We start from the raw sequence: 144,179 nt of genomic DNA, 5'->3' as shown, positions 1-144,179 counted from the left end.
GCGCTAAAGCAAAATTGTAAAAACACCAAAAAGAAAAACTGGGTTTTCTCTCTTATCGCTCACTTTTCTCCTTCTCCCTCCTTCTCTCCCCCTTCACTAGTCTCTCTTCCCTTTGCCTTTTTTCTTTTGTCTCACTCTTTCTTTACCCTCTTCTCGAGCTGCCTTTCAGGGTGCTCGTGCTACTGTAGTTGCATGTTTGAGCCTTTTTTTGTTCTTCTTTTCGATGGGCCACAGTGGAAATGATTGCCCGTACCTTCTGCCAAAGCACCGTAGGCCCTGCAGAGTAGAGAAAAGAAACATTTGGAAACTAAACGTAAAGGCAAATCGGTAAGTCATCGTGCTACCAGTGTCCACGGACCTTTTTTTCCCTTTCTTTGCTTTCAGGCTGGTAATGTTGAGCAGTGTGGTTGCAGATTTTTCCTGTCGTGTTTACCGTTTGCTGTTTGCTGTGGTGAAACGGGCCTGATGCTACCTGTTGGCCCGCGAGGAATATCTGTTTACGCTGCATGATATTACAAAGTGCTAACGACATGCCACTTCCTCACCTCTCACTCCTTCACCTCTGTTGACCCCCCTGCCCCCTTTCCTTTCTTACACACACACACACACACACCACCTCTGTTGCTGGGTAGACTGGGCGTATAGCACCGCTGGGTTTGGCTGCCACTGCTGTTGTTCATTGCCGAACAATGCAGGTGGTGGCCTTTTGCTTGTTTTAGTTTGTCTCTGGCACGCACGCACACGCACGCTGGTGCGGCAGCGCGGGCTGGCAGGGTGCTGCGGCCCCCGCCGACCTCTTTGTTCGGCCAATCTCAAGGTGTCTTTCAGCTCGCTGGCAGAGACCCACTGACATACTTTAAGCAACTTGGCAACAGCTTCAAAGTCAGACATCACATTTAAATTCAGGCCGAGGGAAAAGAAGGAGAAGGAAGTTTAAATGTCTGAAAGTTAAAACTCATTCTGTTTTCTTCTGTTGGTGTTTGTGCTGCAGAACGACAACATTAGACAAGAATGTGTTCAAATGTGGGCTCCGCGTCATCTTAAAGTGCATCGCTGGGTTTTACCTGCAATCACATTTTTATACTGTGAATTTGCTGGAAAACATTTACAAAATTAAAAGCTGTAATTTTTTCTTTCTTTCCCAGAAATCAAAATTGTAAATATTTTGTCGTTATTGTTTTTGTAATTCCAGCAAATGTCAAATAATAAATATCTGTGCTGCAATTCTGTATTCAGTTAGCATTTCTTAAGAACTTTTGTCTTTAATTGTATTAGTTTGAACTCAGCATAGAAATTCAAGCTGGCATTGACTGATTTTTTTGAAGAGAGCATTTTTCCTGCTGTTTAGAACATTTTCTGTTAGCAGCCACATGCGTGAATTTTTCCAGCCATCGCTCAGTGAAACGACTTTGTCAGAGTGGGACAGAGGAGCCGGCGTAACTACTGCAGGCGCATAATATGAGGTTCAAGTATCTGGCTGTGATGCAGTGCATTGTGGGCCTACAGTGAGTGACTGCAGTGTGTGCTGAGGCAGAAATAAAGGTTTTATGATTGTTTTTGTGGGAAAATTATTTATAATTATTATTTCAGTTCTTTTTTTTTCTATGTGGATTTTTTTTTTGGGTTTTTTTTTGCATTAAACACAGCGATTAAATGTATTCTGTTAAAGGCTAAACTTTGCTCACTCGTGAATCATTTTTCCAGGCTGAAGCTGAATATTGGGCTCAGAGAGTATCACACTTGGAGCTATGAGTCGTGTTAATTGGTGGAATCGAGCTTTTCTCTTCTTTGCTGCCTTTCGAGCTGATTCCTGCTGCTCGGGGAAACAGTCGGACTTGTTGCACACACGCAGACAAATACGTTTGCCATAAGTCTAAAAGATTTCCATAATTAAAGCTGCTCATTTGTTCCGTGTCGCCATGCTGATGGATTCCTGAAGTCATCTGCTCGCAGCCCCAAACCCGTAGATCCGAACTTGTGTTAAGTGACACCACAAGCTTGTATCTACAGGTCTGCGTCTGTGCAGCTCCAACCACCCCAAGCAGGATCAGCGGCAAACGGCGGGGGCTGTGCACGGGCTCCCAAAAGCTTTAACTGTTTGTGTCACAGACACAGTCCCGGGGTTGAATTGTAGCTGAACTCTAACTTCTTACTCTAAATACATCGAATCGCCGTTTAACTGTGCAACAAAACTCCTCACACGTCCTCCGAGCTGAAATGGTTTCTTTGTAGAAGAAGAAATGGGACTTTGAGAGGTTAACAGTAAGCCAACAAGGAGTCAATTAAAAGCAAAAATGTAATTACAGCTTGTGTGCATTTCAAATGTTAGCTTGCAGAAAACTCAGCAGGTTTCTTCAGTCAGCAGTCAATTAGCTGCGGTGTGGCCTTCCTGGTGTTAATGAAGAAGACGCTGGCCCAATTAGAGAATGCATACAGATGACAGTCGGCAATGCTTGTTTTCTCACAAATGGCCATTACTTCTCATATGCTGACAGTTAAAAAGAGCAGCAGGAAGCATTTTTAATTTCTTATCCCCCCCCTCCAGAAAAATGTAAAATACTGCTTCAAGAACTGATTTTTATTTGATGTTTTTAACCATAAAAATTCCAAATTAGCTCACAAGAAACCCTTTAAATAACAGACTGTTTCTCTGCACCTGATTTTACAGAAATATACATTAGTAATTTGAAGAAATGTGTAAATATTTTTCTGTAGTTCCATACAGTAATCTTTTTCAGCTGTGTGTAAAATCATGGACGATGCCTTTTCGAGATTTCTTTTCTCACTGTTGATGTAATCGAGGTCATTTGGACATCTGCAGATGTGACCAGTCAGATTATGGGTTTGTTGGTCAGTGCTTTTCTTTGGCCGTTTGTGTGTGTGTGTGTGTGTGCGTGTGTGTGTGTGTGTGCACTGATGGATTCAGGTCTCATGTTGGAGACCTTTAGCAGCTGTGACATTGATGTCACTGTTGTGTATATACTGTAGTGTCAGGTGTGCACGTTCCTCTCTCTGCGTAGGAAAGCTCGAAGGGCCAAACGCAGCGAGAAGTGCAACATTTCTGACTCCAAGGCGACTTTAAAAATCTGGTCAGCATTTGGGCAGAGGTGTGTGTGTGTGTGTGTGTGTGTGTGTGTGTGTGTGTGTGTGTGTGTGTGTGTGTGTGTGTGTGTGTGTGTGAGGGTCAATGAGAAGACAGGGGTTTGGAGAAGCTGTGGAGTAAGGCATGTTTATCTGCTTTGTATATAGAGACCGTATCTAAGATACAGAGTTGCACTGCCAAGACAGATGGGATGGAGTGATGTCACGAACCAATAAGATACGACTGTTTGAGCCCACGAGCAGCTTCCTTTTCCTGCTTCACGTGTTTGTCGCCATTGAGCCCTGTTGGCCAGGTCTGCTTGCTCCCAGGTTGAGGTAGTAGGTTGTATAGTTGAGAATTACACCCCGGGAGATAACTGTACAACCTCCTAGCTTTCCCTGAGGTATGCACGGCACTCTGCACAGCTGGATCAATATAGTCCACTGTTATTATTTAACGGCGTGCTAAATCGAGATACCGCACACTCAACGTGGTCAATAACATTTCCCGACACTTTTTGGCCTGTTAGTGCACGCGTGTGTGTGTGTGTGTGTGTGTGTGTGTGTTTGCACATCACGAGTTGGTCTGTGGCCTGTTCGGGGTCAGATACCCGTTTGCATTTTAATATTGTGAAGCATTAAATCTGGACCTTTGTGGAAAATATTTTGAAATGCCTCTTTCTGGTTTCATTGATGTTTCTTTTGGGTTCAATAAACTTCTTATTTTGTCTCGCCAACTATCCAAAAACTGAGAAACATTTTCTTTATTTATTCCCAAAATTGTTGCCAGTAATTTTCTGACATGTTTTGCTTGTGCTGCAGTGTGTCGGATGTCCACAGCCGACGTGTGAATATCTCTTCCTGTAATTTTTTGCGTACTTCCGACTCCAGCTCTGTTTGTGTGCCAGCTGGCAGCGGAGATCTGTACTCTATGTTTGATGTGAAGGCAGCAGCGTTGGCCTGTGAGATCAGAAACGCTGCATTGTTGCGTGGCCGATAGGACTGACGTGCACCGAAGCGTCACCGGGTTTCCGTTCCGAGGCAACGGCGATAACCTCATTAGTGCTGATGACTGCGTGGAAGGAGGCCGGCTGCTTCGGTCTTGCTGTTTGTGCGGTGATGGATACGAAGGGGAGAAAAGCACGGGATTCAAACGGGAGCCCGCCACTGTAGCGTCCCAGTCCGCTCGCCATCAGTAACGTCTGCTGTCAGCCTCGACAATTATTGTCACAATATTTCCAATCGGCAGATGCAGACTGCTGCTGTCATTCTGTGTGACATGTGAAATATTGTGACAGTCAGGGAGGAACAGGAAATAAACTGATTGAAATGATTACTGCACAGCAAAACAGACATTTTCATGGTTCTGGGCTGGCTTCTCCAGCCTTGGAGTGGATCTGCAAAGAAATCAAAACAGCAGTATTTGAACTCTAATCCTGAATGCAAACCGAGCAGCTCTTCCCTCTGCGGCTGTCTTCTAACCCTGACGTTTTGCCTCTTCTGCTTTGCTGCTGGCAGCAGTGAACCTGCTGGATTTACAGCGTCCAACACTCCCTCTTCAGCAGCAGTAACATGAGCGCACTGGCCTTCATATGTTATATACTGAGGCCTGGCACTCGTCTACAAGTGCATATGTTTACAGCAGAGGAGCATAAGGCTGCCCCCTGTTGGTTAACCCTGTGAAGGATCCACCTCAGGTTAGAAGACTGCAATAATTTCATTTGTACAAATGCATGTGTGCTTTTACATTGACCATGTGTGCATACATCTGTGGGCAGTCCCAGGAGAAAGTTTTATTTACGTTTTCCATCTTTTTTTTTGCAGAATTTGACACTTTTAAAAATACATTTAAGAAGTCAAGAGTATATGTGCACCTTTTTAGTTGACCTGTTCTAGTCAAGCCTTTATTTGTTATCAGGTTTGGTAAAAAGAAAAAAGAAAATCAAGATTAAAATCACGAAAACTCAGTTTCTACAAAAGCTTGTATGCTCTGTGAAATGAAAACAAGATTGATTGTGGGTCCTTTAATCATTTCAAGGCTAAATTTGTGTACAGAGTGTGCTTTGGCACTGTCTTGCTGAAATGAGCAAGACCTTCAGTGACAAAGAAACGCTGCAGATGTATCGCTCCACAGACTGTGTACGTCATTGAGCATGTGCGGTGCCTTCACACGTGAGCCAGTGATGAGCGCTCACTGGCTCTCAGGCCACAGAATGCAGCATCTGTAATTTCCAAAGATGTTGTAATTAGTGAGACCACAGGGAGTTTTCCAGTAAATAAAATGCTTCCATTTCTGAATCATATTTATTTATGTGTTTTCTATGCATGAGAGATTTGAAACTTGCATTTGTGGATGGTTTCTGAGTGAGCTGTGTTCACTGCTGAGTGCTGCTCATGAGCACGTTCATTATTGGTTTTCAGCATTTTCCTGTGCGTAATGTTATCTCACATCTTTACTGTGTTGGTGAGTAGTTTAGGAACATTTCACACAACGTTCAATGTTTGCATCTGCCTTTGCTGCAGACCGACTCTCGGCCAGCTTTGCTCCGGGCCAGCACGCCATCAGGTTACTGACATCACACAGAAAAATCTCCTGACGGTGCTAATTACTGCAAAATGTTTATGCACTGTTTCCAGTTGAACATTGATGATTTTCACAGAAATCCAGTCAGCACAGGTCAGACGTCCTCTTCCTGAACCTTTCTTTTCGCCATCCCCGTTGCCATAGCAACGACCTCCCGACCTCAGCTGCGATGGTCCAATGTGACAGGTGTCAGTCAAGCTCTCCGGCCGGGAGCGTCGTACCCGTCGTCGCCCCACCCAGCAGGTCTGGCTCTGCAGACCTGCTGCTGCAGGTTTGTTTGCAGTCCTGCTGCTTTGTTGTCGTGCGCGTGGGCTACAGCGTGACAGATCTGGGTCTCTCTTGACGTACCGCTTGGCTGGCCGGGTGCAGATTCCTGGCCGTTACCAGCAGATAATAAATACTTGGAGAGAGCGGAATGGGATGGGTAAATCGGTGGCACCTGAGCTGGATGCAAAGTTTCATTAGCCAGGTGGTTTATTATTTTGGCTTTTGCACATTTATCCACACGCGTGTGAAGTTTAACCATACTTGTATTTGAGCCTACACGCCTCAGCGTGCATGCATGTGCGCCTTTGTCTGCCTGCTGCAGGCTCTCACCATCAAAGCAGGCTAATATTAGCACCTGACAGAAGACTGGCTCTATCTGGACACAAAGCAGGTGATAAATGAGGATTGCTGCATTGTGTGTGTGTGTGTGTGTGTGTGTGTGTGTGTGTGTGTGTGTGTGTGTGTGTGTGTGTGTGTGTGTGTTGTGCGTGCACACGTATGCGAACGTGTCAACAGGGAGACTGTAAAATATGTAGCATGATTATTTTTCACAACGGCCGGCTTACAGAGGTGGATCGTGCTGCAGATCCAGATGCTCGGTTTTCTACTGCAGCTGCATTGAGAAGCAGCACGACGTGACGGGAGATTAGCCGGGCTGCAGACGCAGGCGGTCGATCGCTCGCAGAAGGAAAGCAAGAGGGCAGTGTGGTCTCGGGGATTTTTCTTTTCTTCCTTTTTTTCCTCTCTCCTTCCCAGCCTCTTCGGGCCCGTCGCTGATTTGAGCCTGCAGCCAGTTGTAGGTCGCTGCTCTCCTTCGTTTCGCTCCATCTGTCCCTCCCCCCATCATCTCTCCTCTTTTTCTCCCTCCCTCCTCCCTCCCTCTCACTCTCTCTCCCTCTCTCTCCATACCAAAGCCTGGGGGAGCCAGTGGAGATTAAATGTAGCCTGTATAAGCCAAAGCACATCATGTAGCAATGTTTCTATGGCCCCTCTCTCTCTCCCTGAGAGGATAGTGTGAAAGAGGTCGGCTGGTGTGAGGCGCAGAATAAGACAGCAGACAGAAAGACTGGAAAAGTGGATTTTTGTTGGTTTTTCTTTGCATGCCAGCAAAAGAGTGGATTTGTTTTCTGTTTGGAAAATGGACAACAGCGAGGTGGGAGAAAAAAAGGAGAAAAGGACGACTTTCTCCTGCCCCTAACCCCCCCACCCCCCACCCTGTCTGATACAGAGGAAAAGTGGGCCTCTGGCTGTAAGCGATTACAGCTGTGAGGCAAATTAATGGATGATCTCTCCCTCTCTTCTCGTTCTCCTTCGATCAGCACGGGCAGGAGAAAGAAAAAGACTGAGGGAGACTCTCTGGGAAGGAAGAGAAGGGAGAGGGAGGTATGCTTTTTCTTTTTCTCCTGTCTTCCCTCCTTTCCACCTCTGCATGTGATTGGAAAGAGAAAGCAGAGCGAGACAAGAGATCAGCAGGCACATTGGTTTTTGTCCTTTAACTTGGGTGTGCGTGCACGTCCTCCCCCTTTGTCACCAACCTGCGCCCGAGACCTGCAGGTTTGGATACAAAGTAAGTAGAGGCTGTGTGTGTGTGTGTGTGTGTGTGTGTGTGTGTGTGTGTGTGTGCGCGCGCACCCCCCCGCCCCTTTCTCGCCCCTCCTCATGTCGGTGAGGCAGAAGCTGGCATGCTTCACTGGCTGTGAGCGCTGATTCTGAGGCTCAGCTCTCTTCTTTTACCTCCTTCTCTCGCTGCCTCTCTTTCCCTCCTCGCCTACCTGTCTTACCTAACCTTAACTAGTGCATCCTTGCAGTGCTTTGTTTTCCTGGAAACGGTCTCAGCGACTGTCCTGACCGGACTGCGTGCGTGTGTGTGTGTGAGAGAGAGAGCAGCAAGAGCAAAGTGATAGAGGGAGAGGGAATGTGCACATGGTTCATTCCGGCTCAGTCCTACCACCCATCCTCATCTTTCTCGTCTCCGTGCCGCTCGCTATTTATTCCGCCTGAGCTCCAGCAGGACTGACCGGCCTCGGCTTTGTACCGCTCTCATCATTTTTTCTTCAAATAAAATGAAAGGAAATCTCTTTTTCTGAGCGTTACCGGAGCCTTGCTGGCGTGCTGTAAGTTTAAATCTGAGCTTTCTTTCTCTCTGTCTCCTCTTTCTTCCCCTCCCTGAGCAGGCAGTGAGCTCGGAGAGCAGCGAGCGATTGGGGCATCCTGGATCCAAAGGGGAGGGTGAGTCGATACCAACAAATTCTCTTCCTCTCCGCTCCCCATCTGTTTCCTATGCTTTAGACCACCATGGTAGCAAGAAGGAACTGTAGAGCTTTGTCATCAGGCTTGTCTTTTTCCCTGCGCAGCCTCTCGGGAGGATTGGGGAGCTTGTGCTGAACAGGGATGTGCACTTGTAAGCACTGAGCGGTCGCCAAATTATTTTTGTTGCACCAGGCAAAAGGCATGTCGGTCGGACGAGCATGCAAGTCATCGTGTGAGATGGACTGTGAGATGCTGCGCTGGTCTGGCGCAAATTTCAATGCTGAAGCCGATGCATCCACGCGGGGCTTTTGTCTTTTGCATCTCCTGCAAGTAATGGTTACTAAAGGACAGAAGCAGACCTTCGCAGATCTTTGGACATACAGTACGGCAGCAGGCTCTGTACCTGATGGCAGGAGGCATTTTTCAAAGTGCTGTATTGTTCAGCCGAGGTGGGGGAGGGGGAGAGAGATAGTTGAGGGAGGGGGGCTGGCCAGTGTTGTGTCTGGCTGAGGCTTGCACTTGTTGTATGCTCACGAATGCATAGGGGGCTGTGGAGCTTGCAGCTAATGCATTGCCTCTGAGGCTGTGCGAGGCAGAGCTCACTCTGTATGCAGGAGACGCTCTGAGTCCTCATTTGACTTATAAGCAAGTCCAGCACACGGAGGTTATTCCTGCGCAGGAATACGAGTGATTTCCGAGAGGGTTCAAAGCAGCTGTGCAACGAGGGAGAGGAGTTCGTTTAGGATACGCGTCTTTCTCCATCCCTGAGACCCTAACTTGTGACGTTGTGCTTTCATGTCCACGGGTTAGGCTCTCGGGAGCTGAGAGAGATGCACAGGCAGCGCTATCTCCCGCACCTTCCTGCCTCCAACAATGGCGACCGAAGGGGGGGGCCGTGGCGCAGTGAGCTAAGGCGTTAACCATGTCACACTTCACAGCTTGACTCACACTCCGGCATGATGTTGTTACCTGGAGTTTTCGCTCTTCCCGTCTGGCCGCTTTGCCGCCTCGCTTCTTCACAGCACATGAAATCAAGTAGAGCTGGTCAAATATCTGGGCTTTAGTTGATGGGAGTGTAGCATCATGCACGCTTTATTGAAGTCATGTGACAGAGCTGAGGCCGCCTGAGCTAAAGGTGTGCAGAGGGGTGACAGGAAGCGATCATCTTGTCACAGCTGAGGCTCGATTCTCGCAGTATGGACCACAAGCACCATGTTGGACCGCATAGAAAAGCTTTACGCTAAAGTAACATGTTGATGAGTCTCCGCAGGATTCTGTGTTTGAGTTTTCGTGTCACGTGGTCTGAAAAAGAGGGCCCACTCAGAGCTGTAATGGCTAATAACGACTAATGCTTACTGTTAGTTACTAATTTTTTAAAAACAGCTTCAGGTGGAGCACTGAAGCTAACAATGCTCGCTAAAACCAATACATGTTCCTGCTAAAGCCAATAGGTGTTGCTGAGCAGCTTGTGGTGGATGGTGCTAATGCTGTGGCGATGGTGTCAGTCTCGTCTTGTGCACAGTGATAAGTCTTGCAGCCCTTTTTTCCTGGTTTTTGCAGCAGGCCTGGATACTTGCTCGGCGTCCGTGACTTGAGAGCAGCACAGAGGGATGTCGAGAGCGTGACTATGACAGCTCTGTACATGATGTGCTTGACCTCAGCAAACCCTCACCAACATTAACGCTCATTCGCGCGTGCCAACGCAAAGCAAAGGTGACCACGTGAAAACACAGCCAGGCGGCTAGCAGCCATCGCCGGGGCATTTCTAAACTACAATGATCCCACCACCGACCGCGATCCATGAATGAACGGTGCAGCTGCTGAGTCGATTCTGATTGGACTCTGGTGTCTAGCTGCGACACTTTGTCATCGATAGTAACGAGGATCCTACCTGCTGACTTGGTCATAGGGGCACGTGGTGGCTCTTTTTGCACGAGCTTCATTTCTCACCCAGCTGCTGGTTAATGGGTGAGATCTGCACATCCACGCCACCCTGCAGGTCGCTCTCGCGATACCCGTTTGCAGCACAGCAGCAGCTCTTTGACTACCTGATTTTTCGATATCTGCCTGAACTCCTACTCCACCGTGTTGTGGCATTAATGGAGCGTAGCAGGGTATCGATGATAAGTTATCTCCATGGATACTTCCCTTCATGCAGAAAGTTCAGTGCTAGATTTGTGCGTTTCATATTTTAGCAAGGTAATTAGCAGGGTCGATGTACGGTGGTGACCCTAATGCTAAACTTGTTTTCATTAGTAAATGCTTCAGTGTAACGGTTTCCACTTCACTTGTGTTTCTTGCATTGACAGTTATGTGGTATAATGTACCGATGTGTTGAGCTTCACCCTCTCAGTGCTTTGCCTCCGATCAGAAGAAGCTTTCATCGTGTTGTTGATGAACCAACATGGACTGTAGCTTGAACCCTGCTGTCTTATGTAACGCCTCTGTGAGCCCCGTCTCTTCTTCTACATTCTCTCTGCCTCCAAATCGCTTTTGATTCGCTCAGCTCAGTGAGCGCACACTAACCTGGAGCAAGTTAGCGCCTAGCCGCTAAGCTCCAAAGGAGCCGCAGGCTTGCGCCGTCCATTGTTCGGCTCCTCTGCACACTGTCTGTACACTGTGTCCCCAAAGCTGAGCCAGACATGGAGGACAGACACTTACAGTGTGACTGCTGGGCATGTACCAGCTACGATAAGCTGCTCCATCACCCAGATTATGTTAGGATCTTTATAGAAAATGTGTTTCTGTGCTTGCTTTTCCACAGCAGAGTCTGGAGTGGTGGTCTGGAATAACGCGTGCCTTGCAAAGCTGCTGCACCACACAATCCCAGGGATTTACTCTAGTCTAGTTTTAGTCTTCAGACTTGCAAAATTCAGCCTGGAATGGCAACAGTTGATTGTAATCCTGTTTAATGTGGACGAACTTTCCGTAAAGACGGACTGCTGAAGGCCGACCCTGGTGTGGGTTTGTGAGGACGGTCCGTTGGTTATGCCTAAACCCTCTCGTGAAAATCGAGTCAGCTTATTTCAGAGTAAAAGTGAGAAAGCTCGATCGGCACGCTGTGAAAATGCATCGACGTAGGCGACAGACGGCTGGCGATGAGCCTCTTTGTGGCAGCGGGGATGGTTTCCCTCTGCATCAGCCTCGCTCGCCAATCTGCAGCTTTTTTTCTGCCACTCCCTTCGACACACAGCCACTCTCTGCTGCAGGCGGGAGAAGCTCATTCATCAATAAGCAGTGTGCTTCCTACACTATCTGTCAACACGTCTGTAATGTGATGTGTGTGTGTGTTCCCCATACTGCAGAGGGGATCGCTGCCCCTTCCAAGTCTGTCGGTGAAACAAGATGGCGTCGCAGCTCCACGTGGGTCCTCTCGTGCCGGCCAATGCTCGCTACCCACGGCATCTGAGAGCAGCAGAGGGCATTTTTTTGTTTTTTTCTAACTGTTGCACACCTGGGGCCGATTTTCTCGCCGCGTAGCTGGAATTGCTGAGGCTCTCCTCGGCTCTGCAGCTTGGCCAAAGATTTAGAATTTGGGGCACGTCCAGAGCTTTCATTGTTTCTCTCATTTCTGTTCGCCCGGTCTGGGCACCGACTGCCAAACTGTACGCTGTTTTGTCTGCCATCTGGGCGGCTTTGAAATGCGCTGGTGGGATGGACCGGTGCATTTTCAGCATCACTTGTCGTTTGTCTGGGTGTGTTGGTGCGCAAGCCTGTGTGAACGAGGCAAGTTTAGAGGAGCTTTACGCACAGCCGCATTACAGCAGCAGATTAACCAGATTACAGACTAACGAACCTCATTAATCTGAGAGTCGCCCACAGTATGTCAACAGTCACACACACACGCAGGCGCACGTCTGTGCATTAAAAAGCTCCTCCAATAAAGAGCCAGGTAGTGACGAGCGGCAGCAGAGCCCATCTGAGTCGTCCTGCTGCAGGTCACTTTGCATTTAAAGAAAGGCTGGAAATCCCCCGATGAGTCAACGTGTAACCCTCCTGTGCATCATCATCATCTTCGTGTGTTTTTGGTGGTTTTTGTACGTTTGAAGGAAAACATGCTGAAGCACACGAACCAGAAAGCTGTGCTCATCATTTCTTTTTGTTAACATATTTATTTCAATTGGTCGGGGAGATGATATCAGAAACATATTTGATGGTGGGAGAGCGATGCATCAGCTGGATCTGGATGAGATCAAGTCTGTGACACAATTTGAGGCTTTTGGTTCTATGAATCAGTGCAGCCTCCTATTACAACATAACAGTGATTATGAGCTTTGTTTAAAACGGTAAAAATGACTTGTCCTGTATTTCAGTCTTTCCTCTGAAGCTGGAGTCGATAAAAGTCGTAAAAACTCTTCCTGTTGAGCGATAATGTGAAAATCTTTTCAGAATGTTATTAAAGCAGAAGCTTTTATTTTCTAAACACTAACAAGTATCAGTACAGAAGCATTTTATTGATTAAGATAAACTGAACAGTCACGCTGTAAACACTGAATCGTTTCATTCTTTCTTTTAAAGCAGAAAATCCTGCAGGATCTGCAGTGGATGTGGATCTGCAGGATCCACATGTGCACGCCGACCTGGACGAGGCACCTTCGACTTTCTGTTCAAACTGAACAGGTGTCCTCTGACGTGTGTTCATGAAGAACGTTCAGAGCTGCGATCCTTCTTTGGCGCCTATTACCTTAAATGTGAAATAGAGGGCGCGATTTAAAGCTTAAAACTCTGTCCCAGTACTGGAGCTGTCTGAGATGAATAAACTTCCATCTAATTCCTGTCTCAGTGAACTGTCTTGGTATTGTAGCTTCGTGCTGCTCTGTTCATCTGTGGTGGCTGTGATGCTTTTGTTGTAGCCTTCACAATGTGCTTCTAGTGGAAACGGAGCGAAGAGCAGAATTTGTATCGTGTGTGAAGTTCCTGTTAGATCATTTAACAAAGCCGGTGCTCGTTATAACCGACACGATTCTGAAATATGCTGCATCTCAGATTTAAGCCAAGCTACTGAACAGCACTGCAGCTCGACATACTGTACAGAGCCTGTTACGACCTGCCCAGCAGTCTCGTGTGACTCAATTCACCATTTTTTCTCCAAACCCAGTTTTCCAACTGGTTAATGTGCTCCATTAATCCACACACACGTGTGTTTTTAGATATTTCCAGATGATCCAGTTGTGCTAATTTTAGACTATTTGTCACAAGTTGTTTTATATTATATTCTGATGTAAACTTCGATTCACCCTCCTGTGTTATCTCAGTTTGTGGAATTATTTGTTTATTTCAAACCGACTGTGGTGAATCTGGACGCCACGTTTGTTCATATAGATACTTCAATTTCTTCTGAATAAATATGGAAGTTTTTTCTCTTCCTTCTGATGTGTCCTACATGTCTAAATAAAACCTCACTGCTGTCATTTCACGTGACTGTCAATTCTTTCAACTCTTACACTTATTAATAGAAGCTCTGTGTGAAGCGTGAGATTCGGCCGTCTAACGTGTTTTTATTTCATCTATGGGAGTATTTTTATACTCTATTAAAGCTCCTACTGTTGTTTTTGTTTCTGTGAGTTACGGAGACGTGTTACAGGATCTCCTTAAAAACAATAAATTAAAAAAGACAGCCGACGAGGACGATGTCAGTCTTCTTTCAGCTCTGTCCATATGTCTTTAAATGAGACATTTTTATATTGTTGTGAAACATGAGTCTTTTTCTGACTGGACCTACATTAATGTTTGCATGATTTATTAAAAGTGTGCAGATATCAATAAGTGTTTCTTTGTTGCTTTTAGAGGAAAATCAGCACATTCTTGGTTTCAGTGTAGTGGTTGTGTTTTACAGGCTGTGCTTCGTTGTGTAACAGCTTTTAAATGACTTTGTCTCTCTCTCTCTTGCAGCCTTTTAGACCAGGTCAGGACATGTCGGGGAACAGTTCATGAACACGAGACGCATATAACAACCAGCTGCCCACACGCTGTGTAGACATCTTTCTTTTATAGCTTATAGTTTGACCAGGACATGCGTGTGATCTGTGACAGTAGGAGCTGCTTTTTAATGCTTCACATGTCTCTGTAATGTAAACATGTAAATAAAGTCTTAATGAAATGTCCTTGTTTTCCGTTCTTTGACGAAATGTACCAACATTTTAACATTTATGGGAAATGAAGAATGCTAACACAGATGTGCTAGTGTTAGCTAACGGTGTTTCTTATTCATATATGAAACGTATTCACTGTGTTGGGCGATTTCTAGTTTTCTGCTTCAAACTTCAGTATAATTGTTGACATGCAAACACTAGCATGCAGTGTTTTGTGAGCAGTGCAGTGTTTAAGATATCAGTGCTAACGTACCCCAGTATCTTTGGTCACATGTCAACATGGTTTTCAGTCCAACACCACACGTGGTGAATTTTTATACACTTTGAAAAAATGTCTAGTCCGGTTTAAGCACAATGCAACACAGTATATGTAAGTGGTACGGCTAAAACTGTGATATATGCAGCGTACTAGTACCTCCAACCTAACAGTAACAATATTCTCAAAAAATATACTATTAAATTTGATACATAGGTCACAGGAGAATCCTCACGTTTCACCGGTCCATGCAGCACAGTTCATTCTACCTCATCCTGCCTCCCCATCCTTACTGATTCACCACATTTCCAAGAAGTACTTTGAACACCCCGAGAGTTCTGTCTGGACTTGTTACTTCCACATAGCTGTTGGTTTAATATTGGACGGTGATAACGAAACGGATTATGGACACATAAAGCTTCTTTTGCAGAAGGATTAGTGAGTGCGAAGATGGTATGAGAGTACACGGGGCCTGTACCTTCTCCAGAGTTCATCCTATGGTTGGTGAAATCAGATCATAGCTATAGCTTCACACACACACATACAGGGAAGATGATGCTGTAAATAATAGTGTATTTTTTGGGAAAATCAAACAATATCAATTTAGAATAAAGGAACATTTTTTTTGTGTTCATTGAAATAATCTTTGAATAAAGTGACGCACTAATGGATCGTTCAAAGTTGTCGTCTTCTTTTTATTTTCACTTCTTAAAGAAACATCACATTTGTAACTACACATTTTTCTCAGTGAGCTGAATGCTAGAGTCAGCCAATAATAACGAATCATGTCAGTTTCTGCTCACAGTTATCAGGTAAGTTCATCAGGATTGACTTTAGTGGCTTTCTTTACATGCAGAGTCATTTAAAGAACGAGTATCTAACAAACACACACTATGTTAAACCTGCGGGCACATATTTGGATGTATTTCACTGTTTCCACACTTGGATGTCCCGAGCCTCTCACCTCCACGTGAGTCCATCTAACACTCGTCCTGTGATTTGCCATGAAATGCTTGAATTATAGAAAACAAACAGCAGAGTGGAAATTCGTTGTAAAACATGATTTTTAACAGGATATTTTGACGTTTGGTTTTAGAGTCGTGCTTATTTTCCAAAACTGTCACTTGAGACTCAATTTCTGCATTTTTTTTAATGTAAAATGAGGAAAAATCAAATACAGATTACCATCTAATCAAATGTATTTCTTTTGGTATTGATTCTAATGTCTTAATGATTCAAAGATGATTAGGACTGTTGCACCAAAGAAGCTGATTAAATCTGTTTGTCAGCCGTGACCACTGGAACAAATATGAGGAGGCACAGCGAGCGTCCCCACAGCCCAAAGCCGAATACCTTATTTGACATGATATTTTCTGGTCACCCGGTTCGCTGTCTCTCGCTCTGCCTCCATCTCTTGCACGCTCTGCCTGTAAATCCACGCAGAGATTTGGCTCACACACACTGGAGCTCTCTGCAGCCGAAAGTAGGCCAAAAGGCATCTGAGGACAGGGCGAGGGAGAGACGGGGCGAGGGAGGGATCATTACATGAGGGAGGATATGAGTCTGTCGTTCGTGCACCTTTCAGTCCCGTTCATTTTTAGTTGCTTCTGATCAGATTATGTAATATATTCAAAAATCTTTTTGTTATAAATACTCTACAGACGGTTATTATTTCACTTCAATCAATAGTTTTTACTTTAATTCCAACAGTTTGATAACAATTCATTGTGTGGCAGGAAAATTCCCCACAATATATCTGAATAAAAATAACTGAATAAAACACAATATCTAAAACATTCAAACCATACAAACTAGGATATGACAGCATTCAGTTTTTAATTATCGTGCAAATCACAACAGCTGCCTCGAGGTGCTTTACACTGTAATACAAAGACAATACAATATTAAAAGTAATAAAATGCATTCGATTACATTATTATTATTTCATTATATATTATTACTATATTATTCTATTCATTATATTTGTTTTTGTTGTTTGTTTTAATTGTAAAGTAAAACAGTAGTGATGTGTGCGTCCTTTTTGTATTAACTTCTGTTATTATAAAATTAAAACTCTTTTTATTTGTCATCAGACATCCTGCTGCTGGACAAAAGTCAAAAATCATCTACATACATATTTGTGCTTTTTCTTATTGTTCAAGCTCAGTAACATTTATTACAGCATCAAGGCTTTATTCTTTATGTGTTTTAATTTCAGGGAACATCAGCTGAGTGCCGTCTGTTTGTTTCACACAGGCTCAAACAGGTCAAATGAACAGAGCAGCTTAAAATGCTCAGGTTTGATCATTTCACCGTTTTGTTTTTTTTGATGTTCACAGTTTTCCTGCATTAACTCTGATTTATTACAGTAAAAATTTACAGGAGAAAAAAACATGAATTGTGTCTAATTATCAGGTCAAAAAGCTTTAAGCCTTTATTAAAATAGTCTTAATTTTTTAAATCTTAAGATTAACATTTTTATAAATATTAAATCATTTTCAACAAATTCAATATTCTTAAAAAGAAAGAAAGAAAAACTGCTGAATTGTGCAGCATCAAACTTTGTTGTATAAATTTGTCTTAATTGATTAAACTGTGCCAAGTGTTACATTATCAAGTTATTCATAATTCTCAGGTTTTTGTTATGATCTAGTGATCATAATGTCCTCTTCTGAGAACTAATTTCTGTTTCACTTAATTACCTTTCCATATTTAACATTTCATATTCCTTCATACACAGAAATGTTAAATATAATTTGTTTTTTTATATGGGAATTTATTTGAAAAAATATATTAGTGAAATAGTTTCCAAAGATATTAAATCAGTCATTAAATCTTTTCTTTCCTTAAACCATCCACTGACTTTATTTCTTACTTTTGGAAATGATCAAATATTGGAGAACACATAAGCTTCTGAGTTCAGGTTGTAAAGGCCACAGCAGGGGATGTTGAGGATCAACAGAAACTGTGAAAGAAAACCTTCAAAATTCTCAGCACGTGCTGAAATGTAAGTATATTAGAACATAAAATGATAGAAAGTCACAACAAATGTGTAACTGCAAGAACTGTGGTAAGAAATGCTGAGCATGTATGATGCTGGAATTAAATGAATGACCTCGAGTGCATTGAACCATCTGAAATGCTCAAACTTTATACTTATGTATTTAATAAAGCCAACGATGAAAAGAAATTCCACATATAGACATTCATGTAGAGAAAAATTCTATTTCAGTTTCCTCCCAATGACAATCACCTCCTGTAATAAATATGTGTATGTGTGTGTGTGTGTGTGTGTGTGTGTGTGTGTGTGTGTGTGTGTGTGTGTGTGTGTGTGTGTGTAAATTTATACAGCAAAAACAACAACAGTCAGCTCGAGGCGATTCATTAATTACAGATAAAATTATACATGAAATAAATACTGGAAGGAAATCAGTCAAGAACATCATGTGTCGGCTGACAGCCTGCCTGCTGGTTACTAGTTTACTAACCAGCATTACCAGTGCTCCCATCAACAAGTTTCTAGAAACATGTCGTAAAGATGCACACATTCCTTTTTCTTGAGCTTTAATAATTTCTTTATTTTGTCTTGTTTTTAAAAATACTTTGAGCTCAACAAATCGAGTTTCCACAAACAGGGCCCACCACACATGGAGGAACATTTTTAACTAATAATTTATTTGGAAGGTTTAAAAGTAAATATTTTCTAATCTTTTCAACTCCTCACCAACCATTTTACTCTGTATGTGAGCCACGTATAGTAGTGTTAGACTTTATGTACCTGAATATACGGCATAAACAGAAAAACCTTCATATTGTCCATATTTGTGCACCCAGACTCAGTAATCTAATTACTGTGTGCTGTAAACCTCTTCCTCTCTAGCCTGTCTCTACTTCAGTTATTGGCCCTTTTAACAGTAGATCCAGATCTAATATATATTTCATACGTAACAATTTTGTTACCTCTCAGAAATCAGACACTTTCTTTGTCACTGAGACTCAAAGCTGAACCGAGAGCTCTGCCTCCTGAAGCCCACGGTGGGGGAACAGCAGTGATTCATGAGGATTATCTAAACCCATTTAATCCTGGTTCTTTTAACTCCTATGATTTACTATCTTTAAAATTCAATAGGAATATCCAGTTTACTGTATTGTAATCTATTGACCTCCCAAATCCTGCAATCATTTATTGAATGAATCTGTTATTGGTAATTTTGATCATTTACATATTGATGATCCCTCTAACTGCACTGACGCAGAATTTGCAAAGGCATTTAATTTAGTGCAACATGTTTCTGGCCCTGCTTGATTTAGTGTTTACTGAATCCAGTGTGTTCAGTTTTCTTCATACTTATCAACAGGAGTGATTCTAGGATCAGAGCTTTGGGGGTGCTGAGCACCCAGAGAGCTGCCCAGCCAGCCAAGATACACTTTACTCATCACGATGAGACGTCTTCCCTGTCTCTGTCAGTCCCTGCTCCTCCCTGTCCTCGTCGTCTGTTGTATTCATCTCCATTATCAGTCATCATAATTTTACCATCTCTGTGCAAGTCTGCAAATTTCTTTATTAAATCATAAGATTCTTAAATTCATCAAGTCTCTCTGTGCCTGGGTCCTCGTCACAAAACATGACATCACTGTTTTGTACATTTTAACAATTTAATCCCACATTTGTGAGAGAAAAGCAAAACACTTTTTTGAAAAGTCTGTAACAAAACCATCAAATCTGATAAAGGTTATTTAAATGCTGCTAAAGAAGAATGGATTGGAATAAAAAAATACATATCCTAACCTTCATTACTGGTTTATTAATAATGAATGATGCTCACAGTGAGTAAAAAGTTAACTGAGTGCATTTTTGGATACATAAAAAACACTCCCAAAACAGAAGAAATTATTACAAATAAATTATTACAAAATATTAATTAAAAATAAAAATAAAAAAGGAGGCAACTTTGCCTGTGGTAGAATGTATACAATGCATGAAAAAATCTTTACTGCAGATACTAATTTTGTGTTGTTAGATTTATGAGTTTCATGCTTTCATAGTGGTGCTTGGGAGAGCTTGACATTTTATCAGGTGGTCCACACTGTAAAAAGTGTGAGAAACACTGAGAAGTGTCTGTGTGCTTTTGGAAAACATTTAAAGCTGCAGTACAGAATCTTTGAAACAAGCTTAAAACATTTTTAGAAACAGAGCATCTGCTTCTCTTTACAGCTCCTCACTCCACCAGGGCTGTTTGGCTCTTTCTGATAGTGAGCAAATGTGATGTACGTACTGTGGCAGTCATACAGACAACTGGACGGTCCAAAAGTTGGCCGACCTATTACTGGCTGAGGTTTCAGTAGAGTTGTGGCTGAACCACATAAAAATATATCATTAATTTTAATCTCCCCGATCAATGATAATGTTATGTTGGAATGTTGTTAAAGAGGGTCAAAATGTTTCAGCCCAGTTTGTTTAGCAGATTCTGTACAGCAGCTTTAATATAGGGAGGACACAACTTCCAGACTGTGAGTAAAATCAGGTTTTTTCTCTTTGTCAGTTTAACAGTTGCTGTTGTGCCTGTCACTGCTCCCTGTCTGTTTGCTTACCTGGTTCCTCCTGACCTTGTACTTTCTCCTCACGTTCCCTCTTTCCTCTCTCCCTCTTTGGACTGACAATCATACACAAATAGATTGTATTCAATTAGATGAAAAATTACTATTAAGATCACTAATGAAAAAGTCCTCTCAGTGTATTTTCAACCAAAAGGCAAATAACCAAACCACATGAACATCTAATAAAAGATAAATATTGAAACACTGATCCAACATTATTCCTGATTCACGGATCATTTGATTTTACACTTTTACCTGAATGTGGCTCCTTTTTTTGAAAAAACTTTCTTATATGCATTATGAACCTGGCTGTCTCTCTGTACACACACACACACACACACACACACACACACACACACACACACACACACACACACACACACACACACACACACAACAGGAGTTATAAGGTTAATGGGCATTCAGTCAGTTAGTATCCATTTCAAACAGGACAGTGGTAACAACAGCAGGCTACGGACAATTTTAAGTTTTAGATTTTAAATAGGCTGTATACATTTCAATGGGAGCAACAGGACAATGAAATGTTGCTGATTTTACTACAGAGCAGGACTGTAGGATTGTAGGGTAGCAAACATCGTCAGAAAACACGTTTTCAACACTGCAGGTTACCTGGTGTAATGTTTTTCAGCTAAAAAGAAACATGGTCTGACTCCTACCAACTACATAAAGAGTAACTGAAGGTTAAATGCAGCTAACATGTCCTGTTTTAAGCCAGGCTCTTACACCTCCGCTGCATCTCAGCCACCGTCGCTCTGGCAGAAAGAGCGCTAGAGCCAGAGCAGGGTAACAAACCATTTTGGGGGGGGGGGGGTTATCTATACTTTTGTTGTTATGTACTGTGTGCTTTTTATATTTTTAGTAGTGTGTCACACAAACAGCAAATATTGTCAAAAAAGTAAGAAATCTTTCATTCATTTTTGGGGGTGCTTCAGCTAAAATCGCCCCTGCTTATCAAACAGATATAACTCGCATTAATCGATGTGTGTCCTCATATGCACCGCTCATATGTGGAGTGCCCCAGGGCTCAGTCCTTGGATGAATTCTGTTTATTTATGTTTCCCCCTGATTTATGCTTCTAAAGAAGCTCCTCCCACTGCTATGCAGATGACACACTGTTATATTTTCTGTCAAGCCCAACAGCCTCAGCAGCCTCTCCTGCCTCAGTGAATGTTTCTCTGCCATTATTGATTGGATGTTCTCTGATTTCCTCCATCTGGATTCTGGTAGAACTCAGGTTCTAGCACTAGGCCTGACAGTTAGTCAGTACATCGGCCCCCTCGCCAATAACATCAAACCCTCTGCTAAAAACCTTGTTACCACTTTGAACCCAGTCTGAGTCAATCATCTTGAACATTGAATACTCACTTTAATTTTCTCCCATCTTGATTATTGCATTAACTTCTCTCCACAGCTTGTCTCCAATTGGTTCAGACTGCAGCAGCAAGGCTGCTAACATGTTACAGCTTTCCTTGCATCCCTTCATTTACTCCCAGTGAAATTCAGAATTCATTATTATTATTGTTGACATATAAGATACTACATGGACAGGCTCCTGCTTATTTATCGGAGCTTCTAACACCTTATCAATGCAGCTCTCCGATCAACTAGCCGGGGCCTTAGAGCTGTCCCTCACTAACCTCACTTTGAGGGTATAGGTCCCAAACTGTGGAACAGCCTTCCTCAGTCAGTCAGGTTGTTACAAGTAACTCGTTACTGTAATCCGGTTACTTTTTTCAAGTAACAAGTGAAGTACGGGATTACTATTGCAATTAGACTCCTGCTACTTTCCAGTAAGCACGCTGCGTTACTAAACTGTGATTTTGTTTGTGAGAGCGTCTCATGACAGTGACGTGCGAGCGTGCGGTGTCCGTGGCAGCAACAGACGTGTGCAGATCAACAATGGGATGTTAACATGGGTGTCGTGATTGGGAGAGGGTAGCTAAGAGTTTTGACCGCGGTTTAAGTCGGGATGATTGATAGGCGAAGGGGCTTAGCAACCAGTGTTGGGGTTACTCAAAAAAGTAAAGCATACTTATTACAGTACTATTCATTACAGTGCTTGCTACACTTTGTCGTTATACCATAAAATTACCTGAATTAGCAGTTAACAATATAAATACCAGGCTACAGTCCCGCACACCAACACAAATCCCCGTCCTAATGAGGATCTTTTTCTTACAAACACAAAGCAAAGATGAAAAACAGCACAAAGCGATCACATCACAGTGATTCTCCTGTAGAAACACGAACAGGTAGAGCAGGCGGCTGCAGACTGACTGATCATCACTTTGTTACCTGTTGAAGTTCTGGCTGCTGGGATGAGGGCAGGAGCCACGCTAGCTTAGTGTTAGCGTGCTACCTGTGCAGCTGTTTGCAAAGAGCCAAAGTTGTTAGCAATATAATGGAGTTGTCTTTGTCCTGGGTGCAGTTTGTGCTTTACCATCATGCCGTGGTAGCCTGTTCCATCATTGTCCTTTTAAACAGTGAGTGAGGAAGAAAAAAAACATGTTTGGGGTTTTTTCTTCTTTCTATCCGGCCAGCACACAGATAACTAAAGTGCCTTTGTAATGCAAGTAAGAAAATAATTGTAACTGTAATGTAATAACTGAATTAGTATAAAAAAATACAATCCTCTGGAATGTTTGCAAAGCCATCCAACAGCAGGCTGAAATCTTCTGAACAGCAGGATCTGATATATTTATGAAAACTGATGAGAGAATAATAATAATAATAATAATAATAATAATGGATTGGATTTATATAGCACTTTTCAAGGCACCCAAAGTGCTTTACAATGCCACTATTCATTCACTCTCACATTCACACACTGGTGGAGGCAGCTACAGTTGTAGCCACAGCTGCCCTGGGGCAGACTGACAGACTGAGAGAAGTACAATTAAAGGAAAATGCACATAGAGAGAATGTACAGATAGACTACATAGTAACATGTGTTTGAAGTTAGTCTCTTTCTCTGCTGAGATAAAAGCTATCTTTCATTTTCAGCAGCACTCTGAGTGCTGACAAGGTTAATGAGCTAACATCGGTGAAATGAGAAATGAGGATATTTATATACAGTGAAAAAAGAAAAGCCACCTCAGTAAAGAGCATGTGTCCCACACATTTTCTCTGCTGGTTTAGACAAATTAAAGCACATATTACCCACTAGTAACTATAATCTCAAAAACATAATCACTGTTAATGTCTGGGTTTGACTTATTTGGGAGCCAGTCTGAGCTGAGCTCCCTTGAACACGAGTCTCAGTTCATCCTCTGTCAAGCAGTTTATCTCTTTTCCCTCCTATTAGGACAACCGTATTTTGACTGGCTGCTCCTCATAAATTGAAGGTGTGGACAGCGATGTATGTGGTGCACAGTCGAGTCATTATCCAGATATGTTTGTTAAAAGCACTGAAGCTTGGGTAGCTTGGAAGAAGCTTGTGCAAACCTTGTAAAAAGCCTTACAGGTCAGACTGAGTTTGGCTTAAAAGTATTCTTGTTTCATTTATCCATGAAAAAATATCTCAACTGATGGCCATCAGCACATATTTTAATGGTTGTATTTGGTGTATAGAGGGTGAGTGTTGCTGGTTCATGATAAAAAAAAGAGAGGGGGCTTCTGCCTAATAAGCAGTGAACACTCATAATAAGCACACCTTGGCTTATTATTTATTTATTAATCTGTACTCGTACCCACAAAAAAGCTCAGAGGGCAACACAAACCCTGGTTAGCATCATCACGCTGATGAAAGGAATAGCTTTTTAAATGGTTTCTCTTCTCTTGTTTTCAGTCATCCAGTGGCAATATACAGCTGCTGAACCTTGTTGCTAGGAGAGATGCAACTCCAATCACCGCTATTGGCCAGAAAGGCCAGGATGTTCATCCAATAAAAGCCCCGCAGCAGCAGGACAGTGGTAGCCACCCAGACACAATTATTATGGTGCCCTGACTGCTGCTGTTGAAGTACCTGTTGGAAAGGTCAACACTCAAATTGTTGGTGGATGCCAGCTGATGGAGAAGAGAGCACGAGAGCATATGAACCCACACATGTACTGTATCTGTGCTCGTATTAGTCAGCATACAAACCCTGTGTATAGAGAGAGTGTGGGTAACACAAGTAATTCAAAATAAATACACAATAATGTAAAGCAAATATTTAGTCTTGCTGGTAAAGAGAGAAATATGTCCTTTTTAAAAGAGACGTGGCATTAATCACCTCAGTCTAGTCCAGGCTCTACATCCACTATTAGAACTTATGATTGTAAATCACTGTCAATAATAATGAATCTGAGAAGACTGTAAAGAATCTAAGTGAATAAACAGTGCAACCATCCATCACTAAACTCCCAGACACCACAAAACCAGTCAGTTCATCAACTGACAAAATCAGTTCAATAGAATTAAAGCTCAAAAGTCAAAATGCAGACATCTTTCTTCTTCTGTGGGAATGAGCAGAGTGAGCAGCAGCCACATGCTGCTAATCAAATACAACTAATCAACAGTTATCAGCAAACGTGAGCACTGCCAACGAGGAACGTCATAATCGTGTTTACAGAGAAGCAATTGTTACTGCCAATCAATCAGGGAAACATTATATAACCATTTCCACACAATTTCATGTCTGTGATTCTATAGCGAGAAAGATTATTCACAAGTGGAAACCTGTTCATGTTATCAATCTTCCCAGGAGTGGATGTTCTAGAAAATTCACCCCAAGGTTAGATGATCCAGTGCTCAGAGAAACTACAAGAAACTCCCAAAAGCTGCTTCCAGTCTACAGGCCTCAGTTCAATGTCAAAGTTCATGACAGCACAAAAAAGACTGAACAAGTATGGCTTCTTTGGAAGGGTTGGCACGAGAAAGCATCTTCTCTCTAAAAACAACATGGCAACGCAGGTTTGCAAACTTGCATCTAAACAAACCACAAGACAGCATATCAACACGAATGCTTTAAACCAGCTGTGAAGAGCAGTGGTGAACGAGTGATGATTTGAGCTTGTTTTGCAGCCTTGGCATCTTGCAGTCATTGAGTAGACCACAAACACCTCTGTATAACAAAATATTGTAGAGCTAGATCATGCAAAAGGACAACGATCCCAAGCACAGCAGCAAAACTACAATAAAACGTCTGAAAAGGAAAAGAATCAAAGTGTTGCCTTCAGTAAATGGAGAAAACTTTTATTAACAGCAAATATTAAATATGTCTGAAAGCTGTGCAGAAACTAAATGTGACACCAATGTCACCATCATCCACCAGGCCATCAGCGACTCGGTTGGGTTTTGTTTTAGCCAGATGATTAATGGGTTAGATTAGAGTTAGATTTTCAGTAACTAGTAGACTTTACAGTTATTCTGTTTGGTGCTCCAAAATGGTTAAAAACGATGAAAACAGCAGCTGACATTAACCAAACCGCACCCGTCGCTCTCACATTAGTCCTCAGTCATCTTATGGATGCTAAGAGGCTAACTGTAAAACGCTGACAGTATGTGACAGAGGATTTACACAGCGTAGAGGTAATGCATTCAGAAATACTGTAATCACTTTACTGTTCTAAATTCAGTAATCATATTACAGTTATGAATCAATGAATATTGTCATTACTTACACTGCACAAGAAGCCTCATGTGGAGGCATAACGAAAATGGCAGAGCACTCTGCAGCTTTGGAGAAGTAGCCATATAAACGTTACGTTCATGCTTATTACACAAAAAACAAGAATGTGACCTTGAAGTGCAAAATATGCCCAGGCCAGAAGCTATCTGCTGCTGCTAAAATGGTATCAACACATCACCTACAAACACAGCACACTAATGAATAGCATCAGTACACACCACATGCTAACACTTAGCTAGTAGTGAAGAACCTAGAATGATGCCAAAGCTGACTGTATGCTGACCCTGCCAAATACTTAAAGCAGTCGGGCATGTCGTTTTGTAGTATCTGTTTCTACAAGTACTTGTTTTTACAATCATACCGCTAAAACCAGTAATGTTTCTCCCACTGAAAACGCTACGTCCAGATGAACACAATCAACCTTTTTGCAGTCTACAGTCACGGGGTTTAGCAGACATGTGAGTGCTAACCGTGTGACTTTAATCCGAGCTTGCTCAATAGGGCTGTAAAGACTTTTTAAATGTCTTAAAACTATGTGGGAAGCCTGTTTTCATTAGTAACCCACTCCCAACGCTGGATGCTTCAGCACTCCTTAGCCTCAATACCTGGTATCAGAGCGATAATGTAGTTTTTATGGACAATTTTAATCTATTTTAATGTAATAATGTATACTTTATTAATCCCTGTAGGGAAATTACTCCTCTGCAATTAACCCATTCACTCAGTGAAGCAGTGGGCAGCCACCAATCCAGCGCCCGGGGAGCAGTGTGTGGGGATAGTACCCCGCTCAGGGGTACCTCAGGGTAGCAGTTCAGTGGATTAGACCACTCGACCTTCCGCTCATGGGGCGACCACTCTACCTACTGAGCTATCCCTTCAGAATTATTCCTTCCTTTTTAGGAATGATGAAATCCACCCCAATTGGTCAGGCAGCTGAATCCTAACTGCTTCGTGTACTACACTGCGCCACGCAACTGATGTTTACATCCTAAAACCTCTCTCTGAAGTCTTTTTCTTCATTTCCATTTATTGTGTCAGCAAACTGTTTTAACTACAGTCCTCACCAACTGAGTAGACTCTCTGGACCTTAACTACATGTAAGTTCTTATAGTAATTTCCAAAGTTCTCCCTGAGGTTTTAGAAAACACTGTTTCTGAAGACTAAATTTTTTAAAACAAAAATGAGCTCTAAAACATTAGAGTTGGGTTTTAGAGCAAACAGTCAGAGACATCACTGCTCAGAGTGATACGTGATGTCCTTTCAGGCTTCTCTTCTGGAACCAGTTCCCAATTTGGATTTGTGAGCCAGACACCCTCTCTACCTTTAAGTTGAGAAACTTTCCTTTTTGATAAAGCATATATTTAGAGCTGGATCGGGTGATCCAGAATCCTCCCTTAGTTACTCTGCAATGGGTCTAGGCTGCTGGAGGATTCCCATGATGCACTGAGTGCTTCTTCTTGACTCACCTTTTCTACTGAATCTGTAATTATACACCTCTCTGCATTCAATCATTGGTTATTGTTAATCTCTGACTCTCTTCCACGGTGTTCCTTCATCCTGTCAGGTGGCCACCCCTCCCTGAGCCTTGTTCTTCCTGTTTAAAGGGAGTTTTTCCTTCCAAGTGTCACCAAAGCGCTCAGTTATGTCATTTTAGTGACCAGTGTCAGGATGGCTGAGCGGTCTAGGGTGCTGTGTTGAGGTCGCAGTCTACCCTGAGGCGTGGGTTTGAATCCCACTTCTGACATTGAGTTGTTACTCTTGGCTGTCAAACATGCCCTACCTCCACCCTGATTGGAGGATAACTGCACTGCCAACACCCATGGATATTACACTTTATTTATAAACCGTATTTGTATGTGGGCGGTTTTATCCTTCAAGCTCGGGTCCTCTACCAGAGGCCTGGGAGCTTGAGGGTCCTGCGCAGTATCTTAGCTGTTCCCAGGACTGCGCTCTTCTGGACAGAGATCTCCGATGTTATTCCCGGGATCTGCTGGAGCCACTCGCCTAGCTTGGGAGTCACCGCACCTAGTGCTCCGATTACCACGGGGACCACCGTTACCTTCACCCTCCACATCCTCTCGAGCTCTTCTCTGAGCCCTTGGTATTTCTCCAGCTTCTCGTGTTCCTTCTTCCTGATATTGCTGTCATTCGGAACCGCTACATCGATCACTACGGCCGTCTTCTTCTGTTTGTCTACCACCACTATGTCCGGTTGGTTAGCCACCACCATTTTGTCCGTCTGTATCTGGAAGTCCCACAGGATCTTAGCTCGGTCATTCTCCACCACCCTTGGGGGCATCTCCCATTTTGACCTCGGGACTTCCAGGTTATACTCGGCACAGATGTTCCTGTACACTATGCCGGCCACTTGGTTATGGCGTTCCATGTATGCCTTGCCTGCTAGCATCTTGCACCCTGCTGTTATGTGCTGGATTGTCTCTGGGGCATCTTTACACAGCCTGCACCTGGGGTCTTGCCTGGTGTGATAGACCCCAGCCTCTATGGATCTTGTACTCAGAGCTTGTTCTTGTGCTGCCATGATTAGTGCCTCTGTGCTGTCTTTCAGTCCAGCTTTGTCCAGCCACTGGTAGGATTTCTGGATATCAGCCACCTCCTCTATCTGCCGGTGAGGTGTGTGTGTGTGTGTGTGTACGTACACACGTACGTACATGTGTGTGTGAATGTATGTATGTATGTACACACACACATTTATATATATACACACACGTACGTACGTACGTACGTGTGTGTGTATATATATAAATGTGTGTGTGTGTGTGTATACTTATGTATGCATGGGCGTATCCGTATGTATAACTTGTACATATCTTTCTTGTGTAAATGTAAATTTGTCTGTGTTATTGTGTACATACTTAAGCTATCGTGTACTTCACACATGGAGAAATGCCAAACTGTCTTTCATTGTTTTTGTAACAATGACAATAAAGAGCTGTTCTATCCAAAGCCCAAAGATCCTGAACACCAGATTGCTGTAATGAATGTGATGTGTAATGACAACTTTGATTGCTCATCAGAGCATCAAGCACTAGACAAATACTAGTCTATTTAGCCTATCTCTTATTCAGCGCCCCGAGGTCTTACTTTATTCATGACAGTGTTATCCACTGTTATTTTAGCACAGTCCTATGGTCAATCTTTTAACAATATGGAAATCATGCAGGAGGTAGTGACTGGAATGTCACAAACCCATGTGGAAGTATCGCCATTAGATTTAGTTAAATAACCTCAAGATGTGAATGTCGTAGCAACGCTGCGTTTTCAAATGTGTCATGTTAGCTGTCATGACATGGAATCAATCTCAGCAGTATTTGGATTTCATTATTATTATAACATTATTGCAAAGAGAATAATATGCACACTGTGCTATAATCTGTCTTTATGTTTACGTCTTTTGGGAAGTGCAGACTGCAAAATGGAAAGTTTGTGTAGTTTTCCTGTTTTGCAAGTATCAGTGACTTTAATTTTCAGTCTTTGAATCAGTTGTCCAAGGAGGAGCCCATGGTCATGGGGTCCAACCACAAGGTTTGAGGAAAGACAAAAACGTACAGCTCTTGAACTGTCAAACTTTGAGACTTTACATGTACTAGTACAGCGGTCCCCAGCCTTTTTTGTGTCATGGACCGGTTTAAGGACCGGCCTTTAAGGTGTCGCGGATAAATACAACAAAATAAAACCAGTACCGGTGCCAAAAAAAGAAGATTTATTCATAACACCCAGGAAAAGACCCAGGGAAACTGAGTTAATGCTGAAAACGATTTTTAAAAAAGACAATAAAAACCACGAATTTCACACCTGAGCCTCAACTCTCGCGGGCCGGTGCCAAACAGCCTGGGGGTTGGGGACCGCTGTACTAAGGTACACAAGTTTTACACATGAAACAATAAATTGGACTCGGTCATCACCACTATAGTGAAAAGGATTTTCCCTTCACTTCCACACAGAAATGTGATGAGATTAAGCAGCTGTTAAACCTCCATACTGAACAGCAGACATCAGTGACCGCAGATACAGAACACTTCCTGTGGCCAGGCGACAGCAGCTGAAATACTGTGCCCTATATCACATCTGACAACATGCATGAAAGCATTTAAGGTTATATGAGCGGGCATCGTGAGATCAGCTGACCTGCTTGGGATTATTCCTGATAATGAATTCACAGCCCGTCTGAAACATTAGTATGTTTGATTTTTTCATAAAACAGTCAAATAAAAATGTATGTTTGCTTCAGACTATAGGGGGTGGCTGTAGCTCAGAAGGTAAAGCAGGTCAACTATTACTCCATGGCTGCTCCCAGTCTGCATGCCACATATCTGTGACCCCAAGTTGCACTCCAGCGCATCCATCGGAGCGTGAATGTGTGTGATGAATGTTAAATAGAAAGCAGTTGTGTGTGCTTGTGTGAATGAGGGAAGTTGTGTAAAGTTCTTTGAGTGCTCAGGTAGAGTAGATAAGCACTTTACAAGAACCAGTCCATTTACCACTCAGGAGCTAGTATCTTAACATTTATTGTCCACAGCTTGAACTGAGCCTTGAGGCAGACTGGCTACAGCAGCAGACCACATCAGGACTTCTGTGAGCTAAGAACAAGAAACTGATGACATATTTCACCTGGTCTCACCAAAACTAGAAAATAGAAGATTGGGAAAAGATGGTACGACCATGCAGCAGTCGATGGTAAAGTCAGAACTTGGTTTAAAACAATCCTGAAAGCATGGATCCTGTCTCGTATCAACATTTCAGGTTGGTGGTGGTGATGTAACGGTGGAGGTTGGGGGTCTCACGTCCCACATAAGTACTGCTGCTCGCCGTGTCCATTCCTTTATGACTATAATGTACCCAGCCTCTGATGGCTGCTTCCAGCAGGAAAACACCACCACAGCTGAAAGCATTGTGAACCGGATTAGTTAATATGTTTCCATTTCAGCTGCTGATTGGCTCTTTGGGGAGCACACCTTGCCATTAGAGAATTCTCCTATGGAGAAACTCTGGGAGCCACGCCTCCTCTTTAGACTCTCTGTGGCGTGATAGCGTCACTCACTGAGGTGTTTTGGCACAGAAGTGTTTTATAAATAACTCTATTTGGAAGACTTTAGAAATAAACGTAGCCATTTCTATTTGATCTAATCGTATTTTGCACACATCATCACCTTCAGGTCAAACCAGTGTCATTCTGCTTTACTCTGCTTTGTTCACCTCTCTCCTGTGCTGGACTGTTGTTCTCTCTCGTAGCCATCCACCTGTTCTTGACCCCATGCTGTTGGCCTGATGGTCTGATGAACTTTGACCCTGGTCAATCAGTAACAGTCAGGAACCTCTTGACCACCTCTTGACTTCGAGAGTGAAATTGGTCATTTATTTTAATGTGTGTGTGTGTGTACGTTTGTATTTATGCTACAGCGTGACCCTGTCTGAACTCTGACTAGTGGCTTGAATAGTAACCAGCTGCGTGTGTGTGTGTGTGTGTGTGTGTGTGTGTGTGTGTGTGTGTGTGTGTGTGTGTGTGTGTGTGTGTGTGTGTGTGTGGGATCTTTGTTCCCAGGTTTAATAAAGCAGACATCCTACAGACACATACTCAGTATACATCCTCTCTACCAATCCTTTGGTCGTGCTGGCTGTGTTGATATTTTTAGTGTCTGTTTGTCAGCTGGTCCCCTCTCTGGTCGAGAGCAGGGTGGAAATATTCTGAAAGGCCTCCTTAATTTCAGCTCTCTTCTTCAGCACCACCAGCAGGTCAGAGTTGTCATTTTTCATATCTTCTTGTTTCCCTTAAAAATAGTTATTTTAGGATCTATTAGGAGCTGTGAATATTTCTACCTATCTCGTAGATACATCCCATATTGTGCTCTTCAATCTGCATCAAACCGTTATGCCCAGGTGTGTTATGGTGGCATCCTGTGACACACCAACAGTGCGCGTCATGTTTGGACCGTGCTTTTCTGTGCACGTTCACATGCCCATCAAACAAAGTTTGGAAGTCTGGTCGTGCAGTTCAGATGTTTCCACATCAAACAGAGGTGCAGTCTGAGCTTCTCTCACACAGCCACAGATATTGTTCACGTTATTACAACGAAGAGAAAATCCAGGCGTCGTTTTTGATTATCAGGTAATTTAGTTCCTAAATGGTAAAACCACAGAACAGCTACTTTACATACACAGATTCATATTACTGGACGCCTTACTGAAAAATATAGATACATAAAAAAAACCCACTTATGACATTATTGTTTATATATCATATTACATATTATTGTATTGCAATCACTGCCTCTCTGCCCCAGTTACAAACATGTGGTGCTGTTTTAGGTGTTGGTCGGTTATCTCTGTAGGATAACGACAGGAAGACGTCACAGGACTGAGCCTCCAGCCTGATGTCAAATCTGTGATACCATACCCACTACTGTGGACTCACAACTTTACTCCTTTGCTTTGGCAGCTGGTTGCAGGTTTCACCTTCCCTTCAGCTCTGGCTGGATGATAGGAAACTGTAGGGATCAGCAAAATTATCACAGTTAATGATATAATATGACAGTTGTGCATTTTATTCTATTTTATCTTATCCTATTCTATTGTGTTTTTCCTCATTTTTACTGCTCTTAGCTTGACTTTCTGCCGTGACCCAAATATTCCCACGTGTGGGATCAATAAAGGTTTATCTGATCTTAATCATGAAGGGTTCATGAGAGTTGTAATCACATTCAATTTATCAAATTGTTGTCAAGACCTTGAATTAAACCCAAAAAAGGCAAATTTTGTGGAAGTGCTACAGGTACCATGGTCTTGGTCACTTTGTGAACTCGTCCTCATTATTTGTGTTGCATTTAGTTTGTTTATTGGTGGTTGGCATTTAAATTCCTTCAGTTCTTGCTTTCAGTTTATGTTTGTTCCAGTTAGGATTTTGTTTCAGGTCTCATGTGTTTCTTTTCTCAGCCTTTCCCTTCTGTGTGAAGTTTATGTTTAAGGTCGGTGTTGGTGTTCGGCTACTTCCTGTTTTATTTTGATAGTCTCGCTGTCACTGACTAGCTGTAGTTTTCCACAGTTCCTTCATGTCATGTCCGAGATTTATGAAGATTTAGGAGTTTAATTTATATTATATACATATTATTCTTCTTTGCCAATACAAAGGTTATTTTTTCTTTATTTACTCCGTCATTTGAGTCTATGCTTTTCACTATGCCAGACAACAGGAAGCACAAAGCATCACAGCAGCCACATGATTTAGATTTACACAATGTTTCTTTGAAACTGGACACATTTGTTCAGCTGAATTTTATTAATATAGCACCATTTCACCTACACTCCATATCAGGACATTAGACAGAAACCCCAATGATCCAATGATGTAATGCATTAACGCTCAAAGCACTTTAGACAGTCCCAGTTTAACTTTGCATTCATGTAGAACTTTACTCTGTACACAAAACTATTTACCTGCCTCAGTTCAACAGCAAATTTAGAATTGCCTCGTAATGTCATGCATGTATTTAGGCAGACGCCTGAGTACGCAGAGGTTCAAACCACTAATGTTGCTGTGAGGCAAAAGTTCTGACCACTCTGCCATCTTTGATGTTCTATGAGGAAGCACTGGGAGGAAAAACTCCTTTTACCAGGAAGACACCTCCAGGGAGGAGCAGTCATGTACCAGGACCAGGCACAGACAGACGTACGAGGTCATTTTTCTAGTGGTTTCTTCATGTTTTATTGTTGTACAATAGTTCAAAGTGCTTAAAGTTCATAATGATTTTATTTTCTGCACCAAAACTCTGGAAACTAATTAATTTCTTTTGTTTATAAAATATCAGAAAGATTGAAATTTCATCAATATTCCCTGAAGCATTCAGGAGGATTTCAGGTGTTTTTGCTTAAAAACATTAAATTAATTAGCAAATGTTCTTTTCACCAAATTACCTGAGGTGGACTTTAGTAAATAAGCTGTGACCCAGCACTACATACATGGCCCACAGCCCCCTCTGTGAGGTTTTTCTGGCCATGGTCAAGAACATGTTTTTCAACTTTTATATGGACACAAATGTGCCACCAAAATACTCACTTTACTTGCACACAGACATTCTCACAGACTGTCTTAAACAGTATGTAGAGTTCTGTGATTCAACTGGAAAAGAAATCAAATTTAAATTAAGAATCTCTTTTAGTTTTGGCATCTGCTGTATGGATGTGGTGCACATCTGAGCATCGGTTTAGCATCAATATGAGTGCAGGCAGATCTAATCCCATCACAGTGATGCTGTTACTGAGGGTCCCATCTCCATCAAACATCTGTTGATGTAACACAATCCTCATTCACTTCAGTTAACCCTCTCAGGCTCAAATTAAACTTTTTGTTGCTAATGCACAACCAAGTCCTGCAGTGGTACTTCTGAGTAAAAAAAACTCATAAAATATGTATGTGGGGTAATCAGGTTGTTAGTTTTTAACTGTTGAAAATCGGCGACGCATGCAAACGTTCATTTTACATTTTCCCACAAACATAAACTCCTCTACCCCGTGAACACTGAGCTGCAGGCGCCAGTAAAATGACTTCGAGGCAACAGAAACTAACGACAGAGCTGCTGCAGAGTCACTCCTGCCCCCTGGTGGTTGTCCCTGACACTGCACACACACACAGAGCTGAGGTGTGTGCTTGTTCCTCAGCAACCTGAGGCCCGTCTAAGGGGCCCGATGAGATGAGCATAGCCCAGCTTCAGCTCCAGTGCCAGCAGCATTAACAGTCTCATCTTCGACCTCCACGCTGAGTCGACTGGGCTGTGAAGAGGTCCGGTGGTTTTATGCGAGTTCCTTTTATCCAGCTGTTTGCCCTGCGGTTTTTGAGCAGTCCTGACCTCCACCTCCAAACGGTCAGTCTGTGTTGGGTAGATAAGGTGCTGCTCTCGGCAGTAACATTGTTCTGCAGAACAACTGTCAAAGCATTGCTTAAAAATCAGTTACACATAGGAAATGAAAAAGAAATGTTTACGTTTAACACGTACGCTTAAATCCAAATATGAAAAGTTATCATTAAAAGGGATCATGGTTTCAGTTTATCAGTTATTTGAGAAAATCCATCTGTTCCTGAAAGACAATCATCCTTCCTCTCTGTTTCAAAGTTGGCAGATGTGTGCAGTGTTAAGGCTGGGCCTTTTTGAGAAGTCATTCAGATCAGACTGCAAAACCAAGAGACGCTGCACACTCATTGGCTAAACTCTGGTTTATTGTCCATTTGTGTCTCTAATGGGGGACGATAATTAATAATATTGTATTCAGTAGGAAAGTGCTGCATAAATGCAAGTATACTACATTATATTACATCTGGAACTGTTTCCCGGGGTAATCGATCCGAGAGCAGATGTCTTTTCCTCATAGATTTCCATACAGCCTGTTTTCTTTTTACAACCACAGAAGTGGCCTTTAACAGGAACGCAGTGATTCCTGCAGTGACTTCACTCTTTCAGCCCAGAAGCTACATCCATCTTTTCTCTACAGTCTATAGTTTGAGTGGCATTTTAGCAGGCTGCAACCCACAGTGACAGATGTGAGTGTTCATCACGAAGAGGTTTTTTAGGTTTGGCTTTAAAATCAATTAACTGTTAAGTCTGTGTAAACTACTTATTAAATCGGCCCGTTCGTCTGCACCATGCCAACAGTCACTGGCATTTCTGCCAAAGGTAAGTTGTGGGTCTGTCTGAAGTCACCAGATTTCCGAGTGATGAAGAATAAAAGGTCTGTTTCTGTGTTCACTTGTCTCTAATAACTTGAGCTTCTTTGGTTAAAAGTTGAACAGTTCAAGAGTTCACTCTGAACTTTGTGCGATGACTAAAACGTTATCTGTCCCAAGTGATAGGCCTGTCAGATGTGAACACTGTGGACAGTCGTGTATTGCTGTGCTTTTCTTTTCAATTACGGGAATCAATACAGACGCGTCTTTGTTCTAAAACAAAGGACTGGACTGGAAAGTTAGCCAGAAGCCATCGCTGAGTCACTTGTGTTGTTCAGCTCAGCTCTTAGTCATGTTTCCACCCAGAAAACTGACATTAAAGCTTCTCTGATCAATATGTTCGTTTGAGCAATGGAGCAGATGACTGTGTGTAACGTAACGGGTTAGTTGTAACGGTGAACTCACTGAGAATTATCGCCCGAGTCAGTGCTTAACCGTCAGTCCTGTTGACAATTTTGACCCTGTTTGGCTTTCCTGGACAAGCTTTGGATCTTTGATTGCTTTGCTGCACTGTACAGCTGTATGTTACCATAACATCTGTCCATATATGATAGCATTTTTAAATGTTACTTCACATGGTGATTTTCATTTAACTGAAACATTTTCTCATGTCTTCACTCTTTGGTTCAGTGAGGAAACACCAGCAGGCCGACTGTTCTGTTACATCTTTATTGATTATTGATCGGACAACTTTCATACTGCAGTATTTCTACACATCAGCTCATTGCTGTGCTGAAATAGGGCCTTCAACAGAAATGATCATGTAAATCATTTAAGTCGATTATGTTGAACGGCAGCTGTAAAATATCATATGCAACTCTAAATATGGACAATCAGCATTTTCCATAAAGCCTGCCATCTGTGGAACAGACTGATTACAGATATTAAATCCATTACACTGAAGGTCAAAGGTTGGTTAAAGCTAAATCAGAGCTGTAGTCATTTTAATTTTTTTTTTTACATTGTTTATTAATTGTAGTTGTATTCATGCTGTATTTTGGTTTCATGTAACTGAGTCTTGTAATGTTGTGTGCTGTGAACGTAAGCCCAACAAGGGCCAACGGCTGGAAATTAACAATAGCTATAAGCGTATGTGCAGTACATCAGTTTCATGTTTTATATTTGGGCTAATTTAAACTTTCCCTTTGAAATCAAAAATGAATAATATGCACTCATCAGCTGGTACATCTGTTTGACTGCTTATTAACACGAATATGTAATCAGCCAATCACGCGACAGCAATTCAACACATTTAGGCACACAGACAGGTCAAGATGACCTGCTAACATTTAAACTGAGCAGAAAGTTTAAGCGACTTCATGCCATGGTTGTCGGTGCCTGAGTATTTCAGAAGCTGCAGCTCTGCTGGGATTTTCCTGCACGATCATCTCGAGTGATGCACAACACGTCAGACCCTGAAGCAGAGAGGCTACAGCAGCAGGAGACCACACTGAGATCTACTCCAGTCTGGAGGAAACTGAGCCCATTTGGCACAAACTGGGCAACAAAAGATTAGAAAACCTTTGCTGGTCAGACGAGTCAGCTGGTTGCTGCTGGTGCCACGTTGCAACATTAACTGAGCATCATTTAAATGCCAACCTGAGCGCTGTTGTTAACCATGTCCATCCCTTTCTGACAGCGGCCCCATTCTCTGATTGCTGCAAAGATGCTCAGGTAGGTGCTACGTGTCAAAGTATCATCCCCGAAGCATAGATTGCAATTCACCCAACACGCAGCGGCTCGCCTTCTAACTGGTACTAGTAGGTTTGAGTCTATCACCCCAATTCTCACTGGCCTCCAATTAAATACTGCATTGATTTCAAAATCCTACTGCTTACTTATAAAACCATAACATCGCACCCAGCTACCTTATTGATCTCCTTAGCGTGTATACTCCCAGTAGTATTTTCTCCAACTAAACTCTGATAAAACAGAAACTCTAATTATTGCTCCAGACCACATGGTCCCAGAAATCAGGCAGCATATCAGCTTCTTAGACCCTTCTGTAAAATCAAGCCTTAGAAATCTCGGTGTCATATTTGACAGCTCGATGTCGCTCGAGCAGCTGGTCCGAAACTGTTTTTATCATTTACGGAATATTTCTAAACTCAGACTAATGGTATCAAAGCTTGAACTTGAGATGATTATTCATGCTTTATTTCTTCTCGTTTAGACTACTGTAACGGCCTTTTTACTTGTTTTAACAAATCAGCCTTAAATCGTCTTCAGACTGTGCAGAATGCTGCAGCACGTCTCTTAACAGGCACCAAGAGAAGATCGCATATCACTCCAGTCTTGGCCTCCTTTCACTGGTTGCCTGTAAGTTTTAGGTTTCATTTTAAAATTGCAGTTCTAACCTTTAGGGCCCTGCATGGTCAGGCTCCTCAATATTTATCTGACCTGCTGAAACCACACACATCTTCTCAGGCTTTAAGGTCATTAGATCAGAGACTGCTGGTGGTACCGCGCACTCGTTTTAAAACTCGTGGTGATCGGGCCTTTCAGACTGTGGCACCACGGTTGTGGAGTTTTCTCCCACTGTCTCTTCGCTGCACGGACTCCATTGATTCTTTTAAGAAACAGCTGAAGACATTTTTATTTAGAAAAGCATTTGATTAATTTCTTCTTATGCTGTTTTTATAGTTTTATTGTTTTACATTGTTTTATTTACTGTTATATTGTTTTTATATTCCCATTTTCTGTGTTGTAAAGCACTTTGGGATTTTTATCTGTGAAAAGCGCTATATAAATAAATTTTACTTACTTACTTAGAACACTGAGATCTTCTGACCAATTGCTTTTGGTGCAACCTGGGTCACGGCTGAAAACCAGAGGTGACCGTGCCTTTGCTTCAGTCGCACCTAACCTCTGGAATAACCTCCCTCATGCTATTCGCACATCTGACTCGATCCAGACCTTCAAGTCTCGACTGAAATCCCACCTTTTTAGCTTAGCCTTCCCGGCCTCCTAGAGCAGGCCTTTTAAGTGTCCCTTCTTGCCCTCCCCTTTCCTCTCTTTTGCTTATATTGTTTTATTGTTTTAATCATTAAGTCTTGCTTGCTTATCTACGTACTGTGCTTGTTTAATCAGTGCCTCCCACCTGCTAGCTTATCTGCCTTTGTACTTTACTGTTTTATTGGATTATGTGAAGCACTTTAGCTACCTCTGGTTTTAAATGTGCTATACAAATAAAGTTGTATTGTATTGTATCATTGGTGGTTTCGGTGGTGGGCAGCGGTCAGCACAGGCACCCTGACTGGTCTGCAGCAACCAAACTCTTTGAGCTACAGCACTACTGTCCTTATGCTTTCCCCTGCCTCTAATATCTACTGTGAGGACACCGTGCTCACTCGCTCCCTAACACATCCCACCCACTACAAGGTGCCACGATCAAGAGATAATCAGTGCTCCTCACTTCGCCTGTGAACGTTTAAAATGCCTCACCAGTGAATACAGTCACACGTGCAGCGCAGCTGGAGAACATGATGTGTTTTAATAACAGTCCACAGGTTTGTTGCACTGAAGAAACTCGGCCACAGTTTCATTTTCAGCAAGTTTATTTTTTTCTTTGTTGAAACAGCTCACAATGTTTTCAAAACATTTGATTTTCCTCGCAATCTCCAACACGAGCAAGCAAGACATTAACATCTTCCAACATGGTCAAAGTCGTCGCCGAATGACATTTGGAAGCAAACTATTTCACGAGAGTCCACTTTAAAAGAAGTGAGAAGCAATCGGGCACATAACAACCAATAAGAAGACTGTACATGAGTGAAACCTGACTAAAACACTAAGAGGCCGTCTCGCGGCGCAAAGGAGCAGTGATCTGACAAAATTAACCAAATGCCCTAACAGTGAATTACTCCTCAGCCTTGCATGCGGGTCAAGTGTGTGTGTGTGTGTGTGTGTGACTGTATGCATGCGTGTGCACTTGTGTTCCACTGTACAAACAGTAAATTACATAGAAACCTAACGTGTTCTAATAAGGCATTATGTGGCAAAACAGAGAAACCAGAGAACACCGAGTCCACAGAGCAAAAAACAGCATCGATGCCAGAAAATCTGTCGTTAAGGCCAAGAAACGGAACAAAGTGCCTCATGAACAGGACGCAGAGCTGCGTGAAATCAAGCTCGAGTCTTGAGGAAAAATGTCAGCACAGACACCGTTTGATGATCCGAGCCAGGGACGAGATGACGAAAGGAAACATCGGTTTGTCGCTCTGGGTCAGTGAATGGGAAGGTTTCAGAACAGCTGCAGTTTGCATGCAGAGACATAAAGGCTGTGTTTCCCACTGCAGAGGGGCGAAGAGCAGCGTGTGTGCACTGACTTCACAGGTGGGGACAGTAGCATAACGAGCTGGGACCATACATAATACATTCATGAAGACGTCTTTACGAACAAAATGAGCGAGGTCAACAAAAAGCAGAACGCCATCGGCGCCACGGCAACACGCCGACGTCTGCTAACCGACTGCGGCACAGTCAGGCGAGGAGGGCGGGAGCACAATATTTAACGCATCCATCTATACTTTCTGCCCCTGATGCAACGCCGGGCTGTCGGACGTGAAGCTCTGCAAACTTTCCCTGCATGGACCGTTTTATTTTCTCATGATAAAATCCACTATGACTGTGTGGGACCACCCACAGGGACACAGTTCTCTCTAAAAAGATGCCAGATGAACAATAAAACGACGAGATACAAAGTGAGCCCGACTCTCACTCACAGCAGTCTGTGCCCACGGCCGACCCGGTACCTCTTCGGAGTTTTCTGTAGGTATTCAGCAGACGGACGGCGCTGCCTCAGCCACGGCCGCGGTGATGGGCTGGTGTCTGCTCCGACACAGTTCCCTGAGAACCCCAAACACGCTTCCTTGAGCACTACAGCTATGGCAAAATGCTGCGGACAATAAATCGCGGTCCTGAACAACACAAACGAAACACAAAAGAACTCAATTTTACCAAACGACGTGGTGCAGCATCACAAGAAGAGGACATTTTAAAAGCCGATATTTACAAATTCATTCAGGTGATCTCGGCGATGCTAGCAGGGTGGGAGGGTGTCAAAGCCAGGAATCGTCCAATCGCGTGCCGCCTCTACTGACATAACACGGTGCTGCTGGTGGAAAAGAAGAGTGTACCTACGTGATGCCACCAGTCAGTAAAGTCACCTGTGTGCGTCCCGATCCGTCAACAGGACAAACAGGAACCACGATCCACAGTTAGCTCCTCCCACAGGGCACCAACGTCACATCTACCGCCACAGGACAAACTGTACTCTTACCAAAATATGTTTAAACATTGTGTATACAGCGTAAGTCTATATGTTTGTGTGTTTAAATGTGTGTTTTTTGCATTCTATATTCCAGCCTCGGGATGCTTATTTTGGCTTTAAGCAATGGACGCCTCCTATGGACGGCGAGTTTGCGACAGGGTCACGCTTTCCCTGACGAGCTCCACAAACTCAAATCCTTCACAGTTTGCTCCAGCGTCCACCTTTTCCTCCCGCTCCTTTTTTGACCCCCGTATATATTTTTAACATTATAAAAAATAAGTTATTGCGCATCCAAAAAAAGTGCAATGTACATTTGAAAAATATTTCTCTCTCTTTACACATTTCCATTTTTTCTCGACGTTTTTCTGCTAATTGGGGTGGATTCCCACGGATGACTTTGGGGTGGTGGCGAGCTTCCGCCCGGTGGCTCTGCGCTCCGTCGTGCCGCACTGCTGACGGAGAGCGAAGGGGACTAAAGGGTTGAAGGAGAGGAAAGAAGGGAACAGAGAGAAATGGGCGACAGGGACGCCACGCTACGCGATAACCATGGGAACGTCGTCTGAGAAGCCGCTGATCATGGGAGCATCTTCGTCGTCATCACCTGTTAACAAAGGGAAAGCGCGTGTTTAGAAAGCTTCGTGGCTGTTGGAATCAATTTGTTCAAACGTCAACACGCCAGAGAGAAGTGGACCCGACTGCACGCTAGTACAGCAGCCATACGGCGATGCGCCCTGCTTTATTGGCTGTTTCACTTTAGAAGAAGTTCACCATACTGAACATCTGCAAGCAGCCAATGAGAAACTCACGTACTGAGGTAAGAATTCAAGTCAGAATTATGGTCATTTTTCACATTGGGCCACGTTTTTATTGCAGTCAGAGCAGGAAGCTAGGTCCAGCTTAGCAGCGCGTGAGCTAGCTATACCAGCTTCATAGGGTGGGGCAGGCTGACTCTTCTATTGCAACCATGCTGAACTGCTAGGGTCAAAGGTCATGCCAAACTGAACAGAAAGGTGAAACTTCGTGGCAGATGATTAAAAACATGTATCCCTCCGCCAACCTAAAATGTAAATGACCTTTATAAAAAACCTCGTTTTCCAATTCGTGTCTCGTTTCTCAAATCGATAAGAAATAATTACCCAGTTCATCCCCGGAGGAGAAGATGGCCGAGCCGAGCCGAGAGTTGTAGTGGGAGTTGGCAAAGGCGGTAAAATTGTTCTGCAGCCGCCGGTGTCGGAGGTAGAGAACCACCAATCCACCACAAACAGCCAGCAGCAGCAGGAAGAGGACGGGAACCACCACGGCCGCCGTGTCGCCTGAGTGGGCCTCGCTGCGGGATGCATCGCTGGTCCCTGTGCAGGAGGGAAAAAAGCATTTACAGAAAAGAAATGAAGTGTTTGTAATCCCTGGAATACTGTTAGGTTTCTCTGGGCTGCATGAAGGCGCTGCTAACAGCCCAGGATTTAGGAGCCGGGATGCTCCTAAATGGCTCCTAATCAAACAACTTAAACTCACATTTGTGGGTAACTTTAATTCATTTGAGCCTTTTTTTGCAGTGATTTTTATTAAAAACAATGACAGCATCAAACTGAATTTAATGCTAAAAAGCTGGTGAGTGCCTCAAGCAGCTCGAGACTGTCAGATTCAGGGTTTCTTTTGATTCATCCTTTAATGACGCTACACGTGGAAAAGATGTGAATGGCAACAACACAGCTTTAATGTTCATCAGGTGAGTGTGGGCGGTACCTATGAGCTGGTTATAGAGCAGCACTGCAGGCTCCCCGCACAGCTGCCCGTTGAGCAGGCAGCGAGCCTGGACAGAGAACGTGTAGTTGTGTCCCACCAGCAGGCTGCTGATCCTGAAGAAGGTGTCTGTGGTGTTTCCCAGGGACGACGTCTTGTTGGTCACGCTGTCAAACACACGCACTTCGTACCCCTGTGAACAGCGCCCCCGGCAGGCAGAGGAGCACCACAGCAGCAGAAGAGCAGAGCATAAATCAACACTTGGAAAAGCTCATTCTGCTGTAAGAACAGTGGCACCTCTCACATTATTATCACTCACAGTCGCTGACATTCAAAAGCAGTGGTTAGCTGTAGGTATCTCACCCTGCTCTCATTGAAGCCCTTCTCTCGGACAGCCAGGCTCTTCCAGAAGAGATATATGTGATCCTTCTCCGTCAAAAATTTCAGGGCTTCAGGAGCCGCAAGAGGAACTACGAGCACAGGAAACGCAGAGTTTATGAAAAGTAAGCACAGGGGAGTAGAATCTGCTCTGCATGAAGCGACATAAGACATCATATTTAGGGATGCGTGCAATCAGTCAGCCAGATGATTAAATGAGTTCAGCTAGTTGGTAAAAGAATATTTAGATTTGAAACATGCACAACGCCGGCTGCTGCAGCTCTCTGTGTGTGACGGGAGAAAAAGAACAGACACTGTGTCAAAGTAATCACAGTACTGAGATTACTGTGATCACTACTCCTTATTTAAAAAACAACAGTAACAAGCTATCAGTCAAATTCAGCTATAAATGTGTTTAATGTAGAGTTCTTTCTTTATTGCTAATGTTTTTATTTTTAATGAAACTAAACGTATTCAAAAGGAACAATTAGACATCTATTTACAGTTGAATCACATCTGCATTACTATTTCAGGCCAGTCAACGTGTTTCTGTCTGATTTCAAACAGGCCTTTGAACAGTCAGTGTTAACTAGAGCCGATATGCACCTCTGTAACAGTAACAGTTTCCATCCAAACAGAAGCTTTGGTCATTTACAAACCACAGGCTAAAAACATCAGTGAGGTTACAGTTTGTAAGTGTGTGTTTCTGGTTTGTTTGTGATGTACTCCATTTATACTCCACGATGCTCACATGGCTGTTGGCAGTCACAGCTCAGTCACACTAGAGCAAGAATATGAGGACAACCTCCTTGGATTAGGACAAGTTGGCGGTTGATCAGTGACTGAAGAGTTTGTGAGTTTTGAAGTCACACAGTTATACCTGTGCTGAGGGTGAAGCTGGCCTCCTTGCTCATGTTTCGCAGGCGCACAGAGATGCTGTATCGCCCTCCAGGCTCCAGGCCTTTCAGCACGTATTCCACTGTGTTGTTCTGGGTGGTCAGCTTGTAGTCCCGCTCCACCTTACGAATCACATCCCGCATGTGTATTGCATATGTCTAAAGAAACAAGACGGGAATCCAAGATCAGGTGGATGTTAAAAGCTGTGATTATCAGGTAATAATATATTTGCGAGGTCATTCTTTTTTATCGGCTGAGTTACAGGATTGTGTTTCATACACGTTTGAACACAGCTGGAGCATCTGCTACAGCACTAACTCACTGCCGTGTTAAATGTTGTTCAGGATACGTGAATAGTCACCATCGACATCTCACACTGTTATCTCTGCTCAAGTATGAGTATTATTAGAATGACAACATGGATGAGACAAAGGAACAAATACTGCCATAAACATGTTCTGTAGCTAATTTACAGCTAGCTAGCAGCACTCCAAAAAGTTGATTCTGTTCATCTGGACGAAGCGTTTTGTGGGACAAACGTTTCGTCACTCATCCAAGTGACTTCTTCAGTCTCAGCTGACCGCAGGTTTCCTCAATCCTATTCAATTCAATTCAATTTTATTTATATAGCGCCAAATCACAACAAAAGTCGCCTCAAGGCGCTTCATAGATACAGAGAAAAACCCAACAATCAGATGACCCCCTATGAGCAAGCACTTTGGTGACAGTGGGAAGGAAAAACTCCCTTTTAACAGGAAGAAACCTCCGGCAGAACCAGGCTCAGGGAGGGGCGGGGCCATCTGCTGTGATTGGTTGGGGTGAGAGAAGGAAGACAGGATAAAGACATGCTGTGGAAGAGAGACAGTCTCAGCTGACTGCAGGTTTCCCCAATCTGATAAACACTACATTTGCATAATGACTGAAAACAACCCACTGAAGGAACAACGGGCTGGGAGGTCAGTTCCTTAATCTTAATTATGCAAATTCTCATGACCACTGACCAAAACCCACTGATCAAAGACCACTGATCAAAGTCAGCTGAGACTGAAGAAGTCACCTGGATGAGTGACGAAACGTTTCTCCCACAAAACGCTACGTCCAGATGAACAGAATCAACTTTTGGAGATTTACTGTCCTGGATGACTGAGAATGCATCAAGACCTAGCTAGCAGCAGTTTACTGTAATTGTAGAAACAAAGGCAAGTTATAGCTAATATTATACATTCATATGTTGTAGTATTGTCTTAAATCAGTACAGTTTGACATGAAAAATAAGTCCATGTCATGAACCAAGTAATTTGGCAGCTAATGTGGTCTGTCTCCTAAGCTAGCCGCTCAGGATTTTCCTAGCAATACAGCTAGCTAGCTGTAGCTTAGCTTCACTGGCTCTGCTTATGTTCTAACATCAGCTGATTAAGTAATTTTAAAAAAAGAGCAGATATGACACCAGATCAACCTTGGATGATCGTATGAATTAGCTGGCTTTACTCACCCAGGACAACTTTTGCTACAATACGTTAGCAGGCATAATCACTAAAACCTATATGAACTGAGTGCCCTACTGATTTCAGGGTCCCTCACTGACGCTGAATCTGACCAATGTGCTTCACAGAAACGTCCCCCACATGCTGAGACAGGACAAAAAGCCAGCTGTGGTCACACTGTTTGGTTAAAATAACAATCCTTCCAGAGCCTCGCTGTAAAATACATGTTAATACAAGGAGAACGCTACCTACTATCTCTTCAACTGTAAATATGAACAAGTTAAAAGGTGTGAAATGAGTCCTTTATATTCCCCATGTTCTGATCGTTTGACATCATCACAATAAGAGACAGGAGTGTACCAAAGGTTTGCTCGGGCTGTCATAGGGGGGCTGCCACTTGAGCGTAGCCTGAGTTTTGTCGACTCGCACACGGTGGAGGTTCCTGGGCGGCAGCTTTTCATTGGGAATCATTTTCACCACAGCGTAGTCGGAGGGAGGACCCAGGAAGGGAGCAACAACCCGCACCTGAACAGAGAACACACAGATCATGGCTAGTGACCGAGTCATGTTACCCATACACAATATGGCCAAAAGAGACACAGCCAGTTGTGAATGCTGGAGTGCTCTGTAAAATGTAAATAAAAGAAGAATGTGGCGGTCTGCAAATCGCTTAATCCCATTTTTCTTCATATTAGAAGACATCAAGAAAATATCAAATGTTTAAAGTGAGAAAATATGAATTCATTTTCAAAAAGCTGGGACGTGGCCCTGATGGATTCTTCTGCCATGAAGCCATGCTGGTAAACGCCTTCCATGAAAAAGGCTTTGAGAGCAGATGTTACTCTAACACTTGTATACTTCTCTATCCCTCTCACTTGTGATGGTGACCTTTGACGGTGACCTCTCACCTGTGATGCACCACCATCATAGATGCAGTGCTGAATACGACGTGCAAGTATCTGGATGTGCAGTGTAAAAAGTTCATTTACAGAACTGTTCGAATAACAGAAATGACCAGTTTCAGCAAATACACGTAAATGAAACTGTGTAATAAATACGATCATTTTTAAAGTGTTTCATTCTGATTTTCAGTTTCAGTTTGGGTTTTTCCTCCTCTATGAATCAGCGCAGATGTCTCTCACTGTTTAAATTTTCAGGGACAACACAAATGAGCTTTAAGGGGAAGGAGGCCTTACGGGGTTGAAAGCTCGTTTCGGGTGGAGGATAGCCTGAGGGGCTGTACCAAGGCCCGGATCATTCTGCATTCAGGGTTGGTGACTCTGAATGTTCACGTCCACGCTTCGTAATAAGTCTAACGTGTGCTGGAACATATTCCCCTTCCCTTCACACTGGGTACAGCAGCCTATGCTGCAGTCACTCAGCAGGCTGGCTCCGTGATTCTGGCGTGCCTGCTTTCAACCCTCGTTATTATTTCAGTTTAGTCTGAAAACTGTGTTTGCATTTTAATTTATTCTTCGCTACTAAGCTTAGATCACCTGCTCGCGTCACCACCGTCAAGCACAAACGTGACAGCACAGCTGTGGAGACGATCGCAGCTGCATTTGCACCTGCGCTCCTTAAACTTAACGCTGAATAATTTCCACTACTGCGCTTTTTGTGTGTTCAGGTGGGAGATTTCGCCCTTCCCTTTACTCTCACATGTCACACTAACTAGTTCTTCTGGAAGTGATCTGGCTTCGTTCCACGAGCAAACTTTCTCAGAGCAACAGCACGGAGCGGCGCCGTGTTCAGAATAGAGATGGACCGATCCGATATGACGTATCGGTATCGGTCCGATACTGACCTAAATTACTGGATCGAATATCGAGAGAAATAAAAAAATGTAATCCGATCCATTAAATATCAAAAAAAGCACCTCACAAAACTTGTGGCATGCCGTAACTCGGCTCATAACCGTAGCACGTCGGAGCAGTGTGCTCACGTGATAGAGCGGCTGTGGCGTGCCAGACCTGTCGGCGGTCTGGTTGAGCATTTGTAGCCTCGCTACCAACCCGGCATTTCATCTCCGAGGAAGTTATCCCAGAGAGAAGAAAGCAAGTGTGTAAGTTCATCTCTGAATGTTTGTGAAGCATTCCAGCGTTAACCTTAACAACCGATATATGGAGCGACTGCCTCTCTCTCTCTCCTGCTGCTACTTCAATCATGAAACTGATCAATGATCAGCTGATTGTCTCTCTTGTTTGTTTTTGGCCCACTTTGCACCAGAAAGAGGAAACCAGCGGCTGAACAACAGCAGCACGTTTAAGCTTGATAATCTGTTGTTAGAATTTATTTAATATTACTTTCTACTCGAGGATCTTTTTCTACAGCTGACGGCTGGTAACTGTGCAGGGGCGGATCTAGCAAAGTTTAGCCAGGGGGGCCGATAGGGCATGAACAGGGAAAAGGGGGCACAAAGACATACTTTACTTTCTTATTCTCATTTAAAATGTCGAGCTTTAAATAAATAATTATCTAACTATAATTAATTATAGTATAGAAGTCCATTACTGTATATAGTAACTGTTAAGTCTAATATACCCTAGTAATCGATTAAGCATCATGAGGTGGGGGGTGGTTCCCTTTTTTTTTTTTTTTTTTTGCTGGGAGTTTTAGAGCCCTATTGATTAGGTTGCTTACTCTTTAAAATACCAGAGTAGGGAGGATGGAGCAGGTTTAAGTTTATTAGATTGATCAGTTTTGCTGAACTATGAAATATTTTGTTGTATTTTTTGCATACAGGTATAACAGAATAGCTTTAGTGTTGCTGTTTATTTAAACTTGAGTATGAACTTATACAAAATGCAGCAAGATATTAAAAAACAGTTTTATTGATTAAAAAAACACTATATCGGATTCATATCGGTATCGGCCGATATCCAAATTTATGATATCGGTATCAGACATAAAAAAGTGGTATCGTGCCATCTCTAGTTCAGAAACGGCAGGTACTCAAACACGTGAAACACACGTGTGAGATTCTGGAATGTTCCTTTAGAGAGGCGTGTTTAAGAACAGAGGAAAGACTCACCAGGAAGAGAAACTGCTCATCGCTGTCTACGGTCACTGTGAGGCCGACAGAGGGTGTGCGCACCTGACGAGGACTGAGGTAGAAGTCCAGGAAGGAGGTGGCATAAAACACACCGTACACCTGCGCGCACACAGACACACACAGAGACACACAGTTACAATGGTCAATACGTACGTTCAACAGAATGTGAAATAACAAATGTAGGAGGATCTGGTTGGATCTGAATGATGTCCTCAGGATCCTTTGTTCATTAATGTGGTTCCATGCACATGCAGCGTGTGTGCAGTAATGCATGAGTGCAGGTCACTGCCTGCCACACTCAGTCTCCTCATCGACTGTCACCATGACACACTACTACACACCATGGTATGTTTTTAACATATTTTTGAGCACCTATGATATAATATGATATAAGCTTAGTGTTAAAGGATGTGTTATGGTTGCGATATCAGCCAACACTCCACATCATGACTGAGTGACATCATCTTAATGTTAAAGAAAACATCATAAACCCAGACTCTGTTCTGGATCCTGGCACTCAGATTTCAGCTTTGGATGCATCAGCCTCTCTCTCAGTTACAAAGCCAACTCCACAAACATGGGATGTGGTGTAAATATAAATACATGCAGTGGATCTCACATCTCATGAAAACAGACCATAGAAAACATATCCAACATTTGAAATGAGAAAATGTACCATTAAAAAGGGTCATGTTTACTGCTGTGCACCAACCTGTGTGCTGTTACAGAGGAACTCAGCTGCTGGACTTTTACCAGAGCAATGCTGTCCCGTGTCTGATTTAGGATTGTAGCTGCTCAGTCCAGTTCATATCACATGTTTTCAGTCGGTGGACGGTTACGCCGTCGGTTAATCAGACTCCATTCCCATTATATTTAACTTTTAGCTCCACACTTTTCCAGAATTGTATTTAAAATTCTCTTTAACTGCTGGATTTCTCTGATAAAGTCAAAGATGAAACAACAGGCTGCACACTCTTACGTCATTTTCTATGATATTGTTTGTGTGAGTTTACCTGAGCAGGCGATCCACTGATGGTCCAGCTGCACTCCACAGCTGTCTGGTTGACAGCCTTGGCCTTCAGGAGGGGCCGCTCTGGCTGCTGGCCTTTGGTCTGCTGATGTGTCAGCGTGGTGGGGCTGTCTCCGACGCTGGTGTGAGCCCACACAGCCACCTCATACACTGTCCCTGCTGTCAGGTTTGTAGCTGGAAACAGACAGCACACGTCAACACCCACACTGCCAGACAAATGCACGCGTGACAACAACAGTCTGATCGGTACCTTTGAGGACCCCTGATGTGAGCGTGTAGTTTCTGTTCTCCTTCACGTGTGTGTCAAACTGCCAGGACAGGATCACAGTGTACTGTTCCACCTGAAAGAAACAAACAGGGCCATCAGAGGCGTTCGCACAAACGTGAACCAAAAAAAAAACACAAGAAGAAAACCTGAGGAGAAGCTCTTACTTTGTACTGAGAGTTTAATGTAAAGGACAGGCTCATGGAGTCGTTGGTGATGCTGTCGACGTTCACAGAGGGAGGAGGCAGGGCTGCAACACAGGAAGGAGTCAAAGGTTTCCCTGGTTTCACACAGCTGATGACGAGACATTTATAGGACCGGCCGTACGACGTACCTGCCCCACTGTTCATTATTTGGGCGCGATCGGTTGAGGAAGTGATTCTGAAAATATTTACTGCTATTTAAAGTTATTATTTATAATATGTGTTCATTTCTGACAGGCCTCAAACACACTTGTGCTCTTACTGAAGGAACTAGCACACACAAAGAGGCCTCCACCTGAAATGTTTCCTAAATACCAGTAGATGGCAGCGGGGAGCAGCTTTTCAAACTGCAGCGAGCCTGAGACCAGCGTACCTTTCTTAGGGGTGATGGATTTCACCTCGGACCAGTTTCCCACACCTCGACTGGTCACCGCAGCCACCTGGGGGAACATCAGCGGTTACACACGCTGCACGTGACGCTAACACAGCGGATGTTTGTGAAGCGGTGCAGGCGTCTTACCCTGAAATTGTACTGCGTTTCTGGACGCAGCTCGTACACCTTAGTCGTCTCTGATTTGGATCTCGCCGACGTCCAGTCAGCGCTTTGAAACACGCTGTACTCAACCTGTCGACAAACACAAATAAAAGGATGTTTAGCCACAAAAATCCACGACTAGTGAATGTGGAGCCTTTAATGAGCCGAGTCATCTCCTGGCCCAGAGGTCGTTTTAATAAAAGAAGCTGGGCTGCACCAATAAGCTGAACCGCTACAGGTACAAGCAGATGCTACAGTCACTCAATGAATATGTAAAAACATCAACACTGCATCAACTATTGTAAACAAAACGTGCAAATTTAAGACTTTTAACGTTTTGTCTGTAGTGTAATTACTTTGTCTGCACTTCACTTCTTTTCTTATTGTTCAGTGAGAGACACTTAAACACGTGTAGTAAAGTCAAGTGAATCCCCTCACTGAGAGATCGGCATCATGTTTCCTCACATATGAAGCTAATGAGCTACAGAGAGTCAGTGTCTTCTGAGCGTGTCTCCTTATCAAAGTCCAGCAGTGATACCAACTCCAAGTCTTTTGTGAGCAAATCAAAAGTGTAACAAACTCTGTTGCTCTGACAACGTTTGTTAGTTTAGTTACACCATCGTGCTGAGATTTTAGCAGGGACACCTGCTGCTGTAACACAAACAGAACATACCTGTGTGGTTTCTGCACTCATTTCAGTCACTTTATAAGCATCTGCTTCTCTGTCAGATGTGGAGATACATCAGTTGTAACACCTGCCAGTTTACAGCCTTTCTTACCTTCATGAATATATCCCTCCCTCTTAAAGTCTGTCTCATTCTGCCTCCTCTGTAATCCCAAACTGTCCCACATGCAAGGACAATGATCTGGGTTGTATCGTGGACTTCACAGATCTAGGTTTGTTTTTCAACTAAAGCTCCAGATTTCCTCCAACGTCCTTGATGATTCTTAGTTTGCACATTCTCAAAGTGAACTAAACACTCTTCCGTGAATTCTCCAAAACGACTTGTTGCTTCTGCAGCTTTGCTAGCAAAGGTTCAGACGCCCGCTCCTGTGTGTTTAGCTTCATAGAGGCTTCTGAACTTCTAAGCCTTAAACTCTCCACTAACCAATCACACAGCTTCGCTTCAGTAAACAAACACTTTGGACTTGGAAAGCTCACATCTGTGAAAAACATCAGTTCCAGAGTGTTTATAGTGAACCTGCGTTCACATGCACACCTTGAACTGTCTGATGACGAGTTTATCAGAGTGTGTTTGCTGCCTGAGACGAGACACACTGACGAGGCCGGGTGAGGCCTGCGGCCGCTCGGGTCCGTTTTGATTTCTAGACTCGTATTTTGAACTCTCGTGTTTGTGCTTTACCTGCCGGGCTGTTGAAGCCATCATCATCATCATCATCATCATCATACTGTGTAAAAACCACAGTTGCTTAGAAAGTGACTTACAATGTACTCCCTGATGAGGCCGTTGCTCTTGTCGGGGGGACTCCAGGAAACCACCACTGTCCCATCCACACCATTATTATCACAGGACAGCTGCAGATTCCTGGGAGGGTCAGGCACTAAAAAACACACGCACACACACACGCACACACACACACACACACACACACACACACACACACACACACACACACACACACACACACACTGGATGAACTCCATTAACACCAATATTCATAAAACTGAACATCACACATATTTAAGAAATTTTGTAAATGGGAGTTTAGCCCAGACAGTCTAGCCCGTCTCTGAGGGGCAACCGCTGGACCACAGTCTCCACCACAGGGTGGACATATGGGGGCAGCGAGAGATCTGCACCATAGTTATGGGGACGGTGATGGAGAGCTAACACGAGCAGGCAAACAGCACCAAAAGCAGAGGGTGAGGGACAGAAGCATCTGGAGGCAACAGCACTCCACAGGTTTAACCACAACTTCAAATTCAAACTTCGACACAGAGCTGACCCTCTCCTGGGTGAGCACTGCTGTGAAGGAAAGGAGGTGCTGGGTTCTAGCACAAGGCTTTATGCAGGTTCTGCGTTATGCAGATTTGCATGCTTATGTATGACTTTTGCTAGCATTGCATCTGAGAGACCAGGAGTGTACCAGAGAACGCAAACACATCCAGGTTTAAGTTAAAATGAGCAGAAGTCAGAGCTGCTGTTGGAAGCTGGTGTAGGTGATCACGTGATACTCACATCCCTCTGGTGTCCGGACTGTGATCACCTCATTGGTCTTGTGCAGTTTGCTGAGACACTGAGTGAGCACCTTCACCTGGTATGTGGTGTCGGGCTTCAGCACGGTCAGTTTGTAGCTGGTCTTGTTGCTGTGGGTATCCATAGGGGTCCACGGCAATGTGCCCACAGGCCTTAACACAAACACGAGTTCACAGGTCACACTGGCTCTTTAATACAAACCCTGTTACCAGCTATAGTGGAGTGTAACACAGCCGGCTGACAGCAGCGTGACTCCGGGATTACTGAGCAGCTTCTTACCTGTAGTAGATGAGGAAGGAGCAAGAGTCCTGGGGAAGGTTTTTAGGCCGAGTCCAGGTCAGAGTGATGCCACCCAAGAAATCTGGTGTCCACTGGAGGTTCTGGACTTTATAGGCCAAGGTGTCCGCTGCCAGAGAGAGAGGCAAAGTAGATTCTGATGTCTGAATATTTCGACATTAACATAAGCTGCAATAGTCGACAACCGGCAGCAGCTGGCAGCATTGCACTGGACAAGCAGGCAGATAGTTTCTGTCATTTTAATTAAAGCAAACTAAGAATGAGGTTAGAGTGGACCTACCGGTGCAGCCATCTTCATCACTGTGGTCGGAGCAGTCCAGGAAGCCATCGCACTTCTCACTGTCCAGCACACAGGCTTCACCATCAGAACAGCGAGTCCCATTAACACAGGACAGAGGACCGTGGGTGGCTGCAGACACACAGAGGCTTTAGATGAAATGCTTGCTCACTGCATAGCCTGCATGGAAGCATGATGCTCATGACATGAAATATGAACACCTGAGATTATTATCACAGCAGAGCTTCAAAGTGCCATTACGCAAAACTTTAGTTCCAACTTCCTGTTTTATGAAATGATCAAATATGGTTCAGCTCAACACGGAGATTGTTCCATGGTGCATTTGCAGGAGGAAGTATTGAAACGAAACTTCTGTACTCCACAGAGAGGATTACTCTACAGCCACGGAAAAGCCCAACAGAGCGTCTGACAGGCTTGAACTCGTGAGCGAGGCTTTGGGTGAAAACTCGGCGTAATCCTGCTAAAAATCCTCTCGATTGTCTTCATTTAAAACGCCGTCTGTTATATGATTGTTCCTCCGTGGTCCGAGTTCTGTGTGTTTGTGAGACAGTATTTTGCAAATGCATCGTACAGATACTCACGGCAGTGTGCTTCATCAGAGCCATCCTGACAGTGGGCGTGTCCATCACAGCGCTGCCAGTCGGGGATGCAGCGGGCGGGGCGCTGACACTGGAACTGATTCCGGCTGCAGCGATCGGGCGAATGAGGGTTCTCAGTGGGTACCAAGGCAGGAGTCACAGAGCCATTAACTGCTGTCAGGAAAATGAGAAGCAAACAGTGTTACGCAGCATTATTTCCTGTTATATGAAGTGTGGACACACATCTCTAACCGTGGATGCTCATTATTGAGGTTACAATAACTCAAATAAGCAAAAAGTCCAGGCTTCAGACAGTTTTGTGTATTTTCAGTTCGTGGATGTGTGGATGGGCTGGGTTAAGTTATGTGGACTATTTCAGGAAGATGTTCATTCAGTTTGGCCAAAAGCTGTAAAATATAAACTATTATGTCTTCTGCAAGAAAACTTGAGCCAATCAGCAGCGAGAATCAGTACCTGTTGGACATCCAAACTCGTCGCTGCCGTCAGGGCAGTCAGCATAGCCGTCGCACACCCAGGTGTTGCTGATGCAAGCCCCTGAGCCACAGTGGAAGCGGTTGGGCGCACACGTGGAGGGGCCGGGGGCCACAGTGTGAGGATCTGAACCACCTGCAGGGATAAGACGCATAAACTGGTTCATTCAAGAAGCAAATTTGAAACCCCGATTTACTCAGATAGAAACCAAATACTAGAAAACAACATAAAATAGGTGTCCATGCTAATAATCAGACAGGATGGTAGTGTGGCTCTTCTCTTGGACCTCCTCAGCCTCCCAACAACATACATGGGAAACCAAAAGGCAGGAGATTGGCAGGAACAGCCCCTACAGCAAAGAGCAGTGGCAACAGATAAAGATCCTTATACACATTTTACTCATGTTTATGTTCACTGCTGCCATCTAGTTTTGTTAAATCGGGGTGGTGAGCTGCTCGAACTCTGAGGTTTCTGATGGAGCTCGACTGCCAGAACTAACGATGTCGTACCTGAACATATGTATTCATCAGACCAGTCCCCACAGTCATTCTCCAGGTCACACTTCCACCACGTGGGGATACAACGCCCATTTTTGCACTCATACTGGAAGTACTTGGAGCAGCCTGGGACCTCGGTCGGAGCAGCTGCAACGAGCAGAGAAACAGTCAGCCTCGGATTTTGCTGAGTAATCATAAATGTACTTGGTCTTTGTGGGGAAACGAAAAGTTTGCAGGAGTACAAATTAGGGATGCAACGATACCAATTTTTTCAAACCAATACGATACTGATACTTGGATCTGACTACTTACAAAGTATAAAAACCGATACTTTTAACCACACACACGCACATAAAATTTATTCTCTGCTGATAAGAAATAAAATCTTAATAAAAATGACCACAAAAATAAAATTTCACATAAAAAATAAGCACTTCTGTTAAATTATTGCGGGGTGTTCACATTGTAATTCAACAAAATATCACTGAACTATTGGCACTGTCTCCAGCTTTCAGAATAATAAATAAACACTTCTGTTTGGAATAAAATAAATACAAATTAGGTTTGAGAATAAAATAAACTGTTAAATTATTGCAGAGTGTCCATATTGTAAACAAACAAACAAAAATAACGAAAGTATTTGGCATTGACGAACAAACTCCTCATCAGTCCACCGTGCCGTTAAACCGAGGACTGACATCGCGCACACACTGCTTGTCTTTACCTCTTCAGAAAGTTTTAGCACCATTATCTCCCTGATGTATGGGCGGCTGGGAATTTCATATCGCGGCTCGAGTACGCTGAGAAGACGGTGCGATCCTATGTTTTCCATGACCAGCATTGGCTGGTCATCCAGAGCAATAAAATGAGTCAGAGCCTCTGTTATTTTAACTGCCTGTGGATTTTCTCTTGACATTTTTCGTTGCTTTTCCAAAACCTGAGTTAAAATTGGCTGTTCTGGTCCACACTGCTGACATTTTGTTTAGCCTAGCTACAGCAGCCTCCAGTTTCTCTTTTTTATCTGGAGCCGCCAGTCTCACTCGCCTAACCCTGTGCCTTAGCACGACATGTCCCCCTAGTGGCCAATCTAAAAAATTACAACAGAAATGACAAGCCACCCTCTGACTAATGAAATAAGTTAGTATCGGTTCATGGTATCGGTTAACTTTTACGAGTATGAGTACACACACATTTTACAGTATCGGCCCCGATACCCGATACCAGTATCGGTATCGGTGCATGCCTAGTACAAATATAACTTATATATTCAGTGTGTGCAATCAGTGCATTTGTTCCACATGATTCGACAGTAAACATTATGTGTGTGTGGGGGGGTCTGGGCATTTCTCCATAAGCTTTTCATCCTCACCACAGTTGGCTTCGTCTGAATAATCCCCACAGTCATCCATGCCGTCGCACTTCCACTCCAGACTCACACACACTCCGTTGGCACATTGGAAGGTATAGATGTCACACACTTTGCTGAATTCAGACGGTGCGGCTGAAAGAAAACACACAAGGAATCTACTTTCCACCCAGTCCAGCACAAGCTCTTATTTTCTTTGGATCCATGTAACCCATCTGTACTATTCATCTGCATTTATTGTATTTGGTTACAAAAAGCCAGCCTTCTATGTCATCATAATAGTGACACGTCAGAAACAAGGAAATACCTGGAAAAGTTGGGAGTGCGACAGTAATCAAAGCAATGATTAAAGAGCCTGATGCAAAACCTAACTGGAGGGATAAACAGATCCAAACACAAAGCACAAATCTAACGATCCACTGTTCAGGTGCACGGGTGAGTGGAAAACAAACTCAGCCTCCTCCTTTCTCCTTGTTTGGGACGATGATCATACGACACCTCTGCTTTATAAACTGGCCTGGTCAGGTGTTACAGGGTGACGGGTGGTCACAGGAGGGCTGCTGCAAACATGCTAAGTGTCACAGTGGAGATGCTTGGCGCTCACCACATTGTGCATACTCGGCGTCCTCATCAGAGCCATCTTCACAGTGTTTGATCCCATCACACACCAGAGACTGAAACAGGCACTGGGCTCGGTTCTGACATACAAACTCCATGTAGCGAGTGCACAGAGGATCTGTGGGTGACACAAGCGAAGAAACCACAATGACTTTCACAACAAATCAGACATGAGATCAGCAGAGCAGTCAGATGATTATATTCTCTCTCACAGTTACGATTGCATGTGAGGGTCTGACTGCTAAACTGTCTCCTAAACCAACGGGATCACTCACCACAGTTGTTCTCATCGGCGCCGTCTGGACACTCCTTGATGCCATTGCAGTGCGCGGAGGCTGGCAGGCAGGTGTGATTGGAGCACAGGAAGCCTTTACACTGAGTTCCCTCTAATAACAAATATCAATAAAGTATTACTGCTAACAGGAGATCTCTGCTTGCTTTGCAGGGGTGAAACATCAGGGTCTTGTGTGAGCTTACCGCAGTGTTGGGGATCTTCATCCGAGTCATCCTGACAGTCATCATCGCCGTCACACTTCCAGCGCTGAGGTATACAGTGACCTGTGTTACACTGGAAACTGCTGGGCTCACAGGTATGGTGGCCCACTGAGGACACACAGAGTTTAAATGAGTGGAGAAGCTTATAAATGTATGACAGATTTAAACGTTGTTAATGTGAAGTTTTCACCGCTACACACACTTTGTTACTGGCACTACTGATTATGCATTTATGTATGCCAATGTTTGGCACATGTTAATATATGTATTTATATGGGTGAATAAGCTATATAGTAAATATATTTTCACCCAGCACTTTGTAAATGTCTATATTTAGCTAAAGTTGAAACCAAACATCAGAATGGGGAAGAAACGTGATTCAAGTGACTCTGCAGCTGGCATGGCTGGTTGGTCTGAGTGTTTCTGAAACTGCTGATCTACTGGGATTTGACCACAATACTATGTCTATGGTTTACAGAGAACCGTGAAAATAGTAAAAAACAAGGGAAAATATCCAGTCGGCAGCATTTTCACTGTGTGAACATGCGCTGTTGATGCTAAAGGTCACAGGGTAACGGCTAACAGGAAGGAAACAGTAACTCAAATAACCAGTCAGTACAACCAAAATATGCAGAAGAGCATCTCTGAACACTAACATGACATGTAGAATCATGCAGAAGGTTGGCAGGAGGAGAATAAATGAAAAATTGAAAAATGTTCTCTGGTCTAATGAGGGTCAGAATTTGGCAGAAACAACATGAAAGCATGGATCCACCCCGCCTAATATCCACAGTTCAGGCTGCTGGTGGTCTAATGTTGTGGTGGGGGCTTAATGCCAACTCAGCAACCCGACAGAGCACCTCTGATAAAAAAAAAGAAAAGAAAAGTGTGCAGCCAACAAACCTGTAGTGAGTGTGTGATGCTGTCATATCAAAATGGACCAAAATCTCAGAGGGATGTTTTTGAACAGGGCTCCAAGCTGGGACTAGCAAGGCGTAGCTAATAAAGTGAGCGTCAAGCATATACAAGCTAGCCTCAAAACAATAATAACCGTTCTCTAATTGTGTGGGTACGACAACAAAACTATTATGAACTGGAGAGTATTACAATAACTTACAATTTACTGGCTGTCTGTAATTTAAAAGTAACTAGCAAACCCCAAAACTCACTAAAGCAGCCAGTGAGAACCTGCTAAGCTAGTTAGCTTTAGCTAACTGTTTAGCCTTTTGTCCTCATCAGGAACTGATTCAGCTGCTACCTCAGTGAATTATGAGGAATAACAAACTGAATATCCAAAATAACACTATGACTATTATGCTGTACATTTCAGTGACTGCAGCTGAGTCGTTGTGTGTTAGCAGTCATTCTGTGACTTTAACCGTGTGGTTAGCGGTTAGCGGCTGTGTAAATAACTCTGTTTTTATGACTTTAAAAAAAAACACTGACTGCACTGTTAAAGGCTGTAGCTTTGTAGTTTTATTTTATGACTGTGAAGTTTACTGCAATTGTTTAGCGCTTACAGCTCACACCTTCTCTGATTTAACTTTGTGGGACATCATGTATGATGCTGAGTCTTCCTCACCAGTGCAGTTTGTTTCATCTGACCAGTCTCTGCAGTCATTGTCTCCATCGCAGCGCCAACTCTTGCGGATGCAAACACCACGTGCACACGTGAACTCATCGGGCCCACACTGATGAGAATCTGAGAAATACATCAAAGTGTTAAACAATGTTGCTGATCTAAACTAAAATATTTGTGTGATGACCATTTTAGACCCTAACCTAATTAACTTTCTAGTCTTCCTAACCAATGAAAGTGCTTTAATAAAAGTCACATTTAACCATACAATCACACAGTTTTATTAATGCGTACCACAGTTCTCCTCATCACTGTTGTCTCCACAGTCATCCTCATGGTCACATTTAAAGGCCAGAGGGATGCAGGAACCTGAGGCCACGCAGCGAAACTGGTTGGACGGGTCACAAGTCGTAGTGGCTGGAGAAGGACGCCAGGAAAAAAGAGCTTTGTTTCTATAGCAACAGTTGATTGTTTCTGTCATGAAGGCAGCAACGCTGCTGAGTACTTACGACACTCTTGTTCGTCACTCATGTCCCCACAGTCGTTGTCGCTGTCACACTTCCAGATGCTGCTGATGCAGCGGCCATTGGAGCAGCGATACTGGTTTGGCAGACAGCTGTGCTCTGGAGTCGAAGAAATATGCAAACATGCAAACTGTTAATTGTCGGAGGCTTCGTGTCCGTACATCTTACGACACGGCGTCTTCCAGAAGCAGTACGTGCTTATTCTCACCCGTCTTGATGCAGGTGTTGTTGTGGAGCTGGTAGCCTTGGGGACACTGACACTGCAGCTCTCCGCTGGGCGTCGTTAGAGTCGGGGCGCCGTCTGGGCAAACGCAGGTGTGCCTGTGGCCGGGCTGAGGCAGACACAGCAGGCTGCACGGCTGGTCGGCACAAGCGTTATGGCCTAACGAGAGCAAGAATGCAGTTTATTTCATTTAAACCTGAAGAAGACTGACAGCATCATCACCTCCCTGCCTGGTCCTCACCTCTGTTCTTCCCCTTATAGAAGATCTTCAGGTCCATGACTCCAGTTAGCCTGCCAACAATCAGCTCGTTGTTTTGGGAACCAGCCTTTGGAGCTTTGAAGATTCCCATTTTAGACCAGTCATCCCAGTACAGGTCATTCTGAACACAGCATACAGCGCAAAAGTGTGAACAATCCACCCAATCCATCAAGGCAGAAACACACACACACTCATAAACATGTTGTTACCTTGAACACAGCTATGGCGTACGGGTGGGGCAGCCCCTCCATGAGGACGCGCCTCTGCCCTCCGATGAAGTCGGCCCTCTCGATGCGGTCGCTGTAGGCTTCGGTCCAGTACAGCCAGTGGTCGTCGGCCGTGATGCCGTTGGGCCATCGGACACCCTCGGACACGATGCGGGACACGTTGGTTCCATCCATGTAGCTTCGGTAAATGCCAGGCGCTTGGTCTCCCCAGTCAGTCCAGAACATCAGACTGGACATGGAGAGGATACAAGATTAGGAATTTGCACCGAATGCGCCCATTGGCCACTCTTTGACTGTGATTGGGCGCCAGGTCAAATATTTAATACAAGCTTAAACTCTAAGAGAGTGACAATGTACACAGAGAAGGGAGGACGTGAGTGCAGTGAGTCAACCATACATTCATTTTCTGAGAAAGTGGAAAACGAGGTCAGCAGCAGACCACAGGAATCCCGATGTCTGCTACTCAGGAAAAGCAGAACTATGTTTGCAGAAGTGAAGCCAGATCTGTTTTCAGAGATGATCTTGTGGTCAGTTTGTCTGGTCATCCTTTTTAAAGGGTGATCAGAGCATTGTTGTGTTTTTACCTTAAGATCAGGTTTAAGAAAATAGTCAGAACCCTGGTGACCGATGTGTATTTTATGCTCCTGCTCTGCAGGTTTGTGTTTGCTGGAGCTTTGCATGATTGCCTGAAAAAGGCAATATCAGCAAACAATATATTTATTATAATTTCTTGTTCTTGGCTGGAAATGTCAGCTTTTCAAATCAGCCTGAAGCTGCTCGTTTCAGATTCACTCTTTTAATCACACGCTGTATAAAACTCGGTTCCTTTAAACTCTTCACCTCTCTCCGGGCAGCAGAACCAAAGCTCGCGGGTGTTCGAGGATGGAAGAGTTGAGCAGGGTGTGCCGCAGATCCCCATCAGGGTTTGAAACCTTCAAACATAACAGGGAAAAGTCAACGGTAATGAAGCTGTGTGAAGAAGACAGATTATTGTGATTATATGAATATAATCTGACGACCAAAGAGGAGAACTGGGAAAGAACAACTGTTTTAGTTTGATAACCTCGCGACTCTGATGTGTCTGATATCCTGAGTGACAAACACTGACAATGTTTTCTATACCTCAATCTTCTGCGCTCCAGCATCCACCCAGTATAGCAGTCTACTGATGGGGTCAAAGGTCAGAGCCTCCACATTCTGCAGGTCTTTCCTCACGACAACCTCCTGACCTGTGCTGCCATTCAGACACAGGCGCTGCAGGAACAAAAGACAAACGCAGGTCAGTAACAGCTGAATGGTTAAGCTCCCTCTACGTCTCAGCCCCACAGTTAGCACCATGCTGTCCTGCTGTGAGAGAGCACACACCGACTGCATCTTCTAGAGGAGCCACTGACCTGTATGGTGTCCAGGGAGATGTCGGCCCAGTACAGGCAGTTGCGGTCATAATCAAAGTCCAGAGCCACAGCCTCCCTGAGGCCAGCCAGAGGCAGAGCCTGGTCAGTGCCCGTGGCCAGGTCGTAGCGATGGATGGAGTTCCTCACAGCGTACAGGATGAACTCATTACTCTCTGCAAAACCACAGGAGACAGCCTGAAGACAAACACTGGGACTACAAACGTGCACTGACACCGAGCTGCACTGCAAAGAACTTGAACGACTGACACAAACCGATTGGCTGCTTCATGTCGAGTAAATTCCTTCATTAATTTGAAAGCATGATCTCTTTGATTCATTCAACACGGCCGTCATGTTGTCATACAAACAGTTAGAAACGGCCCAGCTGCTGTTACCTCTCAGAGCAGATCTATAATCGAGACTCTACTACTGACCCATACTCAATAACCACAACGCACAGCTAGCAGGACATTAAAAGTCAAGTTGAACTGTTGGACATGACGGTCCAAACATCTTGAGCCGTCCCTCATTTCTTTATGCTGTGAAGCAATGCCAGCACAAATGGAAGCTCAACTGTGTCGAGCTTGATCACGATTTTTGCGCAGTGGTGTGCATCTACGTTTTTTTAGGGTCTCTCATGCATTTATATGTAGGAGAAGCAGAAATGCTTAAAGTAATGGATGTTTATTTGGATTTCACCTTTCTCCCACAAAACCCCCACAGGTTACCAAGTCCGTGTGCCAGTCAGTAAAACTGGATGGTAACATTTGTTTGGAAACGTGACACCTTGAACTGTTCCACAGCACGCTCAGCTGCATCTTTGAATGTTTGGAGAAAGCAGATTACCTCCGACAGGACAAGGCAGCATCTCTCCATCCAGCCGGGCCTCCACATCTCCGCCGCTGCAGCTGTCTCCTGGTACCTTCCTGTAGCTGCAAGAGGGAAATAAAAGAGGTTTCATCTGTCAGCAACTCAGTGGCGTCCGAACAAAAACAGTGGAAAAAAAGGAAGAATAACCAGGAAGGACACATTCAGTTACGTTGGTGTCGTTACTGGATCAACAAGGTTCTAATTTCAAGTGACCAATCACATTGTAGTGATGTCATAGTTTTGTGATGTGGAAACATTGTCGCCCACACTCCCACGACCCCGACCCTAACCCCCTCCTTTTTGGGATTTTTTCTTCAGTGGTGTTTTTTCCAAGTCGCAAAACTATGACATCATAACAATGACCAGGATCAACATTACACATGACAAATCACAGACGTCACCACGTTGATGCAGGAACAACACGAGGATATCTGACAGAATCACTACAGTGTTCATAGCATGGGAGTTTTCTTCCAACACAGTTTGATTAAAAATATATGGTTTAGTAGATTTAGATTCCTCTTTAGCATCCGTTACTCCATTACTGCTGTGGACGACGGCATTATGCTAAGAAACTGCAGAAGAAGAACGGCAGGCTCTGCATTCCTGCACGTTAATAACAGCAGTTTACCCTTTGCTGCGGTGGTAGGTAGTACCAACAGGACAAGGAACGGGTGGAGCGTAGAGGTCGCCCAAGAACTCAGGGTCAGGCACGCACACCTGAAGGGACAAGTCCTCACTCAGCTTAAAGCCATAGTCACTGAAAGGAGGAAGAGGAGGGGAAATAAACAATATAGTGAGTTTCAGCACGTCCCAATAAAGAACAACAACACAGTATTTAACCCACGTATACACAGGGGGGTAGTCCTGCTTTCTTTTCATTATTCTTGTTAATGCATCCTTTCAAATGAAATTTAACCTCTGCATCATAACATCAAGTCCTGGTGATGTTAATCATTATGAAATCAATCATGAAAAACCTGATATGTTCAGATATGGAGTAGAAAAAGAACTGATTAAAAATGAAGACTTCTGAAATCAAAGGCCTGGAGAGTTTGTGGACTCTCACCACTCGTAGTCCTGGCGTGTGCAGGAGCAGTTAGAGATGGTGACCGGCCGGTCAAAATCCTCTCCGTTAAAACACGTAGCGTGAGGCGCTCGCCTTTTGAATGTTATCTCTCTGCCCAGCAGACACTCATTACCGTGCTCGTCAGATGGGGACCAGTGCTTGTAGTCCTTCTCAGAACAAGGCACGCCTAAAGAGACATCCAAGGAAAAGTAGACATGATGTGGATCTGACAAATGAGTTGAAATATTCTTGATGGTATGTTTATAAAGTCAGTATTTCTAGATAAACCTTTCTGCTGGCGTGTGTTGCTTAGTATTTATCCTTTGCCTTTCTCCTAGCTTTCATCGTTTCAAGTTACATATTTACTTTTAGAAGTAAATTAGCATTATAGTTATCTCCTATTATTAAATTGGAATATTGGTGATTAGAAATGACTTGGCTTGTTTTTGTACGTCTTCCTTCTTTGAATTTTATTTAACCTTTAATTTTATTTATTTATTTTTTACACAGTAACACATTTTTAAATAATAGAAACTTTTTAATAGTGTTAGCTGCTACTAGAATTTGGTGATTATACATTAATTTATTCCCAAGTTAATAATCATGTGTCTCTGTAAACCATTACTCCTTGCTAGCCCTAGGGTCTTCTGGAATTAATGAAATGTAGTCCTCTTAGTTAACAAAAGCAAACAGCTAGCATGTGCTTTCTGGCTATTTTAGCTAAAGTACAATCTTTGTAACAAAAATGTAAAGTGAGTTTATTTTTGGTACATGAACAGTAGTTGTGTGCAACATTGCTACAGTGTATTACATTTTGTTACAGTTCATTCTCCCTAAAAACTCTGGATGCTATGCTATCACTAGCTACTGTCATTATATGCTAACCAAGCGCACGTTGGCTACATACATGAACTTTAGGTGCTACAAGCAAATATTACAGATCTTATAACAGTTTTATGATTGTATTCATCGATTAATTAATGAAATTCATTTCTGTCATCTAAATTATTTCATGTAGCTGCTGAGTTATGCTAGTTTTAGCTACAGTTACTACATGAGGTTATTAATCAGAGAACCAACCTGCAAGCATGCATCATCACTCTACAGCCATCTGAAATATCTCTGGACACTTGTTTGGACGATTATACGGAGGCACTATATGAATTGCTTACTTATTTTCAGTTTATATAAGAACTACATGTATAAAATTAAAAGTTACAGATGACTACAAATCACCCCTACAGTATTGGCTTTAGTCTAAACTGAGAAATAACTGTTTCTGCATTTAGCTGTTGTTGCTAAGAACTAAAGAGCTCCAATCTCAATCGTGGACTTACCCAGAACGTCAGAGGTGTTGACCTGCAAGATGAGCCAGCTGTGTCTCTGCTCAGCATACGAGCCAAAAATGGTGAAGATGGTGCTCTTCTCTCCGGGCTCTGTCAGCAGCTGGTAAACGTACACTTCCTTTTCTGAGAACTGAAAGTCGGTCCACGTCTCGCCTTCATTGGTGCTGAACCTGACAGGGGTGTGGTATTATCAATGACCGTATCTTCTAAATGTGTTTGGTAGCAGCCTCTCACGTACTGTCGACTAAACATAACTGAGTAATGTTTGATCACCAAGGTTACCAAGTTATCAGCTCATCTGCTGCATGCCCACTCACTCACCGAGGGAACAACAGCAAGACAGAGAAGACGATCAGATGAAACAAACAAACATGAGTTAATATCAAATTAAAGTGGGAGCGCGACGCGTATTACAAGTCGGGCTTAACCCAGTAATAGTGACATTTGTATGTATGAAGGTAAAATCGGGTTACTGAGTAATCAGGGAAAGATAAAATGAATTATGGAAATGAAGCCAACTGGATACATATTGTTATAATACATCACTTTCATGAATTAAAGTTGGCTGCAAGGTAGGTGTTGGCACAGAGGTGTTTTAATCTAGTTCTGTTTATTAGTGGAAGGATTATTTGCTGTTTAACTCCAACAGGCAGCTTCACATTCACACAGTCTGCTCCTGCTGGCTAATGGGCACGACCACACGGTAGGTGCCGTTTATGTGCTCCGCCTGCCAGATTTCTTAAAGCTGTCACAAGTTAACCTCTCTGGGTTTGAAGCTCCTGTCCGATTCATTTCCTCGGCTAGAGGAAGTTTAGGAAAGCCATCTGGACTTACTTCAGTTGTGTGGTGGGGCCTCCTTGTGCAATAGCCATCAGGATGCCGCCATGGTCACCCCAGGTGTAGAAATGAGGGCCTGCCAATGCCTAGATTACCACAAGCAGTGTGAGTGAGACATAATGTGCTTCACAGGGTTGAAGAAATTTAGTGTAAAGACATCAGTGCTGTTGTGTGGACGGTAGAGCTTTAAGTGATATCGACGTTCATCTAACAAACAAAAGATTCCCAGGTTGATCCTGGAGGGGGAGACACATGTCAGAGTCATCTGACACATAAGGAACCTGATTATAGTGATGTGTCTGATGTCAGGCGGCAATAAAGCTACTTTAGTGCCAGTTCTAAATAATCAAAGTCAGAACAATCCCCATCAATCTGCTACTAAAATTAAGGACAGTAGAGTATGAGACTAATGAAGCACTAATTACTTTTGAAAATATCATCGATGTCCTTTGAACACTAAATGAATTAACAGTAACGTCCTTTCATGACATGTGGGCATGAGAACATCAGTCGTCTACGAAAGCTGAATAAAGCTCGAGCCTGTCTACAGGACTAAGCCTGAATGGTGACTTTTTCTTTGACACACAGTTTAGCCGTCTCCACTGTTCTTGTTGTTCTCAAACTTTGCACTGACCTCTCTCCACTGGGCTCCAGCGCTGCTGGATACATACACATTGGGTTTGTTGGCCAAGTTCCTGCCAACAGATCCTGCAATCAGAAAAGACAGAAAAGGCCTTTAACACACTCTGACTCCGTATGATCGCTGCTTTTGTAACTCCGGAGTTTAAGCCAGAGCATTTTGAATCTTTTCATGCATGTGGCATTTGTATCTGCTGGAAATGAAATCCTCCAGGAACAATCTGCTTAGAACATTTTATAAAATACACAATGAAAATAAAAAAATTATAAAACATAAGGATGAGAGGCCTGCTTGAATCCGCCTACAGATGCTGAGATCCATCGGTAGTTCTGGAAACATCCACTGGGGAGCCAACATTGTTGTCCTGTGTTGGGCATTGTTCTGATACTGAGTGTCACATAGAGGCTGACATGTTTTACCCTGTCGTAGCCTACCGTGATGAAACTAAAGTTAAAATTTAACTTTCTAATTAAAATCATTAGAAAGTTAAAATAACTATCTGCTTAGCTAAAGGCATTAGCTATTATTTAAAATGTAGCATGTTAGCATTATCAGCGACACAAGCAATGTGACAGCTAATACAACCTCACACAGCTGCTACAGCAGCGGCACTTTTTAGTGTTTCTTTAGATAACAACTGCAGCTTCATCACAGGGCTGATAACGAGGAAGCAGAGATTAGAAGTAGAGTAGATTTAGAAAATTTGAATGTGAAAAAAAATGTGAAGCAGACTGAAAATACTTTTTACGCCTGTTTACACAACGTTTATTTGCTCCAGCGCTCTTACACATTTGCACGACAGGTAAAATTTACTTTGGAGTTTGGAAGTTGGGAAGAAATTTTTATATCTTCATCCAAATGCCCTCCAACATGCGTGTTAGTGTATCCCCCATCTATCCATCAGGAAAAGGATCAGGACCATCATTCTCTGTGTTTGACACTCGAGAACAGACAACAACCGCTCAGGAGATCAATCACATTGAAATATTTCAGGGTGAATGACAGAAGCACAGATGAGAATGAGAGCAGCATGGCTGATGTGTCTCTGCTCAGGGCTGTAATAATGCCTCTGAAATGAATTTGGTTCTTTCTCCCAGTAAAACGGGCTGATGACACTAAACATTAAATATCATCACAGAAAGTGTCAGAGAAAAAAAAAATAGCTGCCACTGATTACAGCATCCTGCATGATGTCTGCGACAGAAACACAGTGGGTTCTAAATCAACCAATCAATTTGTGATTAAAGTGCAGATTAGAACAGTTGTACTATAGTTTTACACGACCTGTATAAGAATGATAATTTTATACACAGCGCCCCATTTTCACAGGTTCAACATTAATGTGAGAACTGAATGACAAACATGACCTGCTCTCTTTTTGTTCCACCACAAATGACTTTTTGGTCAGTGATGCAAAACCAGTGACCTTTGTAGCACCAGTGCTATAAGCTAACACAGTTAACATACAGTCCTGCGCGCAGAGACACACACAAACACACAAACTCATTAATATGAACACAAACCAAACCCAGAAGATAAAACACTCATTTTATCCTATTAACATCACAAATCCTTTCAAAAAGACAGAATAAAGGTCATTTTTTATGCCTTTGTTTAGATTGCATATATATATATTTATTTTATTTGACTTTGACTGGACAAGGAGCTGGAGCACTTTATTATTTTAGCGTGAAAGCACCACGAGGTAGAGGCTTTCCTCGGAGACGGGAGGTTCCCCAGCATCACTTCTTTGACCCTGACCTCTGTAGGAGACCAGATTATGCCTGGACTCTGGCATGAGCTCTGATTATTATTGCGTAGAAGACGACTGCAATGAAAACCGCTGGAGATTTAAGACAGCAACAACTGAATACGGATTTCAATCCCACGAAACTTGATACATAAAACCTGAGCGTAACGATGACCTCGAACAACTAATGAAGGTTTTAACAGGACCGCAAAGCAGGACCAGCTGGTCAGCTTGATTAAATTGATACTGGACTTGGCTGCAGACCAGTGCATCACAGCCTTGGAGGTTCTCCGGCATCACTTCTTTGACCCTGGACTCTCTAAGAGTTCCCCTCACATGGACAGGAGGACACAGGAATAAAACCCTGTGATCTCTCAGCAATCGCCTTTGTTGTTTGTGTTGCCAATACTCGAGGGGAACCGGCAATTCTTGTGAACATTATTTTAAAAAGCCTTAAAGAAAGCCACCAAACAAATACAGTCTTGAACTTCAGTTCGGCACAAATCCATCACATAATCACTGTGTCGAGGAACAAATATTCCCGGGAATTACTGTGGGACAGTCATTCCTTGTACACCATGTTAACAGAGATAAGATACAAAATATATCTTAAATAAACCAGCCTTCAACATCAACTCATTCTTTAAACATACTTGTTGCCGTCAGAGCTACTCGTCAGCCTCTTAGCACTTACACCTGTGGTAGGAGTCTGCGTACGTTCAGGAAAGCTTCAGAATTTTAGTAGCTGCACCTGTGGTATTGATTTGAAAATTCTACATCGCCTTGTTCTGGAGTTATCGCATTCATTGGGTGTCCAAATTAAATCGCACCTATGCGAGTTGTCACACAATTTTCAGAAAACCTGGCCTCTGACATCATCATGGTCACTAAGATTTGAACACCTGGTATCAATTTCAAAGTCCTATTTCACCTCACAAACTCACAAATCTGCATGACCACCCACCTGCCTGGCAGAGCGAAAACACCCTGTACCCAGCAGAGAGGGTAAACGATCCGAGAGTTTTCCAGGGAAAGAAATGAGATATTCTTCAGTAGCCAGCGTGTTTGGTTGTGTACAGCTGCAATGTTTCTGTGTTAACTGTAAAAACGAGGTGACTTTTGCGATAATTTTAAAGAGGAATGCACAACTTTGTCATTTAAAATTCAAACTTGCCAACATTTCTATGTTGTGTTGTGTTTCATCTTGATTTTATCATTGTTTGGTTTATTTAAATTTTCATATGGTGTCTGTAATTCTCTGTGTTTTTCTTGGTTTCGTCAGTGTTTTAAAAGTCGACTGTTTACTTTGATAGTTTATGCTTTTTCTAAACATTATCGTGTTTTATCTCAGTTTTTTTGTTCTCTTGGTTTCTCTTGATAGTCTTATGTGTTTTGTAGACGTGTTGTGTAAATGTCCCTGCATGCATTTTAAATATCATTACAATATCTTTTCTTGTATTAAATAAATTGAACTACAAAGACAATAACAGACCGACCATAACTGACACCAATGGAAGCCAACAATAAAACAATGAGAAACCTCGACAGTGAAACAGGACGGATGGAGGCGGGATCCAGGTGGGATCTACAGCAACTGAAGGATTTGTTGCCAACATCATGATTCCGAACCAGGAAAACTGCGACGGTTTCATGTGAGGACTTTGGGCTTGGAGACGTACCCGATGTCACTGAGGTGGTTTTAATGTTGGTGTATACTCACAGCGCAGACTAATCAATGATATTTAATATTTTGTAAATAAGAAGTTAAACTGCATGGAACTGAAGTGTTTCCTGTGGTGGTCGTGCATGTTCATCCCTGCACTCAGGACTGTGTTTGACCCGTCAAGTGCCCGCCGGGTGCTGCAGCAGTAATTAGCCCATCTATCTAAGAGAGCGATAATGAAGCACATGGTGGCAGCAATTGGCAGCGCTCCTTCCTCCTCCTCCGCTCACCCTCCCTTTTTCTTGCATTCTTTCCATGCCCATCATCTAATAAGAATTTAATTAAAGAGACAGGCTGGTTGCAGTCTCCTAAACACTGCAGAGTATCAACAAATCAGTGCTCTCGACCAGCTGTGACGAGGCAGAGACAACTCAAACTGCAGCCATAATGTCTCTGCAGCACTGACACTGTTTCCACTTCGCTCTGAGGAATTCATCAGAACTTAACATGTGGTAACAGTTTTCACATTATTTATGTCTTTGAGATTTAAATTGCAACTGTGTAACTGTAATGAGAAGCAGGACAGATGTTTCAACAATGATCCATGAAGCAAGTTTCTAACACATATCTCACAAGGTGCAATCCTATTTCCTGTGTTTTCAGCAATACAGGAAGTGGCCACATACTAAGAGAGACAGAGGCATCTCAAACATCACAGACTTGTTGCCTTGCACTGGATATTTGAATCAGTGTTATCATAAACCAAAAGGAAGTTACTGAAAAGTACAACAAGCCATCCTCCAACAGATGGCACTGAAACTCCTCATCTAGCTCTTAGGCTTTCGTCAAAGCTCTGGGACATTTCTTCCCTGTTCACAACAACCCCAGAGGTTTCTAGTAGTACAACTATAATTTGACTCGAGTTTGAAAGTTTAAGTTCACCATCTGTACACTGAGTGTGAGACAAAAGTGTTAGACCCATTAAAATCTGTCAATGTCTGACTTCACGGCTTGTAGTCTACGTCCTACACAGGAAGGTCGAATGACCTGGGGGAAAGAAATCTATTCATAATGAGGAATCCATGAAATCCAAGAAGAACCTTTATTCCGTGTTATCCCACCTGTGGCCATAATAAGTCCAGGTGCAGAATCCTTGGATAAAATGGGTATTCTTCTTAGCTGGATGTTAAACAACTGGCTCCAGCGCTGAGCCAGGTGAAGGGAGCAACCTTTACTGAGCTACAAGGGAAAAGCAGAGGAGAGAAAAGTTAGATGACACTTAGCTGTTCAATTCACAGGATTCATATCTACCCGATTTGAGCTTTTCTGCGACATCAGCAGTTCACGTTGGGGGATTGAATCTTACCCTAAGATTCCTGCTCGTGGTTAAACTAGCTAACACTAGTATGCCTGCTAACACGAACGATTCAATTCAGTTTTATTTATACAGCGCTAAATCACAACAACAGTAACCTCAAGGCGCTTTATATTGCACAGTAGACCCTACAATAATAGATACAGAGACAAACCCAACAATCATATGACCCCCTATGAGCAGCACTTTGGCGACAGTGGGAAGGAAAAACTCCCTTTTAACAGGAAGAAACCTCCAGCAGAATCAGGCTCAGGGAGGGGCGGGGCCATCTGCTGTGATTGGTTGGGGAGAGAACAAATTCCAGTTTAGCTCACCAAGCAAGTGTTTAGGGGTTAGCTAACTCCCAGGGCTGACCTGGTAGCTTAACTGGCCTTTTTCAAATTGCTTTATTCACTAATATTAAGAACTAACAATCGGCAAATTCATGCAAAATATATTATAACTAGCTGGTTAATCTTCTTGTTTGCTAACATGTCAATACTGAAATCAAGTGTGAGTGGAAATTTTAGTTGGCTAACCCACCAAAGTGTTTCACCAGCTAACATGAGATGTGATACAAACTTGTGTTTGCTGATTTTAGGTAGCAGTAACTGGATGCTCAGTCATTCACGTAAGGAGATCCCAGAGACTTCAAGCTGTTCCTGCAGTTTGCTCTCATGTACTAGCTTCAGATAGTTCTGGACTGAAGAAGCCACTTGGGTGAGTAACAAAGCACTGAAGATGCAACGTCCATATAAACAGCTTCAGCTTTCTTGGTTTATGAATGTGAGATTTTGTCTAACTTGGGAAACGAATTGGACTGAGAAAAATAATTTTGTTGCATCAGGTCAAATTTTTAGTTCAAATCATTATCAAGACATACAGAGGACGTCTACAGCCATCAGCTCTGTCATGGTTTGGAGCTGTGGTGTTGGAGAGCGAGAGAAAAGTGGAGAAATTATGAACACAAAAAGTTCCAGCAGATTTGAGCTTATTGGTTCTGTTAGTCAGACAACAAAGTAATGTAGGACTATTGGTGGCAACTAATCAATCCATCAAATGGAAATCTGATGAAGTAATAGAAGTTTATGTTCCGTGCTTCAGTGTGAAAGAAACAACTGAAAGCAATAAGTTAAACTTGGCGTACCTGGCAGTCTATGGTTCCGCCCAGGCTGTCGGTAGCAGGCGACTGAAGCAACTCCCACGTCCCTCCCTTGTCGAACGTGATGACAGATCGCATGTTGTCCTCGCTCACAGAGCCGTTGATGAGCGTGGCGATGTAGACGCCCCTCAGCCCCTCCACACGGTGCAAGTCTGCAAACGGCTCATTGGCAAAATACCTGCGCAGCAAACGCAAACATGGTGGCAGGGTCAGAGAGGAACATCTGAGGTGATTCTGTAATATTTAATGTCAAGGTAATTATCTATTTCTACAATACAAATTATCTACAATATTTAAAAGGAAGGAAGGAAGGAATTATGTTTTTATTCAACGTGATCATATTTTCATTATTTTACTTCAATGATAGAGCTCTGGTTTGCACTCCCACCCTGTCCACTGAACACTGCTGTCAGTTTGTTTTTCTTAACTGTAACTTTTGCACACTTTATCCTACCAGTCCTCCTAACACCCAATCCCAGGACCACCCTTTGGACCCTTTAAAGATGATTTCAGTCAGAACCACAGAAGCACAGAAAGTAAATTCATCAAGTTGTTCAAACGTAGAACATGAGGCAACTTTTACACACAGCAGAGAGAGGTAAACAGGAAGCATGAAACTCACAGTCTGATGCTTTGTTTCAGAATGAGTCATGAGAAACAGAAGACAGAGAAGTGTTAACAGCAGACGCTGTTGGATAAACAGAAACAATCAGCTTTGGCAGGAAGCTAAGCCAACACTGGGACTGCCTCTGCAAAACTAACACCAGATCTTCCTCGTGATTATGTAGAAGGCAAACAATGACTACAGCTATCAGTTGAATGCACTATTAGAAAAGGATGTACTGCTTTCAAGTGTTTGCAAAACCTATACTGTTACCAAGCATTTGTAAAGAGAGCAAGAGGCCTTCCTGTCAGCTGCTGTGGTTTCTATGGGAACAACTCAATTACTGGCAAGGCTGCAGATAGTGCTCGATTTGTCCTGCAGGTACAGACTGCATTCATTTTTTATCTGCTGGTACAATTTGGTTCATCATGTGATCTGCTCATTTACTTATCTAAAGGAAAAGGGGGAAAAATCACTAAAGCATTAAAAGCAAAGAGCCAGCTGAGACGGTCCAGGCGCCTGTAAGGAGGCAGGCTGGATGAAGGTGTTCCAGACACATTCGGCTGTGGGACCCAAGCACCTACAATGGTGAGCAAACGCATTCAGACCATTACATTAGCACCTTGTAGAGGCCCAGTTACAACTTTGAGTCTACTTACATCAGTCTGGATATGATTCTGCACACCTGGCTATGGCAAGTTTATCCCTCATGCTGTCCACACACTCTTTGTACTTGTGCAGTGCCCAACACATGGTTCATATAAGGACCCAGCAGGGACTGAACAGATCTCAGTATGTTCCAAATCCACTGCAGTGCCCTCACCAAAGGATTTTTATTGAAACTGGATTATGTGTTTTTAGTTAGCCTGACAATCTGTTAACGAGAGGTTTGCCCTTTTGTATCCAAACAGGTGTGTGTGTGTGTGTGTGTGTGTGTGTGTGTGTGTGTGTGTGTGTGTGTGTGTGTGTGTGTGTGTGTGTGTGTGTGTGCAGTACCTGATGAGTGTGTTGCTGCCAGAGCTCTCAGGACTGTAATACAGCACGTTCTCCAGCGACAGAGAGAAGGCGAGACCCTGTGTGTCTGAGATGTAGAGGTGTGTGACGTTGTTCAAGTGGTTCACACACACGAACACTTGGTCCTCAGATGCATCTGCTATGTAGTACTCCTGTGGGGGGGAGGGGAGAGGGTCATCTATAGTTCACCGACTTAAAGGTCCGATTAGACTCGATGCTCTGAAATGGGAACGTGTTGTGTAATGTTTTTTTAGAAATGGGAACAACGAATGTTCAGCTGTTGTGTTTCAATGTTTTTATTGCTGTTGCCGTCTGTGTGTGCTGCTCAAACATATGCTGAGAACACGCGTTTAGTCTTATATTACACCTTGGACGTCTTTATTTCCAGGAGTTTCACCTTAATGAGTCAGTTTCAAAGTTTTGTGCTTACAGCCTGAGGCCTTTGAGTAACCGGTCACATGGCTCTCTGATGGATCAGATATGCATTAGCATGAATCAGCATCAAAGGCTGCATGCATGTAGCTGCAACCTGGAGCGCAGATCACACATCCTTTTTAAAATGACAGAGCTGAAGCTGCTTTCTTAGCAAACCCTGTTTATAGCTGTGAACACACATCGAGTGGAAGTCAATACTTATTCAGGTACTCTCTGCAGCAATACTTTCTAATATCTACAGTTATTTAACCAAAGATCTGATAATAAAACATTTCATGAATAAATAAAGAATATCCTTATGTTTGTTCAAACTGACACCATCAGCAGTAACAGCATGAAGACTTTGCACCACAGACTTTATTTAAAAGCTGTAGCTACCATGACATCACACATAGTTTCAGGATGCATGTGTTGAAGCCTCAGCAAAAAGATTCTGGTTCCCAACGTGTTGGTTTTTGAAGTTCCTAGTTATTAGTTAACAGCTGTTTCTACAAACTGTGTCAGCTTAACTAAGTTCAATCAAAAACGTGTGAAACAAACAGTGAGTTCTGTTATTTATCAGTTTAAAATGTTCCAGCACTACAAATACAGTTCAAAGTTACGAGTTGAGTCCAAACAGCTGCGTGTTCCAGCCCACTGGTCGGTTAAATCAACCACTCCCATAATTTAAGCATGACAAATATTTGAGCGAGTTTATAAAATGATAAAGCCTGTACACTTGTTATAAATTGGGAAATTAGCTAAAGAGAACTAAATGTTTTTTCTACCAAGCTGTAAACATGTTAGCTTCTTGGCTAAGGTTGGGTATTTTAACATGACAGTCTAAGTTTTCACTTTTGGCATCGGCCTCCAGTGGCCATTTGAAGAACTGCACGTTTGGAAATGACACATTGGCTTCCGCAGTCCTCAGTATTCGCTGTGTGCTTTGTACTACGAGACTGATTTAAGACCATCTGACAGGACTCTACCTTTGCTTTCTCACAGACAAATCTGTTGGGTAAAGCACTTCTGAATACAAGAAAAAACACTCACTGTGATTGGATGACGGGTCATAAACTGGGCTGCTTTCATTGGCTGGCGGTTGTAGGACACCCAGAGCTGAACAGATGATGGTTCGTGGCTTCCCAACAGTTTCTGGACACAGATACAAAACAAATCACTCAACGTCTCCTCAGATTTAGTTTCTCGGCAGCTACAGCTTGGAGTTGGCACACAGGCTTCATTCTAACGTAGAACTTCATGATGAAATCCCAACAGAACAAATGTAAAAAGCTTTGACGGCTTTTGGAAGACTGAGATGAACCGAAGAGGCTCTTCAGACCCCGTGGAACTCTGGACTGTTTATTTTGCACTAGTGCCGTGTGTGGGCAAGGCCTGGAAAATGACCTGAAATTAGGAGAAGAGACTCGGGATATGTGGACTGTCCTGATAATGTTTTGCTGCTGTGACACCCCCGCGGTACAGAGCTCAACAGCTGAGAGACAAATCATTAAAACGAGCTGAATTAAAAAGTCTCTCAGACTCCAAGAGCACATCTTCACTGTCATGACCGTGTGTGTGTGTGAACACACTCACACACTCGTGCGCACTGGATTGAAGTGTAATTGTCCTGACTCCTGTTGTCACAGTTGGTTTGTTATCGATTTGGCCTTTTTTAGGAGTCACACAGAGAAATCAGGATCTTTCTTTCAGCGATTTCTCGTCCGTCTGAAAGGAGAAAATAACTTCATGGACGGACAAACAGCATATTTTACATCCCACATAAAACTACTGGCTGCACTCATATTTCATAGTTTTCAAAATAATATCACTGTGTTAGTAATGTGCACCTCAGGCCTTCTGTAAATGACTCCACTAACATCTGTACAATATTAGGACTCCAGTATGGGCTGCTGCTCCAAACACAGCACTGACACAACGCTTCTGGACGTCAGTGCAGATGTCCTGTTCAAAATGAACAACTGAAATCTACAATAGACATTTCTTCACAGTGACACTTTTTCTGCCATCCTTTCCCGACTATCTCAGGTTTCCTGTTCTATGTTCACTAAATCAACTGTCCCTCGATACCTGACGATATCTTTGTTCTTCCAGGGAATACAGATCCTGCTTTGTTTTTCCTGTGGTAGCAAACAGAATGATCTCCTGTTTGCTCTAGTCTACGCTCAGAGATGTTTTCCTTTCTGTTAATAACCCAGCCCTCTGTGCCTATTAACGTTCCACTCTGTACTCCTAATTTCATTGTCTCCACAGCTCATGTACTCAGTACCTTTCCCGTCTCACCCTCCGCTCTCCTGGCTGGAAATTCAGTTTGCTGTTGGATGCAGTTCAAGTTTGCGGAGAGCCGAGCAGCTTCGTTATATTATTTCTGATTAGGCTGGACCACCCGGCTATAAGAGCAACGTCCTCTAGAAAGAAGGTTTTAAAAGAATAGTGAAACGAGGTAACTGCAGAAAGAGAGGCAGGGAAAAAAGATTCTGCAGTTGAAGAGAAGAATAGTGGGAGAGAGGAGCGAGCAGGAGCTCAGCTTTAGAAAGCAATAAAGACTGAACAAAGAAGTCAGGATAGAATTTAAAGAGCAGAGCTGCACATCCAATATTCATTGTCAGAATCCACGTCATGCTACACGAAAAGAGTCAATCCTAGATTTGTACCAACATGAACGGGATGAGAACGTCTGACATGTTTTGGGGGCAATAAACACTGAATGACTCATCACACCATGTTACCAAATGACAGATAACTGCAGCCTAGCTTAATGTTCATAAGCTGGAAATGACATGAGAATCATAAAATATAAGCTTATGCATACAATATAACATTTTCTAATGTAAGAGCTACATACTCAATTTAGCTCAGCATGAAGATACAAGTAGCAGGAAGCCTGGCTTTGTCTGCAGCTAGAACAACAAAAATGTGTGCATCTATCAATTATAATAATAATAATATGTAAATAAATGATTCCAGTCCATCAAAACTTAGATTTTTGTTTCAATTGTGGGTTTGGAAATGAATTTAGTTTCCTTCTTCACACTCCGTGTAATCACAGTTTTAATGTCAGTTTACTTTGTGAGTCAAGAGGAAAATTGGACTGTAGAACGTATTTTCACATGTAACTATATATTTTTCCACTGTAACCACATATTCCCCTCCAACAGCAGCTGTCAGCAAGCTTTGCATTACACACTGTTCCTGTTCTCTCAGATCCCTGAACGAGAGATTCTTGGACCTGAGATCAACTCTGATGTCGGACGGCAGACACTAGGACAGTGTGAAATGGAACACAGTAGTCTACCAGAAGAATCAACTGTGACATACAGGAAGACTAAAATGTTATCCAAAAAAAGCCAAAAACTCACAAGAATTCTATCCTTGTGCCACATGTGTAATGGTGTGTTTTAAGGATGGTGGCGGAGTTCCACAGGGCTCAATTCTGGGTCCTCTACACAACACAAGGACTCGACTGTGTCCATCTACAGTGGGTATGCTACCCAGCTATGAGCTTGTTGGGTCAACAAAGGGGGACCAACAATTTTTGTAACTTCAGAAAACCAACAATCCATCATGTACAGATACTCAGCAGTTCTCATGCTTTACCCGACTTTTTAGGTGGTGAGATATTCACCCGCCTTCAAATCCATTTTAATCAGCTGCTGTTAATAATAACAGACCAATAGTCTTGTCTATTAATGTGTGTTAGCCCGAATATAATTGCTTTTATATTCTTTATTAACTTTCAATAATTATAAAACCAACATTAAAATGCTGTCAGCTAAATACCATCCAAAACTGCACTGATGTAGGTGTTTGTGAGGTCACAGTGCGTTTACCTTATGATCACTTTTACATTTGAAATGTTACGGTATCGTTGTGAAATATTAACAGAGGTTAAATAAAGTAGCAGAGGACAGGATCCTTTTATCCAGGACAGTCTACACGGACAATGTTATTATAAATAAATAAATGGGCAAAGTTGATGCAAAGCAATCTACTGACACTCAGATATATATTCAGGTCATGTGAGCCTGACCTTGATGAAGCGATACCCTCAGAATCTCCCCGTCATCAGAAACTACCTTCTGGTATTAAAGAAATCCCAGATGCTGAAAACATGTGTCTGAGTCTCAAGTTACAGTGTTTATGTTAAATCTCACAGTTTTTTCCATGAACTTCTCTAAAAATAACACTCAAGTGCAGCCCTAACATGTCCTCGTACTTCCTGTTTGAGAAAACAGCCACAAGGTGACGTTTGTTAAAGACTAGATCAGAGAGAGAGAGCACATGTTCACTGTTGCGTTTTTCGTTGCTGTTTCAAGGCTGACATATGATTATAATGAAAGCACCTGCACTGGCTGTGAAACGAGCTGGAGATGTCACGAGTAAATCCTCGGAGGCAGGAAGCCTTCTGTTTGTTTCTCCCGAATGCTGTGCACGAAGGCGACCATAAACTTTGCTGCTTTGCTGTTACAGAGTTACACAGTGTAACACCAGCATGCTTCTCCTTTTATATCTGCAAATTCTCTGATTGAGATGGTTTTAAGTGTTTCTGTCCTTTTTAATGCAAATGCATGAAAACATCTGTGTGTATAGCATTTTAAAAAAAGATGAGAGAGATCTGAACAACAAGTGCAACAATTAGTGTTTCTTTCATATCAACATCATCTATGTACAGCTGGACAATACTGTTTATCCCCCTGTGAAATCAAAAATCAGTGCTTTTTTAACACAGCAAGGGATTTTTAACATAGCATGAAGGGTTACCAGGTTTCTTTAGAAATCGTGATGTGGACAAAATAACAGAATTATGCCAGAAAGAATAAAAACAATATTATTAGCCCCTGTGCAGTTATGTGCTATGTAATGCTCTATGCTTGGATAATAAAGATAAAACTGACGTTTTTTCCCAGTTTACACGATATTAAAACTTGAGCTGTCCTTTGGTACAACCTGCCAAAAACAAAAGAAATGATGATGCTCACAAAGCAAGAACTGGACGAGACGCGTCATCAACAAACTCAAAGCGAGCCGCTCAGTACAGTGGGGCAAAAAAGTATTTAGTCAGCCACCGATTGTGCAAGTTCCCCCACCTAAAATGATGACAGAGGTCAGTAATTTGCACCAGAGGTACACTTCAACTGTGAGAGACAGAATGTGAAAAAAAAAATCCATGAATCCACATGGTAGGATTTGTAAAGAATTTATTCGTAAATCAGGGTGGAAAATAAGTATTTGGTCAATAACAAAAATACAACTCAATACTTTGTAACATAACCTTTGTTGGCAATAACAGAGGTCAAACGTTTACTATAGGTCTTTACCAGGTTTGCACACACAGTAGCTGGTATTTTGGCCCATTCCTCCATGCAGATCTTCTCGAGAGCAGTGATGTTTTGGGGCTGTCGCCGAGCAACACGGACTTTCAACTCCCGCCACAGATTTTCTATGGGGTTGAGGTCTGGAGACTGGCTAGGCCACTCCAGGACTTTCAAATGCTTCTTACGGAGCCACTCCTTTGTTGCCCGGGCGGTGTGTTTTGGATCATTGTCATGTTGGAAGACCCAGCCTCGTTTCATCTTCAAAGTTCTCACTGATGGAAGGAGGTTTTGGCTCAAAATCTCACGATACATGGCCCCATTCATTCTGTCCTTAACACGGATCAGTCGTCCTGTCCCCTTGGCAGAAAAACAGCCCCATAGCATGATGTTTCCACCCCCATGCTTCACAGTAGGTATGGTGTTCTTGGGATGCAACTCAGTATTCTTCTTCCTCCAAACACGACGAGTTGAGTTTATACCAAAAAGTTCTACTTTGGTTTCATCTGACCACATGACATTCTCCCAATCCTCTGCTGTATCATCCATGTGCTCTCTGGCAAACTTCAGACGGGCCTGGACATGCACTGGCTTCAGCAGCGGAACACGTCTGGCACTGCGGGATTTGATTCCCTGCCGTTGTAGTGTGTTACTGATGGTGACCTTTGTTACTTTGGTCCCAGCTCTCTGCAGGTCATTCACCAGGTCCCCCCGTGTGGTTCTGGGATCTTTGCTCACCGTTCTCATGATCATTTTGACCCCACGGGATGAGATCTTGCGTGGAGCCCCAGATCGAGGGAGATTATCAGTGGTCTTGTATGTCTTCCATTTTCTGATGATTGCTCCCACAGTTGATTTTTTCACACCAAGCTGCTTGCCTATTGTAGATTCACTCTTCCCAGTCTGGTGCAGGTCTACAATACTTTTCCTGGTGTCCTTCGAAAGCTCTTTGGTCTTGGCCATGGCGGAGTTTGGAGTCTGACTGTTTGAGGCTGTGGACAGGTGTCTTTTATACAGATGATGAGTTCAAACAGGTGCCATTCATACAGGTAACGAGTGGGGGACAGAAAAGCTTCTTACAGAAGACGTTACAGGTCTGTGAGAGCCAGAGATTTTCCTTGTTTGAGGTGACCAAATACTTATTTTCCACCCTAATTTACGAATAAATTCTTTACAAATCCTACCATGTGAATTCATGGATTTTTTTTTCACATTCTGTCTCTCACAGTTGAAGTGTACCTCTGGTGCAAATTACTGACCTCTGTCATCATTTTAGGTGGGGGAACTTGCACAATCGGTGGCTGACTAAATACTTTTTTGCCCCACTGTATATAAAACAAGGAAGTGAAAGAATTCAAATTTCTGGTGAAATGTGTTGAAAGACCCTGATGATTGACTTAGCCAAGGCAGGAAATTATAGTCTCAAAGAAAACAATCACAGAGACACAGACTGATGGTTACAGATGGAGAAAAACTCCACTTCTGCAGCAGAGACACTTTCAAGCCAGGCTGAAGTATGCTAAGGACAAGCTGGAGAAAGATCATGGACACTGGAAGCACATTGCTTGGTTAGGTGACTACACTAGAGTTTTTTTACTGCTTATTTTTGGAGAAAGAAGGGAGAGGTGTATAACCCAAAGAAGACCCTCCCCACACGGTGGTGGGAGTATTACAGTGTGATGCTTCAGTGGTCTGGATCTAGGAATCTTGTCAAGGTGGAAAGAATCACCAGGAAAGGAGCATGTGTGCAGATTTGGAAAGAAACTGGGCCTGGGTGGCTGCTTTGTCTTTCAATGTGGCAACAATCCAAAACATCCTGGTAAAAAACTACCAACAGAAGACCAAAATGGGAGCTGTCGACTGGCCTGCACAAAGTCCTGACCTGAAACCAACTGGGATGATGTGAAGACTAAGGTCTCTGCCAGAAGACCATCAAATCTGGAGGAGAGACTCAAAGAACAACAGGCTGGGATTGCTCTGCATGAGACTTGTTGACATCTATAACAGCTGACTGCAGGCTGCTGTCCAGCAACAAGGAAATCCAGCTCTTTGTTTACTGTAACTTCATATGACGCACGATTGCATTAATCCGTATTTATGTCATATTGCGCCTTGGTGTAGCCGCCCATGTAAAATGTTTGGAACAAGCTGCTTTAGCTACTTCCCTTCAAGCTAACTTCCTCCTGATTGGCTCCCCCTCACGTACAGCATTTTTGAACAGGTGGGCGGGGCTTGTGTGCTCACAGCCTGAGATACGTACCTGAGGAGACCAATATCTACTCTGTGTCTCATACAGAGACAAGGGTAGACAGACCAGCCTGAAACAGAGCAGTCTGAGCTTTTGGTTCGTTGGGGTCATTTGTAAATATACACTGATATCAATCACTCCGTGTCAGCCACTGTAACAACTGCACACGACAGAGAGTGAAAAGAAAAGCATAACAGATTTAATTAGCTGGCTTTCGCTTGACGGCTCTCCACACTGTCAAACTGAAAGCCAAATAAAATAAACTGATACGACGTATGGAGGAGATGAAGGGTACGGACTAATGTGCAGACACTAAACATGAGTAATGGCAGTATATTCAGAGGTAACATTTAAGACTGAAACACAGCTCTGAACAGCAGCTCATCTCTTCTGTGAAGTTCCTGTAGCGACTACTCTGAATATGAGCTGAAGATTTCAGCAGTCCCAGCTACCACGAGCAGACTGGCATCATTCCTCCACCAGGCTCCTCTTCCTGTTTCCTCTCTCTTTCGTTCCAGTCTTTGAACAGAACCTGTGAACTGAACGAGTAGCACTATGGTGACCAGAAAACTGCGGGCCTTATCGGTACTGCAGTTACATCTGCTAAAGCAGTTATCTTCCATGGCTCTGCTCAATGGGAGCAAAGGCTGAGGGCTCCAAGGTCTGATTAGCACTCTTTTGCTCAGGATCCCTATTGTTAAATAAAACCCTCCATTTCTGCTTCTTCAGTTAGCTAAAGCAGCTTGGTACTGCCCAAAGCACTTGTGATATTCAATTAATTTAATCCTATTAGTCCCAGAAAAAGAGAGACGAGGAGAGAAAGTAACTGAGACGAGACCCAAAGAGCGGCCCTTTTTATAGGCGGAAGATTTCAGATGCTAGCAGCGAGGGCGAATAGAGCTGATGCTTTGTGATGGATTAGCCTGTATCTCCTCCATCCATATTATCCCCCGGGGTAGCGGCTGTACTCAGACCAGTGCTAGTCTATCTGACAGGTCCCATCAGCTCTGGAGGTCAGATGTCAGATACAGAGCTCGGAGAGGAGGGAGGTCACAGACAGTTCAATCACAACAACACAGCCCACTGTGCTGCTGAGAGTTAGTGTGCGATATCTGGTTAGAAGGAACAAACACCGCTTTAATTCCATAAAACAGCTGGGTTGTAGAGTTGTTTCAAAGATTTCTCCAACAAAAGCAAATAGTTTATTAATTATTACCATGACCAGTTGCCAGTCTGTCCCAGGGCTAACACGGACGACTATTCACACTCACACCTGTGGACAATTTATTATCACCACCTGAGCTTAGCCCACTCGCTGCACGTCTTTGGACTGTGAAGCAACAGCGCTAACCACTGTGCCTAACTCATGATCGTGACTCACTGTCGTCACACCTCTGAACTGTCAAACACACCTGAGCTTATCAGGAAGGATATCAGGCACGTTAGTCAGGCAAGTGGTCGAGAACATCATGAACATCATACTTCAGCAAACACGCCCTACTAGCACTCCGACTATTTTGGCCCGTTGTCCTCAAAGGCTTTCTTATCTTTTCCATGTCAGCAAATCCCACATGGATCAGAGTCGGGTCACAGACTCATTTGAGAAAACTTCTCCAATCTGAAACATTTTTTAGATTTAATATAATTTCTTTTGTCAGATGGGGAGACGCTGTTAAAACTGGTTCAAATGAGGCATCTGTTGTTGTCACTTGTTGACTTACTGTGTGACCACTAATGCTTCAGACAACACAGCCATCTGCAACCCTGACTTCCTCGTCTGATTTGTTGGTTACATGCAAAGATGTTTCACATCGTCCTCGAAACCCTGCGTGCGATCTGCATAAGATCAAAAGTGAAAACGAGTGACACAGCGTCTGTAAAGTGTTTAAAACACTAACTTCTTTTTTAAAATCAGCAGTGGTGCAGATCTTTTTCAGTGGCAGCCACAAGTTTTATTTAGTAGTTTAGGTTAAAAAGAGTAATTGGGGCAATTTTTGTGAAGAAAATCACGTGCGTGGCTTTTCCCCAAACTCCTGTTTCCCATTCAGAACAGTAAATAAACCACAACAGTGTTTGAGGTTAACCCCTGGCCCTAATTGGACCACATCAGTAATTAGGAATAAGCATTAATCATTAGTTTTGACCGTGTTGGCCACGGGGAATAAATAAAGGGACTCCACGCTGCTGTCTTTGATCACCTATAATCTGCATCAGCTGCATCTGTAATAACACAAGACACCGACAGACTGCGTCGCTAAGATCGTTTCATTCTCAACCAATCGTTAATTTTAATAGCAGAAACCTGCGGACAGCTGCCCACAAGACCGATTCATGCTCACCGCTGCATCGACTGACAATGAGCACGCAGAAGTGAGATTACACATCAGAACACTTAAAACATGTCGGCACCGAATTACAGCAGCAGTGTAACTCTGGGGTGCAGCTATGAGCTCAGCGTGATGAACCATCTGAAATCCTTCATGCCGACCTCCTTTGACAATCAACAGTTATCTGAACACTGCAGCTACAGGCTGCCGTCAGCCCACGAAGACGACACGGGACAAAGCCAGTCTGTTAGAGGCAGGCTGCGAAACTCCAGATCATGTTCACCATCTGCTCTGCTATCTGTCACCAAGGCTTCCACTACACCAACACTGGAGTGAACAATGACAAACATACTGCGCTTCACATGCACCCACAGCCAAATATTGATCGACAGCGTGTCGTTATGCTGAGCAGGGAAACTGGCTGCTTAGTGCTCATTATGCTGCAACAACTGTATGCAGGTGCTGAACAAGTACTGCAGCAGCTACCTGCAGCTGATGCACATCTGCCTAGTGTAGCTTGCATAGATAGATTTAGATGTTAGTTGTTATTGGATATTTATAGATGAGTGATTAGTGTAGTCTGTGGTTTTTACAGTGTTATATGACTGGTGCACATTTCCTGCACACACTGTAGCATCATTTCCTCCTTTTCTTTCATCTACGCTCTGACAAGTACAGAGACGTGCTTTGATCAATACAAATGATCCAAAATGTAGACAAAGGGTAACAAGATCTTAGCATTTATGTCATCACTACCACAAAGGCAGATGTGCATACTATGTGCTGTCAATGTGGGATGAAGGTCTTTAAATTAGAGGTATGTCATTCATGTATCTCTCAGGAGACTGCAAACTTTTAATTATTATTATCGTTATCAGTAGTAGTAGCAGTGTTATTTCACTCAGAAGCTTCTCACTAAAACTACCACAAGGTTCTGGGTTCTCTCTTTGTAGAGTTTGCACGTTCTGCAGGTACTCTGGCTTCCTCCCACAGTCCACAGACGTGCGTACGAGTATAAACCGTACTGTCCATAGAGGTAACTGTGACTATAGTGGACTGTCTCTGTGTTAGCCCTGTAATGAACAGCGATCTCTCCAGGGTACGTCATTTTTTTGTCCAGTGTGAGCCGGGATGGGACCAAGCCACCCAGCGACTGAGTTAGGAAATCGTTTCACGCCCAAGCCGAGTTGGTATCCGGCCTCTTCAAAATGAGGTGGCTCAGTATGACACGTGAGAAGAAGGGAGTCAAACAGACTCACTGTGTGATTTAGGGGAGTGACTCACCTATGCTAAAAGGCTTGATAATTAAACGATCACCGTAAGTATCGGTTCTCTGTTTAAAGCATCGTTATTAAAGAGACCGACAGCCCTCTGTGTGCAGTAGTAATGAGACAGCATTGTTGTATATACTCTGTGCTGTACAGTTACTGACATACTCTACATCACACTAGCCAGCTTATAACATGGGACCTGTCTTATTCTTGATTAGAGTAAAGAAAAAATACTTATGTAGATCTACTTATGGTATGAATTTCAAAATCCTGCGTCACCTTGTTCTAAATTTATTGCATTCATAAGTTTTTCAGAAAACTTGACCTCTGACCTGTAACCTTGAAGCAGAGGTCGTTGAGATTTGAACTCTTCTGAGATTTTTAGCAGAAACACCTATGATATCAATTTCAAAATCCTAGATAACTTCCTTCTCAAGTTTTCCATTCACAAGATTTTCAGAAAACTTGACCTCTAACCCTTGACCTTGAGGCCGAGGTCACTGAGATTCAAACTCATCTGAGATTTTGAGTAGATACGCCAATGATATCAATTTGAAACTCCTACGTCACAGCGTCCTCAAGTTATTGCATACACAAACTTGGGTGTTGCCCATCCGACACGTCGACCCCATCAGCCTTTTACACCTTACGGGTACCTGTTAGTGATTTGCCTTTGCTTTGTAGGGTAGCTTATTGAGTCAACTCAGTGTTACACTACAAGAGATGTGTTACTGCATTGATGGTGTTGTTATCCAAACTTTGTTCAGATTCTAGTCTGACTAGAAGAGCTTAAGGCAGACCTTCCCAAAGTGTGGGGCCCGCCCCCATGGCAGGGGGGGCGCGGGATGAAAAGGGGGGAAAAAAACAAAACAGAAACACAAAGGAGATGAAGCATCGCTGAATATGTTTCCAAACCAACTTCATTATAAGCCAAAGACTAGAAAATATGGTGAAGCAAATCTGCCCTTTGGCTTCACCTGCACAAGTGCTGAGGTAGGTCTCCCTGCAGGATTGGTTTCCCCTGCGTCGGGAGCAGCGCTGGGCTGTTTAAACCACGGACAAACAGGATCCCACAGCTGTTTATGTTTTTAAACCCATTTTGCACAGAGAGGCATTTTTTTGAAAAATGTATTGACAGCAATGTTGAACATTATTACACAGAAAAAAACACAACTACACGTAAAATAATGACACCGTGACGCCTCTGCCTTTGTAAATGGAGGGACAGTAACTGCGTGTAAAACCTGCAGACAGTCAGATTAACAGTATTTCGTCTCTATCTGCCATTCTGCAACTCATCTCATGTAAACAATAACGTGGCCACAGCGTGACGTGAAAAAGGCACATACCTTTGACGTTGCGTGACCAACTCTGTATTCCTCGTCCACACATAAACGCAAAACAGGAGTTTTAAAAAATCTGTTTTCGGTGATTCGAAACGCCGTTTATGTGGACGAAACAGCTGTGTTTTAAAAATCACCCGTGTAGGTGCGGACACAGCGTAAAAGAGTTAGTAGTTTATTTCCTTACTGCCTGTAATTTATTGCAGTTTACTTTTATTTGCTTAATTGTTTACAAAATGTTTGAGATGTGAAATAAACCGCAATGGAGCAAAATATGGGCGTGTGTGGTTGGAGGATGTGTGTGTGTGTGTGTGTGGGGGGGGGGGGGGGGGGGACGACGACGACATTTATCTTGTTAAACAAAGGGGGGCCCAGCAAAAAAAGTTTGACAACCACTGGTTTAAGGTAAGGTTAGCTTTCCTGCTAACCCAATCAAGCCACTAGCTACCTAGCACAGCAGCTAATAGGCTAACCTTAGCTTGCTTCCTCTTTAATGGTGTTGCTATCACAATAAGACCTGAAGCATCAATAATTCTTTTTCTTATAAGGAGTCTGTGTCTGGGTACCTGTCAGGAAGCAGGGCAGTGGTGCATAAATGACAAAATCACACTTCAGGCTGTTAAAAACACCCACAATCCTCGGGGAAGGTCTCAAGTTTAAGCTAGAACCAGAAGCTTCTGTATTGTTAATGTTTGATGTAAAATGACTGCCTGGTGGAACACTACGGCAAATGATCAACTGTTTTCTAAACAGCATGAAGCCTGGAAACAGGTGGAGCAGCTAGCCTGGCTCTGTCCAGCCTGAAAGACGTACACCAGCCAACTCTTTTAAAGTTGTGCTGTGCCCAGACCTGACTGAGAAAGGATAAGGTGGTGGCAGGAAACAGTGTGGCTGTTTTTGGCTGTACCGTCTTACCAGGTTGGCAGCAATACCTGAGGAGCACAGAGCTCCCGCCTGCTGCCGCTCTAACATATTGTCCCCACGCTGAGCCCAAGGAGGGACACGGTTCCACAAGGCAGCTCATTGTTTACGGGAAAAGACTTTTCTACCTCGTTTAGTACTGACATGCAATCTGTATGCACAGATTCAAAACCTTTTATGTGCCCTGGAAAACACCATGTTTGCTCATGTGTCAGCCCTGACCAACTCATTTGTACGTAAAGATTAGATCAGGCACAACTGACCTGGTACAGGCAGGTCTATGCTTCTAAAGGGCAATCTGATCTGCCTCTCCACCCCATTATTACGTTTGGTCATGGTTTCACTGCCGTTCCTTTTGTTATATTAATTTGGACACGTTGGGTTTTCTTAACTTGTTTCATTGTAGAGTTATAGTTCTGGTCTCAGAACCTGGAGATTCTGTTCTGTCTTATACATTTGTTATGAATACGACAAATGCAAATCAGAATGTGGTCAGTTAGCCAGACCTTCTGTGGAGCACGTTTCCTGCCAAACCAAACGAGTATAGGATCCATTAGTAGCAGTACGGCTAGCTTACAAATGGAGGACAGTTACCTGGATTATATGATGACGTTTGCTGAGCCATACTTTCATCTGGTTTTTATTGTTATTTTAAATATCAAACTGCTATCGCTTCTCTGTCCACTAACAAACCAGTTACCAATCACTGGAACACAATGGTCTCCTCACCCGTGTGGTGGTGGCAAACATGTACTTGTCTCGGAGCTGGAAGCTGTCCACCTGCTCCAGGATCAGTCTGCGGTTCTGTTCACTCTGGAAGAAGTCAGTGCTGCTGAGTATAGTGGATACACCCTGGGGCTCGTTTCTCTGGACGAGGACTGTGGTTGGGGGGTCGTAGGGTTCCACACCCCTGGGTTTAGGAGACAAGAGCAGGAGGTCAGAGACAAAGATGTATCAGAGGGACATGTTGAGAAAAAAGGTGAGGATAGGCGGGGAATGGAGAACATGAGAATAACACAAACACTTTTCATACTTAAATATATCTATTTATAATTGTAAATAGGCCTTAACAGATGGGCATCAACCAAAGGTTAGGCAGGGCCTGTTCTGAAGCCTCACACTGAATCATTTATCGATGACAGAATTACAGTTACAGCTGTTTCTGAATCTGAAACAAACTCACGTTCAGGACAACATCACTCTTCAGAGATGTCAATCAGAAAAGCAAGAACTAAACTCCGCTTTCACCCAGTGGTCTCACAGGCTTCACACAGACAAATGATTCCTTGTCAGTTTTTCATTTAATAATCCCGTTTTCAGGATTTCAATAAATGTCAACACAAAACACTCTCAGGCTCTCAGGAAGTTCAAACTGAAAATCTCCATCTGTGCGCCAACCTTGAAAAACTGCGCGGTCGAACTATTTACGGCCGTTTCTGTTCCAGCTCGTGGCACACGGAGCCCGAATGAATGAAGGAGGTTCACTGCATCTTATCGTCTGCCTTCCAAATCAGCGCGTTTCCTGCCAGAGTCTCGAGAACTAAACAGAGAGAGCAGTGTCTCGCTCAGCTCTGCCTCTGTGGCTTTCATTCAAAGGTCCCTGTTCAACTGATGGACACTGTCTGGCCTGAGAGTGCGTGGAGAGCTATTCGTAGTCTGTCTCTGCGCCTTCCTTGGAATTAATCTGTGCCCTTTCTAAACACTTCCTAAACACCATTCTTACCCTGTTTTGGTAGTTTCTCTCTTTGTGTCAGGTCCGTACGGCATTCAAACCGAGCATTCGGAATGACAAGGCCACTTTATCTGAGACACGGCCACCAACAGCACAGGTTTCTTTAATAACAAATCTTTTCTCAGACCAGACATGTAGCACTGCAGGCCCAATTCTCCCACTAACATTAGAAAGCCAAAGTATGATTGTGCACACTGGATATCCCAGCATTATGGACACGGACCCACCACGTAACCTCTGTTGGCGATATTGCTCAACTCTCAAAAACAATGAATCAGGACATGTAGTCAACCAGACTGTCAGGCTTTACAAAGAAATTCCACGTCAATCAAAGCTTCATTTGATTTGAAGCCATTAAAAATGCTTCAACATAATCTGGCGTCATAGGTCACCGTGGCTTGTTCTTCAGTCTCGCACCGGTCAGATTCCTGAGCGAGTAACAGTCCACATAGTGGTGAACATTTCAGCTGGTCTGGTTCTTTGTTGGTTTTGTTTCACAGGATATACTTTTTGGTTTATTTTCTTGCAGTAAAATTTGCTGTAATTTTACCTTGAGAACTTCAGACAGTTCATGGAGTCTGGCATTGGCCTTTCTCGCACATGGCACACTAGATGCAATTACACTGCAGAAAACACACATCGCAGGTCAGGTGGCTCCCCTGATAAAACTTGCGCCAGCGGGAAATGCACCCGACCTTTAGTTGCACTATTTATCAGCACAACCCGTCATAACAGAGGGGGAGGGCAGGTTAAAGACCATCCCACTAGAGACTGTGGATGCCGCTCACCTGGTTGAGCCTGTGACCCACGTAGCAAAGGTACTTTAGGAGTCCAACCCAGACCAGCTATAATCTGCACTACTGTCAGCCTGAAAATGTTCAGAGCTGCAACGCTTCTATGTGATATCTATTCAACGCCCCCCTTTCTCCCACAGATCCTTGGTTTCCTATATCCTAACCCTAACCCTATATATAGAGTTGATACTCCTTTTATGTGGGATTTGTATCATTCATTGTAATCCATATGGCAGAAGAGATTGTACTTCTTATTGTACAAAATGGATTTTGCCTCTCAGTCTGTCTTCTAGCAGTGCGATCATAGGATTACCAGTTATGCGAGATTGTGGGGGGTCCCACTGGTTTGGGTGGTTCTGAACACACCCAGCAGTAGACTGATAGTCAGGCTCAGATCGCTTTGGCTTGCAGAGCCTTCAGACTGATGTGCAGCACAAAAGCAGCAGCCTCTTCTAAAGCCACAACAAACAGGATTAAACCCAAATTGGATGGAGCACCAGGGGCGAGCGTAAGATCAATCCTTATTTGTGTTGCTTTGGTCCTCAGATAATTTGCAGTTTCTTCTGGCCGGTTTGTACCTTTAGCAGCATTTTCAAATCTTATTTGCTGACTTTTAAAGGCATCAGTAGTTAAATACATCTAGAAATCCAGGGACCAGATCATTTTGGCTGTCAATAAAAAAGATGACCCAGATAAAACCATTACCTTTAAGTTTTGTATTGTGTTATGAATCAAGCACACTGCTGCTTCTCCTTAAAAATCCAAAATCTCTCACAGTTTAGTTCAGCTCAAACGAAGATGACGGAGGGAGAGCCCTCGGTCAACAGGAAGTAGAAGATATAAAAGGATTCAGCATCAGGACCCATGGAAGGAGGCTGGCTTGTTTTCAGTCCATGCAGCACGTGACAGATTCAATTCAACTTTATTTATACAGTGCCAAACACAGCAACAGTCGCCTCAAGGTGCTTTATATTGTAAGGTAGACCCTACAATAATACAACAGACAAAACCCAACAATCATTTGACCCCCTATGAGCAGCACTTTGACGACAGTGGGAAGGAAAAACTCCCTTTTAACAGGAAGAAACCTCCGGCAGAACCAGGCTCAGGGAGGGGCGGGGCCATCTGCTTCGATTGGTTGGGGTGAGAGAAGGAAGACAGGATAAAGACATGCTGTGGAAGAGAGACAGAGAGTCGGATGTGTTGGTTTACACCATAACTCTCCCCACAGCTACTGTGCAGCTCTGCTAAGGTTGGCCAGTCCACGCCTCCTGGACTCCTGTTGCTCTTCCTTACTAACTGACAGTCTCTGGTGGTCCAACAGAAGCTTCAAATGCTTTAACTATTCATACTTCTACTGATATTAAAAGTCACTAGTTCGACTGCTTTTATTGACTAGCCATCAAACCAATTAGGTTCTTCTTACCAATAACCAGCAAACAGTTGAGCTGCTGCTGACAGAAATTCATTCACAGAGCAAAAAGGGTTTTTTCCCCACATAGACAAACGGTGAGGGCAACCTGCCTAAAAGAGCGTCAGTCTAGCATCCACTCAGAGTGGAGGGGAAGCATCACAGATCAACAGGTCTGCCTGCATTGATCAGAAATGCTTCCACTGGTCCCTCAACCCCACAGGACTCCAGTTGTTTCTGATTCTAACTTACAGCAAAAATCTAAGCGTGCTGAAGCATTTGGAACAGATAAGGAGTACATAATGACTCATTCCATCATGACTGCTGGCAGTAGCATAGTACAAGGGATGCAAAGGAAAGGATACTTCTGCACCAAAGCTATAATTCAGCTTTTACCAATCACCATGAAATGTAGTTAAGGGAGCATATTGATTACATATTTTGGCACACAGCAGGTATAATTCTCTTTGGAGAAGGCAAACATTAGTGCTCTGTTTATTCTATAATATAAATCAGTCCAACAGAGCTTGAAACCAGGTTTCACTGCAGCGTTGCATGTTGAGCTTTATAAAAAAGAACTAAAGGAGCACTGCCTAAATCACTGTTAATGACACCTGCAGCCCTGTAATGATCTGCAGTCAGCATCCTGTTACTCACTCTTACATGCAGTTCTTGGTTAGTGTCTGATTTATACCACAATCCTGATGATGGTAATGACAACAAAGCTGACTCGCACATAACTAAGCAACCAATGTCAGATGTGTCTGTGTAGATTCTCAGTCATCCAGGTCATGGTAGTCTAAGGAAACTGGAAATATAACAGCGGGACTGTTTAAAGTTTCGTCAAGATCCTTCAGCTCTCGTCCAACGTCAGTTCTAAAAGCAAACAGTGAAGATCCCAGATACATGTGGAAGAAGCTGGCTGCTATTAGTACAGAAAGAAAGTCTTAGTTATGCACATTAGCTTAATGCCAATACAACATTTATGATGACTAAGATTCTATAGGTTCAACAGAGTCATAAATCTCTTTAGCTGGAGAATTAATTTGGTAAGCTAGCCATTCAGCATTTCCACTAAAAGGGCATCTGTGCAGGAAGTGATTCACAGGTACACATACCAAAGAAAGGTAATCAGATTCAGCACCTTCGATTGGCTTTAAGTTCTCAACTTCAAGGCAACTGATTAAAGCAACTAGCCGCGAGAGGAAAGTTTACCACCCTCCATATGGCAGGGTGGTAAACGCATTAGGTCAGACGTCCACCACCCCTAAACATCAACATCCTCTCCTACCAAAGGATGGGAGAAACCCAGCTGTAGACGTTGCGTGGGGGTGCAGATGTAATCTTTATTTTGTTTAACAAACAAAACAAACCCACAACAACACACAATTTTGCTAGTAACAACATTAGCAACCAAGCTATATTAGCGGAGGAAATCATTTGAAAACAGTCAGCTAAGCTACCAGATAAGCATCAGGAGTCAGATGAATTTGCTAACTGTGGATTTTGCTCCATTAGATGGTTTGCATTCTTATGTATTAGCAGACATGCTAGCATTAGCTAACAGTAGCCAGAAAAACAACAACAAACGAACATCGAAAGGTTAAAACTTTTAAACAACATTATTTACTTGATACCCAAGTTAACAGCTGGCAGGCTAACACTAGCTTGGTTAAAGTTAACGTGAGAGATGGCGAGCAAAATGCTACCTGAAGCCATGTTTTATTGGTTGACTCGTTTGTTTAGTGCTGGGAGTTGGTCGTTTGTTGACTTTAGCGATCAGTGAACTCTGCCTTTCTTTCATGGCTGCTGTTGCTCACTGATGATGCTGGGCACAGAAGCACTGAGTATTTTACCAGGAACTATTTTACCTTTCAAACCTTCCATGTTTACACTGAAATAATGAAAGCACTAAATACTGTATCAAGTTTCCATAAGTAGCAGTTATCCTGGCAAACCTGATGTAATCCAGGTAGAGTCCATTCAGCCTTTCATCCTGTCACTCGGTTTTCTGCCTTGGTGACAACATGTTACTCTGCTCAATAAACATCTAAAGGCTCCTGGCTGCAGAGAACCTGCACCAACATAGCCAGAGTAAAGTGTCGTCTCATGTTGTTTCACAGCCTCGATTAAAATACTGCAAACACAACAGGGGAGGCTGCCGTCTCTCAGCCACTTACATGACACTGTGAATTTATCCCAACCGAAGCTCACAGTACAAGCCAAAAGTGTTGAGTCATGCACTTAATAACAGGACAGCAATGACTACACATTTTTCCAAGGTGCAACCACTAATGTTCAGGTTTGACAACTATCAACAGCTACACAAACACAAGCTTGAAAACGTGCAACAACTGCTTACCAGAAAAATGTGCATTCTTGTAATCAAAATGTATAATTCCAGCATGATAAGAGTCCATCCTGAACCCAGAAAACCTCACAGTCATGCCAGGAAACAGTTAAATGAGAATCGTGGTTCATTGAGGAGTTCTAGTCATCTTCATGTGGAAGAAAGTGAGGATGCCTGGTGTGGGGACAAGGGGCTGTCACAAAGGTCTGCTTTACACAGTGGTGTTAGTGAGGCTTCCTTTATTGGTCAAGACAAGTTTACAGAGCACTCACAGCTGAATGGAGACACCATAAGCCCAGATGTTCCAGACTGGGCCTCACTATGCTCACTGGATTCATGATCAGCCTTACACATCTGAATGACTTTATGCAGAACAGCTTAAACTGTTACTTCTTCTTTGCTTTATTGACCTTTTATCAAATCCAGCCAGTAGCCAACAAATGTTAGAGCTGAGAAGCTGTATTGTATAAAATCACAGGAAACACTGTGCAGACAATCATTAAACTGCCTACAATTTGTTGGTTGTATTTTCATATTAATCAAATAAGAACAACACAAAGTTGAGGGACTGGGTTTCCATGACGATCCAAGATAATCTGGGTCAGTTTCCATCTCGTCCAAAGCTCAACACATCTAATTAACAGTCTTAACTTTATCTTTTACAGCAGGCTGTTCACTGTTGAAGCCTGCAGTCATGCTATTTATATTTAATTACTTTAGATTTTGTCAAACCAATCACTGAATAACCACAGACCTGTGATCATAAATGCAGCCACAACTCTGAGTTGTATCATTTCTAATACAGCTCGACTCTTCTTTCAACATTTAACGGCGTCAGCTGTGAGTGTGGGCTCTGACCTCTTTCTGTATAGAAACACCAAACACCGTTGGATTATTCTTTTGGATAATCCAACAACGGAAATGACAAAATTAAGCAATTTATTTTTTAATGAAGGTGTCTAATTTCATTAAACGGACTTAATGTTAACTGACTGTCCTGACACTGGATTAAAGCAGAGCTACTTTGTGTCAGATAAAGAAGAAAAACACATTTTCATTAATTCTCTGTGTTATTGTGTTAATGTCTTTCATGGCAGCGACGTGCTATCGAGTAAGGATGAACTCATCTGTGTATCAGAGTTGTTGCCTAGAAATATCAGACAGCGCAGCGATAACTTGTAGAATAATTTATCTATTTATGTGCTTGTAGCTAACGCCTGAAGGCCGAGGAGATGCAGATTTAAAAGGAGTTTTCTGGAAGGTTATATTTCCTCAGCATTGTGTTGGTGACAGGATAGATACACCCTCTGATGCCTGTTGTACTGCTTCAGCCTCCTTACCAAAAGTAGGTCTTCACGTGCTCTTGGATCAACACCCACGTCTCCCCAAAGTCGTCCGATTTCCACAGCTAGAAAGGCAGGAGAGGAGAGAGGGTGTAAGGAGAGAGCAGGAGGAGTAAGGGGGAGGAGGAGGAGGAGAAGAGGGGGATGGTGCACTGTAAAAATGTAGGTCAAGCTCATTCCTTCGTTTTGGCTCCAGCACACATGTAAAGGAGAACACCGGAGAGACGTTTGCCACTGTTATGTTTGAACTCAGGAGAGCTATGATGCAAGGACATCACTTCCTGTCCCGGTTAGAATATCCTGCATGTGAATTTCTGAATCGAACAAGCGACGAGTACTTCATATCACGCACACGTGAAAGAAACAGTCACGATTTCAGCCTTCGTTTTAGGATTTTAAAAATTCAGAGGAACAGTCGGTGAATGCTTTGGAAACACCAAAGCATTCACCGACTATTCTCATGAAATACTCATAAACTGTGGTTACTGTGGCGGCAGCAGCCTAACTGAGTGTCCAAATACGTCCCAGGTTATTTACCTGGCACACACTTTTTTCACACGTTTCCACAGAGCTGTTAGACATTTGTAAGGAAGACATCGTCCTTCTGTTTGTATCAAAATATGTAGAATACTATCAATAACTGCAAGTATTCACATAAGGAATAATAAAATCCATCAAGTCCACATTGTGTGAATATTCAGTGCAGAAAGGCTTCATGAAATGTTTTCCTACACATGCACATGACTGGATGAAGATGAAGCTGAAGTCATTTGAATGCAAACCTACAGTCATTTTATCAGGTCAAATTTTGGCTGTAACAGGGAGTCAAACTCACACTACAAATGCTTCATCATATCTACAAGCACCACTCAGTAAAAGGTGTCGCTGAGGCTTCATACTAAACAAAGTGCGTCATTCTTCTAAACACACAGCACTGTAAAGTCAGAGCATCGCTTTACCTGTTTGTTGGGATGGGAGCCGTCGTAGCCGAGCACCAGGTTGGCTCGTCTGCTGTGGAGCAGCAGGTCGGTGGGTTTGAAGGGGAGGGAGAAGCCCTGGACGTTCCTACAGAAGTCAAAGGCGTTCCAAAGGTAGTTGTTGGTAGAGTCCACAAACAGGTACTGAGGAGGCAGACAACAAACAGAAGCATTAAATAATAAATCTGACAAATCCTAGAAAAGTTTTCTTTGAGGGGAAACAAAGTTTAAGGTCTATCAGGCTGACTTTGCACAAACTCACCCATATGGAAAAGAAATAGTAAAAACATATATGATTTACTCATGAAAGTGGCCACTTTCTCATTACTTTCATATATTGTTTTAGTAAGTATACAAAACATACAAGTTTCATTATATAATTTTTCAAGGGATCTTATATGTGTTTTCACTCTTGTATGCTTTTCATACAAGACAGATAAAAACTTTATAAGATTTATATATATCTTTTCCATATGGGCAGCTCCGCAGAAACGTTGGGAAACAAAATGCAATGACTGACAAGCTTAAGCCCGTGTTTACTTCACCATCGGGCGCCAAGGTTTAATCCTTAAAAAAGTATCAGTGAAGAAAACGAGTTTGCAACATAAAATCATGAAGAGCAGAGGACTCAAATGAATCAGCTGATGGAGCCTTTCCAGATGTGGAAGCTACCAGTTCCACAGCCACTGATTTTAAACTGAACGCTGATAACACTCCTGATGGTCCCACCACGTTCACACAAGGATTCGTCGTTGCATGATGCACGATGTGTCCCAGTTACTTCCTGACAGTTAATGCAGTGCCGCCTGAAGTCTGCCTCTTTGATACGCTCTTTTTAGACCTGATGTTACCGATCTGCTGACAGTTAACTTAATTAGTTTCACCATGTTACTCCAGCTGTTTCCTTTTAGTAACAGTTACTTTTCCAGCTTTTTGTTGCCTCTTTCCCAACTTCTTTTGGGAATGTGTTGCTGTATGAGCTCACATTTTTCTTAAAATTGTACTTTTTCTGTTCAGATATAAATTCAAATTCAAATTTTATTTGTCACGTACACAGTCATACACAGTACGATATGCAGTGAAATGCTTGGACAACTGCTCGTGACCTAAAGAAAACAAAAAAGGAAAAGGCTATGAATAAGATAGGAAATAAATATGAAAAATTAAAAAGGGTAAATTTTACTAGGAAGGAATAAAATATAAATTAAGGTTAAAAAGGAAATAACTGTACAACACAAATTAGAATGAAGGGTAAATTTAACTGGGAAAGAATAAGATAAAATATATAAATTAAAGTTGAAAATAAAATAACTGTACAACAAAATACACAATACACAATATAGAACTATATAAGAATGTATGAAGAAATATAAATAAATATATACACAATAACAGCAGCTGTACAAGTATTAACTGGAAATGAAGAATATAATGTCCAGTGTTGTGCAATCCACATTGTGTCTTCTGCAGTGCAAATATGCTTAAAGTGATTTAAGTGATGAAGTGAAAACAATGTTATTTGGATGTTTGCTGAGTTTTTCAGCTCTACTTGACAGAACAGTTCAGCTCCACCAAAAGACGACCAGTGACAAATCCACAGACACTGAGATATGTGCAGGAGGAGAAGCTGGATTAGTTTCCACAATTCTACCATTGGATCTTAAATTTCCCATAATGCAACCAAAAGCTTTATTTCATACCTGACAGTATACAGCTGACATCACAATGTGTGCTGTGTAGAATACATACAGGAAACTTTCCACTTGTCTCTCGTGTAAATACGGGTCAATGGGACCAGACTCACCCTCCTGTTGTCTGCAGGGCTGTGGTAGAACTGCGAGATGACCTGCTTGCTGCCGTCCTTCATCTTAGCCCCCGAAAACTTGAACTTGTGTGAGACGGGTATGAAAGTGGTGCCGTGGTCATAGGACACGTAGACCTGAAGACAACAAGGGAGGTATGAATGCCTGCACCCGGCGGTCCCTGAGAAAAGGCCTGGATTATATTTTTTTAATCAAAAAGTTCACTCGGCAAACTGCAAATTCTGCCATTTTAAAAACACTAATAATAATAATAATAATAATAATAATAATGATGGATTGCATTTATATAGCGCTTTTCAAGGAATCCAAAGCGCTTTTTACAATTCCACTATTCATTCACTCTCACATTCACACACTGGTGGAGTCAAGCTAATCTGAAAGGTCTGCAGGTCTTAATGCTCAATTCCGATTTTTTGATCAAATCTGATTTTTTTGTCTGCTTCTTCACACTACAAATAAAATGTGACGCGCTCTAGTGTGAACCCTCTAAGCGGCCCGCGTGCACAAAAGCAGACGTCACACACAGCGCGCTCTGTTTAGACTAGGGCTGGGCGATATGGCCTAAAATTCATATCACGGTATAATTTGAAGCATATGCAGTAACGATATATATCGCGATATTTTCTTTTCTTCTGTATAACGTATTTTACACACTATAACGCACACTTAAAATCCTTTAATTTTCTCAAAAATTGACAACGTGCCTTATGTATGAATTCTGGTTGTGCTTACTGACCTCAAACAGATTTTATGTGCTACACGGCGCTCAAAAATCTGTCAAAAAGGTTTTAGTACGACTTTGGTAAGCTACGAAGCCGCACCGCTTGATGGATTGTCGGAGCATTATGGCTGCCGTAGTCAGGAGCCTCGTGGACTAATCTGGGTCCTAAACTCCATCAGCTTCAGGTCCCAAAGTCACAAACGAACACTGCAGCATCACTGAGAGTTAAAAACTGTCTAAATTCTTTAATCTTTAATAAAACAATCAGCGTTGCTGCTTTACCAGGTGTAACAATTAAGTTTAACATCCAGGCATCCATGAAAACAGAATTTATTATATTTAACAGAGTTAGAGTAAGTTAGCGGTTAGCAGGAAGTTAGCTCACTAGTTTCCACCTAAGCATGATATAGCATGTTCTGACTGAGAGATTTCTGAAAAATTCAAACGTACAGCTCTACTATCACTTCCAACATAGATGAAGACAGAAGCTAAACAGCAGTGACGTTTGCAGGGTTACTGAAGTTGGACTAGCTGGTAAACAATGATGTGCTACGTGATTGCTAGCAAAACAGCTACGTTAGCATAACATTAGCACAGTGAAGTTGAAGGATGAACGCTAACCTTTTTCCACTCGATAAAAGTTAACATGAGGGTTCCTGATGGTTAGAGACAAATACAGTCGCATAGCAAGATGCTGTAAACGGACCAAACTTCAGTCAGGAGAACAACTGAGATAATCCATCCACAATACGAGGTTAGTCATTAATATACTGCAACAACATGGGAATAGAGCAGCTGTGATAGAATACAGCATTAATGAATCAATGGTACGGAAGTGGAGGAAGAGCAGTTTTTGGCTTTCCTCATCTTCCAAAAGTGCTTCATCTCGTTGCTATTACTGTCGCCCGCCATAATTTGCAGATGATGTTGTTTGCAGCCGCTGCAAGGCTTTCGACCAAAACAGGAGCAGCTTGATGACACCATCAACATGCGCTATCGCGGTAGAGCGGTATAGTAAAGATCTCTACCGTTGGCCAAATTTGTATCGTTTCTACCGTATACCGTTTATACCGCCCACCCCTAGTTTAGACCCAGACCAAACAGTATTGTTTTACTGATGGCCTTAATATAAAGACTTGTTTACGTTTCCCAATTTTGCTTTAAGTTATAAAGTTATTGTGTTATCTACATTTGGCCTAATAATGATCCTTATTGCTGTTTTAGAGGAGCGCTGCTTCAAAGGATAGTTGCAGATTTCTGTCAGAATCTGCAGATTATACATTACAAATAAAATGTTCACGTTTCTCCAACGTTGTCTTCCCAACAGTTTCACTGGATGGCCAGGAAGTGTTCGCGATGTCTTCTTCGGCACTGATAATCGGCGTCTGTCTTGTGTCAGTGACATAAAAGACGGATTTAATGCGATATGACCATCAAACAGCAGTCGCTTTCTAAAACATCAGATATGTATCGGATTCAGCACCACATACGAAAGTGACCCAGGCTGGATTTGTGCCATTCACACTGTCATACCATGATCGGATAAGAGTCGCACAGGGTCAAAAAAGTCGGATTTGATGCGCTTTCGCCTGCAGTGTGAACGTAACCTTGGTGATCCACAGTTTCAAGGAAGACAAATTTCTGCGCCTGCTGTGTGTTGGAGAGGATGAAGGGGTTGATTAATGACTGAATACCTACAAAAAGATGTTACTTTATAGACACTTGGATGGTGAAAGATGGTAAAAGCAAACTAACTGTGGCATGGATGTCAGCCTTTTTCAGAGAAACAAGAAAACCAAAAATAAGAAAATATCTACCACGTGTCCTTAAACACAACACCCTGTGCTTGTCGGTGTGTGAGATAGGCCATAATTAAAAAAATTTCATTTTCATTTAAGGCTTTATGCCCCAATTAAAAACTCTGTGGCATCTATAAAGGACAAGTGTGACTGGTTGGCTGCAGAGCCTTTCAGTGTTTGTAAATGGTGACGTGTGACGAAGACGAACTGAATGCAGACTCGTAGCATCTCCTTGCAGAAAACTCAGCATACATGTGAACGGAAGTCTAAAGGTGCGAAACTCTGTCTGCACTTTGCACACATGCCCCAGACACTTCAAAGCAAACGTGTTAAACTGATGTACGACCTTCAGTCACACACAACTAAACTTGAATTCATGAAAGATGAGGGGACCAACGCCTCCGGTGTAACCACGACGTGAGCTTGTGTTTGGCCACAGCAAGAGGTCAAAGGTCCCATGTCACATATGTAACACTACCATATTAAATCCCTGAGTTGATGGCGAGATGACAGAATCTGTCTTTTAACAGTCTGGTTGCCTCCATGCTGCCTGTGCACACACGCTAACGCTCCTAACATAATATCTACTGAAATAAGAGAGCTTTGCAGTTCATCGGTTTATCTTTATTAACTCTGACAGTGACTTTGAAGCCTGAATCATTTCAGCGTCTTCAGAAACCAGACTGTGAGAGTCAGCTTTTCTGGATTTCAACAAAAAGACGTTTATTTGGATTGTGTGTGTTTCCTTTCACTTTCACCAGAACACAAGTAGAACTGCAGTGACATAAAAACAAGCTGAATTCAAAACACGACCTCACGTATGCATTTCGAGCAATTTCAGAGAATAATTTTTAATAAATAACAGCCAATAATCTATAAAGCTGTGCTACCAGTATTTACAATTTTGGCTTTAGACACTTTGCAATATGGGGAAAAACTCCTTTTGAGACTATTTTTTAAAACTATTATTTATATTTCGCTCTGGCTCTGACAGCACACGGACACAAATACTCGTAACCACAGTAATGTCTGGTCAGTGGCCATTACCCTCACACAGCTGTACTACGTAAGTAGTGAGCGTGGAGGAAATATTCAATGCTGAGGTCCTAACTGTCTATCAGCAGTTTAGCTAGCTTAGACTGCAGGTCGACATGAAGGTGTTTGAGTAATAACTGCATCGGTCGTTATTCCAACCAGCTATTTAAGGTTGATGGTTCTGCCCAACATGGTCACTGTTAAGGACTGGCATGATGAGATAAATCTTTCTGAGGAATACAGAACAACATCCATCCCATAATGAGACAAAACAAACTTCACAATCGAAGGAAAAGCAGTATTCCCCTCAGCTCTCCGTCTGAAAGTGCTCAGTCATCCCAGGAAGTGGAAACAGAAGCGGCGTGCTGTTTAATGACTGTGTTTGAGGCTTTCAGTTTCTTTTCTCTGTGTGTGTGTGTGTGTGTGTGTGTGTGTGTGTGTGTGTGTGTGTGTGTGTGTGTGTGTGTGTGTGTGTGTGTTGAGGTAGCAGATGGGAACGATTAATGTGTAGCTCAACACTTGTACCATCATGAGAAACATGTTAAACAAGTGTGAACACAAACCTTCTGCCACGCTGCTAATTTACACAGACAGTTTACAGACTGGGATTTAACTGGAAAACCAGGCCTGAGACTAACCTGAACACTGTATGAGCCTACTGGAAATAATCCTGGGCCTTCTGGTTTTAGTATTCCCAGGTTTCCTACCCTACATGTTACATGCATGGATGTTTTCAGGCGTACTCACCGAGCTGGTTTTGGACCCAGTGGTTCCTGCACTGTCTCGAGCCAAGGCTACAATGACATTACTCTTCTCTCCTGCCCAGTGGACGACCATCTGGTTGTGAGAGTCATTCAGGTTGGCCTGCAGAAAAAAAAGTGAACATAAGGTGCAAGGAAACCTTTCCAATCTGAAATTTAAATGGGCTGAAATATCCAGCGATGACACGGACACAGAGCTGTGACGGGACTGAAGGTCGGTTTTTTCTCTTTAATAAGTAAAATAATCATTTAAAAATTTACTGAAGTTCTCTTTGTCTGATATTAAAATTTCTTTGAATATTAGAAACAAAAAAATGTGACAAATATGCAAAAACCTGAAATGAGGAAATTGAAAAGTGGCCATCGTTTCAAAAGCTTTCCCCTCACCCGGTCACAGCAGAGTTCATCCTCCCCACCATCACCACTGCTGCTCACAGGGCGTGGCCTGTTTGGCCCACTCTCTGACACTGTAGAGGGTTTACCTCACAGTATATAAGGAGACAGCTGTTGTTGTGAAGTGGCGCTATGCACAGAGCTGACCCAAGCTAACAGCTAACTGCACCAGCAGTGAGGCCCCTGAAAACACCTGAAAGTACTCACCACTCACTTCTGTCCCTGTGTTAAAGCGATCAGCTGTAACTATACAAACCTAAATGAATTATTGAGATAAACATGTTAACAGACCAGTTTAACCACAGCCTGTGTCAGCGCGGGGGCCACATTCATGCACGTTGTGACTGTTTGCAAGTAGATCGTAACACCGCTGCTTAAGGCCCCATAAAGGCTCGGGACAGCTGTAGTCATACTTTAGGGTACCCATTTGCACAGGCTGGTGAGAACACCATTGTTTTTATCCCTGTGGACACGTGACACTCGAGGAGACGGGTGAGTTTAACACAGTATCCTGATCTGCTGACAGTCACAAAGATGGATGCAGACATTTCTTCAGGCCAGCATATGGTTTGAATCTGAGGCGCTGAATCAAAGCCAGGCACAAACTCACGTCTCTGACTCCTCACACAGACTTTCTGTCTTCGGCGGCCGGACTGTCAAACGATGCAAAAAGATAAGGATCAACGGAGCTCACAGATCTGAAGCCGCTTCCCAGTTTTATGACAACTCGGTAAGGAATTCAAACAAACCAGGCCGTGACCTGAGATAACCCCAGGCTGTTGAGCCCGCGTCTGTCAGAACATTTCCAAAAATGAGACAAATCACATTTAATCTGTGAATCCAGATACGCTGTGCACAATCTGAATGATTTATTTAGCAACAACATCAAAGTAGCACAAGTCAATATTTCATGGGAAAAACTGGCCCATGTGTCATTTAACGGGAGTCTCCGTTTGTAACACACTGGAGTTGTTTATATGTATTTATTTGTATTTAACAAAGAGTCAGTTTCCAAAAATGTATTTTGGCCACTCCTGACATGGATCTGCATCTCTAGCAGTCATCATCAGCACACCAGCTGCACACCAATGTTCTCATCATTTCAACTGACAGCAGCAAACTGCAGCTGCAGAAGAAAGGACACAAGAGAAGCAACAGCGTGGAAGCCTCGCCCCGTAGCAACACGCAACCACAAAGCAGATTCAGATTCCACCAGTTCAACCAGTCTAGCTTCCACTGGGTGTTTTGGGAGGTTTTTGCAATTGTTTCTTTTAATAACGTTGTAGCAGGACGACGGTCTGTCGTCGTGTCTGCTGCCACCGTGTTTGAAGAAGGGACAAAGATTTTGTCTGTGGTCACACAGGTGCAGGACCACCGTCCTAAGGACAGTCAGTCCAGAGGTGCACGTCACAACCTTCAGGACACGCCTGAAGTTCTGCTCTGCGAGTCAGTGTCAGGACAGTGAAGCTACTCGTGATTTTTCATCCTCTCTGTCCGTGGATCTCAAAGTAAGGCGCTTTGGGCTTGAGCACAACCATCCATCACAATCTGTGGAAAGCAGGACGGTGTATGTGGAAGCACGTTTAAAATCAAGTGCAGAGGGCCTGTTCGTGGTGCTGAAAGGACACCCAGCGAGACGGCGTGTCTGAACGGTTTCTTGGAAGACGCTGCGGCAGCGTGGCACAGAGGACGGAGCTGCAGCACAGAGCAAAGCACGCTTTTCTTTTACTCCGTAAACATCTGGCTGATCGTGCTCCAGCAGTGCGTCTGCACAGGACCGACCAATAACTTGCTTTAACACAAACTCCATCTCCTTCGGTGCACCTCACGTGGCGCCTGGATCAATGATAAAAAAAAACATCTCTTTCTTTGTCGCTGGCTCTCTCTGCTTTCCTCTTCTCATCTTTTATTGATGATGTTAAGAAGGGCCCGGCTGCCTGAAGGGCTCCTTTTTGCTTCAAAGGCCTTTCCCTGCATTTTTCTAGCAGTTCTCAGTGAGGAGCCAACAACAAGTATCGTTGTCAGCTGTGATCAGACACAACCCTCCACCCAGTCTGCTGCCACCGCCGCAACAACGGTGAGGACGACGATGCCAAAAAGGTAAAATTATGACTGCACGAGGGACTCGGGCCTAATGAGATATTCAGCCTGAGACTTTTCAGCAGTAAAGAGCGACTGCTGGCAGTGCAGCCCGCACTGCCACGCCTCACGTGCTGTTAATATTCACACGTTTGTGCCAGTGTTCGACGGCATTCTGCCAAATGCAGCGATGCTAATATCTCCACCTACAGCGGTCTAAAAAATCTATAGAGTGATGCAGCAACAAGGCTCGCTGTGCAGTTAAGGGGGCGGCCTCGAAAGGCAGGATGTACGAGGATAGATTTGTTCTTTAGCATAATTTAACCAGAAAACAGCAGAACAGATGTCCTGGAGGGCTAGACTGTCTGTCGCCAGCAAGACACAAATTTAACCTTTTCCTGATGTAAGGTCCAACAAAGGGACAACTATGAGGCGCTGCGACACAGTCAACTTCACTGAGACCCGCTTTAGTCATCTCCTCCTCCTCTCCGTCTTCTTCAGCGTGCCTCCCTCAGGTAAAAGTCCGGGCCGTGTCTGGAGCCGAGGTGTTGCAGCGATAAATCTCTGTATTTTTGGCATCGCTGGTCCCTGTGAGGGGGTGAAGGGGCTCTCGGGACGGACACATGAATCCAGAGAGCAGCGATGAGTCCAGAGATAAATATTATCTGTCAGGTTGCAGCAAATTGCAGGAAGACCGTCAGCAGTACGGGTGGTCCCGCCATGGGTGATTACTGCTGTGCAGCTCCACTGCACATGTCGCACCCACCACAACGACAACAACGTGTACCGTATACACTCCCACTAGGGCTGCCACAAACGATTATTTTGATAGTCGACTAGTCACCGATTATTTTTGTGATTAGTCGACTAATCAGATCCATTGGACGTAAAACTACAGCTTATTGCACCAGTAGCATCTGCTCTTATATAACTATCATTAGCTTACAGCTTGAAGTGTTTAAGGTTTGTGCTAACTAACAATAAAGACAAGATGATAGTTTATTAAATTTTAATGAAATTTGCAGATTGTTTCGGTGAAGTTTAATAAACTCCTTGCTATCTAAAATATAACAGGACACCGGAGTAAATTCTCAAGCATCTCACACTTCTGATAATCAGCTGTCTGCTTGACGTTTATTCAGCTGTGTAAAAACTATAACTTTAATCTCAGCCAAACCGATTTACTCAGGAACAAATAAAATACTAAAAAAAGCCAAACAATAACATTTTTAAGTTATCTAAGTGACTTATATATCATGTTTAACCTGAGTAGCGAAAGACGGCGGTGGGTTTGAAAACGATTTGCCAGGAGTCCGGTGTTCTCACGGCTCTAGTGAGCCTAGCCCCCGGCTAGCTATCGAGCTAGTGGGTAACAGACGTCTCCGAAAACGTCGGAGCGCTTTTGAAAATATGTGGTGTCTTGATAAACTGAGCAGATATTTGAGGTTTACACAGCTACATTCTCCATGAAAATATGTTAAACATTTATTTTGTGACCCAGAAAGAATAATAAGAGTAATATTAAAACTAACTAGCTACCGCCATTGTTGGAAACTGAGCAGGGCCGCGCTATGAATTCTGGGACACAGCTACTTCTTCTTCTTCGGGGTTTAACGGCAGCTGGCATCCTTGTACATGCAGTGCTGCCATCTTCTGTTTCAGTCCGTTATTACACTCTTAAATCCTGCTACTTATTCCTGCGTCTTTTGGGATCTTACAAAGCTTCAAACGACGCGTCGACTATTAAATCAGTCGTGATGATTTTGATAGTCGACATAATCGTGACGAGTCGACTAATCGTGGCAGCCCTAACTCCCAGCAACACAGCATATTTGTTCCAAGCTCCATGAAGTGGTGGTGAACCCCTGCAGAGATCAGGCTTTGTGGTTCAGGCTCAGCTGACCGTAACGCGACCCATCACGCACGTTTCCTGTCGCTGATAGATCAGGGCTTCAACAGGCATATTTGAGGGTTCCCAGAAACTCACAGTAAAATGTTTTATAGTGCTTTTTAAGACACGCCAATCCCTCCACAGAGCCCCCCACTGCCATTTCACCGCATGTACAGCCGCACTGTTTACCTCCAGCTGAGTCGGTGGAGATCGCCGTTGATCTGACTCTGCGACAGGAAGTCCAACAATTTACACCAGGCTACAAAAATGTTGTGGAGCTGCCAGCCGGCTGATTACACGTGAGCGGGCTGCAGTCTCGAGAGAACTTCATGCAAGCTTTAAAAACTCTTATGGCTTCAGTGCTGACACGTAAGCACTTTTTACACAACAAGAACGTTGCTAATTGGGCAGCTCCGTTTCCCACGGTTACACAAAATAAAAGCCTGGCTTCTAATCTGACCCATGTCAGTTTTCGGGGTTAGCGGTAAGAGTCGTCATAACTGTTGCAGGTCACTCTGTAGCTCTGCTGACTGTGGGGGCGCACAGATTTACTCCCCCAGCTTTCTGCAACACTAATGAAGAGGATTTATATTCAGTACCCACCTTTTACCCCACCCACCGCCACAGCTTCACTGGATGTTTGTCATACTCAATAGCACTTGCTGTTACCATGGTTACGTGGACTTAAGTTTTAACATTTTTTTTAATTGTAGGATTTTGTCCTTTTAAAGAAAGCAGTAATATTTCATAGGAATAGTCTGTGTCATGTTGTTGTCCTACAGAACATTGTGCAGAAACAGCTGATGGTAAGTCTCCTGCTCAGTTCCAGTTCGTATCTGTCCAGGAAACAAAAACACCGTCAGCACTGCTTCAGAGTTTTGACAAGGGGGCAAGCTGTAGCTTAGTAACAGCAGAAGAGAGACATCCCATCTTTGTGTTGTTATTTAGGACACTGATGAAGCCGCCCTAAGGTCAGTGAAATGTCACGACTCACTGCCTGTCCTGTTTTTTCTTCCTCATTGCAACACGGCCGGCAGTCCTGAAGCGTGGAGCTCCTTAAATGCTCACGTCCATCAATCTTTCTGACAGTTATGTAGCCACTTTTTGTGGGATGAAGAGGAGAGGGCGTCGCAAGCAGCCATCAGGGGAACTGTACTGCAGCGCTCCTCGTCTCAGTGTTTCGCAGACAATGCGTGATGTTTTCCATATTTAACCCTCCACATTCTGTGAAACAGGATCCAGTAAAACCAGCAAACCAAATCATCGTAACGTGCAGAAGGGAACGAGCTCTCGCTGCTCATCAAGCTCCAGCGCTCCAAGGTGAAACCCTGAGAGCTAACAGACCGGAGCGGCTCCGTCACTCACCCTGCAGCATGAAGCACCAGGTTAACATCAGCACTGCAACGCTTTACTCACACTGCAAACCAGCGTTTGAATCAGACTGTGCTACTATTACCAGAGCTGTGTTTAATAAGCAGAACCAGATGCATCTTCAGTTATTCCAGAACCACTTCTTACTCATGCCTACATTACCAACAATTCAATTTGCCTGCACACAGTTATGTCAAGGATTTGGGTGGGTTAGCAGAGATGATGAGCATGCTCCAGAGGTCTGTTGAGCTCAGTCACTTTTTAAAATAAGGCCCCAAAATCATCCAACTCAAGTGACAACACTCACAGACACCCATAAGGCTTCAACTTCGTTTTCCTCATATTCCACAATACTCTGAACAACCTGGATTTACTGCAGCTGCTGCTGAAATTCATTCTTTACATTATCCACACATATATACATAAACAGTGGTTCAACAGACCGCCTGGCTTCAGAGTGCTGTCATTAGTGCAGGGAAACAAGCAGCACTGTATCCTGACACACCTGTACTGGCAGCAGACAGAAAAATGTGCCACTGTTACTGAAACTTGTGTCAGCAGCTGTTTTTCAATGTGCTTAAACACACTGAAATCTGGGAATTAGGAGGCCTGTTCCTGTCATGTTCCTCCAAACACTCCTGCCTGATTCAGTGTGCCACACATCACGCCGCTGAATGAGGCCATCAGGGAGTACACTTACTACGAGTCCCGGTTACATGTCGAACGTTCACATGAACGCAGCAGAACATTGCCCGGAGCATCACACCGACTTTCATAGCACACTCCTGCTGCCATTTCATCATACACAACACACACAGCCAGCAAGATGGAAAAATGTACTTTGTCCTTTAGGCCAGTCTCCTCCTGTCATTGCTCCACGGTAGGGCTGGGCCATATCATATCATTCATTGTAATACCGGTACAATGTTAGGCAACAATAAGAAAATAAAATATCGCAACAGAATATGAGTAAAACGCGCATGTGCAGTGCCTTTGTTTTCATACGCACAAGGCCAAAAAGCATGGCGGCAACAGAGAATGAGAAAGGCGGATCGTTGAGTGAAAGAAATGAACCAGAACTGGTTTGTAAAAACGCTGCAACTTCAGTGATGTGGAACTGGTTTGGTGTTTGTCCGTCAGATACACAACAAAGCACTTTTTTTTGTAGAACATGCAAGCGGGCCGTTGTTATTGCTGTATTGTATGTCAGTCTACCCCAGGGCAGCTGTGGCCATCAGCTCTACAACTCTAGCTGCCTTCACCAGTGTGAATTTGAGAGTGAATGAATAGTGGTATTGTAAAGCGCTTTGAGGGGTCCCGAAAAGCGCTATATAAATGCAATCCAATATTTTTATTATCATTATTATTATTTGTCGGACTAAGATGCTCGTAAATCTGGGAGTAATCTGGGTCCAAAACTCCGTCTGCTTCATGTCCCAAAGTCAAACGAACACTGCAGCATCACTGAGAGTTAAAAGCTGTCTAAATTCTTTCATCTTTAATAAAATCATCAGCTTTGCTGCTTTACCAGGTGTAACAATTAATTTTAACATCCAGGCATCCATGAAAACAGAATTTATTACATTTCACGGAGTTAGAAGTTAGCAGGAAGTTACTGGAAGTTAGCGCGCTAGTTTCGCTAGTTACCTAAGCATGATATAGCATGTTCTGACTGAGAGATTTCTGAAAATTTTAAAACGTACGGCTCTGCTATCACTTCCAACATAAATGAAGACAGAAGACTAAACAGCAGTGACGTTTGTAGGGTTACTGAAGTTGGGCTAGCTGGTATATAATGACGTGCTACGTGACGTGCTAGCGACACAGCTATGTTAGCATAACATAAACAGTGAAGCTGGAGGACGAACACTAACACTTTTCCACTTATAAAAGTTAACGTTAAGGTTCCTGATAGTTAGAGACAAATGCAATCGCATGGCAGGATGCTGTAAAAGGACCAAACTTCAGTCAGGAGAACAACTGAGATAATCCATCCACAACACAAGGTTAGTCATTAATATACTGCAACAACATGGGAATAGAGCAGCTGTGATAGAATACAGCATTAATGAATCAATGGTACAGAAGTGGAGGAAGCAAGAAGAATGAGTTGAGTAAAGTTTGATTTATCTGACTGCTTTGTTTTGCTTAATGTGTCTTATAATCCCGTGCACCTTAGGCTCCGAAAAACACGTATTTGACTTTTTTATTTGACACACTGCAGTTTAATGTTGCAAAGCACCTCTTTTTAACTTGTGTGGATATTATACATGGTTATGCTCAGGATATATATATTTAAACCGATCACATTATTCTTTTTGCTGCCATGAGGATTTCTATAAACGTGAACTGATGGATGTTTGAATACAGATGAGACATTTGTGGCTGAAAGCACAATAAACTGAAATTAGATCATCCTGTGTGCAGCTGAAGGTTTGTGAAAACACTGAAGAGAAACCTTCGTGTTCTTCAGCAGCTGGTAGTTGTGGAAGATTTCTTCACTAATAAAAAACATTCCCAGTTAATTACACCAACATGGCTGTAGGATCCCATGCAGACCCCTTTGCATCCTCTTGTCTCTTGTCTGATCACTGTTATAGCAATTATATAGCAATTATAGCAGGCCCAACCCTGAATCTTCAGTAAACGTGACTCAGCCTACACACTGAATTTTTGGATCATCTGGAAACACAATCAGTCCTTTGTGTCTAATACAACACCTTTTAATTGGATTCGCTTTAAAAACGTGTGCTAGTCTGTTTGTGTCAAAACTTGAGGAACCAAGCAAGACTTTCCCTGCAGACGGTGAGTTAGGATGCGACTGTGACAGTCGTCAATCTGTCTGGCAAATCGCCTCTAAAGCAGTCAGACTCCAACGTCACCTGCTTGAAATGCAGCTTCTCACAGTAGCCCTTGCTCTGCTCAGAGATCTTCTGAAAAGAAGAAAGCCGGGGTGGCTATAGCTCCGGTGGTAGAGCAGGTCACCTACTGGTGGTTCGATCCCAGCCTGCAAGCCAAATATCCTATCTATGATGCTCTCTGATGCATCCATCGGAGTATGAATGCGTGTGAATGTTAGACAGGAACACTTAGAAACAGCGTAGAAGAAAGTGGTTCTTCGAATGGGTGAATGTAAGCTAAAGCGGTGTGACTTTGCTAAGCTACGAAGCCGCACCGCTTGATGGACTGTCGGAGCATTACAGCTACCGGAGTCAGGAGCCTCGCGGAGTGATACGTAGTGTGCTTCAATGTAATATTACCATATTATGTGTATAAGGAGCCCAAAATGGCTCCTGTTAAGAGACATGCTCGCAGTCACGCAGTAGAACATGGTAATAGAGCAGCTGTGAGAGATTTCAGCATTAATGAATCAACGGTGCAGAAGTGGAGGAAGCAAGAAGGATGAGTTGAGAAAAGTTTGACTTATCTGACTGTTTGGTTTCGCTTCATGCGCCTTATGGTCCGAAAAATACGTATTTGACTTTTTTATTTGGCACACTGCAGTTTGATGTTGCAAAGCAGCTCTTTTTAACTTGTGTGGATATTATACATGGTTATGCTCAGGATATGTCGGCCCATTTCCGTTGGAAATCCCTTTTGGTTAAACTGTCAGCAATGAATTTGCATTTGCACTGTTACATTTTTATAAAACTTTAATGTACATAAAAAACAGCTGCTTGTTTAAGTGAAAAAGAATTGATGGGTTTTTGCACTAATAAAGTTGTGGAGTTATAAAGTATTTTGTTTTTGTCTCGCGTCAGTTATATCGCAAATTTTCAAATATATATTGGGATAAATAGTTTTGTCCATATTGCCCTGCCCTATTGTGTACTATATATAAAAACCAGTCTATTTATCACATCATCCAGGTGGAGAAATGGTTCATGTGGCACATGCTGTTGCAGTGTTTGGTGTTTTGTATGAGATGTGTCAGCCTCATACAGGCTGAGGTGAAATACAGCAAACCAGGCTTATGCATGAGTCACTGGGAGCAGGCCACACACACATCAGCAGAGCAGGATTAGCACCGAGTGAAACATTAACATTCAAATCAAACAAGATCCAGACAAAGAGGTAACCCAGTGTAAAGACTGCTCCCTGGGTAAATGCAGACACGTGCATAGACTGCGCTCTACCACCCAACATCTGACTACAGGACACAGCTCAACTTGATCCCTTTGCCTGTTTGAATGCCGCTGTGCAGTTTTACCCATGTTCATACATGAACATAACTCTGCAACCCTACACCAAGAAATCCATCTTCAACATTCCTGACAAAAGCTCCAGGAGCTGGAATGTACTCAGAACAGCACCATCAGACACAAGCGGTTCACACGGAGATCAGGTTCAGTTACTCACTTCAGCTTTTTTTTTTTTCCGTCCTACAAAAGATATCATCAACATTGTTCCTCATAAACGCTCAGCAGCAGCTGAACATTCTGAGCTTCTCCTGGACAGACGATCAAGACTCTGATGGAGAAGACTCTCGTCCACTGTTAGACAGAGTGCAGCTCCACAGTCTTGAACCGTGGATAGAGACAGCAGCTCTAGACAGAGAGCTGCACTAACCGGAAGCTACAACAAGTGGAGAGCATCCTGTGCCACTATACTGAGGTCGAGTGCTGCACTTCAACATGGTGGAGCTGGACGAGACCGCCGCTCTGTTAGTTATTGTCATAAAGTGGATGCTGAAGTATATAATTATAATACCGCAGGGCCTCGCGAGTGGGCTTTATGACAGAAAGCAGTCTGCATGGCACTGATATTCTTGTGGTGCTTGTACATACCTCATCTTTTCAGTCAAAATTTGGATTAAGAAATCACACACACAAAAACAAAGTGTTAACTGCTCCAAGTATCTCGCCACCATGAAAGGAAAAACATGAAAGATTTCTATTAAACGCTCACATTTGCTTCCCACCCTTCTAGTGCTTTCATATTTCTTTGGAAGGATGGAGGCGGTCGGCTCAGTGTCTGGTAGTACCAAGGAGTGGATTGCACCAACGATATGCACGGGCATTCAGCCCATTCTCCACCCTCCCCACTCCTCAGCTCAGCTGTGTGTGTGCGTTGGGGGGTGGCAGCGTGGCCAAGAGAGTCGACGAAGCCCGACTGAAACAATGACATCATCTCTGCAGGACTGGCCGGCAGAGAAGTCTCGCTGCGCTCTCACCTCGAGCTGACTGTCCAGTGTCCATGCTCAGGCCGGCCGGTGGTTTAGTGCAACAGGGACGAGACACAACTGAGCCCCTGTTCTCCTCCCAGTGTGACTGCAGACCTCCGAGTTCTTTGCAGACTCACAAAGCAAGGTGTTCCAGAACTTCCACACCAAAATAATGCATGAAAGCAAATGAAAGGCAGGCAAATGATAATGTTGAACATCCTTGTTACTGTGTGGTATGCCGCCACTCGATAGAAAATGATGAATGCTACAAAGATCTACTGAGACATGGGCCCAAGTTGGCCCACACCGAGAAGGCTCTGCTTGATACGTCTTACAGCAGCTTTACAAACTCGACCAGATAAAAACCAATGAAGTCGTTTTCATACCGGAGCAGATGCACACACAGTGGGCTGCGTGCAGACAGCTCACAGTGAGACAGTGTGGTGAATTTTAAAGAGGGTTTGAGCACCAGAATCAGCACACAAGCATCAGAGCAGAGCGTAAAGAGGCGCGCTGTTGCTCAGAGGACCGCGTCTACTGCTTTCAGGGTGGAGAGATCGATGCTGCTGTAAACACAACACCAACTCCTGCTGATCGGGCAGCTCACATGCACCATGCACGTTTCTGTCACACACTAGTGCAGTTTGAAGACATGGGCGGTGTGGGGGCATTGAAATGTACGGGATGTCTAAAGTGAGAAAGTGAGCGCCCCGTCAGTTGGGTTGTGTGACATATTTATTGGTCTCTCTGTGCACATCTGTCCAACTTCTTAAACAGAACAGTCGTGTAGAGCAAAGTCTCAAAGATCAAAACTGTGGTTATTGTCCCCGATTGTTGTTTTTGAATCATCTACGCTCAAAATACCCACAAATCGCTTGACAAAGCACATTCCTTTTGTGCTGTGTGAGATCCAGCAGATTAACGTTTGTCTGAATCAACTCGAGATGGAAAATGTAGCCTTAAAATCCACAATGAAAATCAAAAACTTTCAAGGACATTTGTGATAATTATATTTATGATGACTTAGAGAAAGAAATTGCAGTGACTGCAGCTTGCAGATAGCAGCATTGATTTGTGCTAACAAAACAAACAGCATTATCCATCCTTGGTTTCCACTGTCACTGATGCCACGAGGTGCCGGCAGCAACAGCAGCGACACAGCATAAGCTAAAGTTAGGCAGTGTTTTCCCTGGAAGTGTTGGTAAATCCTGTTTTACAATAACTAAAGTAGTTTTTTCTTGTAATTCCCCAGGAGCCTGCACAATGTTGCCTCATAATAAAAGTGAGAAATATTTTCTACCTGGGACGTTGTCGAGCTTTTTAACCAGCTGCTTTTACCACCACATAACTGCATCAGTAATTTCCATCCACCATTTGCTCCGCCTGTGATTTAGAGTGTAAATAGCAAATGCTACAGTGATGTTTGGTTTACTCTTCAGCCTTACATCACCAGCTGTTAGCATCGCCTCCTTCCTAGCTTGGTTGTCTTTAGCAGTGTGTTTTTTGGCTCAGCGGTTGTCGTTTCCCCCTTTAGCGGTAAGAGTTTTCTTGCATGTTTGGTGCTTTGTCACAGGCTGTAGAAGCAGCTCAATTTTTACTACACTGAAGCCTGAAACATGGCTCCTGCTCTCAGACATGCCTGGGCTGGTCTTATTGTGTGACACTAGGTAACAAAAATACACACTGCAAGTCCAACGTCCAGTCTTAATGTATGAGGTTTAAAATTGTCTGTGTCATTTTTATGTGTTCATTAATCAGAATTTTAAGCAAGTGCTATCACTGAAACGCAGGCGGCTCATTGGTCAGATTAGTTTGCTGAGTGTGACTAGCATGAATGCTAGCAGCAGAAGCCTTCTTTGCAGATTAGCTTCCAGCACTGAATGAGGACCAGCACTGTGCTGCAGCCTACAAAGAAAGGTTGATTTTCTACATCAAAGCACTGCCGACCAACACTGGTTACTGTGGTTCTCATCTGTTTTACTTCACAGTTTTTTTCACAACTTCCTGAGACAGAGGCTGCTGCATCCTGCCATACAGATACATAACAATCAACAGACATTAAGAAAATATGAATAATCACTTTAACTGGTGAATATCTCAGGTGAACACCAACAACTGATCATCTAATGGACTAGCCGTGCACACCACCAGACAGTAATCTATGAAAACATGTTTTATTTCCTCTCTGTGTCAACGTCTCAGTGTATGTTTAAAAAACAAAAAACCTGTGACATGTGACATGGGTGTGGGAGAGCCCCACCGCACCTCAGTGGGGTTTGTAAGTTTGATGTTTCCCTTACTCTCAGCCTGAAATTCAAACTAACGATCCAGCTGAGCACAGAACCATCCAGGAAGTGGATTGCAGGTTGTAGTGCATGCTCATATCAGTCCTTAAAATTATGTAATATTAGATAATATTAGATGTGTTTTTAACAGTTTGGCTCATTGCTGTGCATTGAAAACGAGACTGTTGATGGGAGCATCAAGCTAAAAATGATTCTCAGCAGACGCAACAGCAAAGCTGGTCAGAGAAGAATAAATGCAGAGAAACCTGCAAGGAAAACCAGCTCCAGAGTGTACACGAATCACACTGGACCAGTCCCGACCAGTTTGGCCATTTCAGTATCTGATGGGTCCCTTATCTTTGTTAAGCTCTGCTGCATTGATATCCCCTGAGAAATAAGAAGCATTTGAGACTCTGCCCCTCTCCAGGCAAACCATAAGACGGATCGAGGACGTTGCAGGAAATCTGGAGCTTTGTTTAAAAGCCAAGCAGATTATTTTGACTTTTTCTTTTTGGCTCTGGACGAGACCTGTGAAGTCCATGACTAAACCCAGTTACTCATATCCCAGCTTGCACATGTGATAACAATGAGTTTGAAATTACAGGGAGATGGCAGAAATGCACTGAATCAAAGGGACTATGACAGCATGCTTGGTTACGCCTGACAAACTGTCACGTGTTACAACCGATGGGTGAATGTTCGACTTTTCAACCACGTAAAGATAAAGAGACTGAAATGAATGGAGAAATAAAATTGGAGTTTTTGAACCGTATTATACATGAGGAGGTGCTGTGTCAGTCAGTGCTAAAAATTAACCATGGTGTTGGTGTTGTAATTATAATAATTCACTTGATCAGGACAGAGGACTTAATCACAGTCTGGTACACTTTGGGAGACAGAAGCCACCCCTCAGCTGTTAGACGGCTCAGCCTGGACAAAGTAATAAACAGAGAGCCGAAATGTAAGAGTTTTGTGAAAAGCAAGATCATGACATTGTCTTCTGCTTCTGAGCGCTACGCAGATTTGGCATTTCCTGTTAATACGACTGTGCTTCAAATTTCCACATCAGACAGTGATGCTGACTTTAAAGCACTTGTTCAAGCCCAAAACAGACTAAAGAACAGCTATAACAATAAAGCTTGTTAAAGTTAAAAGTCATTGAAATTTTAAGGCTTCATTTTGATTAAATGCTGATAAAACGTTGGCATTTTACTATACCCTAGTATAGTATATACCTTTCATTGCCTAATCGTAACATCTGTTCTTACCAGTAACACTTTATGTAGAGATCAAATTAATATTGAGCAAAATTGAGTTCAGCTTATTGGTTTTGCCCTCCACAACATTCGTGGTTCATCTTGTGGTCCCTTAGAAAAATTAAATTCAAACTGAAGTTCAAGCCTTCTTAGCAGTTTCAGACCAATTTCAACAGTTATTGAAACATATCTTCCTACTGGAGCAGCAACTGGACCAGATGATATCCCAACCGAAGCAGACGCAACAGCAAAACTGGTCAGAGAAGAATAAATGCAGAGAGACCTGCAAGGAAAACCAGCTCCAGAGTGTACACGAATCACACTGGACCAGTCCCGACCAGTTTGGCCATTTCAGCATCTGATGGGTCCCTTATCTTTGGATGGCCATTCCCGGTCGCCCGGGAATGGCCATCCTGACAGAATTGTTTAACAAGACTTTCAGCACAGGGGAAGTCCCGAAGGCCTGGACAACCAGTATTACCAGTATTACCATACCCATATGGAAGAACAAAGGGGATGTAGCCGAATGCTTAAATTATCGTCCTATTCTCCTACTATGTCACACGGTGAAAATATTCGAAAGAGTCATCAATGCATGTCTTCAGGAAATTGTCAACGTCACCCGCAACCAATGCGGTTTCGTAAAGGGATGCGGAACAACTGACGCCATACACGCTGCCCGCCTCCTGCTGGAGAAGCAAAGGGAAAAGAACAAGACGGTACAGACTTCCTAGACCTTGAAAAGGCTTTCGACAGGGTACCCCATGACCTCATATGGCACTCCCTAAGATCGCATGGTGTCCCTTAGGTGCATGTCAAATGGATACAGCTCCTCTATGACAACGTCACCAATTCAGTCCGATGCACCACTGGACTATCACCTCCCTTCCCAGTTAGCATCGGAGTCCACCAAGGATCAGCTATATCACCCCTCCTCTTTATCCTTTGTATGGATATCATCACGGCCGACCTCCAGTTACCTCATCCATGGTCTCTCCTCTTTGCTGATGACGTATTCCTCGCCAGCAAAGACAGAGAAGAGACTCAATTCTGGAAGACCCGGCTCGATGAATATGGTATGCGGCTCAATACAAAAAAAGACCGAATACCTGGAAGGAGGCCCCCAAACTGATGGCATCATCATAATTGACAACGAAGAGTTGAAGAAGACAGAAGAGTTCCGCTACTTGGGCTCAGTTATCAGCTACGATGAAAATATCCCCTCCGATGTCCGAGCACGAATAAATGCAGCCTGGTTAAAATGGCGACAGGTAGGGCTGGGCCATATCATACCGTTCACGGTAATACCGGTATAATGTTGGGCAACGATAAGAAAATGAAATATTGCGATAGAATATGGGTAAAACGTGCATGTGCAGTGCCTTTGTTTTCAAATGCACATGGCGGAAAAAGCATGGAGAATGAGAAGGGCGAAAGCGGATCGTTGAATAAAACGGATGAACCAGAATTGGTTTGTAAAAATGCTGCAACTTCAGTGGTTAAAAGTACCATCACTTCATGCGAATACCCTTTCGGTGCCAGCTGCGGTCGCAAGGCTGGAGCTGAACAACAACACCCTGATAATGACTGTGTTTAGTCTGTTCCTTCCCATTCCATGCAAGGCCACCTGGGTTGGCTGGAAGACTGTTTACCCGTGGCTCTGACATCTGTGGTCATGAAGTCATTTGAGCGCCTAGTTCTCTCCCATCTCAAGACCCTCACGGCCCCCCTCCTGGATCCCCTACAGTTTGCATATAGAGCCAACAGGTCTGTAGACGACGCCATCAACATGGCCCTACACTTCATCCTTCAGCATCTGGACTCCCCAGGAACCTACGCCAGGATCCTGTTTGTGGACTTCAGCTCTGCCTTCAACACCATCCTTCCAGACCATCTCCGAGGCAAGCTTTCCCAGATGAATGTGCCTGATCCCATCTGCCGGTGGATCACTGACTTCCTGACGGACAGGAAGCAGCATGTGAGGCTGGGAAAGAATGTCTCGGACTCCCGGACCATCAGCACCGGCTCCCCTCAGGGCTGTGTTCTTTCTCCTCTGCTCTTCTCCCTGTACACCAACTGCTGCACCTCCACCCACCAGTCTGTCAAGCTAATCAAGTTTGCAGATGACACCACCGTTATTGGGCTCATCTCGGACGGGGATGAGTCTGCCTACAGGAGGGAGGTTGAACGTCTGGTGTCCTGGTGCAGCCACAACAACCTGGTGCTGAATGCCCAGAAGACAGTGGAGATTATTGTGGACTTCAGGAAGCACACAGCCCCACTCCCCCCCATCATCCTGACTGACACCCCCATCACCTCTGTGGACTCATTCCGCTTCCTGGGTACCACCATCACCCAGGACCTGAAGTGGGAGCCCACCATCACCTCCGTCATCAAGAAAGCCCAGCAGAGGATGTACTTCCTGAGGCAGCTGAAGAAATTCAACCTGCCAACACGGACGATGATGCAGTTCTACACTGCTATCATCGAGTCCATCCTCACCTCCTCCATCACCGTGTGGTACGCTGGAGCCACTATCAGGGACAAACAGAGACTGCAGCGTGTTGTGCGCTCTGCTGAGAAGGTGATTGGCTGCAGACTCCCATCCCTGCAGGACCTGTACACCTCCAGGACATTGCGGCGTGCAGCTCGGATCTCAGCTGACCCTTCCCACCCTGGACACAGTCTGTTTGACCTGCTCCCCTCAGGCAGGAGGCTCCGGTCCATTCGCACCAGAACCTCTCGCCATAAGAACAGTTTCTTCCCCTCTGCTGTTGGACACATGAACAATAACCATATGACTGTCCCCGCCACTATCACATGACCCTACGCTGTGTCACTGCATCATTCCATGTTTGGCACTGATCACCACCTGCACTAATGTATATATCTTTCTACGTAGCACTCTTAATTCTTATTCTCATGTATATATCTCATGTATATCTCATGCACATATCTTTCTACGTAGCACTTTTAATTCTTATTCTTATTTTTATATCTTTATGACACTATGTTTGCACTGAAGCACCGCAGCAATTTCCTAATGTTGTAAACCTGCTCAACATTTGGCAATAAACCCCTTTCTGATTCTGATTCTGATTCTGATTCTGATTAGCCTGGCAGAGCGAAGGACACTGTCTCAGCTGAACCCTGGACACGCACACACACATACATATACACTGATATGCACACACTCATCCCCCCTCCCTTCCCAAACGCCTTCGATGCTTGTTGCCTCCTGGGAACACAGCGGGTCTGAGCCCGCGCTGGAATGGTAGCGCTGGGCAGGATGGCTGCTGTGTTTGCTTTGGATTACTCCTCACCCCCCACCCGACCCCGTGGCTTGTCACATGTTCCATAATGTTGTGCTGTGGACATTTATGTGCTTTTTTGTGCAGAGGAGTTTTTTAGTTTCCTTTTCTCATGCTGTCCTCCCAGGAGCCCAGCATGAGTAGAGGTCTCTTTTTTTCCTCTTGTACTTTCCCATTGTAGTGTACATTTCAGTGTTTTTCTGTAACGCTACCGATCTCCGACCTGTATCCCCATGTGATGTCTGTGTTGTGTGTGTAAGGTCGGGGGGGGGGGTCCTATTTCACTGCAGGGCAACTTGCACGTGGCGAATAAAGCCTTGATTGATTGATTGATCAATTGGTGTGGAACTGGTTTGGTGTTTGTCCGTCAGATACACAACAAAGCACTATTTTTGGTAGAGCATGCTAGCGGGCCGTTGTTATTACTGTGTTTTTTGGAAAAAAACGGCACACTTAAAATCAATCATTTGGTTTTTCTGAAAATCGACAGAGCCCCTTATAATCCCGTGTGCCTTATGTATGAATTCTGGTTGTGTTTACTGACCTCGAAACGATTTTATGTGCTACACATAGCAGGAGCCTCGTGGAGTGATACATACTGTTCTTCAACATAATATTACCGTATTGTGTGTGTATAACCTCTTTTTAAGTTTTGTGGATATTATACATGGTTATGCTGAGGATATGTCGGCCAGTTTACACTGGAAATGCCTTTTGGTCAAACTGTCAGCGAGGAATTTGCATTTGTACTGTTTTTTGGGGGGTTTTTTTTGCACTAATAAAGTTGTGGAGTTGTAAAGTATTTTGTCTAGTGTCAATTATATCGTCAGTTATATCGTTAGTTATATCGTTATTGCAAATTTTCAAATGTATATCATGATAAATATTATTGGTCATATCGCCCTGCTCTAGTCACTGGTGTCCCTTGTGACAGAAGAGTGCCAGATCGACTCAAGGGAAAAATCTACAAAACGGTGGTTGCCCAGTAGCCCTGTATGACTCTGCATGTTGCCCGCATTGACCACACATGAACTGGCCCTAAACACCATGGAGATGCGCATTCTCGATGGAGCCTGGGAATTACAAGATGGGACTGTGTTACGAACTAAGACATACGGAAGTGACTAGGTGTAGCCCCAATCAAGGAAAAGATGCTTGAGTCCCGCCTGAGGTGGTATGGACACATGATTCAAAGTGATGAGAACTCTGTAGCAAAAACGGCTATGAGGACCGACCCAGAAAGACGCCGGCCTCAAGGCAGACCGAAGAAACAGTGGATGGACAAAATTTAGGAAGACATTAAGACCGTCAACGCATCACCTGAGGACACCTTGGACTGAACCAAGTGGAGAAACCTTTGCTGACGAGCGGACCCTGCACCAGCAGGAACAACGCCATTTAGTATTTAGCCATTAACGCAAAGTTTACAGCACAAAGCAGGAATGAAACCAGCACAAACAGACTTCAAAGCCATCACCACGGTGATTCTAATTTAGAAACCAGTAGAAACAGTTTGGTACCTGTTGAAGTTGGAGGTGAGTCTGCAGGGCTGGGTCAGCTTTAACATCACTCTGGATTCTTGGCTAGCTTAGCCTCAGCATGCCGTCTGTGCAGACGCTTGCACAGAGCGTTTGCACTTCACCATCGTGCTCTCATCATACCTGTGCTCTTGACCCACTATTTTCCTTCACTGGTACATGAACTGAAATCACTTGTAGTGTATAGTGAAGTGCAAGTGGAACGGATAAATCGATAAACAGACTAAAAATTCAAAGAAACTGAACTACCGAGAATTGGGTCGCTACAAGAACCGGTTCTCGATTAGCATCCCTACCCATGATGTCATGTGATCAGGGTCCTGCTGGCTGTGCAGCATATGAGGTTGAAAACTATAGGAGACAGAGCTACATTGGCCCCCAGACTCTGTAACTCTCTGACAGCAGTTTGTACAGTTTTATTTACTTTAACTTTACTTTTAATCCTGACCTGAAGCAAACAGCTAGAAGAAGAATAGAATGGCTTCAGGACAATGAGTGACAGTCCTTGAGTGGCTGAGCCAAAGCCCAACCCACAGAGCATCAGTGGAAAGAAGGGTTGGTTGATTTAACCTCAAAGTTAGATCAAGTTAATTTTGGCAAAATCATAATATTACCATAATGATATTTTTTACGACACTTTTATACCATGCAAAACGCTGTAGTGCTGTTATGATCGATCATAATAACAGAGACGTGACTAATGCTGTTCACAGACAGACAGAAAACACTGCTCAGATCCAGATGTGTGAACCTGCAGCGCCTCAGGTGCTGAATTACGCAACATTTTTTTAACTTTGACAAAAGTGTAATTCTACATAGTTTAAGTGTCCCTTAAGTGGTTTTAAAACCAAATATACTCTAGTTCGAGGTTATTAAATATGAAAAAACAGAAACCTAAAGACTAAATAAGTGAGACTCTGCAGATCAATGAATAATAAAAAAAATACCTTGATCACATTTGCAGCCTAATAAAATCTTAGCATTTTCTATTTTTTAATAACTTGAGTCCTATCGTGAACTCCTGGGTGTTTCTGCATTTTTATCAATTATTTAATATCAATTTTATCAAATCAGACAAACTGCAGCTGTTTGAAGTGTTGCACTTCTAGGACAACACACTGTTTCAAGAGAGCATGTGAGCGCTGAAGCAGGTGGGTTGTGTGAGAAGTTTAGTAGGAATTTTGCCCAGTGAAGGTCCTTCGATATGAAGACTTACTAAGACTGGGAAATAATGATAGCACAGCTTTCAAGCTTTCACCATTCTAGCTTGGTCATGGCTGACACAATGAGGGAAGCTTCCTGCATTCGGACACAGAGAAAATACATTGAAACTTCCTGCCGTAAACTCTGGTTTGACATAAAGCTGCCATTGTCCACAGCTCCATCTGACCTTCACATTAATGGCGTCATCCAAACCTGTGATATTCTCATCTTCCAACAGTCGAGGCTGATTAGGTGAACAGATTCACGATCAAGTATGCACACTGCACCCAACTCAGACAGTCATTACCTCTAATTACAACGCCTGCTCGAGGACCTTAACAAGTTTAGTCAAACCACTACAAGCCAACGGGGACAGCGAGCTGAGGAGCAAACACTCGACCAGCCAACCTCCTCCAGCCTTATCGTTCACCAGTGACAAAACATGATCCCGATGTGACTCTCTGGAAGCTATAGCTGTGTTTTGACTGCAGGCATCACCAGAAGTGTCAGTCAGCACGAGACAGCAGCTCGATGACAACTCGTGGACGCGTCCATTTGCCTCTCTTCTCTCGTACAAAGCATTCGTTGGGTTTTTAAATAGACACAGATACTTTTGTCTGTTCCTTGAAAACCAATATATACATTTTGCCACCGATTAAACACTAAACAATATTTGTTTTCACACTCCAACTTTTTTCTGCTGCTTTTTCAAAAGAGTAACTTGACTTGTTTCCTAAATTTACAGCCATTTGATTCTCTGGATCTTTTACATTTATCTGTATGCCTCATTGGAAAACGATCCTTATGCATCTTATAGTGAGCCTTAGCAGAGCCCCTCAGTTGATCCACTGTCTGACCAAAGGTGTTTTAGCTCTCTTCCCCTCCCTTTGTTCTGATTGGCTGCCCCTCACAAAGAATGATGTGGCAGGTTGGTGAAAATATGGAATATAATAAAAAGTTTTCTTTAAACAATGATGTTATGTTGTTCATCTTTCAGAACTGAACCCAAAGTTTTCCTGTTTACTATCATACTGCAGGACGACAGGTGTTCCGAGTCCTGAACACTCAGTGACTGGGATCACACACACACACACACCTTCAGGCGCCAAGTTACTTTTTGCACAATACTCAGTATTTAGCACATTTCCATTGCAGGCTCTTGTCTTGGGTTTTTTTTGCAATTTTTGCACATTGCACTTTACATAGTCCTGTGTTCGTCTGTTGTATGTAATATGTAGCGCCGCGGTCTCAGAGGAACGCTGTATCATCTCAAGCTGTACTGTACCACTGTACATGGTTGAGATGACAATAAAAGCCAGTTGACTTGAAAAGGTTTCCAGCAAAGTTCATCATACTTGAAATAGAGAACCACGGTGATAAATTCCTTTTTCTTTAGTGGAAGTGAGCTGTTTTTTCCTGTCAGTTGTGTTCCCTTGGCACACCTGAAGCTGTAATGTTTCATTAAACAACCTTCATCATGCTGTTGTCTGTGCATGCTCAATAACTGTATAATCCCACAAGACAACAAAGAGTGCAATAGCATTATATTTATTACAATGCATTGTAATGAATACCAATGCTATAATAGCACTTAAGAGCACTGTAGTTAACCATTACTGGGCTCCACCTTCTCCTTAGCAAAGAATACTATGGGCGAGGGGGGCAAGGACACAGATAAGTGGACAAACCAATGCAGCAGCTGTGGAAGTGGCCCAAAGGTGCAAATCACCAGGAAAACATTTGCTTTTACATTTAGCCAAACTGAGGTCAGTGACCTGGGGTGTGGAGAGCTCCACGCATAATTCCACTTAAAATTTGGAATTTCTTGCTCTGTCTGCCTCCGTGGGCTCTTTGTATGGGATCCACGTTTGGTGATTTCACTTCAGCCCACCCCCCGGAGACGGCAGGTAAAGACACGGACATTTGTTTCGCACCTAGCGTTAGCACCAGTCCCCTTACACTGATACCAAACCCTCTGCCTAATTCACTTTTCTGGTCTTGTTACGCTTCCGTTCCCTGGCACGACAAAGGAGATGTTTCGGGAACTCCGTTGAACATACGCAGTGTCTTACTTTTGTCTCGTTTCTTCAGCGACAGTCGAAAGTGTCGCGGACAGGTTGCCGCTGACCAATTACATTCATTTGAATGAACGTTTAGTGAATTGTAATGTTACACTGCCGGTGTGACGTTTAAAGGCATCAGGTAAACCGACCCCCACACAACAGGAGCCTGCTTCAAGCATAAGGTGCAGGAATTGATGCTACTTCGGAAACAACAGTGCGTAATTTCTTTACGCCACCCATACCAGTAAGGTCAGGCTGAGGTGAAGCTCGATGTGCGCGTCAAAGTGAGCGGTATCACGCAGTTAATGCGTTATATTACCTGGCCGTACACCTTTGGCATCGCCGGTTTACCAGCGCTCCGGCGACTTCGATGCTGCGGGTAGACGCTGGAGACCGACCCGCCTTCGATTCGACTGCGAGCGGGCAGATGCAGCGCTCGAGCCGCGGAGCCACCTCCATCTCCGTGCAGTGAAGCCTCACTTGCTTCTATTGTGAAAAATCCTCTGTTTTGCGGCAGCATGTAACGCTGCTCAGGATGAAGACGAAGAGTCGACGAGTTTATTCCTGCCACGCTGAGGACTAATAAATACAACAAACAGCGAAGAGAGGACAGCATCTCGCCCGCTCGTGATAACGCCATGTTTGTGTATGTTTTGCCTTTTGGATTAGGTAAGACCGAAGAGCTCCTTCTACTGGCAGCTACTGCTACATTCGCAAGCCATGGGAAATTTCAGGAAGTACCACATTTCTCAGCTTCAAATATGCTTTTGCTGGATCGGTATCACACGCAAAGGCTGTGAACAAGCCTCCCGGTGTCCACGCCATTTGTTTAAGGAGGCACACGAATTACACAACGACAACTCTGACAAATGCAAATAAAAAACAACGCAACAGCAAACGTTATAGCCTGCCTGGTACATGAACTGGTATTGTAAATGTAGAAAGCCCGAGCCAAAGCCGTGCACATACAAACAGACTGCTATGTAACACGTATCAGCAAGCAGTACTATCGTGTAAATTCTTTACTTCGCACAAACACATCAGCATCGTTTTTATTACTGAAAACGGTGTTTTACAAAGGGGACATTTATGACGCTGTAGCGCACAAAACATTACAGAAATACAACCAGACCGTAAAGGTACCACTTACACCTCAACAATAAATATATTGTAGCTGTAGCACATTAAACATTCTGGTGGTAAATTAATCTGTGACTAGTTGAGCTCTCATTAGTGACACAGTCTCACATTCACATTGTGCTTTTATTCATGGCTAAGAGCTTTGCCAAACAGTCAAACACACTCACAGCACCCAAAGACATTCAGTGTAATTTCATTCAGGTTTATTTGTATAGCACCAAATCACAACAACAGACATGTCAAGGTGGTTTATACTGTAAGGTGAAGACAACAGTATTCTGGAGAAATCCCACAACACTCAAATGAGCTCATAAGCAGGCTTTTTGCAATGGTGGGAAGAAAAGGAAGAAATCTCAGGCAGATCCAGGCTCAGGGAGGGGCAGCTATCTGCTGCCACTGGTTTGGGGGTGAGGGGGGAAACAAGAGAAGAAAGAGATGCAGACTTACGTTCCACGATACCACACGGCAGGCCTTTATCTTTTGTCTTATTGCTCTGAGTTAGCTGTAGGAATCATTGCTACTCTCACATTTACATATAAAGCTCCATGGGCACCCAGCACTGATGACCATTGTCCTCACGCTAAGCAGCTATTGTTGCCACACAGTAAGAAGGTCCTGGTATTGAACTCACACAGACAGGGCCCTTTTGTGTAGACTTGGATGTTCTCCCTTAGCTTTCATTTTATGCAGGAGTTCCAGTTCTGCCACTCTCAGTAAATGAGCACAGTATAGTTAAGAAGTGAAACTGAGTGGGGGTAATCTTGAAGGAAGAAAATGTGAACAGTACTATGGAGGTGAAGAGAGTGTCGGAAAGGATCACGAGTTTGAAGCTGGAAATTGAAAGGGTGATGTTGAATGATGTCAGCATCCGTGCCCTGCAGGTTGGATGTTTGATAAAACAGGAATTCTGGAGAAATCAGATAAAGTGAACAGAGGCGATGAGGAAGTGTTGGATAGGTACGGTGTTAAGGAGAGTAATACAGAGGGACAGATGGTTGTGGATTTTACAAAATGGGTGGAAATGGTTGCTGTGAACACTGACCTTAAGAAGAGGCAGAGACAGGATAACATGAGAGTGGAGGGGGCTGCACACAGGTGGACTACATTTTTATGCAGAAGATAAAATCTAAAATAGACAGGAGACCACAAGATGGTATCAGGGGAGAGCTCGCTTGGTTGGTAGTCTGTAGGATGGCTTTCAATTCAAGAAGTGAAAGTGAATGAAAGCAGGGGAAAGGATTAAATGGTGAAAGCTGAAGAAAGACGAATATTACACAGAGTTCAGGGAGGAGCTGAAAAGCTCTGGGTGGGAAGAAAAAGTGTGACAATCAAAGAGATGAGTAGACGTGAGTACTGGGAAGCTAGGTGTACAACAAAGAGAACGGTGACAAAAGCAGAGGCTTATAGTGAGAGGTATGTTAGACTGACACTAAAGAAGGAGAATAGGAATCATTGGCTAGACAGAGAGATTAAGCAGGTTAGATTAATGATGAAGATGGAAATATGCTAACAAGTGAATAGTTTGAGGAGCTGATGAATATAGAAAATGAGAGAAAGAGAAGGATGGCTGACAGACGAGGTCAGGCAGGCGTCTCTGTGGAGGAGGATATATGAAGATGACACTGAGATCTGTAATGAGCCTAAGGAGAGGCTGGAAGAGAGTCTGGAGCGGTGGAGGTATGCTCTGGGAAGAAGAGGAAGGACAGTCAGCACGAGCAAGACAGAATGGATGTGTGTGAGTATCGGGGAGAGGCGAAAGGTGAACATGCAAGGATAAATAGTGAAGGTCTAAATAAAGTTTGGAACAAAGACGTTATTCTTGTTCTTCTGCTTTTGTAAACATCTACTGTGGATTTTAAGTCAAATAATCAACATGTGAGTAAAGTGCAGACTTTCAGCTTGAATTTAATTCATTTTGCAAATATTTTGCAGAACCTGTTAGAGAATAACAAGAATGCTCATACACAGTGCCCCAATTCAGTGACAAGCTGTTTGATGGCCTGCCCTCTCGTTTCTCATGACAAATGAAGCAGACATAATATCAGAATTTTTAAAAACCCAAATAAACCTGTCAGAGAGACAGCAAAAACTTTAGCTTGTTAGAAAGAATGAAAACAGTGACCAGCTCAGCAATGCCAAGAAGGACTGAAAGACCACAAAAGACAACTAAAGGACATGATGACAGAATTACGGTAAAAAAAAAACATCTAACCAAATCGAGAACACCCTTTAGCAGAGGAGTGTATGCCTGTCAAAGTCTACACAATCAAGAGACACCTTCACGACTGGAAATGCAGAGGATTTTTAGGAAGGTACAAACCGGTGATGAAGACCAGGAAGGTCAGATCAGACTTTGCAGTGAAGAAATCTTTGGACAGATGAAACAAACTGAAACAAACGTCGACTTGTAGAAGAGCAATGAGAAGAGAAAAATCTGGAGGAGTGAAACGGCTCATGGTCCAAAGCAGACCACATTATCTGTGTAACGCAGCAGCATTGTTGCATGTATGGGCACGTCATGCTGCCAGTGCAACCAGGTCACCAGTGTTTATTGATGATGTGACTGCTGATAAGTAAAAGGATGAAGTCTGACGTGTACAGAGGTAAACTCCAGGCTCAGGTTCAGCCAAATGCTGCAAAACTGAAACCGAGTGCAGAGAGAACCACAAACAAGGAGCAGCTTAGGGCGACTGCAGTAAAGGCCTGGCAGAGCAACTCAAGGGAGGAAGCAACATTTGGTGCTGACCATGGGTTCGAGGCTTTAGGCAGTCATTGACTGCAAAGTTTTGTCATCCACATATTAAAAAGAGTTTTTATATTTAAAATTATGTTTAGTCTGTCTTGTTAATTTTGATCTTCTAAAAATGGAGGACAATTTATAAAAAAGTCTGCCTTAAACAGTTTATGAAAAACAGTTTACTGTAGAGTTAAAGCTAAAAGTTGAATCACATAGTGATTGATTTACAATCCAGTGTGTCACTGCACCGAACATTATAGAGGACACTTCCCTGGGTCATCCATCCCAAGCAATGGACAGGACACTAAAGAGTTGAAGACAGGTAGTGCAGGTAGCACAGAGTGGGTGGAGACAAGTGTTGTCCAGGACACTGAAGATGGGTTGTGGACTGCACTTCACGATGACAGGAACCCAAAGCATACCACCAAGGCAACAATGGAGTGGCTAAAGACCTCAGTCCTATGGAAAGAAGATGAAGTTGCCGGGGGTCAGCCAAGAAACCTAAAAGATTCAAAGAGTTCCTGGAAAGAGGGGTGGACCAGAATCCCTCCTGAGATGGGTGCAAACCTGGTGACCGAGCACAAGAAATGTTTTACTGCTGTTAAGCGTTTCTCAAGTATTAAGTCATGTTTTGCTTTGCAATCAAATACTTATTTATCTCAATGGCATTCAAATCCATTTATAACTTTTATGTAATATTTGGGTGATATTCCATCTCTCCTCATTAAAATCAAAGTACCATAAATATATAATATTCTAATAATAATACTGTTCATTTCTTTGTAAGTAAACGGTCGATTGTTTCCCTGTAAAGCATGTTAGTAACTTACTTTTAGATGTGCAGTTGTGGTTAAGCTGCTTTAGCTCTCAGCTGTACCTTCATATTCTAAAATGAGCAAACCATCCTTACTATCAGCATATAATTTACCTGAATTTGGGATTGTTCCCAACACCAATAATATTGCCAATATTAGCTAACAGTAGTACAGATTTTTTAGGGAAAGCCTACAATACATTTGCTGTGCCATCGTTTAGTGTATATGCATGTTCAATTGTCATTTTCACTAGAAGAATTCAGGTTTATGTATGGCCAGAGACATTGTGTTGCTTCCTATAAAAAGAATGCACAATGAGCAAATCACTTTACATGTAGACGTGTAGATGTTACCAACAGAAAGTCTCTGAGACGGCCAACCCTGAGCAGACGGTACACAGACTCTCGTGAGTCAAATCCTTACTGAATATAACGTGGCTCTGTTCTCTCTCTGGTATTCTTTACTACCGCTCAGTCTGGATTGTGACGGGATAAATCTGTGCTTCCCCATCCTCTTTAAAGTATTACTGTATGCTATGTGTGCAGTCAAAGTGCAAATTGTTTATACAGCTCTGCAATATTACCATATTTCCCCACAATATCTCCAGTTGGTGGTCGATTTCCTCCACTTTACTTTCATTGATTTCTTTCTTCAGAGATTACTTTCAGAAACATCCTCCAAGATTCTCCTTTTTTCTGCACAATCTTTGAATTATTTGGATATCGACTGGATTCCCACTGGACAAAAGAATTAGTCTTTGTTATAACAATATCACAGGTATAATATGCAGCCAGGAGCAGGGTTTAATCATGGTATAAAATGCAGATTAGAGACAGGCCTATTGTTTTTGGTTTGGTTTAGTTTGAATCAGGTGTAAATGTCTTAACTTCCACCAAATTAACAAACCTTTCACCTGTTTGGAAATGCCAGCAAAAGAAAAGTGTAATTTTAAAAAAGTATGAGGATTCATTTCAAATATCTCATCTTCTATTTTCTGAAGAATGGCTTGTTTAGCATGTGGCTTAAAATAAACCAAGTCTGGACCCTAGATTGTCTTTGGTGTCTTGGTGGATGTTAAGAGGTTAACTGTGCTGTTGGGTTTTGTGTGTGTGTCAAGTCAAGTCAACATGGTATGCAGGGTGCTCAGCTACAGACAGGAAAGTACTGCAGAGGGTCATCAACACAGCCCAGAAGATCACTGGCTGCTCTCTGCCCAGCCTGGAGGTCACTGCAAACTCTCGGTACCTCAGCAGAGCTGGCAATATCATCAAGGACCACTCTCACCCCAGCAACCAACTGTTTGAACTATTACCGTCAGGCCGACGGTACAGGTCACATAAAACCAGGACAAACAGATTCAGGGATAGCTTCTTTCCCAGAGCTATCACCGTAGTAAATAAGCACAAAAACAATTGAACCTATTCCATACCGTCACTGTCATTATATTAATGCTGCTATCCTGTATATATTGTACATACTATTGTTTGAGTACTTACGATTGTTTTTTTGTACTTTTTATATTTTACATTTATATTTATTATTGAAACTTGCACCAAGGGAGTGGCACTCCAATTTTGTTGTACTCTGTACAATGACAATAAAGGCTATTCTATTCTATTCTATTCTAAGTTGCTGTCATTATGAAGCAGCTAACTTCCGTTATCTATTGTAATTCCTCATTACAAGAGCTTCTCCCATCCACCTTCAGACGGCTCAGCTGCTGCAGTGCTAATGCTAGCTATACTGTTGTTTCATGTGTTGAAATTATAACGGTCGCAAGGTGATGTGAAGGGGACCAGATGGGAAAAAGCCACACGAGCCTTCAGTCGTTTTTCAAAGCTTTGAATATATTCTTTTTTCCACGTGCAGAGGTTTAACATGCTCACCAGCGACACATCTAAAAATGAACAACCCAGCCTCTCAAAAAACCCGCCTTGAATAGATGCTGGTCATACCGCCACCAATAAAACGTAAAAGATTTCCCCTAAAAACCTAAACAGTGAAACACTGCAGGTATTCTAACACACCTCACGTGTGTCTGATTACAAACACACCCCAGCTAAACAATATACAAACTAACTAAATCAAATCAAATAAATCCAATCAGCCTCTGCAAATAAGTCTTTTGAACTAATGTTGCTGTTTGCATGTGTTTCCATTCATTCAAAGTTTATTCTAATAATGGATTGCATTTATATAGCGCTTTTCAAGGCACCCAAAGCGCTTTACAATGCCACTATTCATTCACTCTCACATTCACACACTGGTGGAGGGAGCTACAGTTGTAGCCACAGCTGCTCTGGGGCAGACTGACAGAAGCCAGGCTGCCATATTGCGCCATCGGCCCCTCTGGCCAAGACCAGTAGGCAAGTAGGGTAAAGTGTCTTGCCCAAGGACACAACCAGGACCAGGACAGAGAGCCCAGGGATCGAACCGGCGACCTTCCGGTTACAGATGCGATTCCCAACCCCCTGAGCCACGGCCACCCGTAATGTTGAGACGTTACCATATTTGGCCATATTTAGTAACTGTGAGATGGATAAGTGCACAGTACTAAACAGTGTAGGCTAAAGCTGAGGAAACCCTTTTATTTTTCAGATCATTCCAGTTAATTCTATTAGACCAGTGTTTACCATATCTGTGTTGAATCATCACATTTCTTTTCTTCTTTTCGTACAGCAAACTATCAGCTCTAGATGTATTACCACTCCTGGAGCCTCCTTTGTAGAGCATGCAGGAAGTAGAACATTAAGGAGATGACGGGCTACAGATTGTTTAATGCCTGATCTGGCTGTGATGTTTGCCTTCTCACTTCAACCCCCTCAGTGTTATTTCTCCAAAGGCTCAGGGCTGCAGTGCACGTGTAAACAGCTACAATGTGTTTGTTTCTCCATCAAATCCACCCGAGTGTCAGCTGAACACTGGAAGAACAGAACTGAAGGAAATCTGAACATTTATACAAAGGCATTGACGTGGTCTGTGCCACCAGTCTGCTCAAGTTTGTTTGCTGCTACAAACACCACTAGTTCTTTATTCTTCGTGTCAGGAATGTTTGTTTATTTGAAAGTTCTCCTCCTCTCTTCTGATAATCGGAAGGTTAGCGCTTTGATCCCTGGATGCTCCAGTGTGCTTGAATCAGTACCTTGGCACAAATACTGAACATCAATATGTTGATCTGAGTATGAATGTGTGTATGAAACATGTTGTATAAAGTGTTGTTATAAAGAGTAGAGAATACGGTCCATTTTATATTTACTCGGCTTGACACCTGTTCTGCATTCGTTCGTGACCTTTCCACTCCACCTTTCTGGAGACCCCTCTGCCTGTCTCCTCGGAGTCATCTGCTCAGGAAACAAATTTCATTGCAAAATTTACAAGATCACCTTGGCCCTGACGAACCACTTCTTTCCTCTTAGGCACACACTCCTGCCCCGTGCTTGTAGAGAAACATGTCGGTCTCATCTTTTGTGCACACTTGTGCTTTGAACAAGGTAAAAATGTTACCACTCAAATATTAATGAGTGACTGACTGTGCTTTGGACAAACAGAGGAAATCAGAGATGAGAAGAAAAGTGCTTGTGTGCATGATGGAAACAGCGCTACATAAGAACCAGTCCATTTACAAACAGCTAACTGAGTCTGGGTCTTGCTTTGCAGCTCAGCACCCAGGCGCCTCGTAGTGGCTGAATAAACCATGAACTCCTCTGTATACCAAAGTGTTCTAGAGTCAAATGTGGGGCCGTCTGTCTGAGAACTAAAGCTTGGCTAAAAGTGGCTCATGCAACACGACAACGATCCCAAGCACAGCAGCAAATCAATAGGAGAACGGCTGAAAAAGACTAGTATTAACCCCGATTCTTTTGTCCCCATGATAGAAAAGAGAAAACCGACTCATAATGTGTTAAAACATTTATATTTCTTTTTATTCAATCATCTCCCAGAAGAGAGACCCCTGCAGAGCCCAAACGCCAGTTGCAGGATCTCTAACATTAGAATCATAAACTGTGTCTCATAAAGGTTTTATTTTGGTACTTTACACGTCACAGTTTCAATGCAAACATTGCTTATAAGGCAAAGTTCCTCTTTTCTGTCTGGCTTTCTGTATTTATTAATATGCTGTACAGCTCTACACTTCCTGTTTTCAGTCTGGGTGAGCACTTAGATTGTGAGTCAAAAGTGGCCTTGCTTTACAAACCTTCATGATTAAAGTACATAAAACAATATAATAAGAAAATAAGGATACTGAGGATATATTAATTACATGACACAATCAGAGTTGTGCAAACAAAGTCCAGACTTCAAACCTGACTGCAGTGCTGTGGCAGGAAGAGACAGGATGTAATATATAATGTGTTAATATTGATCTCATTTTAAAACCTGGTAATGACTAGAATATGTTTTCATTATGCTCTGATATAAAATCTTTGAACTGATGGAAGGTATTACTTTTTTTTAGTTTCTCTGATTATTGATTATTTCCACCTGATCATTTTAAATAACATTTTTAGCGTGTTTTTGCTGTTGTTGTTTTTTGTTTGTTTGCTTGGTCTGAATTTGCTTTTACAGTTCCAGCTACAACATAATAGAAAGTTTAGCCGAATCAGCAGCTGCATCCATCCACTGTAACAAGGCAGCGTTTAACTTTCTCCTCAGCTGCCTGGCAACAGCAGCCATGTTGTTAATACGAGTAATCAGGTAGCAGTTACAAAGAAAGCCAAAGATCCAAAGTAAGCAAACATGGAGGCAGAAAACAAACACAGGGGAAGCAAAAAGTCCCCAAACAGGTCAAAAGTCTCTAAACACGTCGAATAAACATCTACACAAATATGAGACAAGCTGAAATTACATGCATGAATTGCTGGAATACTTGACTACAGAAAATACTAAGTGGTGACATAATAGCACTTTGTCTTACATATATAAATATGAATAAATATAAAGTGGACAACGACCTAATTGTATTCAGCCGCTGCACCCAACTTTACGTTACAAAAAAGGGATGTGAAATAGAGACAACGGAGGTCGTGGCTCTTGTGAGAGTGAGAAGGTGCAGATTTCAGCAATTTCACACCTGCGAGTGAGAACAGGTGGCCATTACAGCTGGAAACACAAGACACCATCTGCTAATGAAGCTGGCCAGACAACAGCTGCTACTGTGGAAATGATCTACATGTCCTTTTGAGATACACGGTAACTCAAGGTTTTTACAGGCTTCATTTAAAAAAAGTTACTTTATTTCTATGAAAATGAAATATTACAGATGCTGGGCTTTCTTTGGTGGTGGTGGTGGTGGTGGTGGTGGGGGGGTTCATTTGTACTTGAAATGTACTTCATTCCTGCCCAATTTCGCAGTAAAGTGAGTAACAAAACTACTGAGTAACATAACTGTGACAACCATTCCTTTTTTGCTTTGGACACATTGTCGTTGTGGGTCTACACTGAAGAATTAAAATATAAAACTGCAAAGTCTTGGGTGGAAGTCCTGTATCTGACCCCCCACCCCCTCAAGAACTTGAGAGTGACATGATATTGATCCCAGTCAATAAAGAAAGGCCAAAATACTAATAATAATAACAACAATAAAAGGATAATTACATGAAATATTACATCAGACATTGAAGAGACAGAGACCAAGAGTTCCCTCTAAGTCTAAGTCATGTTTACTGGTGAGTTTTGTTTAAAGATGGAAAGAAGCAGTTGAGCATCATTACCACAGCCTAGCCATTTTAAAGCACATCTCTAACTGTACTTTCTTCTTTGGTTCATCTGTACAATGTCATAATCTACTCTCTTGCCACAAGGCAGCAGCATTGATCTGCACTGAAATCCACCACCTCAGCAGCTTCATCCCATACACACTTCACTCACAGGCAGCTCTAATCTTTTTCTGTATAATTCCATTGATTTGATTCACCCAGGAAAAATGAAGAGATTTGAAGGTACCCCTCATGACAAGCAGTTAGCAGACAGTTTGTCTTTTTTAGCTTAAATTCATGGTTGTTAGCTTTGAATTAGAGCTTTGATGTGTTATCGCCATATTGGGACGTTACAGTATGTTATGAGGAATCACTAAACAATGATTAAGAAGAATGTGACTGTAATTACTTACACAGCTACACTGAAATATATACTGGTTTGGTGCCTTTTCCCACTTAGAGTTGCTCATGGGTCCTTACATAAGTAAGTTCAAGCACTTGCAGTATTTTGGGTCATTAATTTGAAACATTATAAAAATAAACTTTAACTTTAGGGTTCAACAGGACATGAAAACTTCAAAACGTTCATGATTCTTTGAGTGTCATCTCTCCCTCTTAATGTCTTTGATGTGATGAAAGTTCTTTAATTGACTGATTGAATGTGTGATGTCAGCAGTATATTTATGGAACAGGCAGAAAAGATTAAGGGCTACAACTATATATTCAATTATAAGCAAAATAAGCAAAGGATGTTAAATGAATGTGTTTTTCAGCATTTCTTAATGAAATTTCACCTCCTTCACACTCTTAGTCTGCTATTTATTGTTTATGCTACATTTTGGACTACATTTCCCAGGAGCAGCGAATGTTCATCAGACGCGCGCGGTACAGCTTTGACTTTTACGTTTAAATTGACAGCAACTTCTAATTGGACTATGAAGAAATTAGCAGTGGAGTAACTTACTTTGCAGTTCTTCTGACATCTTTTCAACAACTACATGAGGATATTTAACTCTTCAACATAGATCCTGAACATCTTGTAAGTGCCTGTTACCTTTTTTATTTTATTTTTTTAAATCTTAGCAAAAGTAGCTGTTAAGTGGCTATTAGCAGCTAGGCTAACTCGGTAAACCAGAAAAAACAAGGTTTTGCTAAACAGAGTTTTAACTAATAACTTCTCACAGTTGAATTTGTGATTAATGAGGAAGGTGAGAGCTGAGAGAAGAAGGTCCCAGCTTTCAAAGGGCCTGAGCTGGAGCAAAGTGACACCAGCTGCAGCCTGTAATGGAAACTAAGCATTGTGTAAGACAGGGCTCTGCGGCTGTGGGGACGGGATATACAGGCCATGGCCTTCCATGATCTCCTGACAAATAGAGACGCAGCCTTGTTGGTCCGTTTAAGACAGGCCTCACTTTCCAAAGAGAATTATTCGTTTCCCCTTATCAGAGGTCGCCTTTGTTAATTTAATTAATCTTGAAGGTCTGTATCCATTTAATGAATTTGATGTATCAAAGGTGCGAAAGTACCGATACTCTTTATTTAACTGAAGATACTTAAAAATACTTTGGTAAATAGTGAAGTACTGATTCAACTTTTTCAAGAAGGTAATAAGTAGCTCTTTGAAGGATGTTTCTACCAGCTAATTTTGTACAAAGCTAACTGAACCTTGTGCTTTATTAATGTCATTATAAAATATTATTATTATTTATTTTACTTTTCCCCCACACCCAAACAGAAAAATGAGTGTCATCAGGAGTTTGAGTGGGATTCAGCAGGTGGGGGAACCCAGAGATCAGGTGTAGTGGCTCAGTTTGGGGAAAAGGATCACAACTCGCATTCATTTCTATTGAGAACTCACACAGGTTATTTTTGTACAGGCTGAGATCAGCTAACCCGTGCTGCTGCTCCTCTCAGGTTTACTGCTTTTTGGGGATTTACACAACTGAATTCAACAAGATTTAACCAAGTATTTCACCCTCTACACCACACATGTTGAACTCCAGGCCTCGAGGGCCGGTGTCCTGCAGGTTTTAGATGTGTCCTTGATCCAACGCAGCTGATTTAAATGGCTAAATGACCTCCTCAACCTGTCCTGAAGTTCTTCAGAGGCCTGGTAATGAACTAATCATTTGATTCAAGTGTGTTGACCCAGGGTGAGATCTAAAACCTGCAGGACACCGGCCCTCGAGGCCTGGAGTTTGACAGCCCTGCTCTACACTGACAGTATACTGTTTATACTGTCTGCATACGAGGCAAATGTACACATCATCAGCTTAAATTCAAATTCATCTCTGCTACACTTGGTCTAACCTAACTCTGACCATGAGCAATACAGCCACTGTGTACCAGTCCAACACATACACAGTAAAACTGTGTTTTTATTGTTTATTTACCACAATACAGCAAGTTAACCTGTTTATCCTGCGCTAGACTGCTGGGTGTTTTCATACAACCACTGAATAACACAACGTATACACTTCAGGGTGTTTCACAATATTTAAAAAAAATCAACTTCAAACCATACGGATCCAATATCTGATTTAAAGCTGATGACATTACACCTAAGCTTTACATTTCCTGTTTATCAAATACCTTTAAATAGAACTTTGTTCTTCCTGTCATCTCCTGTCTTTCTCCATCTCTGAGTAAATTTAGCTCTCATCTCCTTGTAAATACAGCGGCGGTACCTTTAGCTAACATGCACACTGTGCGACAGAGTACATAGAAACAGTTTGTGTAATTGCTGATATTTTTAGAGTTGTTAGAAACTTTGCATTTTAATTACCTGCCACTAGCGCTGCCACAAACGATTATTTTGATAGTCGACTACTCTGCGATTATTTTATGATATTAGATCATCATTCATTCAACGTAAAACGTACAGCTTATTGCACCAGCAGCATCTGCTCTTATATAACTATCATTAGCTTACAGCTTGAAGTGTTTAAGGTATGTGCTAACTAACAATAAAGATAAGATGATAGTTTATTAAATTTTAATGAAATTTGCAGATTGTTTCAGTGAAGCTTAATAAACTCAGCCGTCTGCTCCTTGCTATCTAAAATATAACAGGACACTGGAGTAAATTCTCGAGCATCTCACACTTCTGATAATCAGCTGTCTGCTTGATGTTTATTCAGCTGTGTAAAAACTATAACTTTAGTCTCAGCCAAACCGAGTTACTCAGGAACAAATAAAATACTGAAAAAAGCCAAACACTAACATTTGTAAGTTATCTAAGTGACTTATATATCATGTTTAACCTGAGCAGCGAAAGATGGCGGTGGGTTTGAAAACGATTTGCCGGGAGTCCGGTGTTCTCACGGCTCTAGTGAGCCTTTTCCCCCGGCTAGCTATCGAGCTAGTGGGTAACAGACGTCTCCGAAAACGTTGGAGCGCTTTTGAAAATATGTGGTGTCTTGATAAACTGAGCAGATATTTGAGGTTTACACAGCTACATTCTCGCTTGAAAATATGTTTAACGTTTATTTTGTGACCCAGAAAGAATAATAAGAGTAATATTAAAACTAACTAGCTGCCACCATTGTTGGAAACTGAGCAGGGCCGCGCTATGAATTTTGGGACAGTTTCTTCTTCTGTGGTGTTTAACGGCAGCTGGCATCCTTGTACATGCAGTGCTGCCATCTTCTGTTTCAGTCCGTTATTACACTCTTAAATCCTGCTACTTATTCCTGCGTCTTTTGTGATCTTACAAAGCTTCAAACGACGCGTCGACTATTAAATTAGTTGTTGGCGATTTTGATAGTCGACGTAATCGTGACTTGTCGACTAATCGTGGCAGCCCTACCTGCCACTTTAAAAGCCTTACTACTTTTGGCCTACTTTATCACCTCAGCCCTGTATAGCGCTTTCGATTAAGGATAAATTATCTTTGTGCCTCTTTCATCCCTTTCTGTGTGATAAGCACAGGTGATGGAAACACCAGTAGGATTGTCTCTTTATGTGTCATTGTTCCTTTCATTTAAGATGCACACATATGTTTGCATATGCCTCTTTTAAAGCAAAGTGCAGATACCACAAAGTTCTTGAGTACAGTAACGGGGTATTTTTACTTTGTTACTTCCTGCCTCTGCCACTTCCAAATCAGGCCATTGATATGAACATACGAGCTTAAATATGCTTAAGAGTTTTTTTTGAGCTGTTTTTACAGAGAAGCACCTCCCTGTGGTTTGTGCACTCTGACATTTTCAGAAACCTGGTTACCTCATTAGTCTTTAAATGTAATCTAGTGTTGGTTATTGTGGCCAGTTTCTCCCGTTTTCCTGTTTGTGTTAGAAAGTCTTTCAACCCAATTTCAGCAGAGTTGAAATTGACTCTTTAAAGTAAAGAAAGGTACAGTACTGCACTTCTAGCAAATATTAATTCTATAAATCAACAGAGTAAATAGTTTAAGAAATCATGGCCTCCTCCACCTCATTCCCTGCACACTATTAGTCCGACTCCCCTTTTACAAATCTGAGTCAAATCCTCTCTGCGTTTCCCAGCCGTCTGCTTCCTGAAGCATGAAAATGGGTTGGAAACGGGAGTTAGGAAGTCCTGCCGTCCTCCATAATGGATGCTGAATGAAAGTTTGGATTAGAAAGGGTTAACATTATTGTACATTTCTGAATCCTACTAAGCTGAAGCTAACAATCTCATATTTTAAAAACCGTACAGACATAATATCTGAAAAAAAGTCTAACCTGAGAGCTCCTGATGCTATAAGCTCCAATGCACAACGTTTTTTTGGAAAAAAGCTAGTGTCATGTGTTATTTAAACCAACACAAATGTGAGCAGAAGGTTCAGGATGTCCTCGTCACAGTACAGAGGAATCAAACAGACGGACTATATTGTGCTTGACATGCTGTGTTGGTCTCAGGCTCATGAATTGTTAGCCAAAAGCAGCATTTGCAAAGGTCACCTTTTAAACAGACAGTGGTATTTTAACACTAAGAAAGATACCAATGTTTTTCATCGCGGGATGCAGTATCAGTAACCTGCTGAACTGGGTTTAATTGGTAGTTTTCTGTGTAAATTTCAATTAAAAGAAATGCATAAATCTTAATATATAAGTAAGCTGGGAGTTTATTTCATTTTATTGGACAATATTTTAATTGGCTGATTCTATTATGGTGTTGCTGATTTATCATTTTTATGTATTAAAACACAAACCCACATTAATTCAAACTACACTGTAACATTGATGCTGACAAAGCTGAGTGTTTTTTTTTTTTTTTTTAAAGTCAGATTTTCCATTTGCAGTTCTTTTGTCTCACAATGGAGGGCGCAGGAGCAACGGCAGGAAAACTGATGCCAGCAGCACTAAACATGATGGTGAACAGCAACAACGGGCTGAGACAGACGAGCTCTCAGGAGGTGAGGATAGCAGCCCAAAACTTGTTTCTTTAAAAAATGGAAATCCAGAGAATAATTTTTAATATTTGTGTCCATTCAAAAATGATAGCAGACCCACCGGTGCATGAGTAACATGAATCAGTTATTAGACTGACTTGTTATTGGAGCCGCATCTTTCAAAAAGGGTCCCGAAATCTTTGTTTTTGTCTCTTGATATGCATGTAATTCTTTCTAGTGGAAGGTTTGACATCCAATTTGGCTGCTCTTCCTTTCAGTGTGTTTTTAGATCAACTCCTTTGAAGGTATTATCTTGTGCCTCTACAATGCATGCTGTGTCTCCTTTAGGAGATAGTTTTGGTTTCAGTACGGCCCGATCGTGGATACAGTCAGTCTCCAGAGGCCCATTTGAGCCTGGAGAAAGCCTGCTTTGATGTTTGGAAGCATTAAATATTTCAGTGTGATCGGTCTTTTCCTCATTCACACAGAGTGTGTTACGTTAGTGACATTTTGAAAGGACTTTCATTTCTGGTACATGGACAGAGTGAAAAGGAAGCAAATCTGAAGAGTGGTTGAGATGGTTGTTCCGGTGTGGTCCGTCTTCCTGCACGACGATGCCACTGTGGCACGCGCTACTGTTCAGGTGTTGCCTTTGAATTTCCTCCCTCAGGTCCTTGAGGCTCGATGACTGTCTCAAACCGGGAAACAAACCCTTCACGTGAAGTTCAGGCCAGTTTAAAACAGAGGTGATGTTGCACAATGATGGACTGTCGTGAAATCAACAAGCTTCACGGTAGCAGTCTAAAAATAGTAGCTGTGCTGGGATCTGTGTGAAGACAGTCATTCATTAGGCCGTTCTTAATATTCTGTATGTGTAATTTTGATGCAGTAGTGTCAGTAAGATTGTTCATCTCAGGCTGTTTTCCCACATGAACTCCTTACAGTGGCAGGAGAGTCATTGTCCAGAGTAGCCTTAGAGACTGGAAACACTCTGCTTTTGGTGAGGGAGGCAGGTCACATGATCATCACCTATTCACCGCACATTTCTCACATTCATGGTGTTGGACCTCATGGAGCCTCTGCTGGCAGGATCATGCTCCATTACATGGAGAGATGTGGATCTAGAAAAGTTCAGGGCTGAGGTGTATGTGTGAAAAATGATTTGTAGATTGGGAGTGTTATTCTTTCTTAAAACATTTCACTGTGGACAAATTGTGCTTGTGTATAAGGCAGGACAATATAGCCAAAAATATTTATCACGATATATATTTGAAAATTCGCTATAACTATATAGCTGACAAGATAATTAATGCAAACAAAATACTTTACAATTTCACAACTTAGTGCAAACACCCCATCAGTGTATTTTCACTTAAACAAGCAGCTGATGTAACAGTGCAAATGCAAATTCCTCGCTGACAGTTTAACCAAAAGGCATTTCCAGTGGAAATGGGCTGACATATCCTGAGCATAACCATGTATAATATCCACACAAGTTAAAAATAGCTGCTTTGCAACATTAAACTGCAGTGTGCCAAATAAAAAAGTCAAATACGTATTTTTGGACCATAAGGCGCACTGTTGATTTTTGAGGAAAGTAAAGGATTTTAAGAGTGCCTTATAGTCCGAAAAACACGGTAATAACGACGGCTCGCTTGCATGCGCTACCAAAAAATGTGCTTTGTTGTGCATCTGATGGACGAAAGCCAAACCAGTTCCAGTTCATCCGTTTCATTCAACGATCCGCTTTCCCCCTACTAATGCTCTGTCGCTGCCATGCGTTTTCGGCCATGTGTGTATGAAAACAAAGGCACTGAGCATGTGCATTTACCCATATTCTATTGCAATATTTCATTTTCTTATCGTTGCCTAACATTATACCAGTATTACCATGAACGGTATGATATGGCCCAGACCTACTTGTGTACATAGTCACTCTCCAGAGCAGGAGAAACTCCGTTAGGTTGATGTTTGAATGCATGAAAACATTTTGGTGTCATCAGTTTTTTTTCCTCATTGCAACAGATGGAATGTGCAAATGTAAATGAAGAGACCTCTCCACAGAAAAAGAAAAAGAAGGCCCCCTCTTTGGAGTCAGCCAATCCATTTGAGACTATAGCTGCAGGTATGCCAGTTATGCAAAAGTGTGAACGGTGTAGTGTTGTGTATGGTAACTTTTTGGTTACTTTAGTGGAAACAAAAGCAAACACTTTTTTTTTTCTCTTCTCTCCCCCCCTCTGGCTGGCAGCATGACGTCACAGGAAATTAGAGTGAGGCTGCTTCATAAACAGGATGTGATTGTGTTAAAAAACAGGATATAATTTATTGACCTTTCAGTGGAAGTGGTAAGACTCGATATTAAATGAGAACAGCTCGCATCTCTTTGCTGCTCTGAAATGATGTCAGCAGATACGTGTCTTAGTGCAATTGTTCTATTAGTCATGCAGCCTGATTTTAAATTTCTGCAACGATACCTGCTTGTATTTATATACGTATCCACATTAAAAACATACTGAAAAAATGGTGAAATGACAGCTAAGCAAAGACATCTGCAGCACGCCTAACATGGACTTGCTTTCTTGTTGTGTTACAGGTGTGAGCAAGGTGCTGAGCGTGCTGGTTTCTGAGTTTGCTGAAACTTTAAGGTATTTACACAAGTCAAGACTGATTCTTTCCCATGATGCCAATTAAACATGGCTGATCAACATTTTCTCATGAAGAAGGGGAATGTAGTATTCTACCAGCACCAGCTTTATCCTGATGGGTGTGTACAAACCTTTGACTGTTACTGTAGCAGAACAGCACTGGATGTTTGGCAGGATCCAGATAAAAGAATATACCTTTGGTGCCTTTATCGCACCAAGTCCGTTCAAGGTTAGCCACAAGCAGCAGCTCATTACATGACCTTTTAAAACGGGCATGTGATGCTGATTTCCATTCGAATAGAATCAGTGCTTTTGCAGCGATCGTGCCCGACCTTGGAGCTCGCCTCTGAAGGGACGAGAAAGACAGTCTCGTCCAAGCAGTCAATTTTGGCCAGGTTACAGTCCAGGTGAACGGGCGAGTCGCACTGTTTGGGGAAACAATCAAATATGTCCTGGCCAAGACCACAACACGCGTGACTGTGCAATACCACATTTACCACACACGGAGGAGACAGAGGCAGGAATCTGTTATGAAACCTATACAAAACTTTAAATTGTGTTAACCTGTACCTGGAATTGACAGAAGGGCTTAACAGGGATCTGAAATTGCACCACCCAGTTCACTGAGTCAGACTTCCCTGAATTGACTGGCAGTAACTGGTGTAACAAAAACTTTGATGAACCAGGAAATTAAATGTTTGGCTGTACCAAGAATAGAGCATAGTGTATAACGCAGGGGTGCCAAACTTACGGCCGGCAGGTCACATCTGACCTGTGATACAGTTATACCCGGCCCGCGAGATAATTTCATATGTCTGTTATTATGTGGGAGCCAAATCTTTAGCCCTGCTGAGAATCCATGCAGACAGAGGTGAGACTTTACTTTGATGGGCACACCATGTGGCCACACGCAAA

The 144,179-nt window shown here is 43.0% G+C and overlaps 1 protein-coding gene and 1 long non-coding RNA gene across 7 annotated transcripts; one reads left to right on the top strand and one right to left on the bottom strand.

The window, feature by feature from the left end:
• Positions 1–2,008: 2,008 nt before the first annotated feature.
• LOC120718000 lies at positions 2,009–14,286 on the top strand. 4 transcript variants are annotated; one of them, XR_005692336.1, is made up of 3 exons: positions 2,009–2,890; positions 3,108–7,499; positions 8,107–14,286. It is a non-coding gene; the product is annotated as an uncharacterized LOC120718000 (long non-coding RNA). The 4 variants fall into 4 exon arrangements; XR_005692335.1 differs by having other exon boundaries at positions 2,009–2,908; XR_005692337.1 differs by having other exon boundaries at positions 2,009–7,315.
• A 24,743-nt stretch (positions 14,287–39,029) lies between these two features.
• Positions 39,030–125,551, bottom strand: sorl1 (sortilin-related receptor, L(DLR class) A repeats containing). Of its 3 annotated transcripts, none has more exons than XM_040006461.1 (48): positions 125,198–125,551; positions 102,311–102,427; positions 97,990–98,124; positions 96,168–96,329; positions 95,206–95,273; positions 88,308–88,488; positions 75,189–75,290; positions 73,704–73,873; positions 72,089–72,281; positions 70,709–70,826; positions 66,169–66,242; positions 65,532–65,620; positions 64,689–64,867; positions 63,352–63,538; positions 62,914–63,042; positions 62,259–62,344; positions 61,413–61,585; positions 61,141–61,272; positions 60,859–60,950; positions 60,001–60,247; positions 59,774–59,912; positions 59,518–59,691; positions 59,295–59,408; positions 59,080–59,202; positions 58,789–58,908; positions 57,189–57,314; positions 56,987–57,097; positions 56,698–56,829; positions 56,097–56,228; positions 54,740–54,874; positions 54,213–54,365; positions 53,742–53,912; positions 53,143–53,271; positions 52,845–52,971; positions 52,548–52,717; positions 51,794–51,909; positions 50,332–50,436; positions 50,185–50,251; positions 49,776–49,858; positions 49,594–49,684; positions 49,327–49,517; positions 48,293–48,412; positions 45,622–45,786; positions 43,761–43,935; positions 42,866–42,972; positions 42,506–42,695; positions 41,899–42,111; positions 39,030–41,363 (listed from the first exon to the last, which is right to left on the bottom strand). In XM_040006461.1, the coding sequence occupies exons 1-48, from the start codon at positions 125,516–125,518 to the stop codon at positions 41,296–41,298; spliced, it is 6,702 nt and encodes a 2,233-aa protein (XP_039862395.1). In that variant the 5' UTR covers positions 125,519–125,551; the 3' UTR covers positions 39,030–41,295. The 3 variants fall into 3 exon arrangements, with proteins under 3 accessions (XP_039862395.1, XP_039862397.1, XP_039862398.1); XM_040006463.1 differs by having other exon boundaries at positions 53,742–53,909; XM_040006464.1 differs by lacking the exons at positions 95,206–95,273; positions 96,168–96,329; positions 97,990–98,124; positions 102,311–102,427; positions 125,198–125,551 and adding an exon at positions 93,474–95,199.
• Between the last annotated feature and the right edge of the window lie 18,628 nt (positions 125,552–144,179).

Source organism: Simochromis diagramma, unplaced genomic scaffold, assembly GCF_900408965.1.
Source record: "Simochromis diagramma unplaced genomic scaffold, fSimDia1.1 OVJJ01000024.1, whole genome shotgun sequence".
Taxonomy (NCBI): domain Eukaryota; kingdom Metazoa; phylum Chordata; class Actinopteri; order Cichliformes; family Cichlidae; genus Simochromis; species Simochromis diagramma.
The sequence above is the reverse complement of the archived record's forward strand: the minus strand, read 5'-3'. Positions and strand labels throughout refer to the sequence as shown.

Excerpts from the sequence above, each read along its gene's own strand:
- sorl1 (XM_040006461.1), bottom strand. The coding sequence starts at position 125,518 with ATGGCGTTATCACGAGCGGGCGAGATGCTGTCCTCTCTTCGCTGTTTG. Across the intron at positions 63,043-63,351 it reads ACACGCCAGGACTACGAGTG|TGACTATGGCTTTAAGCTGA; the intron begins GTGAGAGTCCAC and ends TCCTCCTTTCAG. Across the intron at positions 49,518-49,593 it reads CACATCAGGGGTCCTCAAAG|CTACAAACCTGACAGCAGGG; the intron begins GTACCGATCAGA and ends GTCTGTTTCCAG.